This window comes from Miscanthus floridulus, chromosome 5 (assembly GCF_019320115.1).
Source record: "Miscanthus floridulus cultivar M001 chromosome 5, ASM1932011v1, whole genome shotgun sequence".
Lineage (NCBI taxonomy): Eukaryota > Viridiplantae > Streptophyta > Magnoliopsida > Poales > Poaceae > Miscanthus > Miscanthus floridulus.
The window spans coordinates 105,522,975-105,666,076 of record NC_089584.1 but is presented as its reverse complement, the minus strand read 5'-3'; the positions used below and the strand labels follow the sequence as shown (position 1 = coordinate 105,666,076).

The following is a 143,102-nucleotide window of genomic DNA, read 5'->3' as shown; positions in this document are numbered from 1 at the left end:
GACGAAAAGGAATCACAGCCGTACCAAGACATCATGTGGCCTACAAAGGGAGATCAAGACCCTCAGAATCCTTCCACCTAAAAAAGCCTTCGAACGGGTATCCTACTCCTCCGTAGACTCAGAGGCTACTGTTGGGTATTAGTATTAGGGATACCTAATAGAAGGAGGTTGATGGTTGTGAACGATAACTCACTCGGATGGCGTATTTTGGTCTCGCCCAACCCTAAGGGTGCGAGCTCTATCTCACTCGACCCCGAAGGTACGGGCTCCGTGTCGCCCGATCTGGAGGGTGCGGGCTCATCTTGCCAGACCCCTCGGGTGCAGGCTCTGTCTCGCCTGACCCCAAGCGCGCGAGCTACGTCTAGCCAGACCCCTCGGGCACAGTCTTCGCCTCGCCCGACCCTAAGGGCATTGGCTCTGTGTCGCCCAACCCTGAGGGCACGGACTCCATCACGCCCGACCCTGAGGGTGTGGGCTCCATCTCGCTCGACCCCTTGGGCATGGACCTCGCCTCGCTAGACCCCTCAAAGGGGGATTCTGCCTCGCTCGACGAGGGTCCGTACCGCCTCCAACCACTCTAGGTCTAAGAGTACGAATCTAGAGTCAAACTTGTGACATTAGAAAAAGGAGTGGGCCTGTCTTGACGTGATCCGTGGCCACGATGGGCCATACCTGAGGACTCACGTCACCAACAGTGTCGGGCGTGCCGACGCTATGCTACCTAATCCCCGCACGATTTCCGTTAGAGATACCTGTTGACCATGCAGCCCGTCAGGATGAAATGGTGCGCCACAATCGGCTGATGACACCCGCATGTAGCGCCAGTGGCGAACAGGGTCGTGACGTGAAGCCATTACCGTCATCATCCACAGGACCAGCAGGACCCGCGTGAAGGAGATGAAGGGCACCGCGACTCTGGAGGCCTTCTTCTCCCTCGCTTTTCTGCTCTTTCTCTTTCTCACATGTAACATGCGCCTTCCCCTTCATCTATAAAAGGGAAAGCAGGACGCCCCACGAAGGCGAGGGAAAAAATGGCTCAAGGGCTCAACGGCTCAATGAGTTCGACTAGATTCAACTCCATTCGATCATTTCATGAGAGACTTGGGACCTTCTCCCTCTCTCGCCCGTTTATAACCCTACTACAAACAAGTGCCGATAACATGAGCAGCCTAAAACTGGACGTAGAGACATTCTACCCAAACCAGTATAAACCCTTGTGTCCTCTGAGCACACCATCTGGGCCAGACGCGCAAATACAAATTTACTAGTCGGCGGTTTGAAACAACGACAAGGCTGCAACGATCCGCAGTGGTCCGGCATAGACTCTCTGTTCGCCCTCATCTCTTAGCATGTGTGGAAAGAGCGCAATGCAAGATGCTTTCGTGGGTCTTCAGCCTCGGCGACTGAGCTTATGCAGCTCATCAAGGATGAAGGGGACCGATGGATTCAGGCCGGAGCAAAAGGCCTTGGAAGCCTCGTTGGGCGTTAGCCATGGCAGGTCCTCTCCCGGAGTCGTGTGTTGTTATGTAGCAATGTAGCCCCTGTGTTCAGCGTGGCCTTCGGTCGCTTACTCTTGTAATCTAAACTTGCTTTCTTCTAATACAATGATATGCACACTCAGTGCATATTCGAGAAAAAAATTCTCTAAAAACGAAACAGAAAAGGCTACAATACTGTTTGTGCATCAGAGAGTAACTTTTCCATTGGTTTAGTTCCTTCCCCTAAAGTTTATTCTCTATCCTATCGAATATTTGACACATGTATAGAGTATTAAATATAGACTAAAAATAACTAACTGCACAGTTTGCGACTAATTTGCGAGATAAATCTTTTAAGCCTAATTAGTCCATGATTTGATAATGTGGTGCTACAATAACATATGTGCTAATGACGGATTAATTAGGCTTAATAAATTCGCCTCGCGGATTACTGACGAATTCTGTAATTGTTTTTTATTAATATCTGAACACCACATGCAATACCTCCATATAACACCCGATATGACACCCTAAAATTTATGCCCTAGATCTAAACAAGACCTAGATCCTAATAATTCAACCCATACAGCATGTACAAATCTTGCTCCACGAGTGCTTCGCAGCCTAGCTGTAGCTTGAGTCAAAATTTAATTTATTTACAACGAAAAAACTAGTTTTTTTTTTTTTTTTTGCTTCAACAAGAAGCAGATCTAGAGGGAACCAAATCCGTCAATAAATGCATCGAGCTGGTGACCACATTAGCCTTAAATGTAGGTAAAAAGATCTATGAAGTCGACCAGTCCTGCTCCAGCCTATGGGAAAATGACATACGGCCAGAGTACCCTCAATTTGTTTTTAACGCCGAAACAAGCTACATTAATATATAGGCGCATGAAACATGTAACATGGGTTTGGTGCTGACTTCCCCGTTTGTATTGAACTATTGATCAAACATTCAAACCCCAGTCCCCAGCAATTGGAGAACAGAGGGCTTAGCCAGAAGACATTTCATCATGAGCACAGCACATTTGTACCAACCACTACATTGGCTCTTTGCCGTACTCCATTTAGTTCAGCACCGATGCTTCTTACTTACATCTACCGCCTTACAAAAAGAATGTCCAGCCAAGTAGTTTGAAACATTAAGATTCAATCTAGAGTAGTTTCAGATATACGACATGCATGCATTCATGAAAATTGAGAACTATGAGCCAAACTTCATGATTTTGCTAGTAACGTCTAATGCATCAGCAAAGCAACCGCTGTCGTTTGAAGTCACTCACCAAACAAGGAACCAGATTACCTACCCCAGATAAGCCGGTACCAGACGTGCTCTTAGTATTAGGGCAGGAGGAAGTTCTAGAATAAGATGATGATGAGTGGTGCACTAACAAGAACCAATAACCAATTGTTGCCTAATCAAATGTCAATAAATTTATGGTAATGATGCTTCATTATGGCCTATCTAGACATGCTAAGTTTGGAGTGACCATAATAAGCCCATAACTGTACAAGCGAACACTCAAGTTTCGGGTAGGTACATTACCAGCACATACCCACGCATATGATGTAGACTGGTATTCAACCAACAATATACAGGTCAAATATTTCAAAGCTGAATACCTATGACAATGCTGTTTGATCAAAGTAAACTTAAGTAATTCCAGAATTCACATCGTGCAACTAAGATTGTCTTGTAGGTGACACAGGTTGCAGGACCTCATGCAGCTGTAGCTGTGAGGTTCTTCTTATCACCAGAGGTACGAGGGACAGATGGAACCGAGGCAACTTGACCCAGTTACAAGCAAAAATAAATATTAGCCCGCTAACATCACTGACTTTAGCCTACCCTAATTTATTTAGGACTTAAAGGCTTTGTTGTTATTATGTAACATCACTGACTTGCTAGGTAAGGGACATGAGGAAATAATGAACTATATGGTACTACCCTACAAGTGCACCAAAAGCAACACTTATTTAATGGGGGAGTGGTTGATAAATGTTAACTGCCGGTTTGTTGCCAATTCCAGTAGTATGTCAATCAAAATGTAATAGACAAGAGAACCGCTTAACACAAAGATACGTCAGCAAGTAAAGATACTCAATCCATTCTAAAATGTAGGACATTTTAGTTTTATCCTAAGTTAAACTTCTCTAACTTCAACCCAATTTGTAGAAAAATATATTGACATATACAATACCAAATAAATACAAGTGTCATGACATATTTCGATGGGCATATTTAATGAAACTAATTTAACTCCGCCTATGGTGGGGCGCCTTTGGTGTCCCAGCATAGCAGGTCCTAAGCCCTAGTAAAGGAGGAGGGTTGTGTTAGGCGTGGCGAGCCAATGTAAAAATTTAGCCACTTTAATGGAGATGAAACCCGAAAGAAAATCGTTGGGGCGTAACCCTCTTAGCGACGCGCCATATCGGAACCCGGGTATGGTGTTAAATGGGCAAGGGTCAGGTCATCACCCCCGTGACGCGCCGTGTCGTGATCTGGGCATGGTGTCAAGTGATCAAGGATCGGGTCGTCGCTTCCTTAGTGGCGCGCTACATCGGCGCCCGGGTGTAGTGAAAAATGAGCAAGGGTCTTCGCATTTGAGTTGACGGGTGCGAAGGGTAAGGAAGCTAGTCGAACCAACTAGGATTCGTTTAGGTAGTTGAAATGTAGGGTCACTTACAAGTAAGTTAAGAGAATTAGTTGATACCGCGAGTAGGAGGTGTGTAAATATATTATGCGTTCAAGAGACTAAATGGAAGGGTCAGAAAGCGAAGGAGGTGGATAATACAGGTTTCAAGCTTTGGTACATAGGGACAGTCGCGAATAGAAATGGAGTAGAAGTTTTGATTGATAAGAGCCTCAAGAATAGTGTGGTGGGAGTGAGAAGGCAAGGAGATAGGATTATCTTAGTCAAGCTTGTCATTGGTGATATGGTCTTGAACGTAATTAGTGCGTATGCCCCCCAAGTAGGCCTCGATGAGAGTGCTAAGAGACAGTTCTGGGAAGACTTAGATGGCCTGGTTAGAGCTATACCTAGTAGTGAAAAGCTTTTTATAGGAGGAGATCTTAATGGGCATGTAGGTACTACAAGCGCAGGTTTCGAGGCAGTTCATGGAGGTTTTGGGTATGGTAGTAGGAATCAGGAGGGGGAGGAAGTTCTGGACTTCGTGGTAGCTTTTGACCTGATGATAGCCAACACTTTCTTTAGAAAGAGAGAATCTCATCTAGTGACCTTCAGTAGCGGACAACACTTTAGCCAGATTGACTTTGTCCTCGCGAGAAGAAAGGATAAACAAGCATGCTTGGATTGCAAGGTGATACCAGAGGAGTGTGTTATTTCTCAACATAAGCTTTTGGTGGTAGACTTTCGTTTTCAGGTGCGTGCCCATTGGGATAAACAAGCTAAGATTAAAAGAACAAAGTGGTGGAAACTGAAAGAGGAGACGTCAGAGGTATTCAAGGAAAGGGTTATCAAAGAGAGCTCTTGGAAGGAAGAAGAGGACATAAACAACATGTGGGAGAAGATGGCAACCAACATTCGGAAGGTGGCCTCAGAGGTGTGTGGAGTAACCAAAGGAAGTGGAGGCGAGGCTAAAGATACTTGGTGGTGGAACGAGGAAGTCCAAAGGGCTATTAAGGAGAAGAAAGAATGCTATAGACGCTTGTACCATGACAGGAGTGTGGACAACATAGAGAAGTATAAAGTGGCAAAGAAGACTGTAAAGCGAGCTGTAAGTGTGGCAAAGGGTAGAGCGTACGAGGATCTTTACCAACATTTGAGTACGAAGGAAGGAGAGAAGGACATTTATAGGATGGCTAGGGTTCGTGAGAGAAAGACAAGGGACTTCAACCAAGTTAAGTGCATTAAGGATGAAAGGGAGCATCTCTTGGTGAAGGAGGATGAGATCCAACATCGATGGCAAGAGTATTTTGATAAATTGTTCAATGGTGAGAATATGGACACAACCTTTCAGTTGGATGACTCTTTTGATGACACCAATAGACGCTTTGTGCGGAGAATCCAAGAATCTAAGGTCAGAGAGGCGTTGAAAAGGATGAAAGGAGGTAAGGCGATGGGACCGGATGGTATCCCAATCGAGGTGTGGAGATGCCTCGGGGACATAGCTATAGTATGGCTAACCAAGCTGTTCAACCATATTTTTCGATCGAATAAGATGCCTGACGAGTGGAGGAGAAGTATATTAGTACCGATCTACAAGAATAAAGGGGATATTCAAAGTTGTACTAATTACCGAGGAATTAAGTTGATGAGCCATACTATGAAGCTATGGGAGAGAGTTATCGAGCATCGCTTGAGAGCAATAACACGGGTCTTTATCAACCAATTTGGTTTCATGTCCGGAAGGTCAACCATGGAGGCTATTTTCTTAATAAGACAAGTTATGGAGCGGTATAGGAAGAAGAAGAAGGACCTACACATGGTTTTTATTGACTTAGAGAAGGCTTATGATAAAATACTAAGGAATGTTATGTGGTGGGCTTTGGACAAACATAAAGTCCCAATGAAGTACGTCGGGCTCATTAAGAACATGTACAACAATGTTGTGACTAGAGTTCAAACAAGTGATGGAGATACGGATGACTTTCCGATTAGGATAGGACTACATCAAGGGTCAGCTTTGAGCCCTTATTTGTTTGCCTTAGTGTTGGATGAGGTCACAAGGGACATACAAGGGGACATCTCTTGGTGTATGCTTTTCGCGGACGATGTAGTACTAGTTGATGAAAGCCGGACAGGAGTGAATCAAAAACTGGAGTTATGGCGGGAGACTTTGGAGTCCAAAGGTTTTAGACTCAGTAAAACTAAAACTGGGTATATGAGATGTGACTTCGGCACTACTACTCGGGAGGAGGAAGATATTAGTTTGGAAAGTCAAGTAGTGCCTAGGAAGGATACCTTTCGATATTTAGGATCAATGCTACAGAGAGACGGGGATATTGATGAAGATGTTAGTCATAGAATCAAAGCAGGGTGGATGAAGTGGCAGCAAGCATCTGGTGTCCTATGTGACAAAAGGGTACCACAGAAGCTAAAAGGCAAGTTTTATAGGACGGCGATTAGACCTGCTATGTTGTATGGTGTAGAATGTTGGCCTACGAAAAGACGACATGTTCAACAGTTAAGTGTCGCGGAAATGCGTATGTTGCGTTGGATTTGCAGTCATACAAGAAGGGATCGAGTTCGGAACGATGGTATACGTGATAGATTAGGGGTAGCACCAATTGAAGAAAAGTTTGTCCAACACCGGTTGAGATAGTTTAGACATGTGCAACGGAGATCTCCAGAGGCACCGGTGCGTAGTGGAATCCTAAGCCAGGATAGTAACGTGAAGAGAGGCAGAGGAAGACCGAAGTTGACTTGGGTAGAGGCAATAAAATAAGACTTGAAAGGATGAAATATACCCAAAGGCTTAGCCTTAGATAGGAGTGCTTGGAAGACAGTTATTCACGTGCCTGAACCTTGATTGCTTCTGCTGGGTTTCAACTCTAACCTACCCCAACTTGTTTGGGACTTAAAGGCTTTGTTGTTGTTGTTGTTGTTGATATTTAATGAAACTAATTTGATGTTGATGCATTTTTCTACAAACTTGGTCAAAGTTAGAGAAGTCTGAATTAAGACAAAACTAAAACAGCTAACATTTTGAAACCGAGAGACTATTTTTCAATCATAAAGTACACCGAAGTGCACAGTAGGTGATGTTTACGTGTATGGGACTGGCTAAAAAAATGTTAACAAACAGTTAGCAACCCTGAATGTAAGCTTATAAAAAGATCAGAATTGCTTTCGGGTCAGCAAATATGCCCTATTTTGCGCCCCCCTGAAGGTAAGAGTTAAGGCATTTTTCAAGTTTACATGGGAACCAACCAGTATTTTTGGGTATCCTGTATCCAGGTGATGGATTCTACATAAAGCTCATTGATCTAATGAAATGAAGAGGAATATTTGCCATGTGGTTTTCCTCTGCCAGCAATTGAAATAATATGCATGCAGATCTCACAAACTTTGGATTCAAGATACAATAGATTTATTTTCATAAGTTTGAATATCAATAAAATTAACTTTTCTCCTATATTTACAATAAAACTTGTTGAATATCATAAGATATATTAACTTACAGGCAGTATCACCAAGCAGAGTTTTGATATTTTGGGAGTGGGTCCAATGAGACAGTTGGATCTGATATGTTCATGAACATTGCAGCACACAGCCAAAATTCTGAATTTTCTTTTTCTATTCTCCCTGCTTTGGTTAGCGTGCTGTGAATTGTGATTACTCATGGCGCTGACTCATAAAATAATATAACATCATTCGCAAAAATATTCTTCGTCAAGACTGAAATTATAACATGCTGTAACAAAATTTTGTAATTATAATTGGTTTGAGAAGACCTTTTTCTTCTGGCGGAACATTTCATAAAGGGAATAACTGAGCTTCTCATGGCTATGTAATTCGATTGGTGCCATTTATACAAAATAATTTTTATCTCTTTCTCCGAATCAATTTGATAAGTAACAGGAATTTCTATTACCATCATGGTCTAATTTAATCAATGTTGATAAGTCGTATTTTTTACTTAGCATGAATCTTCAGTTGAGAGCTTGACGGTATAATTTCGGATCAGCCGGTGGCAAGCCATCTGATAATTTAGGCACTAACTGAACCACCCATCACAGAAGGTTCCCCGTCCACTTATCACATAATATTTCTAGGTCCCAATATACCAAATGCCAGATAGCTGCCTGTACTAACTAATGTGAATTTGTTCAATGGTACAGAAAAGTTAAGCATGCATAAATCGGACAGGCAGTTGTAGGACATATTGTGGGCAGCCTGGGTGGTTCATCTTTTTTATATATTAAATTCTTGGCAACAGAACCATCCTTTTCTAGATGGAAAGTATGAGCTCCTATTACAAAAAAAAAAAGGCATATCCTAAGCTCTTTCATTCAAAATCCACAATGCAAATAGCGGCCTTTATTTGAATACCTAACTGGGGAATAACTACATCTTATATTATCTCTATCCAATATTTATGTTTGCATAGGACAATTTCATGCCCAACATTTTCCACTAAATCGATAAAATAGTATGTGCGTTAAGAAAAAACAAAGGGCCAAAGTTATTGTTAGCGCCATGATAACAAATGGATTCAGATTAGCGATTATGCACAGCTCAAAATTCAACTCCCATTAGTAGCGGACACAACAGTGATATCACAAGGATTTAGTTTATGTACAATATGGGTCAAGATCCAGATTTCTAAAGTAAACTAGATTACACAAGCATGCGTGAGTTCCTGAAAAAGACCAGAAAAAGGCAACTTAAAGTCACCAAACCTCAGAGCTCACTATGCTGCGTAGAAGTCCTTCAAACACCAGCGAAGAGATCTTTGGCAATGACAAGCAAACCCTATAAGTCCTTAGCTCCCACTTCCAGACAATCCTTCAGCAATTCCCCTTCCTCCACTTCCCACATCGACAGAGCAATGTGTGAATCAGAGGCACCACGAGTGAGTAGGTCAGTTACCTCTTCGGAGAAGGCGAGGAGAAGGCCGTTCAGGAGCTGCGCGGCGGCGTCGCGGATGTCGCCGTAGTGGCAGCGCATCCACTGCGCAGCGTCAGTGGCGGAACGTAGGCGCGAGGCCTCCGCGGCAGCGGCGATGAGACGAGAGGCGGCGGCCGCGCAGGAGAGGCCGTCCGGTGGCAGATGAGAAGGCGTAGTGGCGGAGGTAGTCCCAGCCGAGTCCCCACGCGCCACGGGACCACAGCAAGGAAGCGATTCGCCGGATGCGTGCGGCCGCCGCGGCGTCCCCACGGGCGGCACGTGTGGCGGCGACGCGGGAGAGGAGCGAATGGGAGAGGGAGACGAGGGTGGCTGCCTGGCGCAGCGGGACGCGGAGCGCCGAAGCGAGTGGGATTGGAGTGGAGAAGATTAGGAGGACGAGGACACCAGCGGATCCAGAAAATATTTTAAGGGGACAAAATAACACTCATACTTGATCTTAAGTCTTAACTCCTTTACATTATAAAACTTTACATAAAAATTCATATGGACTCTACAGTAATTTGCACTGATTCGGTTTGGGTAGGGGGGCTTGAGCCCCCGCCCCACCACTGAATCCGCCCCTGGACGAGGACGAAGAGAGGGAGATGGGGTCACGGTGGTCGCCGGCGGCGACAGGCTCCAGCTAGGGTCATCGGAGGCGGGCAGGTGGAGAACTGGAGATGGAATTTTGGGATTTGATTTGATTCTGAAGTCCACTTAGAAAGGCCTCGTCTGCTCATTCGATGGGTTTTATCGGGCCCAATATTTTTGGGCTCATTTGAAAGGCCTTGGAACGGCGTGGATCGGAGCCCAAACCCCACCACCCATCTTTCCCCTGGCAAAGTGCAGATCGCAAAAAAGAGCGTTGGTCAAATTTTCTTTAATTTAACTAGATTTATAGGCTCTTCTAAAAAAAACTAGGTTTATAGGCAATATTTACAACATTTGTACTCAAAATAGATTTATTTTAAAAATATATTCAGTGATTCGCCTAATTATATTAGTTATGTATTATAAATATTAATATTTTTTTATATATATTTGATTAAAGTTAAAATTGTTTGACTTCTCAGAAAATGAGAATAACACTCTTTGTAAGGTGGAGGGAGTAATTTATTACTTCAAATGGAATGGACAATATATAAAGAGATAAATGCACCATAGGTCCATCAACTTTTTGTGATGTGTCATTCAGGTCCATTAACTCTGAAAGTGCAGATTTGAGTACATAAACTTTTTAAGTTGTGTCATTTAGGTCCATATCCCTCCGTTTGGGGAATAGATTGTACGTGGCAATACATGTCAGCAGTCACCGTGTCCATAGGTCAAGTGAGTAGCACGTGAGGGCCCTTTGCCAATCATTTTTTGTCGATAGCCCCCTATCCTTTCCATTCCCTCGTTCTTCACCCCTTCCTCTCCCTTCCCTTCAAAGCCGTTGTCCTTGGATTTCAAACGACGCCAGACGGTGGTGTCTTTCTCAAATCCCCGATGTTCCCTCAAGATTCTAGCTCCTCCGCTGCAGATTTGGGTAAACCAGGTGATGTTCCACTGATTAGGTGCACAGAATGCCACAAGTGGCAGGTGGTTCGGCGTGTTTCGAAGCAACCCTGGAGCGATGGTGAGATTTTCTACTGTTGCCCGGCCCACAAGGTGAGATTCAAACTGTTTTGATTTGACTGGATGTTTACATTGCACTTTGCAATGAAGATTGATCCTTTCCTCTTGCTTGTAGCGCAAAGGCTTGGGCTATCCCTTTTTCAAATGGGAGAAGGAGTATATCGAACATGTTGAGTCTTTGAAGAAGGAGGGCATGGGATTTTCTCAACATCTGATGCCGCAGGAGCAAGCAAGTGCCTCTAATGCCAAGCAAGTTGTGGAATCCAAAGAGCAGGAAGTAGCTGTAGGGATGATAAAGGAAAGAGGCATTGTTGTTGATGCTGATATTGTGAAACTTTTGCAAACCTTGGTTAGAACTGGTGATAACTTAGTTAGGTTGATGCAACTGATTTGTTTCATGGCTCTATGTATTACCTTGTTGCTGTTCTTGATCCTAGTTGTAATCACCATTAAGGTCTGAATGTGTACGGATAAATGACTAAGTTATGAAGTTCTATGCAATTTGAAGGTGTATAAAATGTGAATGTGAGTTTGCAATTTTTCTCTCATCTTAAAAAATGAAAGAAATCCAAACTGATTTCAACAAGCATAGAGTGTACATAGAAAATTAACTAAAATCCAAAGATGCTTTGATATCATTTCAGTGAACTAGAGCATTGTTTTGCAACCAAAGCATACATATAGTTTTGCTAGTATAGGATACCAAAAGCCATATACAAAAGATAGGAAATCTATAGTTTATTTCCTAATGTTTGCAGCTGAAACATTCACACAGTTTTGTAATGTTTCGAGCTAAAACATTCACATAGTTATACCTAACCAAAAGGTCATCTTTCTGCTATACAAAAGACAGAAAAAATGAACATGCACTTAGAGTTTTTGCATGATTTACAATTTCACACACACCATTACTTGTCCTCTTCAACCAATAGCACCATCAGGATTGTTCATTACAACAGAAACCTTCTTGTGGGATGTTTTCTTCTTGCCAGCAGCAGTCTTCTTTGTAGCAGTTGTTTTCTTCATAGCAGTGGACCTTGATATCCTAGCCTTTGTTGCAGTAGTGGGTGGAACTAGCCTAGCTGCTGGTTGGTTAGACAATATGAATCTTGGAAATGGAAGTGGTTCTTTTTCTAGTAATCTACTCAGTGATGACTGAGAATGGAGATGATTAGTTTGAATGAGATGCTGGGTGATCTAGAGGAATTAAATGACAGTGACACTAACCTCTGCTTGCATCTAGGACATCATGGTACTTGATAACTAGGACATCATTGGCATGTCAGTTTCTCCAAACATGGAAACCTGTAACATAAAATTGACAACTTAGATAAGACATACTAGTACAATGTATTGTCACATGAGCAGTTACCTGACTAATCACTGGCATAGAAGTTTGAACTAGCATCATTGCCATGTCACTATAATCTTCAGTTGCAGCTTCCTCAAAAAACTCTTCAGTTTGAACTGGCATAGAAGTTTGTGTCCTCTGTGTAGGTATCTTGGGTTTTAGTCCATCCTTTCTCATGCTACATGTAGCCTTGTTATGTTCTTTGTATCCATAGTATCTACATGTTATTTGAATTCCATGCTTTGTCAACCTTGGTCCATGACTACCTTGTACCTCATATGGCTGCTTCTTCCTTGATTTAGGAGGCCTTCCAACTTTCTTCACCAGTAGATATTTGGAAGGCCTCCTAAATCAAGGAAGAAGCAGCCATATGAGGTACAAGGTAGTCATGGACCAAGGTTGACAAAGCATAGAATTCAAATGACATGTAGATACTGTGGAGACAAAGGACATAACAGGGCCACATGTAGCATGAGAAAGGCTAGACTAAAACCCAACATACCTGCACAGAGGATCCAAACTTCTATGCCAGTTCAAACTGAAGAGTTTTTTGAGGAAGTTGTAACTGAAGATTATAGTGACATGGCAATGATGCCAGTTCAAACTTCTATGCCAGTTCAAACTGAAGAGTTTTTTGAGGAAGCTGTAACTGAAGATTATAGTGACATGGCAATGATGCCAGTTCAAACTTCTATGCCAGTGATTAGTCAGGTAACTGCTCATGTGACAACACATTGTACTAGTATGTCTTATCTAAGTTGTCAATTTTATGTTACAGGTTTCCATGTTTGGAGAAACTAACATGCCAATGATGTCCCAGTTATCAAGTACCATGATGTCCAAGATGCAAGTAGAGGTTAGTGTCACTATCATTTAATTCCTCTAGATCACCAAGCATCTCATTCAAACTAATCATCTCCATTCTTAGTCATCACATAGTAGATTACTAGAAAAAGAACCACTTCCATTTCAAGCTTCATATTGTCTAACCAACCAGCAGCTAGGCTAGTTCCACCCACTACTGCAACAAAGGCTAGGAGATCAAGGTCCACTGCTATGAAGAAAACAACTGCTACAAAGAAGACTGCTGCTGGCAAGAAGAAAACATCCCATAAGAAGGTTTCTGCTGTAATGGACAATCCTGATGGTGCTATTGGTTGAAGAGGACAAGTAATGATGTGCGTGAAATGGTAAATCATGCAAAAACTCTAAGTGCATGTACATTTTTTCTGCCTTTTGTACAGCAGAAAGATGACCTTTTGGTTAAGTATAACTATGTGAATGTTTTAGCTCAAAACATTACAAAACTGTGTGAATGTTTCAGCTGCAAACATTAGGAAACAAACTATAGATTTCCTATCTTTTGTATATGGCTTTTGGTATGCTATACCAGCAAAACTATATGTATGCTTTGGTTGCAAAACAATGCTCCAGTTCACTAGAATGATATCAAAGCATCTTTGGATTATTAGTTAATTTTCTGTGTACACTCTATGCTTGTTGAAATTAGTTTGGATTTCTTTCATTTTTCAAGATGAGAGAAAAATTGCAAACTCACATTCACATTTTAGACAATACACCTTCAAATTGCATAGAACTTCATAACTTAGTCATTCATCCGTACACATTTAGACCTTAATGGTGATTACAACCAGGATCAAGAATAGCAACAAGGTAATACATAGAGCCATGAAACAAGTCAGTTGCATCAACCTAACTAAGTTGTTACCAGTTCTTACCAAGGTTTGCAAATGTTTCACAATATCAGCATCAATAACAATGCCTCTTTCCTTTTTCATCCCTACGGCTGCTTCCTCCTCTTTGGATTCCACAACTTGCTCAGCATTGGAGGCACTTGCTTGCTCCTGCGGCATCAGATGCTGAGAAAATCCCATGTCCTCCTTCTTCAAAGACTCAACATGTTAGATATACTTCTTCTCCCATTTAAAAAAGGGACAGCCCAAGCCTTTGCGCTACAAGCAAGAGGAAAGGATCAATCTTCACTACAAACCACAATGTAAACATCCAGTCGAATCAAAACAGTTTGAATCTCACCTTATGGGTCGGGCAACAGTAGAAAACATGTTTACACCTAAATTTGGAAGAAGAATCATAGGGACTTAAAATCTCCCAAGATCATGTCTTCAAGGAATCAATTACGTACAGATCGATTTTAGCTTATTCGAATGCAACACTAGAATCGACTTTCTTCAGATAGCGCCAGCAGATAACGATAAAGGCTACAATCGGCACCGAGACAAAGCATGTTGGACTCTACAAAAAGGGAAAGATTAGAGTCTAAGTTATCTTAAATTAGGAATGTTTTCTCTTAGGCCAAAAAATGTAATGAGTCGTGCTTAAGTAGGATTCATGCGTAGGTTCTGGGTATAAATATTGGACCCCGGCTATTGTAAAAGACACACAATCAATTAAATACAAGTTACTTTTTTGACTCTGGTCACCCCTTAGGAGTAGGAGTAGAGTAGATCTCGGTGAGTTCTTCAGCGAGTATGGCTGCATCGATCCGGTCAACCTCCACTGCTTGTCTGTAAGTACCGTCATGGCTTATACTTCTATTCATACGGCTGCATCGATCTGGTCGACCTCTACAGTGACTCTAGTATAAGCTAGTTATCGATTTTTGTCTACTTCAAGTAAGGTTGTATCGATCCAATCGACCCCCACTGCTCAAACTAGATTAAGGTCTAGTTATCGGCTCTATCTACGGGTGGCATTCCTTCGGATAGATTCATTAAGTTACCGATATTACTTATTGCTTTCCATTATTTATTTAATTACAGCAATATCACTTCGCCCGATTGGGATTGATTTAGATCAGCCTTATATTCTGTTTAACCTATCGTTTGTTAATCTAAATTTGATCTAATCTATACTTTAAATGATGAGTTATGTTTTATCAGCTGATCTATGTCAATCTTAATCGTGCATAGTGTGCAGTTAAGGCACGTCTGATCTTAAGTAGATCTATTGGCTAGCGAAAACCGTTCCATAGCTCATTATCATGGCCTATGTGATTCTGCCTCACACCCCACTATTAGCACCATGGAGTGGGGATCGTTACTTGGTAGATCTATTCCTGAGAGGGCATGACCTTAACTGTGCGCTATGCCTGAATCGGCTGTTTTAGCCGATATCGAGTGCTTTCACGAACAGTTCGCGTCATGAGATCGTTGAAGTAGGGATAGGTTGAAAGATGTGTTAGCCCCCATGATCTTATTATTATATTACGGTCTGCATGATTCTGCCTCATGCCCCACTGATATTAGTAATAAGTTAAGGTCGTCGAGTCTATTGTTGTTTCTACGGCCTACATGATTCTACCCCATGCCCCACTGGTTATAGCGATAGATGAGATCTAATATGTTCATTAGATTTATCTTTATTAAATGGTTGAATGGTGATGAGTTGTTTCTTTTATATAAAAAGGGATTCGGTTACTTACAGTCATTGGCTTAGCATAAACTAATTATTGTTGGCATCTTATTGCCATTGAACAATATTTGTATAAATAATGATCCTAAACGATAACCGATTCTTCTTATACAACCCCACGAGCTTTAACTGATTTATTCTTATGAATATGCTAAAATCGACTATTTAGTCGATCTCCTTTCATATCGGCTCTCAGAGCCGCACATTCGGGACTGTCTAGTAACACCGGCAAGTTCCACCCTAAATTACTGATAAACTTTCTCTCCTTGTCAATTGTAGGGTCAAATTGACTGGCACGTCTCCAGAGGAGTGCGTAGGATCGACCATCCTTGCACTGAAGCTAGGTGGATCTTCAGCTCCATCGAGCGGACCCTTCTGGCTTGCTCGTGTGCCCTCGGCACGGGACAAATTTTCGTGCTGACACACATTTCTGGCACGCAAGGTGGGACCCCACAATCGTCATCGCAGTTCACAACAACAACGACATTCTTATGGTACACTATGAAGATCTACCTGATGGAGATAAAGATGTCATCGGCAAAGCTATAGAAGAATTTCATAACAAATATTTGTTGTCCTACACTAAAACACGTGACAACACAATTTTTCAGAAATATCCACTACCAAGAGTTCTATTACATGGGCAGACAGATATAGTTGAAGCTGAAGACATGTGTTTCTTTACGGAAATTGTAGACAAATCTATTCGTGATGCCATATCAAGCCATAATGAAGCTTTCTTGGACATATTCCACAATGCCATGAAAGAGGCGATTCATGGGTTTCCAGTTGATCAAGTTGGGCTGGCTTATTACAACATTCCACATCCATCGACCCAATGGACTAATCAAGTCGGTACCTACCATCAAGAAGCAACACCAGCTGGTAATGATAATGTCCAGGCAGTTCATGGTTCATCTGAACAAGCTCAAGGAACTACTACAAATCAGATACAGTATAATCCTAGACCGTCAGTACTGCATGTGCAATAGCCGATGGGGCAAGGTCAGAACCAGGTGATTAATTTTGGCACATCAGGCCACATACCATTGCCGACTCAAAAAATAGCACCATCAATTCAAATGATCCATAGAGATATAGATCCTCATGTCTACAATCAGAGACTTCAAGCAGCAAACCAGCAAAGGACCTAGCTGAAAGCTCTAGTTTGGTTTTGGTAAATTGATGAAACCCTAAGTGCTAACCTAGTTTATCAAGTGATCATGAGATAGGTAGCACACTCCAAGTGGTGAAGCAAATGAAGATCATAGCATGATGATGATGATCAAGTGCTTGGACTTGGAAAGAAGAAAGAGAAAAATAAAAAGCTCAAGGCAAAGGTATAAACCATAGGAGCTATTTTGTTTTGGTGATCAAGACACTTAAGAGAGTGTGATCACATTTAGGTTTAATAGCCATACTATTAAGAGGGGCGAAACTCGTATTGAAATGCGGTTATCAAAGTGCCACTAGATGCTCTAACTCATTGCATATGCATTTAGGATCTAGTGAAATGCTAACACCCTTGAAAATGTTTGTGAAAATATGCTAACACATGTGCATAAGGTGATACACTTGGTGGTTGGCACATTTGAGTAAGGGTGAAGAAGTTAGAGGTGAAAAGAAGTTAGTCTCGCTGGTCACAAGGTGATCGGACACTAGTCCCAGAGGAACCAGCACGTCCGGTCAGTTGTAACAGCAGAGATACTGGCGTCAATCAAATGACTGAACATTGGGTGTGTCTGGTCCTATTGTCGGACAGCGCAAAAGGAAGTCACTGAGTGACCGGACACTGTCAGAGTCCAGTCAAGCATGACCGGACATGTCCGGTTGAAGAAAATTGTTTCTAGAACCTTACTAGAAATGACTGGACGCTGGAGGCTGAGCGTCCGGTCAGTTCGTGCGCTGTGTTCGATCAATAGATGTCCATTGAAATCTAATGAACAGTATTTGAAGTAGGGGACACGTGGTGTGTATCACATGACCAGACGCTGAGGGCCAGCATCTGGTCGATCGGACCAGAGCGTCCAGTCACCCTGCGTTGTGCCTAGTGAAAGGGTACAACGGCTCTATTTTATGGGGGCTTCTATTTAAGCCCTATGGCCGGTTGAAGCTCACACCTTTGGCCATTTTCATTGACATAGCAACCTTGTGAGCTTAGCCAAAGCCCTCCCACTCATCTCTATCATTGATTCATCATCTTTGTGAGATTGGGAGAGAATCCAAGTGCATTGCTTGAGTGATTGCATCCAGAGGCACTTGGTGTTCATGTTTCGCTATAGGATTCACTTGTTACTCTTGGTGGTTGCCACCACCTATATGGCTTGGAGCAGCGAGGATCGTTGAGTGGAGGGTGGTGATTGACTCTAGCTCCGATCATGGTGATTGTGAGGGGTTCTTGACCTTTCCTCGGCAGAGAGCCAAAAGGTACTCTAGTGGATTGCTCATGGCTTGTGTGATCCTCATCTTGTGTTGGTTGTGCGGCACCCTATTGAGGGTTTGCCGTGTGAAGCCAATTAGCGCGTGAACCTCTAAGTGAGTGAATCGCCACAACGAGGACTAACTTGCTGGCAAGCAAGTGAACCTTGGTAAAAAAAATCATTGTGTTCATCATTGATTCCAAGATGATTGGTCTTCATTGTTATTCATCCTTGTGATTGATTGGTTCATTCATCTACATGGCGGTATAACCTTCTTGATCACTCTCTTTACATTACCGCAAACTAGTTGTCAAGCTCTTTAGTGTAGCTAGTTGTGAGAGCTTGCTTGCTTGGTTGGTGTGGCTCTTTAGTTAGCCTTTGAGAGCACACTAACATAGAGTAGTATCATAGCTATTGTGTGAATAGATACTATCTAAACTAGAATTGTGATAGGTGGCTTGCATTTTGAGTAGGCTAGCGCAACACTTGCTTTGCCTCATAATTGTCTAACCATTTTGTTAAGTGTTGTTGTAGAATTTTTTATTAGGCTATTCACCCCCCTCTAGCCATTAGGACCTTTCACCAGTAGATAGAGATTCCATAGGGATATCATTATGGCATAGATTACAATCCCCTTCACATGATTCCAAATCTAGGGTATCAAGGCACATGGGATTTTAATCCACAGATGGGTCAGTAAGTGCAGAGAAATCCAAATTCACATGCTGATGAATTACTGCTAAAGGTGACCGAGATGATGAAGAACTAGTTTGGTCTAAAGCCAAAAGGGCTGACCTTTTTTGTACAAATGCCTATATCTAGAATGGTATGATTTGGTCGCTCTTCCTACAAATTATAGACTTCTAGAGTTTGCTAAGTTCACTGGCCAAGACAGTACAAACACAATAGAACATGTCAGTCGGTATCTTACACAATTGAGCAAGGCATCAGTTGAGGAGGCCCATCAAGTTTGTTTCTTCTTCTTGTCCCTATCAGGGCTAACCTTCACTTGGTTTTCATCACTATCGGTCAACTCCATTGCTAATTGGGCTGATCTAGAAAAGAAATTTCATTCATATTTTTATACTGGGACTAGAGAAAAGAAGATTACCGATCTGACAACCATAAGGCAGAAGACTAATGAATCAGGCACTGAATTCCTTCAGAGGTTCTGAGAGACTAGAAATTTATGCTTCTCATTAAACTTGGCTGATGATCAGCTAGCTGCTTTAGCCATTCAAGGAATGCTGCCAATGTGGAAAGAAAAGCTGCTGGGGCAGGAATTTGACAACTTAGGTCAATTGGCTCAACGAGTGGCAGCGCTCAATAGCCAATTCCAGAGTATATGCAGAGATATACGATTCTAAAAGAGTACCACAATGGCCGAAGCATATAATCTATACTCGGTCAATGACGGCTATGAAGATGAAGAGGAAGAGGTTGCTACGACTGAATTGAATTGGGGCAAAAAGATAGTAATGGTGTCAAATCCTTAGGGAAGAGGAGTCGAGGAGAGCTATGACTTTGATGTCACAAAATTAGACAAGCTCTTCGATTTCTTGCTTGAGAAGGGGCGGATCAAGTTGCCCGATAATCATGTTATGTTGCCCCCTGATCAGTTGAAGAATAAGAGGTTCTACAAGTTCCATAATGCTACTTCTCATTCCACTAATGAATACAGAATTTTCCGGCAGCATATACAGAGGACTATTCAGCAGGGAAGGCTCAAATTTGATACGCCTTGGAAAATGAAAGTTGATGATAATCTTTTCCTAGGAGATCGAAACATGGTTGATGCTAGGCTACTCAAAGGAAAGACTAAGGTCCTAACATCAACCAAATCAAGAGAAGCTAGAATAGTTGATCCTGAGAGGCAAATATCAGCCAACGAATATAGGGAAATTAGAAGACGTCGCGATAAGCAAAAGAGCCGATATGAGCAGGGGGAAACGTCAAAAGATGGGGCGACAAAGCCACGAGTTACATCATGGATTCTGTTGAATAAGTGGTAGCGGCAAAAGGAAAAGGATTATCAGTGTTGGTTAGAAAACCAAGAATACCAACGTTAACATGAGAAAGAGAGGTATGAAAGAAAGCAAGCTGGATTGCATTAGAATTGTCCTTTCTTCAGACATTACTGGAACAAAGGTTTGAAGTTGCTTAGCAGGAGTAATTATCCAGAATGTAGCGCTTAATATTGGGAGTTTAGGCAATCTCAAGCCAACCACTGGTCTATCCATGCTCAAGATGCATATCACAATAATAACATGGATCGACACTTAAAAAATGGAAGTATTCATAATCGGCTAGGAAAAAGAGTTGTCGATCAAGATTGGGTTGATTATGAAGAAGGAAACAAGAGAGAATATGTCTGGCAAGAAGGCCAATGGTGCCCAGGAGGTTTGTCAAGAAGCCAGAAGAGAAGGGTGCAACGCCTAAGGAATAGAGAGTTGGAACAGGCTCAGACATTCAGTAAACCTCAAGTATGGCGTACTAAGCAAACAGCCGATAGAAATCAACCATCGGCTAATATTCAAATGGCTTTTCTATTGCCATCAGAATTCAGAGCTCTGGTAGATCAAGAAGTTTATTTGGATTTCAATGAATTGGAGTATGAGGAAATAGTTGCCAAGTTGATGGTTATACAGCAAGCAATATTTGATAAACCAGTCAAGCATCGACACTTAAAAGCGTTATATGTGGAAGGTTTGGTTGATGGGAAGCCGATGAATAAGATGTTGGTGGACGGAGGCGCTTCTATCAATCTCATGTCTTATACCACTTTTTGTAAACTTGGCAAGGGACCAACATATTTGATGGACACTGATATGATGCTTAAGAATTTTAGAGGTAATACGTCCAAGACCCGGGAGGCAATAAATGTCGAATTCATAATCGGGAGTAAAACTCTACTCACCACATTCTTTGTCATCGATGGGAAATGATCGTACAGTTTGCTCCTTGGTCGTGATTGGATTCATGCAAACTATTGTGTACCAACGACCATGCATCAGTGTTTGATTCAATGGCATGGAGATGATGTCGAGTTGGTTCGCGCTGATGAATCTGTGAGCATCACAATAGCTGATCTAGTCTTTTGGGAACTAGGAGATTTTAAATGCTTTTCTAGCAAGTTATGGGAAGGTGGCTTCATTAAAATCAGCAATGAAAGCCAACAGCTGATGCAAGCAATCGGCTTTGAAAGTTTGTTTTAGTAAATAGTCACGGCTTCACGTTAACCATTGGATTAAGGAAAAAATAAGCACTGGTCCTAGAGATGGGTTTAGGCCGACGTATGTGAATGCTAAATGGAATCCTAAGTGCGAGTAAGAATTGATAGATTTTTTTAACAAAGTTTTGTTGCACTTGATGAGGTGCTTGCTCTGAATCGATCGATCGTTTAACCTTTGGTTTGAAGAGTTCAGGTGCAACCTATCAATGGTGATAGACGAAAAATATTTAGAGGAATGTTATCCTAGCATTTGATCAACACTTGATAGCCAATTAGTTTAGTCATCGGCTCTAATAGCCGGCACAAGAAAGGTATCGCCTCTAGTTCAAAAAATGAAAATCTTCAAAGACATAAAAAAGCCGATATGATACGTATTGCCTCCAGAACAAGAAATAAAAATAAAAACAGTCATACACAAGGGCATTGCACTGAGACACATTCATAAAAGAATAGGAGTCTTTGTTCATCGATTTACTCTAAGTGCAAACTAATCGAAGACCTTGTTCACTACATCCTGAGCGGATGTAATGTCCACAACAACCTCTATGGCAATGACAAATTCTTCAAGTAGGTCCTCATGTTCCTCAGGGTCGTTGCCCATCTAGAAGCTAGCCTCCATGGCATGAAGGTCATACCCGGTCTAGACTTGCGACGTGGTTAGTGCCACCGATGCGCCATGATGAACATCGTGGAGGGCAATCTCCTAAACATGGGTCGGGATGTCTTGGAGGTGAGCATTGATGAGGGAATCCTGAGCGTTGATGGCATCTATGGCCACATTCACCGCCAGTTGGAGAGACTCCAACTGCACCGTCAGGACCGGCGATCACAGAAAACTATCAAGATAAAGATGGTAGAAATCAGAATAGAAGCATTCTTAAAACTCGTCTTACCTACCACCGTGGTGTCAGACTCAGCCAGCCGTGCTCGAGCGGCCCTAGTCTCCTCCTCAGCAGCATTAAAGGCTGCTTGGAAAACCCCTAAATAGATCTCAAGCTGGTCGTTCTTCCGAATCACCTCGGAATAGCGGTCCTCGGCCGCCCTCCATTCTCAGAAAAAGCGTTGGGCATCGTCGTCATTGTACGAGTTGGAAGAATCTGATGATGAAGCCGACGCAGAAGATGTAGCGTCAGAGGGGTTGCTGGCCCTGGGGAGAGGACGAAGACTGTCATTCACAACAAACCTATAGGCGAGTCAGAACAGTTCATCATCATAAATAGGAAATATCAATCTCACCTCATGTGTCGGAGACGTTGGTTCGTCGACATGTTCTCCTCCAGAATCTCCTCCATCGCATGCTTGCCTCGGTTGTCCTCACCGACCATGAAGGATGATTGAATCTATAGGAAGAGAGAAAGGCTGCTATAGAGTTCTATGAGGGCAGAGGAAAGCAAAGGAATAGGAATGATTGCGAATGCAGGTGTGTTCAAGGCTGGAGCCCTCGGCTAATATTTGAAGCCACGGAATGAAGGGGTGGATGCCTCGGATCATGTGAAAGGCAACCGCAATTAATAGGAGGCGAAGCGTCACCTCGCTAATACTAAATAGAATATGGCGCCAGATGACTAAGGATAGAAGATCGAAGGGGTCTCTTAATAAAGGTCGTATTTTCAGACCTAAATAGGATTAAGACCGGGAGTCTAGAATAAGCTATTTTCAAAATTGGCTCTTTAGCCAGAAGAAAGGAAAACACAATGAGACAACAGAAAGCATAGTTGTCATTGATTCTATACAAGACATATGTTGATATACGAATTGCAAGTCTAGAATATCTTGGATCGCTTTCAACACTTCTAGCCAAATAGCATCAGCTTCTACGATCTGTTGTTTGTCTTCTTTGGTTGATCCGGGAATGCTCTTGAGGCTACTTCAGATGGCTCTACCTTCTCTAACTTTGGCCAGCAGTTCATGTTTCTTTTGTTGAATGGCATCAGGTATTTGAGCCAGGATGGACTCATGACGATCAATGGCAATAAGACTCTAGAGAGGGCTAAGGATGGATTACCCTTGATGGCCAAGAGCAAAAGAACCAATATGATTGCCTTATGAACTTGTGTATGGCCATAATGCAGTTCTTCCTTGGGAAGTTCAGATTAGATCGAGGCATGTTACATCAAAATGATTTGTCAGCCAAAGTCTACAAGAATCTTATGATAGATGACTTAGAGGACTTGAGTTGCCTTCGGCTACACGCTCTTGAAAATATCAAAACCAATAAACCAAGGATTGCAAAATATTACAATAAAAAGGTCAAGATTAAGCAATTTTCTGAAGGAGACTTGGTTTGGAAAGTAAAATTGATGATCGGGTCGAAGGACAGTAAATTCGGTAAATGGTCACCTAATTGGGAAGGACCTTATCGGATCAAACGTTGTGCGCCTGGTAATGCTTATATTTTGGAAACACTAAGAGGAAGGCAAGAATTTGGCCAAGTGATCAATGGGAAATATTTAAAGAAATATTACCCTAGCGTTTGAATCAATACTTAATAACCGATTTGTTCGGTCGCCAGCTCTAATAGTCGATATTGAAAAGGTATCGCCTCTAGTGCAAAAAATAAACCCAAAAGGGTAAAAGCCGGTACGACGTGTATCACCTATAGGAGCAAAGCAAACACGAACAAAGTGATGCATATAGTATGAAGTATGAAGCAAAAGAAAAAATCACTCAAGACAAAAAAATTGTTTGCTGATATCACCTATTACAAGCTACAGGCCAGAAAACACTTTGCTTACTATATCATTAGCCTTGGTATTGAAAGCTATAGAGTTGGCAACGTTAAAGAAGTCATCGACTAGGCACTCATGATCTCTAGGGCATTCGGTGGCTGGAAAACCATGGGGAAGAAGCCGAAGATTGTGGCTAGAGTGGGCTTGTGCAGCAGCCAACGCAATGGCAGCACCATGATGAACACCATGAAGAGTGACCTCTCTGACATAGTTTGGGATGTCATACAAGTGAGACACCAAAATGGCGCCCCTTGAAAGGATCAAGATGCCCAAGAGGGGAGGTGAATTGGGCTAATTCTAAAATTCTTTGCAACAAATAAATCCCATGGTTAGCCCAATTAACCCCTTGTGCCTAGAAAGTGTTTCTAATTGTTCTACCGCACAAAAGACTTGCAACCTAAGTTCTAAAACTACTCTAGCATGGCAATTCTAAGAATGTAAAGACTTGAATTGAATTGCTCAAAGAAAATGCTCAAAGTAAGTAGAGAAGGAGGAACGCGGTAATGTTTTGCCGAGGTATCGGAGAGTCGCCACTCCCCACTAGTCCTCATTGGAGCACCCACGCAAGGGTGTAGCTCCCCCTTGATCCATGCAAGGATCAAGTGCTCTCTATGGGTTGATTCTTCGACACTCCATCATGGTGAATCACCCACAACCGCTCATAACTTGAGTTGGGTCACCCACAAGCTCCGGCGGGTGATCACCAAGCTCCCAATCACCACCAAGCCATCTAGATGATGGCGATCACCAAGTGTAACAAGCACGAACTCTCACTTGACCATGACAAGCCTAATGAGAAGGTGGATGCACACTTTGCTACTCTTGATCTTCACTAATGAGGGCTTTCTTTGGGATTCTCAAATCTCAATCACCTCACTAGGACCTTGCTCTTCTTGGCACTCTCTAAGGTGTTTCTCAGCTATTGGAATGAGCAAAAGTACCCCCCACACATGAGCGGAGGTTGTATTTATAACACCAGCTAAAAAACGAACCGTTATGTGCCTCTACGGGGTGACCGAACGCTCCGGTCATGTTGACCGAACGCACCGGTCAGTACATCCTAAACTCCAGTAGTTAAGAGTTGACCAGACATTGGCAGCGTCCGATCAACACTGACCGGACACGTCCGGTCATGTTTTCCCCTCACTGGAACCTTACTGATGTTGACCGGATGCTGGACCTCTAGAGTCTGATCACTTGCTGAGAACCATCCGGTCTATAGCCGGAACCTGATCAGCGTCCGGGCAGCATTGACCAGACGCGTCCGATCAGGATTCTCCCTCTCTGGGACCTTATTGGAGTCGACCAGACACTGGCCCTCAACATCTGGTGACTTGACCTCATAGCGTCCAGTCACTTCCAGATGCTTTCACCTTGGTCAAATGAACTGACCGGACTCTGAGCCAGCGTTCGGTCAGTATTTGACCGTCCATTCACTTCCAACTCTCAAAAATTTGTGAATAAAGTTTGCTCCATTGGATCAAAGGGCTGTTGTGGAGCTACCTAGTGCTAGTTTTAACAAGTGTGCACCACACCTAACTCACTAGACTCACCTAGGTCAAGCTACCCATTCATATCCCCCTTAATAGTACGGCCAAAGGAAAAACAAAGTCCTAAACTACTCTAAGTGTCTCTCCAACTCCAATCGATACTTAGAACTAGTCCATCCTTAACCTTATCGTCCATCCTTTGAAAACCGAAACGATTTCCATCGTAGGGGCATGACAACCTTGATTGCCCAATCGATCTCCATTATTGTGACCTGACTTAATTGTTTCTGCAAAACACACGTTAGTCACAGTAATCACGTATTGTCATTAATCACTGAAACCCAACTAGGGGCCTAGATGCTTTCAATCTCCCCCTTTTTGGTGATTGATGACAATACTACCTCGAGTATGTGAAAGAGATGAGGTTTTTAACATGCTTGGTTCATATAAGCTTTTGACAATAAGAACAAAAGTGATAGACATGCTTATATGACCCAAACCAACATTATGTACTCAAAAGATATGAAACAAGCATGAGTACAAGAGAGAAGCTCATTTGCATTGGAGTAAAACACGGAAGCAAAGGCAAATGAGCAAAACACAAGTGATATGATATATAAAGAATTCAAAGTAGAGAGCACACATGTCATATATTACGATCACGTAGATATCACTGTCACATAAATATAGTAAACATGAATGCATAATGTATCTCACACATAAAACTCCAAATGTAAGTAGATAAGCTAATATAATAACTAAGCTCCCCGTAGATAAGTAGCTCCCCCTAAGCCTAACATACTCGAACCCTCTCCCCCTTTGGTGTCAAACACCAAAACCTAAGGGTCGGTCGGTGGGGCTGCAGCGGATGAGTCGGGCACTGAGGTATGAGGAGCGAGGTGGAACTAGGTGCCATCATCGTCTGATCCTGAACTCTGAGCTGTCTGACCCACTATAGCTGATAGTGATGCCGAAGCGGTCTAGGTCGGATCAGGAACCGGTGCTGCTATAGGCTGAGCTGGTATAACTGAAGCAGCTAGCTCGGATGATGCCACAGAGGAGGGGAGTGTCTCTGTCATCGCTGTGATAGGTGCAGCCATAGAAGGACCTAGAACATGTAGGTATGGAGGAGTAGGCTGCCCTGTCAACTCACTGAAGGAGGCTCTAAGACTCCTAGAGACTAAAGTGTCTAGCTCAAGCAGCGACGATGTCTGTGCCAGTGTGAAGCCCATCTAGAGTGGTGTGAACTATGGAGCTACCACTAGCGAAGTGAACCACTAGGACACCTGCTCTGTCGGTGAAGCATACTGTGCTGGTGGCTGACCTTGACTCTAAAGCCCACTAGGCTGTAATGCTGGAGTCATCGAAGTGGTGGCAGGCTAACCAAGCTAGGGCGAAGTCTATGGCGGTGGGGCCCAATCGCTGTCACTACATGATGCATGAATCTGAGAAGCTGCTACTTCATGAGGATCTGCTGCTGGTGCATAGCCTACTGCTGCTGCTGTAGAGCTTGTGTCTACTGCTGAATGACAAGCTGTTGGTGCTGGAACTTGTCCTGCCGAGTCTGGAACTGAGCAAATGTAGCAGCTGTCTCCTGAGCCTATCGTGCCTGGTCCTGCCTCATCCGCTCAAGTATAGCAAGAAGAGCGGGGTCAGTCTACGAAGCAGGTGGCGTTGAACTAGAGCTACCGGCCTCAGCATCATGGCATCATGGAGGCATCTAAGGAGCGAGCTAGTAGTCATCATCAGAACTATCACTAGGCTCGCTCGTGACCAACCCCTCCTACTGAGCAAGCTGCTCCATCTCTGTATTTGCAATACCCCTGATAATATCATCTTGTTGGGCTATAGACTCTAGCACCTCTAGATGACGGCGCGACTGGCTAGGTGACTGTGGTGTACTATGGCGAATTATCCGAGTCAGGTTATAAGTAGGAAACTCTATAGTGGCACCACTGTACTTAGCAATCATCTCAAGTGACTTAATTGTAATAGCTCTATGGATAAGGAAAGTGACCTAGTGAGCATATGGTAGCTGCCGGTGACCTCTAAAGCCCTAGCTATAGTGTCCTCCATCTCTGACAAAAGAAGATCCTAGATATCAAAGACTATCTACTACATCAGAGAGTGGAGAAGCTAGAGCTATATCTGAGTCAATCCCTCTCTGTATCCCATCCTCGGAAGTAAAGTCCTCCTCATGATAGCCTCAATCACTTGGGCAGTGGGAGTAAGATCACTGGGGTTCCTCCTTGACCCCTCGCCAAAGGGCTCTATGAAGCAGTGACGAACCAAGTCTGTAGGAGGTACCATACCACCATAAGGGCGTCTAGGGGTGCGGTCTATCCATAACACACCTCATGGAGCCTGACTGGCTGCTCCTGAAGCCTAAGAATCTCCTTGACCCTAGTGCTCGTCAACCGGTAGTCTCTGCCTCCAAATGCAAAGTATATAAACCTGTGATGTGGGTCAATCCAGAGAGATGCATAGAACTGATGAACCCAAGATGGAACATATAATCCGGTCTATCCAATCAAATCTGTCAACCCCAGCAAATATGCATGGTAGGGGTGAATGTGCGCACCAGCAGCTGCAACAATAGACTCTATGTTGCACACCCTCTATGATCTAAAAACTGCTCCGCTGTTCAAATAGGCATTATAGAAGTCCTCCTACAGGGGTGTATAGAATCCCTCTAATGCTCTCTCATCCCTCCTGGGTGGAAACCACACCTCAAAGTCCACGAACCTCAGCTGCTACACCTACTTGGCCATGGCGGCCCTCAGGTCAAGATGGGTCACTGGAGGCAGACCCTATGGTCGAGGTGGTGGATGAGAACCCTTGCGCTGAGTGGCTGGCCTCGGTGAAACTAGGACACGAGTATGACCAGAGTGGTGTAACTATGGTTGTGGTGCTGGCTCTATCTCCTCGGCCTGCTGGACCTGCTCACCCTCCTAAGACTACTATGCTGGCTGTGGCTCTAGAGTCTGCTAAGCTAGTTGAGGCTCCTAAGTCTGCTATGTGGGCTGAGGCTGCTGCTGTGGCTCCCCCTGAGGCTGAACCTCATCAATGGCAATACGCCGTCCGCTAATCATGAGAGTCCTAGCTGGACCACCATGAAGACTCTCAACTCGCTGAAGTGAAGCCATCGCCTCTGGTGAAAGCGGATCAGTAATCTAGATTCCACTGCAAGCACCTCCTCTCTCTCGGCATGCTCTGTGGCCTCAACAACTGTAGCGGCTCTCACTGTGTCTACATCTGGATACTTGTGCTTCCTCACTGCTAACTTCTTTATCGCCTTTCCTTTGGATCTATAGGCTAGCGAGGTGAGGGCCTCGGATCCTCCGGGACCACCTCCGACATTCTTTGTACGAGCCATCTAATGGATCAAAGAAGAATCAACTGCCCCTAACAAAGATCAACTAACACTTTCGAGGCTTGGCCTAATTCTGTACTCGCGAGCTTGGCCCTGAGTTAACTGACAACTGCCACTGACACCTCAACGAAACCGACTCGCTGCATGATGGAATCGATAGGATATACAAATAAATACAATATATCTAATAGATGCGAAATCCTAGGAAGCAAGCAATTTAGATATGAAATTGAAACAACTAGTTTGCTACCTGACGAACCGGTGATCCAAAGAGAAGAGAAGTGACACGCAGGGAACCACCGAAAGATCTAGGGTTCACGGCTCGATGAAAATTGACAACTAAGATGATGAAAGATAAGTGCTCAGTGGCAAGGGCAATTTCACAGGTAGTGCTGCTACGGTGGAGCTCAGCGGTGGCTTTGTTGCGGTGGAAGCTCGGTGGCGTGTGGTTGCTATTGTGGTGGCTCCGGTGGCGAGCATAGGAAGGGCACGGCGGCGGCGCTAGAGTGGGTCACAGGCATGGTGGCACACAGGAGCAGAGAGCACGGGCTAGCACGGTGGCTCTAGAGAGGGTCATGGTGGTGCTGGGGCACGGTGTGAGCGGCTGGAGCAGATGGCGCGGGCGTGGCTATGCGGAGGCAGAGGCAAGCTCAGCGGCTAGGGCATGGGACGGCGATTCGGGCGATGACAGTGTGACAAAGGTGCAGATTAGGTCAAGGTACAGTGCGCTGAGACTAAATAGGGTGGCCCCTCGAGTTCAAAAAGGAAACGGAGAAAGAAACCTGATGCCGCATGATTTCTACTGACCGAACGCTCTGGTGGCAGCGATCGTACACTGCCACCCAGCGTCCAGTCGATTCCAGAGAGGTCCAATTCCTCTGGAATTGCGACCGGACGCATTCGGTGGACACCGACTGGATGCAGCCAGAGTCCGGTCACCTAGCCTAGACGTCTTCATGATCGACCGGACGCTGAAGCTCCTTCTGACCGGATGCTGGGAAAATACTGTTTCAGCGTTCGGTCACTCCTGCTCGGTAGCTATTCACCTCCTATGAACTGACCGGACGCTGGACATCAGAGTCCGGTGCAGCGTTCGATCACTCCTTTTCAATCAAATCTTCAAAGTTGTTCGTGCTGCCTATTCCCAAACAAGTCCCAACTCCAATAAGATCCAAATAAACACCAATTGGGACTGATATGAGTGACCTCTCTCAAACCCTTAAGTTTTTCAAAATATTTTGCCTTAGACTATAATTCTTTTTAAGAAAATAGGCAAATAAGAGAGCAATTTGAAGACAAACGACAAATAACATTCATGCATATGCAATGCAATACTTGAAAGTAAATCTAGTATCTTGTCAAGTTTGATCCAAGGTTAAGCTTCTTCACACACTTTTTGGCGGTTATCTTAACCATGTTAGACAAGCCCTATATGCATTACAAAATATTAAACATTTTGTATATTACAATGCAATGCAAGGGACAACACAAGCTTAATTTTTAGTGAAGTTACTAAAATCAAGCACATTGAGCTCATTCCGCAATCTACAAAATGTTGCCTCATCTAGCGATTTAGTGAAGATATCTGCCAATTGATCCTTGGTCCTTACACCTTCTAGTGATATATCATTTTTAGCGACATGGTCTCAAAGAAAGTGATGGCGAATATCTATGTGCTTGGTGCGAGAGTGTTGAACCGAATTGTTTGCAAGTTTTACCACACTTTCATTGTCGCACAAAAGAGGTACTTTATCTAGAACTACACCATAGTCTAGCAAAGTTTGTTTCATGTAAAGTATTGGTGCACAACAAGCACCCATGGCAATGTATTCCGCTTCGGCGGTGGACAAAGCTACACTATTTTGTTTCTTGGAGGACCAAGACATAAGTGATCTACCAAGCAAATGGCACCCTTCGGATGTGCTTTTTCTATCAACTTTGCAACCGGCATAGTCCGAATTGGAATAGCCAACTAATTCAAATATAGCTCCTTTGGAATACCAAAGGCCAATGCTTGGTGTGTGCTTAAGATACCTAAGGATTCTTTTTACGGCAACTAAATGAGTTTTCTTAGGATTAGCTTGAAATCTAGCACACATACACACACTAAACATGATATCGGGCCTAGATGCGGTCAAATATAACAAGCTACCAATCATATAGTGGTAGAGAGTTTGATCAACCAGGTTACCTCCCTCATCTAGGTCGAGATGTCCATTGGTTGGCATTGGTGTCTTGATTGGCTTACATTCATCCATCTTAAATCTCTTAAGAAGATCATTAGTATATTTCTCTTGAGAGATGAAAATCTCTTCTCTCATTTGCTTGACTTGAAAACCAAGAAAGAATGTAAGCTCTCCAATCATTGACATCTCGAACTCTTTCAACATCAATTCACCAAACTCTTTGCATGAATCTTCATTTGATGATCCAAAGATGATATCATCAACATACACTTGACAAATAAAGATACGCCCATCAAGCTTCTGGGTGAATAGTGTGGTGTCGACCTTCCCAATGGTGAAGCCCTTCTTAATAAGGAAGTCCCGAAGGCGCTCATACTAAGCTCTTGGGGCTTGCTTAAGCCCATATAATGCCTTGGACAACCTATAAACATGATTAGGATATCTAGGGTCTTCAAACCTAAGATGTTGATCAATATAGACTAGTTCATTAATAAAGCCATTTAAAAATGCACTTTTCACATCTATTTAATAAAGTTTTATTTCATGATGTGATGCATATGCAAGGAGGATACAGATGGCTTCTAATCTTGCAACCGGTGCAAAGGTCTCTCCAAAATCCAAACCTTCAACTTGAGAGAACCCCTTTGCCACTAGTCTTGCCTTGTTCCTTACAACAATACCTTGATCATCTTGCTTGTTTTGGAACACCCACTTTATTCCAATGACTCTTGCACCTTTAGGTCGCTCTTCAAGAGTCCAAACTTCATTGCGGGTGAAGTTGTTTAACTCTTCATGCATGGCATTTATCCAATCCAGATGTTGAACAGCTTCTTCTACCTTAGTAGGCTCAAAGCAAGAGACAAAAGAGTGATGAGCAATAAATGAAGTAAGTTTTTGAGATCGAGTCATTACACTCTTTGATGGACTCCCTATGATGAGATCTTGTAGATGGTCTTGAAGTAGAGGTGTATTTCTTCTATTGACCACTTGCGGGGGAGGTTGTGGAGCATCAACATCTTGTGTTTGTACCACCATTTGTTCATGGAAGACATTAGTATCTTCATTTTCTACTCTCCCATCTTTTTCACCATCTTGTGGCACACTTGATGAAGAAGGTGGATCAATCACTTATACATGATCTTCATCATCTTTAGGCTTGATGTCTCCAACTAGAATGTTCTTTATAGCCTCCCTCAATGGTTCATCACCTACATCATCAAGATTCTCATGTGCTCCTTGGGAGCCGTTAGATTCATCAAATTTCACATCATATGTTTCTTCAACCAAGCCGATGGCATGATTAAATACTCTATATGCTTTGGACTTTGATGAGTAGCCAACAAGAAAACCAATATCATGTCTTTGAAACTTCCCTAGGTGTTGCCACTTCTTGTAGATGTAGCATTTACAACCAAACACCCTAAAGAAGGAGACGTCCGGCTTCTTTCCATTGAGCAACTCATAAGGTATCTTGCCAAGGAACTTTTGAAGGAATAGGTGGTTTGATGCATAGCATGCGGTGTTGATTGCTTCCGCCCATAGAGCTTCAGGGGTTTGTACTCATCAAGCACTGTTCTTGCAAGAGTGATCAATGTCCGGTTCTTCCTCTCAACTACACCATTTTGTTGAGGAGTATATATTATGGAGACCTCATGTTTGATTCCAACTTTATCACAATAAGCTTCTATGTTTGTGTTGTCAAACTCCTTCCCATTGTCACTTCTTATCTTTTTGAGCTTCACTTCAAATTCATTTTGTGCTCTCTTGGCAAACTTCTTGAAGCAAGATACAACTTCAGATTTGTCATGAAGGAAGAATACCCATGTATACCTTAAATAGTCATCAACAATCACAAGACAATAAAGATTCCCTCTCAAACTCTTGTATGTTGTTGGTCCAAATAAGTCCATGTGAAGGAGTTCTAGCACTCTTGCGGTTGACATGAAAGCTTTTGTAGGATGGGTATTTGCAACTTGCTTACCGGCTTGACATGCACTACAAAGCTTGTCCTTCTCAAACTTCACATCCTTTAACCCTCTCACCAAATCATTCTTCATTAGCTTCTTGAGTGAGCTCATCCCAACATGAGCAAGTCTTCTATGCCATAGCCACCCAAGTGTTGTTTTGGTGAATAGACATGTCTTCAAATTTGCATCTTCAGAGGTAAAGTCCACTAGATATAGGTTGTTGTATCTAAATCCTTTGAATATCACATGATCATCATCCTTCTTGGATACAACAACCTCCTTCTTGGTAAACAAGCATTGGAAGCCAAGATCACACAATTATCCAACGGATAGCAAGTTGAAACTCAATGAAGCAACATATAGCACATTGGAGATGGAATGATCATTTGATATTGCCACTTTGCCCAATCCTTTGACCTTGCCCTTTGAGTTATCTCCAAATGTGATTCTTTCTTGCCCATCTACTTCTTGATCTAGTGAGGTGAACATACAAGGATCACCGATCATATGTTGTGTGCAACCACTATCAATAACCTAATGACTTCCATCGGTCTTGTAGTTCACCTACACACAAGTGATCAAGCTTTAGGAACCCAAACTTGTTGAGGGCCCTTCACCTTCTCAACAAGTGACTTTGCAACCCAAATTTTCTTAGGCCTATTCTTGTTGGGAGGACCTAAGAACATCACTTTCATATTTCTACTAAAATCCTTTCTAAGCATGTAGTGAGCATTGAAAGCAAAGGGTCTAGCATGCTTGGGCAAGGGTTGTGGTGGTGGAGTTTGGCACTCATGAGCAAAGTAGTCTTCTTGTCCACACTCAAAACACTTCTTTAGCTTTGGCTTTTGTTGATGTTGAGCTTGAGTCTTCTTCTCTTTATTTGCCATGTACCCAATGCCACTTCTATCCATCTTCATCACGGTGTTCATTAGTAGCTCACTTTGAAGATGCTTGCCTCTAGTGAACTTGCTCAATCCAATCTTAAGATGCTCTTTCTCCAACTTGAGCTTCTTGTTTTCTTCCTTGAGAGCATCATTATTTTTCTCTTCCTTGAGCTTCTTGTTCTCATCTTTGAGCTTCTCATTCTCAAGGATCAAACCATCATCATAAACAATAGTTTCTAGCACAATGGACTTGGTGGTTTTGAGTTCTTCAAGATCTTTCTTGAGCTTTTCATTGTCACTCTTGAGCTTGACAAACTCATCATAATCATCGGCCTCAACCACTTACTTGCCCTTGCTACTAGAACTTTGCCCAACGCTCTCAATAATCAAGTCATCATATGATGTAGCTATATCAATCTTAACAACATCGTTAGTAGCATTATGTGGCTCATTGGATAAGAATTCTTGAGCAATAACAAGAGTATCATGATTAACCTTAAGAGTGGTATATTCTTCTCTTAGCTTGTTGTGGCTAGTGATGAGCTCATTATGTGTCCTCTCAAGTTTATCATGTTTATCTTTAAGCTCTTTCTTAGAAGATTTGAGTTCCTTGAGTTTGGATGTTATAGCATCATTTGCTTCTCTAAGCTCAACACTAGCCTTTTCGGCTATATCACATTTTGCTAAAAGAGCATCATTTTTAGCTTCTAGCTTTTCATTCTTAGCTCTACTTTTTATAATGATCTTAGTGTATTGTTTTAGTAATCTAGCAATATCATCATACGTAGGTGATTCATATTCATCATCATCACTATCACTATCATCATCACTAGCATGCTCATCATCACTACTATCATCATTGTTAGATACCTTGCGGTCACCCTTGGCCATAAGGCATAGGTGTGTAGAGGATGATGGTGGTGGTGGCGATGAAGATGATGAAGAGTTGATAACAATTGCGGCCACCTTCTCGTTGTCACTATCATCATCGGATGAGGCACTAGATGAATCAATGTCCATGAGCCAATCACCGACAATGTATGCCTTTCCACTCTTCTTCTTGTGGAAGTCCCTCTTCTTGCTATCTCTCTTCTTGTATGGCTTGTTCTTCTTCTTCTCTTCTTCTTCTTCATTGCTTGAGTCATTTTTCTTGCCCTTGTATTTGTTCTTGAACTTGTCTTTCTTGGGATTAGTGCATTGGTGTGCTAGATGACTAAGTTCTCCATAATTGAAGCAATCCATCTTGGAGATTGGCTTCCTTCTAGAGCTAGTGAAGAACTTCTTCTTGCCATCAAACTTGATGCCACTCTTGTTAAGCTTCTTTAGCATCTTGGTGGTCTTCTTCACCATGAGAGCAAGACTTTCATCATCAACTTCATCATCACTAGAGCTCTCATACTCAAGTCTTGCTTTGCCCTTCTCTTGACTAGCTTTGAATGCTAAGTCCTTATCTTTCTTCTTGGTAGAGGATGAGCCATCTTGTGGCATGATGTGCATGTACATCTCATGAGCATTGATCTTTCCCAAGATTTGTGTTGGTGTAGCGGTGGAAAGATCACCTTGATATAGCACGGTCACAATATGCCCATATTTGTCAATGGGGAGGACACTCAAGATTTTTCTTACAACATCAGATGGTTGCATTTGAGTGAGTCCAAGCCCATTGACTTCCTCTACAAGAACATTCAAATATGAATACATCTCATTAGCACATTCTTTAGGAAGCATTTCAAAAGAGTTGAGCTTTTTCATGACAAGATGATAGCGTTCCTTATGCTCACTCTTAGTTCCCTCATGGAGCGCATAAACGTCCGGCCATAGTGCATGGGCGTCTTTGTGGTTTCTCATCCGATTGAACACATCTTTGCAAAGGCCTCTAAAGATGGTGTTTCGAGCCTTTGCATTCCACTTCTCATAATTTACCTCATCGCCTTATAGGTGAGTAGCATCCTGAGGTTTTGGGAAGCCATGTGAGGCGGCTCTAAGTATACCAACATCTAGAGCTTCTAGATATGCCTCCATGCGAATTTTCTAATAAGGAAAGTCATCTCCCTCAAAGATAGGAGGAGCTCCATCCCCGTGAGACATCTTGCTCTAGGCAGTTAAGCCTAAATACATGAGCACGAGACTCTGATACCAATTGAAAGAATCAAGATGCCCAAGAGAGGGGTGAATTGGGCTAATTCTAAAATTCTTTGCAACAAATAAATCCTATGGTTAGCCCAATTAACCTCTTGTGCCTAGAAAGAGTTTCTAATTGTTCTATTGTACAAAAGACTTGCAACCTAAGTTCCAAAACTACTCTAGCATGGCAATTCTAAGAATGTAAAGACATGAATTGAATTGCTCAAAGTAAGTAGAGAAGGAGGAATGCGGCGATGTTTTGCTAAGGTATCGGAGAGTCGCCACTCCCCACTAGTCCTCGTTGGAGCACCCGCGCAAGGTTGTAGCTCCCCCTTGATCCGCACAAGGATCAAGTGCTCTCGACAGGTTGATTCTTCGACACTCCATCGCGGTGAATCACCCACAACCGCTCACAACTTGAGTTGGGTGACCCACAAGCTCTGCCGGGTGATCATCAAGCTCCCAATCACCACCAAGCCATCTAGGTGATGGCGATCACCAAGAGTAATAAGCACGAACTCTTACTTGACCATGACAAGCCTAATGAGAAGGTGGATGCACACTTTGCTACTCTTAATCTTCACTAATGAGGGCTTTCTTTAGGATTCTCAAATCTCAATCACCTCACTAGGACATTGCTCTTCTTAGCACTCTCTAAGGTGTTTCTTAGCTGTTGGAATGAGCAAAAGTACCCCCACACACGAGCGGAGGTTGTATTTATAACATCGGCTAAAAAATAAACCGTTATGTGCCTCTACGGGGTGACCGGACGCACCGGTCAGTACACCCCGAACTCCAGTGGTTAAGAGTTGACCGGACGCTGGCAGCGTTCGATCAACACTAACCAGACACGTCTGGTCACGTTTTCCCCTCACTAGAACCTTACTGATGTCGATCGAATGCTAGACCTCTAGAGTCCGGTCACTTGCCGAGCAGTGTCTGATCAGTAGCCGAAACCTTATTAGCGTCCGGTCAGCATTGACCAGACATGTCTGATCAGGATTCTCCCTCTCTGGGACCTTACTGGAGTCAACCAGACGCTGGCCCTTAGCGTCTGGTGACTTGACCTCACAGCATCCGGTCACTTCCAGACACTTTCACCTTGGTCAAATGAACTGATTGGACTCTAAGCCAGCGTCCGGTCACACCGAAGCCAGTGTCTGGTCAGTATTTGACCCTCCATTCACTTCCAACTCTCGAACATTTGTGAATGAAGTTTGCTCCATTGGATCAAAGGGCTGTTGTGGAGCTACCTAGTGCTAGTTTTAACAAGTGTGCACCACACCTAACTCACTAGACTCACCTAGGTCAAGCTACCCATTCATACCCCCCTTAATAGTATGGCCAAAGGAAAAACAAAGTCCTAAACTACTCTAAGTGTCTCTCCAACTCCAATCGACACTTAGAACTAGTCCATCCTTAACCTTGTCGTCCATCCTTTGAAAACCAAAATGATTTCCATCGTAGGGGCATGACAACCTTGATTGCCCAATCGATCTCCATTATCGTGACCTAACTTAATTGTTTCTGCAAAACACACATTAGTCATAGTAATCACGTATTGTCATTAATCACCGAAACCCAATTAGGAGCCTAGATGCTTTCACCCCTGGCATTGACGAATCTTGCCGCATGATCCGTAGCTGATCGAAGGCCTTCTAGTTGAGCAGACAAGTCTAAAAGGATTTAAAGGGAAGATGATCAGAATCCTAAAGATAAAATTGAGAGGAAACAAAGGTTATGATAGATGTCTCACCCGCGATTCTGGCCTCAGCTTTGGCCAACCTATACTCCACTGAATCAGCCTCGGGAGGCGATCAGCATCGAACCATGGCCAGAGTCGATTCTACGAGGGAGAGACATTCGGCGAGACCCTGGCTATGTCGATCAATGGAGGCAAGCAGATCATCATTATCAATCTGCCTCCTCAGATAGCAGGGAAGCTGGTGATGAGCTGTTGACGAAGAAAAACCCAGAGGCCGAACGGAGTTGGCCCTATGCCCTGAGGCAGTGGGCACATCACGAGTTGCACCCTCTTGACGATGAAGGCGCTGGCATGATGATACAGATTCGTTGAGGGCCTCCTCAGCAGATCTCTTGCTGTTCTCCATGATCTCAAACCTACAGAAAAGCAGGAATTATACTAAGGATGCAGAAGGTTTGAGACAAATTGAGTTGTTTTTCGATCCTAGCCGTGGCCCGTATATATAGCCTGGGGAGGCGAGGAGATAGATTTTGCCAGGGTGTGAAATTGAAATCAGAGACGGGAACGGATCGATGCTCTAGAAATTCAAGGGATAGACAACGAAGAGATAATAGATTTAGATTTATTGCTTCCCCAAATTACAAAATATCATGGGATGGATATAAAGAATTTACATTGACCAGAGATCAATCCACCAAAGCTTCTTTGGATTGAAGGGAGTCTGGGTCCCCACAAGGCCTAAGGTCATCATGAACCGAGTCACATCGGCCCATTCATAAAATTATGCCAGGAGAAGGGGAAAGGCCGCCCGTCTAATAGATGCCCAGCTAATTTCTCGGTGACTACGAAATTGTTGGAAAGAAGCCTATAGCTTTCTTGGTGGGCATTTGATGGAACAAACAAGGGGAAGGTATCCACACATTTTACTCCTTGCAAACACTAGAACAGTTATGCGAACATGGAGAGAAAGACTTAGGTGTTATCACAAGAATTCTTCTAGTCGTAGTAGTTGATCCTCTTGCTCGACAAGGTGCTAGAATGAGCGACATAATCACCCTATGCACAAGAATTCTTCTAACCGCTCAAGATCTTCATAGCAAAAGGATATACCATGGAGGGTCCAGTGGAGTTAGAGGCACTCGAGAGGGTAGATGGAAGAGAAACATGGTTGAATTGTTGAGTTGCTCTTGCTAGGGTCGGATAGATAATTTATAGCTGGCCTGGAAAGATGAATCCAAGTGCCCGTGAAGCAATGATGCTCTCGTAAACGTTTTGAAGCATGGGCTCATGAGTTGACATTGACAGCGACAAACAGTAGACCCCAGATCAAGATTCTCTACTCGTGATTGTGGACCTATCAGGATACAGACGTGATAATTTTGGAATAAAATGACTTTTATCCCAAAATTGGGGGCATATGTTTACACCTAAATTTGAAAGAAGAATCGCAGGGACTCGAAAGCTCCCAAGATCATGTCTTCAAGGAATCAATTGCGTGCAGATTGGTATCAGCTGATTCGAATGCAACACTGAAATCGGCTTTCTTTAGATAGCACCAGCAGATAACGATAAAGGCTACGATCGGCGTCGAGACAAAGCATGTTGGACTCTACAAAAAAAAGATTAGAGTCCAAGTTATCTTAAATTAGGAATGTTTTCTCTTAGGCCAAAAAATTATAATGAGTCGTGCTTAAATAAGATTCATGGGTAGGTTTCGGGTATAAATATTGGGCCCCAGCTATTGTAAAAGACACACAATCAATCAAATACAAGTTACTTACTTTTTTTGCTCCGGCCACCCCTTAGGAGTAGGAGTAGAGTAGATCTCAGCGAGTTCTTCAGCGAGTATAGCTGCATCAATCCGGTCGACCTCCACTACTTGTCTGTAAGTACCGTCATGGCTTATACTTCTGTTCGTACGGCTGCATCGATCCGGTTGACCTCCACTGCGACTCTAGTATAAGCTAGTTATCGATTCTTGTCTAGTTCAAGTATAGCTGTATCGATCCGATCGACCCCCACTGCTTGAACTAGATTAAGGTCAAGTTATCGGCTCTATCTAAGGATGGTGTACCTTCAGATAGATTCATTAAGTTACTGATATTGCTTGTTGCTTTCCATTATTTATTTAATTACAGCAATATCACTTCGCTCAATTATGATTGATCTAGATCAGCCTTATATTCTGTTTAACCCATCGTTTGTTAATCTAAATTTGATCTAATCTGTACTTTAAACGATGAGTTATGTTTTATCGGTTCTTCTATGTCAATCTTAATCGTGCATAGTGTGCGGTTAAGGCACGTCTGATCTTGAGTAGATCTATTGGCTAGCAAAAAACGTTCCATGGCCCGTTATCACGGCTTGTGTGATTCTGCCTCATACCCCACTGTTAGCACCGTGGAGTGGGGATCGTTACTTGGTAGATCTGTTCCTGAGAGGGTGTTGACACCGTTTTTTGCACGTGTCAGAATAATCGGAGTGGACTAATCGGCAAGGGGAAAGTTATTGAATACTTTGATAGCCAATGAAAGCCAGTTTGTAAAGATGGTTGCCGATAGCTGGTGATGGTCGATGTAAAGGTTGATTTGGACTCGGGCGTTGCCGATGAGGTTGGAGGTGTTATTGTCGATACCGATGAAGGGAGGCTTGAAGACTACTGCCGATGAAACAGGGAGTATGCCGATGAAGGAAGACTTGAAGACTACTGCCGATGAAACAGGGAGTATGCCGATGAAGGAAGACTTGAAGACTACTGCCGATGAAATAAGGAGTATGCCGATGGGAAGGAGGACAGTGAGATTTCCATCGTAATTGAGGCGGACAGGGAAATAGATAGGAGTTGATTTCCTTTTCTGTATTTGTTAGGTTATGATTCATGTAAGAGTCACGTGTTTCCTTAGATATGGGATTGGTGTCCTAGTTGTGTTTGGTTGTGTCTCTTTAGATCAGGGTATAAATATGGAGTAAGGGGCAATGTAATAGAGATAATATCAATCAATATCAAAACCAACTTTTACTCCTATTTGCATCTACTTACTTTTCGGCGACTTCGTCAATTTGCATATTTTTCCTTTTTACGAGTTCTCATTGATTCGGCGAGCTGCATCGCTTCAGTGCGACCTTCGGCGATTCTTGAGTTCCGCGTGAGCACCTCTTGGCCGTGACTTCCGAGCGTATCGCTGTTGTCAGGACCAAAGTGTTCGTATCTTCATCCTTGTCGATTAGCAGGTCAAATCGACTGGCACGCTTTGGATATCGATTCGGGTATTAGCCCTTTGTGTTTGCAGATCTACTTTTGCATCAACACATCTTTTGGCACGCCCGGTGGGACAAATCAATCAATATGTTCAATTCCGAGATCGATCCAGGGAACATTATCGCAGTATCAGAAGAAGATCTCAAGGAAGAACAGAGGCAGGCTATGGAAAAGGCTGTAGAAGAATACAAGCAGCTTTGTCTGAGATCGTTTAGTTTGAACAAGAGTGGACAAGTCATCCAGAAGCAAGATTTGCCGTTGCCTCGGCAGGTTACCTTTGACTCCAATCCTAGTAAACTTCAAGAGATGGTTAATTCTGCAGTAAATCATGCTTTGATTAATCATTCCAATGTGCTGTCCAATACTGTTCATAATGCTGTGGTTCGAACTCTCAAAGAAGGACAAGCGGCACCACATTACGTTGGGCCTGCCTATCATCAACCAGAGCCGGCATCTGTCAAAACTCCATCGGCTCCTTCGGCCGTTGTGGGTACAGAAGTTACTTCCCCTCCAGTATTGGCAGGCTCACCTAATATTCAATCTACACCGATACAATCAGATCAGGTGTTGCCAGGAGGGCGAGTTCAGCTTAATACAGATCTATCGGCATCAGCTATGTCAGGCCCTATGTCTCAGAATAGCCAGATTCCTACTAATTGGTGGGGATATGGCATGCCTCCGGAGTCCTCTGCTTTCAATCCTAGATTACCTCAAGTGTCTGATGCAGTAGGAAGAGCGCCTATACCATCGGACATTTCGCCGATGGCTCAAGTGCCTCAATATGCCGCAACCACTTCTGTGCAACCAACTCCAGGAGGTTTCCAGATGCCTATGGTTCAAACATTCAATTCAAGTCCATCGGCGAGCTTACTGCCGATGCAGTAGAAAGCCCTTGCTATGAGTCAAACTGGGGTTCAGTTCATGCCTCAAACCAGTTATAATTATCCAACAATATCAGCACATTACCAGCCATCGGTAAGTTTTGTACCGATGAGTTCTAATAATGATTGGTCAGGACAGTTACCTGTTCAACATACAGTTCAGCGAAATCAGCAGGTTGCAGGGATTCAACAAGGTCATATGCAAGCTGGTTTCCAGAATCAAGCATCGGCAGCCCAGCCGATGAATCCTTTCCAACAGGCTAATGGACCACAAGTAACGGCAAATATGCCGATTGCTGGAGATCGTGGGCTACAAAGATATGTGGAGGGATGTTAGCAAGCACCTCCTGTAGAAATTCAACCAGTTCGTCAGCAGGAGGCTGATGCTTTTTGGGCCGATAAGATAGCAGAAATCATGAAGGATCAGTTTGGGATAAAGCCCAAGGTCAATACTTATTCTTATCGGACTCCATACCCTCCTGCATACGATTTAATTCCTCTCCCAAATCGGTACAAGGTACCGGATTTCACTAAATTCTCTGGGCAAGATGATACATCAACAATGGAACATGTCAATCGTTTCATTATTCAATGTGGAGAGGCAGCTAACAGAGATGAATTAAGAGTTCGATTATTTTCATCATCTTTGTCTGGATCAGCATTTACATGGTTTATTTCATTACCACCAAATTCTATTATTACTTGGGTTGATCTAGAAAAACAATTCCATAAGTATTTCTTTGCTGGAATCCATGAAAAGAAGCTTACCGATTTAGTAAAATTGAGACAGCGTAATGATGAATCGGTAGAGAGCTTTGTACAAAGGCTACGAGATGTAAAAAATAAGTGCTACAGCCTGGTGCTGGATGATCGGCAGCTTGCCGATCTGGCTTTCCAAGGGTTATTGCCACATCTTAAGGACAGATATGCTTCTCAGGAGTTTGAAAGCCTCAGTCATCTTGTGCAAAGGATCTCTGATCAAGATACTAGGGTTTTTGAACCTAAAAAGAACTAGAGTAAAAAGGTATCATTTGTTGAAGAAGTAGGAGATTCTGACTCTGATGAAGAACCAGTTATTGGCTTAGCTGAGTGGGTTAAGAATAAAAAGCCGATATCATGTCCCTTTGGTCAAAAAGAGCCAGAAAAGTTTACCTTTGATATCACCAAGGCCGATAAAATATTTGATCTTCTGCTTCAAGAGGGCCAAATTAAGCTGTCACCTAATCATGTGATCCCATCGGCAGAAGAGTTGAAGAAGATTTTGTACTGCAAATGGCACAATGCAACTTCACACAGTACAAATGAGTGCAAGGTATTCAGGCAACAGTTACAATCGGCTATTGAATCTGGGAGAATTAAGTTTGGTACTTCCAAGACCCAGAAGCCGATGAAAATTGATCAACACCCTTTTCCAGCAAATATGTTGGATGCCAAAGGAAAGACCAAGGTATTGATGTCAGAGGCTGCTGAGAAAAACGCGTCAGTAGACCCCCAACATTGGATAACTACCGATGATGCAAAGAGTAAGGGTTTGCTAGGAGAAAGCAGTAGTTCCAAAAATCCTCCTCGACCTGGCATTGTGATTACTCATCGAAGGCAGCAGGAGGGTTGGCGTCAACGTAATGACTGATATCGGCAACAGCAAGAAATGAGACGTCAGGAAGAATGGAATCGACATAAAGATCATTGGAGATGTCCGTTTTTCATCCATTGCTGGGAAGAAGGTATTAAATTGCCAACTGTTGAAAATTGCCCTGAGTGTAATGATTATTACGGAGTTAATCGTTCAGAAAGGAGGCTTCAACGTGGTAGTCAGGGTTTGTCTATCAACGAGCCGATCAGAGGCAGAGCATCAGTGCATGATCGGCTGGGGGGTAGACTTAGTGTACATGAGAGGCTTGGTAAACGCGCTAGATATTTTCCAAGGAATCAAGAAGAGCTTGAGGAGATGGCAAATGCAAGAGTTCCCGATGAGGAAATATTCTACAGGGACCCTAATATACGTCGTGTAGAACCAACTAGGACTTGTTATCAGCCGGTTTGGAAAACCAAGTTTCCTCGATGGTGCCCAGAGGGTCTGACAAAGACGCAGAGAAGGAGGATGCAACGTGAGCGTCAGGAGGATTTATACCAAGAGGAAAATTCCTCCAATGAAAGGCCTGGTCATCAGCAGTGGTAGGTAAAACACAAAAATAAGGGTCCATCGGCAGATGTTAATATGGTATTCATGTTGCCGATGGAGTTTTTGGCACTATCTGATAATGAGGAAGAAGTTGTTCTCTCTGATCAAGTAGCTCAGCTAACACTAGATCCAATGATGGCTGTTTTTGAGAAACCTACCGATGACGAGAGACAGCATCTTAAGGCTTTATTTGTGAAGGGCAGAGTTGATGGGCAGCCTGTGTCTAAGGTACTTGTTGATGGAGGGGCTGCGATTAATATTATGCCTTACGTGATGTATCGGAAACTTGGTAAGGGAGATCAAGACTTGACCAAAACCGATATGATGTTGAAAGATTTTGAAGGCAATGTGTCACCGGCTAAAGGGGCAGTGTGCGTTGAATTGACCATCGGCAGCAAAACCTTGCCGACGACGTTCTTTGTTATCAATGGCAAGGGTGCATATAATCTGCTTCTAGGGAGGGATTGGATTCATGCTAATTGTTGTGTTCCTTCTACAATGCATCAATGCCTCGTACAGTGGATTGGGGATAAGATTGAGATCGTCCCTGGTGATTCTTCTTATATCATCGCATCGGCAGAATCAGATACTTATGAGCGAACTAAATGCATATCAGGAGAAGCTTGGGAGAAGGAGTTCCTTAGAGTTGCTGATTATGAAATTCCACCGATCCAAGCAGTCGGTTCTGAAGAGGAGTTTTAATGGATAGGTTTGCCGATGATGGAAAATTAGGTCAAGGGTTCACATCGGCAGATGATTTAGTAGAAGTAGATATCGGTGATGGTGATAGGTCAAGACCTACTTTTATTAGTGCTAAGTTAGATTCCAAGTGTAAGCAGCGAATAACAGATTTGTTAAAAGAGTATAAAGATTGTTTTGCTTGGGATTATACTGAGATGCCTGGATTAGACCGATCGATAGTTGAACATCGGTTACCTATCAAATCTGGATTTCGGCCACATCAGCAGCCAGCGCGCCGATGCAACCCTAATGTACTTCCTGACATTAAGGCCGAAATAACTAAATTAATTGAAGCAAAGTTTATTCGGCAATGTCGATACGCAGAGTGGATCTCTAATGTGGTTCCTGTTTATAAGAAAAATGGAAAACTTCGTGTTTATATTGATTTCAGGAATCTCAACAAAGCCACACCGATGGATGGCTATCCAATGCTGATTGCTGATTTGTTGGTTGATGCTGCGGCTGGACATCAAATTATCAGCTTCATGGATGGTAATGCAGGTTACAATCAAATATTCATGGCTGAGGAAGATATTCCCAAGACTGCTTTTAGATGTCCAGGACATGTGGGGTTGTTCGAGTGGATAGTCATGACGTTTGGTTTGAAAAATGCCGGTGCTACTTATCAAAGGGCTATGAACTTTATTTTTCATGAGTACATCGGCACATTAGTGGAGATCTACATTGATGATGTAGTGATTAAGTCTGGAGATATCACAGCACATTTAGCCGATCTGCGAAAGATACTGGAGTGCACAAGGAAGCATGGATTGAAGATGAATCCTAATAAATGTGCATTCGGTGTATCGGCAGGACAATTCTTGGGTTTTATGGTGCATCAACGGGGCATTGAAATCAGTAGGAAGTCTATTGATGCAATTAACAAGGTGATTGCTCCTGCCAATAAGACTGAATTGCAATCTTTGATCGGTAAGATTAATTTCATTAGAAGATTCATATCTAATCTGTCGGGTAAGATCAAGGCTTTCAGCCCACTACTTAAATTGAAAGCTGATCAGGAATTTGTATGGGGAGTTGAACAGCAATTAGCCCTTGATGAAATTAAGAAATATTTATCAAATCCTCCAGTGCTAGTTCCACCTCAACATGGGAAGCCTTTCAGGTTGTATTTGTCAGCTGATGATACAGTTATCGGTTCAGCTCTTATTCAAGAATTTGAAGGGAAAGAACGTGTTATTTATTATTTGAGCAGAAGATTAGTGGATGCTGAGACGAGGTATTCGGCTATTGAGAAATTGTGTCTGTGCTTATACTTTTCTTGTGTCAAATTAAGGCATTATTTGTTGTCTGCCGAATGCACGGTCATATGCAAAGACGATGTGGTCAAGTATATGCTGTCGATGCCGATATTAAGTGGTAGAATCGGCAAATGGATTTTAGCATTATCAGAATTTGAACTACGCTACAAATCAACTAAGGCAGTTAAAGGGCAAGTGATGGCTGATTTTGTCACTCAGCATTGTAATACGGTGGACTCTCTGGGGATTGCTCCCTGGACACTTTTCTTCGATGGGTCCACATGTGGTGAAGGAGCAGGTATCGGCATTGTGTTAATTTCACCTCAAGGAAAGAAGTATGAGTTTTCATTGCCGATTGTTGCTACAGCGACAAACAATCAAGCTGAATACCAAGCCTTGATAAAAGGGTTAGAATTGCTAAAGGAGATACGTGCCGATGTTGTTGAAATCTTTGGTGATTCTATGCTAGTTATAAATCAATTGGCTGGAATTTATGAATGCCGAAGTGAAGCTTTGATTTCGTATTATGAAAGATGTTTGCAATTGTTGAAAGGATTTAGAGATTTTCGTCTTGAACATATCTCTCGATTGCATAATGAGGAAGCTAATCGACTAGCTCAGCATGCTTCAGGGTATCAGCCTATTCAGGAAGTGCTAACATCGGCAGTTGACACCGATGACTGGAGGAAAGAGATTGTCGATTATTTAAAGGATCCATGTAGAAAGGTTGAGAGACGTATAAGGTTCCAAGCTACCAAATATGTGCTCCTCGATGATGAATTATATTATCGAACTATAGATGGAGTTTTACTCAGATGTGTTAGCAATGATGAATCGAAAAGCTTGATGGGTGAAATTCATGAAGGAGTATGTGGGGCACATCAATCGGCTTTCAAGATGAAATGGATGATCAGAAGGAATGGGTACTATTGGCCGACTATTCTTGAAGATTGTTTTAAATATTTTAAAGGATGCCAGGGGTGTCAAAAGTTTGGTAATATTCAAAGAGCGCCTGCATCGGCTATGAATCCTATAATCAAACCATGGCCGTTCCGGGGATGGGCTATTGATCTCATTGGTCAGATTTATCCGCCATCGAGTAAAGGACATAAATTTATTCTGGTTGCTACCGATTATTTCACAAAGTGGGTTGAGGCAATTCCTTTAAAAAAGGTGACATCGGTCAATATGATTGATTTTGTGAAAGAGCATATTGTTTACCGATTTGGTATTCCTCAGACTATCACTACCGATCAGGGCACTATGTTTACATCAGGAGAATTTGATGAGTTTGCTGTAGGTATGGGAATTAAAATTTTAAATTCTTCTCCATATTATGCTCAAGCTAATGGTCAAGCTGAGGCTTCTAACAAAGGGATCATCAAACTCATTAAGCGCAAAATTGAAGAAAATCCTAGGAGGTGGCATACAGTATTAAATGAAGCCTTGTGGTCATATCGGATGTCATATCATGGTGCAACCAAAGTAACGCCTTATCAGTTAGTATATGGACACGATGCAGTATTGCCTTGGGAAATTAAGGTTGGCTCTAGACGAATACATTCTCAAAATCAGCTGACAGCCGATGATTATAATACTCTTATGAAGGATGAGTTGGAAGATATGGCGGGTCATCGGTTAAGGGCTTTAGTTAGTATCGAAGAAAATAAGAAAAGAGTAGCTAGATGGTATGACAAGAAGGTGAAAGTAAAAGAGTTTGCCGATGGAGATCTGGTCTGGAAATTGATTTTACCGATTGGGACTAAAAGTTCAAAGTTTGGAAAGTGGTCTCCCAATTGGGAAGGTCCATATCGGATAAATCAGTCTGTTCCTGGTAATGCATATATTTTAGAAACCCTCGAAGGGGTTGTGTTTCCCAGAGCGTTAAATGGAAAATATTTAAAGAAATATTACCCTAGTATCTGGATAGATGCATAAAAGTACAAGTGCCGATAACAGTACTATCGGCTAGAATTATGCAAGGATGTCAATGTCTCATAAAGTGCCGATACAATAAATAAGATTACACGTTCAACAAGGATTGGATAGCTAATATCGCACGCAGGCGAATCTGGTCGGCTTCCTCCATTTCTTTGATATCGTCATCGGCAGTACCCTCCACAGGCTTGAGTTTTTTCTTCATGACTAAAGCCTTGCGAGCTTGGATATCTCTTTCTTGCTGAAGAGCTTTGACGGCATTGGGTAGCTGGCTTTCTTCTTGTTGAGCATGAGTTAAGGCTGCATCGATTTCTTTCAATTCAGCCAATAGAGCTGCCTTCCTTGCCGATAGATCCAAGATTTTCTGCTTAAGTGCAGCACCCGAAGTCTGCAAGTTGACGATGCCCTTGTGCTTCTCATCAGCGATTTGCTTCAGTTGTAGCATCTCTTCTTTAAGTTGAGCTTGAGCTGCTCTATCGGCAATACGCTGAGCAGCCCGTTGATATTGCAGTTGGCGGCTTTCTAAGTGAGCTGCTGGGAAGAGTACTTCTTCAACATCGGCAGGGACCTGGCCACGGATTGTTTTGAAAATTGCCTTTGCGGGGTCCGAGTCATCTACCAGTTGGGCGGTACCTTGCTGTAGCAAGTTCAGGAGGGTTTCCAACTTGGATTTAGTCTCTGCCGATATTGTTCCCAGTGCAAGGGAAGAACTTGTCTCCTCTCCATCGTCGTCAGAAATGTCAATGGCAAAGGAAAATAGGCTGTTCGGGGAATCTTGTTCCTGAGAGAAAGAAAAGGAGATCAGTCAGGGGTAAGTATGAGTATTGTAAAATCAGATAGGTTGATTGGTTTACCTGTTTCAAGGCAATTTCCTGTGCTTGACTGGAGGAAGCAACCTGGAGTATGTCGTGTGGATCGGCTGAGCTTGCCGATGGGATATCCTCTGTGACTTCATCGGTGGTGGGTTCTTGAGGTATGATGACCGATGACATTGGGGCAGATGTAGGGATCGGCATAGACCTTTGTTGTTTTGGCTGTGCTTCAGTATCTGTTGAAGCTTTGCGCTTTGCTTGGGCATCGGCAATGATTGGCTGGGGGGCATCGACACTTGTTGGTTGTGAAGCTTGGGCATCTGGTACGTTTGCCGATGTACCCAATTGTTGCTGCAAAACAAGTGTAAGATATGATATTTAACAGATGAAATGTAAAGTCAAGAAGCTACCTCTGAAGGTTTATCGAAAGAAGTGGTGCTTGATATCGGCGGAATTGCCGATGACGATCCAGTAGCAGCTCTTACCCCCTGATGATTAAAGTTAATACAGTTTGTGATCGGCATAAGTGAAAATAAACAAGGTTGTTACCTTAAAGGCTTTGACCAAGGTTGTAGCAGCAGCCGATGGAGTAGCCCTGGATGTAGCCAATTTGGACTTAGAAGTGATGGTCTTGGTACGAATCTTCTGGTGGGTCAAAGCGGCTAAGGTGGGAGCGTTGTAGCCGATCGGCGATGTTGGGGAAACAGGCCGGAGATTGAAGGGTTTCCCACTTTTGCTCACCGATGGTGCTGGGTTGTTAACCTGTTACAAGAGAATCAGTTACTGATATATGAAGGGAAAAGCAGAAGGGAGTTAAAGGAAACTTACTGCGTCGTCAGGGATGGCATATTCAGGGTCGATCATGTGCCGATATGTGTGAGCAGAAGTTGCGAACAGTTGTTCTTTCCACTCTCGCCACCATTGCTTATATGACTCGGTGATGAAAGATATTGGTGTCCAGGTGGATATATCAACATCTGTAGTATCGGCATCGGGGGAGAGTTGTACTACCTTGTTCCAGTCTGTTCCGCAGGTGATTGTTTCCCTAGGTTTGATCACATCGGCAAAGCAGAGTTTGATTGGCAGTTGCCCAAAAGCCAATTGGCGGGATACTGCCGATGGGTTGTAAAATTCATATGTAATGTTGGTATTTTTCCTGCTGCCGAATGTGTTTACTGGAATTGCCCTGGGAGTGATGATAGCCATCATGAGCTCTTTATCTTGATTCAGAGTGTCATCGGCAAAGTTGAAAAGAAGAGGGAATCTGTTTTCTTCGTCGATATAAGGCACCCAGGCCCTATGATCACGAGAAAGACCATTGTAGAAGCTTTGAAAGAATCTGCCGATTTGGTCTTCGTTGGCTTCTGTTCCAGGAAGGACAATTATGGCTTCACCAAAATTGAGGGGTGAGCGTGTTGCCAATTCATCATCTCCGAGCACATAATCTTCAGCAATTTCTCGTGGGAATTGTTGAGCAAAAAAGTCCCATTGCAAACGTTTGTGCATATGGGCATTCAGCCACATGTTGATAAACCACCACGGGCCTCCCAGGTTGCCGATGGGTTCGCCAAGCAAAAGTTTCTGAGACACTTGGTGAAGAAGATGATAAGTGGAGCTCAGAAGGTATCGGCCAAGAGGAAACCTTACGCCATTAGCCAAAAGTTCAGCTGCAGGGAGGAAGGCGTTGGTTGGTCCTACTGATCGACCACAGAAGATAAATTTTTCTAACCACATATTCAGGAATGTGGCATGTTCCCTCTGGCTAAGTGTCCCGGTTTTCTGGTATTCTTGAATATATCCTGTCCAACCGCCGATGTTACGGGTATTCACTCTATATTCAGGCTTTCTACCATAGATGGAGCCTTCATCGGCAGTTGAGATGTCCAAGCCAGTAAGCATGTGGACATCGGCAAGGGTAGGGATAGCTGGGCCATGTCCAAACATAAAAGTATTGGTTGTGTCTGACCAGAAATAAGCAGCTGCAATTATCATTGATTCATTTTTCTGCATATCGGCAATAGAGAGCCTGATACATTGGTCTAACCTTCGTTCTGCCCAGTATACTTGCATCGATCTATTAACCCTCAAATACCAATCTTTCCACCCTTTGGTGGTTTTGGGCCAAGATCGGAATGTGTCTTTCCACAAATTCAGAGAGAAATTTTGGGCTCTAAAGGGGATTCTGTTAACCTCTGCGTTGATCAGATCGGTTGGATCTGGGTTGCCCATTGGTCCAAGGCATTGGACGTGCGGCTGATCGGTTGGGATAATTAATTTGTTGCGTAGTTCCTAAGGTTATGGAATCCAAAAGACAAAAGAAAGGAAAAATCACCAACTAAATGAATTTGCAAAAAGATCGAAGTAAAAGGTAATGGAAGTGGAGCGAACCGCGGGGATGTCGAAATTGATGGCCATTGTCTTGAGGAAGGTGGAGGTACAAGCTGGAAACTTGAAGTTAGCGCCGGAGAAGGGTTCTTGTTGGTTGAGGTCACGCGGTTGTTCGTCGGAGTCGCCGCCGGAGAGAGAGAGTGCAAAGGATTGGAGGCTGAAGATAGAAAATGAGGGTTCCGGAGAAATCTATTTATAAGCCGCCCAGAATAAGGGTATTTTGGACTTATCTCTATGTCGCGCGCATATAGGTCAAGGCGGTTCAGAGGGATATGGTAACTGTTCGCGCGATAATCAGGGGATTGTACAGATGAGTTGATAACAAGTAATCATGACTTGGAAGGGATATCGATACATGATATTTTAATTTTGAAAATGGCAGCATTATCATGTTAAGATCTTGCCGATGGGTTATTGTTTTGGTATCTCAACCATAATCAAGGCAAGAGTGGTTGGCGATTGTGTGATATTTACTGAAGTGCGTGAATCAAGATGAGATTTGATTGGATTTGATAGCAAATCAAGTTTTGGCTTGGAGAATGAGTTACGGTAATCGGGCAAAGGCAAGCGTTATCTGGAGTAAATTTCGGAGCATTAATGGTTTTATACTCCGAAATTGGGGGGCATGTGTTGACACCGTTTTTTGCACGTGTCAGAATAATCGGAGTGGACTAATCGGCAAGGGGAAAGTTATTGAATACTTTGATAGCCAATGAAAGCCAGTTTGTAAAGATGGTTGCCGATAGCTGGTGATGGTCGATGTAAAGGTTGATTTGGACTCGGGCGTTGCCGATGAGGTTGGAGGTGTTATTGTCGATACCGATGAAGGGAGGCTTGAAGACTACTGCCGATGAAACAGGGAGTATGCCGATGAAGGAAGACTTGAAGACTACTGCCGATGAAACAGGGAGTATGCCGATGAAGGAAGACTTGAAGACTACTGCCGATGAAATAAGGAGTATGCCGATGGGAAGGAGGACAGTGAGATTTCCATCGTAATTGAGGCGGACAGGGAAATAGATAGGAGTTGATTTCCTTTTCTGTATTTGTTAGGTTATGATTCATGTAAGAGTCACGTGTTTCCTTAGATATGGGATTGGTGTCCTAGTTGTGTTTGGTTGTGTCTCTTTAGATCAGGGTATAAATATGGAGTAAGGGGCAATGTAATAGAGATAATATCAATCAATATCAAAACCAACTTTTACTCCTATTTGCATCTACTTACTTTTCGGCGACTTCGTCAATTTGCATATTTTTCCTTTTTACGAGTTCTCATTGATTCGGCAAGCTGCATCGCTTCAGTGCGACCTTCGGCGATTCTTGAGTTCCACGTGAGCACCTCTTGGCCGTGACTTCCGGGCGTATCGCTGTTGTCAGGACCAAAGTGTTCGTATCTTCATCCTTGTCGATTAGCAGGTCAAATCGACTGGCACGCTTTGGATATCGATTCGGGTATTAGCCCTTTGTGTTTGCAGATCTACTTTTGCATCAACAGAGGGCATGACCTTAACTATGCGCTATGCCTGAATCGGCTGTTTTAGCCGATATCGAGTGCTTTTATGAATAGTTCGCGTCACGAGATCATTGAAGTAGGGATAGGTTGAAAGATGTGTTAGCCCCATGATCTTATTATTGTATTACGGCCTGCATGATTCTGCCTCATGCTCCACTGATATTAGTAATAAGTTAGGGTCGTTGAGTCTATTGTTGTTTCTACGGCCTGTATGATTCTGCCTCATGCCCCACTGGTCATAGCAATAGATAAGATCTAATATATTCATTAGATTTATCTTTACTAAATGGTTGAATGGTGATGAGCTGTTTCTTTTGTATAAAAAGGGGTTCGGTTACTTACAGTCGTTGGCTTAACATAAACTAATTATTGTTGATATCTTATTGCCATCGACCAATATTTGTCTAAATAATGATCATGAACGGTAACCGATTCTTCTTATACAACCCTATGAGCTTTAACTGATTTATTCTTATGAATATACTGAAATCGACTATTTAGTCGATCTTCTTTCATATCGGCTCTCAGAGCCGCATATTCGGGACTGTCTAGCAACACCGACAAGTTCCACCCTAAATTACTGATAAATTTTCTCTCCTTGTCAATTGCAGGGTCAAATTGACTAGCACGTCTCGGGAGGAGTGCATAGGATCGATCATCCCTACGCTGAAGCTAGGCGGATCTCCAACTCCATCGAGCGGACCCTTCCGGCTTGCTCATGTGCCCTCGGCACGGAACGAATTTTCGTGCCGACAAAACCTCACCGTCGCTCCAGGGTTGCTTCGAAACACGCCAAACCACTTGCCACTTGTGGCATTCTGTGCACCTAATAAGTGGAACATCACCTGGTTTACCTAGATCTGCAGCGGAGGAGCTAGAATCTTGAGGGGGCATCGGGGATTTGAGGATGACACCGCCGTCCGGTGTCGTCTAAAATCCAGGGATGATGGTTTCGAAGGGAAGGGAGAGGAAGGAGTGAAGAGTGAGGGAATGAAAGGATAGGGGGCTATCGGCAAAAAAACGATTAGCAAAGGGCCCTCACATGCTGCTCACATGACCTATGGACACGGTGACTGCTGACATGTATTGCCACGTAGGATCTATTCCTCAAACGGAGGGATATGGACCTAAATGGCACAGCTTAAAAAGTTTATGTACTCAAATATGCAATTTCAGAGTTAATGGACCTGAATGACGCAACACAAAAAGTTGATGGACCTACGATGTATTTATCTCATATATAAACATAACTGGGGTAGCACTAGCTGCATACATTCATAGTTCCACACCTTACAAGAGGAATTGACTATATCTGAAATTGGGTTTGATGTATGCCTCAAAGCTGCATAAAATTACTACTGGTACATGTAGAAAGTGTAAACCACTGCTTTACAAATTACCCCTGTACACTTTGCAACGTAAATTCGTGATCATCTTTGTCAAAGAACTACAGAAAAATGATTAAAAAATAGATAAGCTCTGCATACGCCATGATACTGCTACATGACGAGAGGTCCAAACGGCAGTTGCGCTTTGTATTTGGAAGCATCTCATCATCACCACTATACATGAAAGCAATGGGCACCCTTGTGTGTGTATTCAAGCCATATACCGTTCGCATGCAGACGACGGTCCAGTTTTGACGCACGGGTCGGTTTCTCGTTTCCATCGTCAAACCATCGCGGAATCTATATGTAATCATCGTGCGTGCTCGATGCAGGACAAAGGGGTGATACCTACGCGTAGATGTGAAAATGGCTAGTGAAGAAGATGAAGTAGCCCTTCCGCTGGCCGCCGCGGCACATGACGTCATGGTCCTACGGATCGGATGGCGCTAGCGGCGTGTGCGACGCAGCCGGTGGTGCTCGTCGGCATCGAAGATGAGGAGATTAATTTCAGAGCCCGACGGGGACTTAGAAGAGGAGACGCGGAGCCGACTCAAGTAGAGCCGTGTCCCTGCGGAGAGAGCCCCAGTGCTACGGAGGAGCCAACCCTCCCGACTCCTGGGACGTATGATTTTATCCCGCGACACGCGTCAGCCATCGGGGCTAGGGGCGCACGGGAAAAATCAGTAGGGATGATTCTCACCAAAACACGGGGTGGATGCGCAGCTGACGCGTGGATCATGGGACATCTGATTTATCATGCATATACGGTTAAAATGATACGGTAAGGTATAGTTTTTCAAACGGGCGGCACTGGCACTACACGACACTAGCACTACACGGCACGGCACTATCAGGCACGGTGTCACTGCCGTGTTGTGCCGTGTAGTGCCACCGTGCCTAGACTCTGGCCCAGGCACGGCACTAAAGCCCTCAGATAGTGCCGTGTCGTGCCATAGGGCACGGCAGGCCAGCGGACTGGTGTCGTGCCTTGGTACTAAAACCACATACTGAGGTAGAAGGGCGGTTAGGCCTGCTGCTGGAGCCGTCATCAGTAGCGGCGTTGTCCTAGACGGCGCCACCGGTGTTGGGGGCGTCAGTATCGTCGACGGGAAGTGGGTCAGCAGCAGTATGGTCGTAGAGTTCCTTGGTAGCACGATGGCCGAAGAGCTCCTCAGCATTCCCAGCGACATCGTCCTTGTCGTCTCCAGTCATCCCGCAGAGGCGCGGCTTGTCATTGATGGCCATGGAGAGACTGATGTCCTCCTGCGTCCGACATCTCGTCGTCGCCGGCCTTTGGTCCCTCAATGCCAACGCCTACCAAAACCAAGAACAACAAGAACACTAGGGTTAATAGAAGATCATGAAGAAATCAAGAAGAAGAACAAAAACGAACAGATCTAGGGTTATGGCTCATCTCTCTTGATGGAGCACTAGAGACAATGGCGATGACGACGTCGTGGAGACCAGACACCCTGGTACCTCAACGCATCAGAGCGGAGCCCCAATGATGTCGGACTCCGGTGAGGTCGATGAGAGCGACGAGACAGAGATGAAGACGAACGGTGGTGGATCTCGACGAGAAAGCTACATCGACGGTCAGGGAGAAGGAAGAGTGGTGTAGAAGGACATGCCGTGTGCCCGTGCCAGCAACCGCCGCCTTAACCAGCCACCGGACGGCGGGAAGAAGAGAAGAGATCGGCTAGGATTTCAGTCGATGGGAGAGCTCGATGTGACCATGCGGCTAGAATGGAGATGAAATGAGCTAGGGTTTGGAAAGGTGGGGAGCCAGGAGCGGCGGCTGGCTTATAAAGCTGTCCCACCCGACCCCTAGATCCAACGATCAGCAGGCGTGGGGCTCCATCCAATGGCTCGAGGCCGTGCCGCCCCCGTGCCGGCCGTTGAAGCGGGCCGTGTCGTGCTTGGCACGGGCACGGTAGCTGCCAAGGCGGGCTGTTTTTGTACTAGACCAATTCGTACCGTGCTCGTGTCGGACCAGCGGGGTTGGCCCGTTTGGAAAACTTTACGGTAAGCCCATGTATCAGCCGGCCAGTTCACACCACGTCCCGGTAGTAATGGTCCTCACTAAATTTTTTTAGCACGGCGATAGACCTAGCGTCCACCCAATTTTCTTCGGCTCCCTGTCCACCTCTGATTGTATATAAAAATAGCTCCCGAGCCGTCAATTTACGCATTGGCATGCGATGCATTCAGAGGAAGAAGATGAGAGGAGCATCGGCTTTGCTGAGCCTTCTCCTCGTCCTCACCCTCTCTTCCTTCTACAATGCCTCTGCCTCGGCAAAGCAAGACCAGGTTATCTTCAGTGCGCTGCCAACTGTGTTTCTTCTTTCCTCTTGATTCCTCTTCCTCCAATTCTTCAATCGGTAATGCTGGCAAAGCCAGACTATAGGTTTTGTCTAGTGCATGTTCTGCACAGAAAGTGCAGAAGAGCCATGAAGAGTAGACTATATGGGTCGATTATCGGTTTCTCGTTTCCATCGTCAAACCATCGCGGAATCTCCAATCATCGAGCGTGCTCGATGCAGGACAAAGCTAGGGTGATAGCTACGCGTAGATGTGAATGTTGAGATTACAAAGCGTGACAGGCAACTTGCTGGAACTCGAGAGTCGAGGATGGAGGCGTCCTATTCCTACGTTGTTGATTTGCCTTGTGACTCCAAGTTACCTTTCGAACAGGGCATTCCATTGTCAAACGAACAACATGATCCATGCTAACGCATGGGTAGATTTACCTTAGAAACCTTTGCCTAAAAGAGGAGCGAGTTCTGAACATTTGCATGACCTGAACTACTACGACGACACGACACAGTATATATGTGCAAGATTCCCAAGTTCGCCGCAACTTGAAGCTGCAAGCAAAGATTCTCCTTATCTCGAGGAAAAGATTCATGTAGTTCCAAGTGCAGAGGGGGAAGTGAGGGACAGCTGGTAAGCTACGGAAAAAATCTAGCGAAGTTATTATAATGGATAAAAATAAAGATATGCTGATGTCCATTATCTTAAAGGCGCCCGCAGACATTCAGACTCGCGGCAGCCCATGTCCGCGTCTCTGCTCCCCTATCCATTGCCTCCAAGGCCTGGCCGCACCTCTGATTGTATGGTATATAAACAGCTCCTGAGCCACCAATTTACACATCGGCACGCAAGGCATTCAGAGGGAGAAGATGAGAGGAGCATCGGCTTTGCTGAGCCTTCTCCTCGTCCTCACCCTCTCTTCCTTTTGCAATGTCTCTGCCTCCACAAAGCAGGACCAGGTCATCTTCATTCAGTGCACCCTCTGTTTGTTCTTCCCTGCTGACTCCTCCAAATCTTCGATCGATTATGCTGGCAAAGCCAGACTGTAGGTTTTGTCTAGTGCCAGTTCTGCACAGCAAGTGGAGAAGAGCCATGAGAGTATATATATGGATGGATTATGCTTGTAAAACTTTGTCTATGGCCATTATGAACAGGTCTACATAGTGTACCTAGGCGAGCACGCCGGAGCGAAGGCGGAGGAAGCGATTGTTAAGGGAAACGGATTGGAAGAGCAGAGCAAAGGGGCGAGAAGAACAGCAAGGGCAGGAACACGGATGAATCTCAGACTTTAGTTCAAGGTTGTTTGTTTACAATCATCATGCCCACGGCAGAGATCAGCGTAGCACATAAAGAAAACTTACACCTACTCTTACTGGGCTCGCTAGACGGCCCATTCCGAACCGAACACCCTGGTACTCTTAACTCTGGGCCTCTTCATGCGTCCTCCTTCCTCAGCTAAAGCCGACGAGCCCAGAAGCTTATCCTGTGTCAGCCCATGCGAAATAATGCTGACATCCCCTCCCGCTTGCGCGCCTGGATGCCCCCAGACAGCGGCGTGAGGAAACTGCTGCCGAAGATAGTCTAAATCTTCCCAGGTAGGCAAAGAAGAAGGCAAGTGAGACCACTTAACCAGACCTTGGCGTACAGGTGTGGAGCCCTTGATGATTGTCCAGCGCTGAAGAATCTGCACCGGAATACTCCAGCTAACAGATGATGGTGGTAGCAGCTTCTCGACAATTTGGTTAGCACCCACGGCTTTCTTTAGCTATGACACATGAAAAATGGGGTGAATGGAAGAGGAAGCAGGAAGCTCCAACTTGTAAGCGACTGACCCGATGCGCTCAATGATGCGGAAAGGCCCAAAATACTTGAATGCCAACTTTTGGTTAGAACGAGCAGCCAAAGAGGACTGCACATAAGGCTGTAGCTTCAAGAACACCCAATCCTCCGGCTGAAACTGGCGCTCAAAACGGTTCACATCCGCTTGCTTCTTCATCCTCTGCTTAGCACGATGGAGATGCTGCTTGATCAGATCCGTCATGAGTTCACGATCACGGAGCCACTCTGACAAATCTTAAATGGGTGAGTCTTGGGCAGCATGCAGGCCAAACTACTGGGGAGCAAAGCCATAGAGTACTTCAAAAGGCGACTGGCCCAAAGCAGCATGCATAGAGGTGTTGTACCAGAATTCTGCCACATCCAACCAAGAGCTTCATTGCCGGGGACAAGCGTGCACATAACACCGAAGGAAGGCTTCTAAGCATCGGTTAACGCGCTCAGTTTGGTCGTCCGACTGCGAATGGTACGTCGAGCTCATACAAAGATCCACGCCTGCCAACTTGAAGAGCTCTTTCCAGAAGTGACTGGTAAAAATGCGGTCGCGGTCAGACACAATGGCATTGGGCAGGCCATGCGGTTTGTAAACTTGAGACAAAAATAGCTTAGCCACAGTTGCCGCTGTGAAGGGATGCTTCAAAGCAATGAAATAGGCGTACTTGGAGAATGTATCCACTACCACCAAGATGCAATTGAAACCCCCGGATACTGGAAGACCCTCGATAAAGTCCAGAGAAATGACCTGCCAAGTGTGATCAGGGACCGGTAACGGCTGTAGCAGCCCTGGCAAACAGGAGCGATCCGGCTTGGCTTGTTGGCATGTCAAACAAGCACTAACAAATTTCTACACAGCAGACTTGAGACCCTGCCAGGCGAACAGCTACTTAAGGCGCCTGTAGGTAACAGGAATGCCAGAATGTCCTCCAATGGCGCTGTCATACATAGCCACGATGATGCGATGCTGTAAATTAGGCTGATGGCCGATCCAAACTCGCTGATCATAACGCAACAGACCATCCTTATATGTAAAACGGGGCACCGCTGAAGGATCAATAACCAACTTAGCGATGAGTTGCTGAGCGTGGGAATCAGACTCATAAGAAGCAACTACCTCTTGTAACCATTGAGGCTGAGCCATAGAAAGCGCTGAACAATTCCCAGCTGGCATTCGGGACAGAGCATCAACAGCCTTGTTGTCACCCCCCTTCCTATATACAATCTGATACTGCAGTCCGATGAGCTTGGTGAACACCTTTTGTTGCCAAGGGGTATGCAAACAATGCTCAGATAGTTGCACGAGACTTTTTTGGTCAATGATAATGCAGAACTCAGCGTACTGCAGATAACTACGCCAATGGTCCAATGCCATCAAAATGGCAAGATATTCCTTCTCATAGGTCGAGAGACCCTGGGAACGGAGGGAAAGTGACTTACTAAGAAAAGCTAGCGAGTGACCATCCTGCGTAAGCACAGCACCAATCCCTGTCCCACTCGCATCTGTCTCCACAGAGAACGGCTTGGAGAAATCCAGCAAGGCCAGCATAGGTGCACAAGTCAAGGCCTGTTTGAGAGCATGAAAAGCAGAATCATGAACAGTGGACCAGACGAACAGAGCCCCTTTCTTAACCAACTCTGTCAGCGGACGAGTGATCACCCCAAAATGCTTAACAAAGCGCCAGTAATACCCTGCCAGCCCCAAGAAACTACGGAGTTCCTTGATAGATGAAGGCACGGGCCAGTGTAAGACTACGTGCACTTTATCAAGATCTGTGGCCACTCCGTGCTCAGAAATCACATGCCCTAGATACTTCAACTGTCGCTGAGCAAACACACACTTGGACAGCTTCACCTGCCACTGGTCATGGCGCAAGAGTTCCAACACTTGCCGGAGATGGACCAGATGTTCCTCAAGAGATTTACTATAAATCAGGATGTCGTCAAAGAAGACCAGTACGCCGCGACGCAACAAGGGCGCCAAAGTAGTGTTCATGGCCTTCTGAAAAGTAGCCGGGGCCCAATCAATCCAAATGCCATCACACGGAATTCATACTGTCCTGAATGGGTTTGAAAAGTTGTCTTCAGTTCGTCGCCCACTTGCAGCCAAATCTGATGGTAACCAGCAGTGAGATCCAAACAAGTGAACCATGATGCATGGGTGAGTTCATCCAACAACTCCTCAATTACTGGAACTGGATACTTAGCCTTGGCTGTGATCGCATTGAGGTGGCAGAAATCAACACAGAACCAGAATGTCCCGTCCTTCTTTTTGACTAGGAGAACAGATGATGAAAAGGGGCTCTTGCTAGGCTGAATAATTCTAGCATCTAACATTTTAGTGACTTGCCTCTCAATTTCGTCCTTGACCGCAGGTGGATAGCGGTAGGGACGAACTTGCACAGGAGATGTGCCCGGAATGAGTGGTATAGCATGATCAAATGGCCGAGCAGGCGGATAACCAGCTTGAGGGGCAAACACAGACTCAAACTCCTTCAACAAGTCGGATACAGCCTAAGGGACAGACTCCTGCTGAGCACGACCATCAAAAGAAAGTGCAGTAACCTGAATAACTGAACCCTCTGGCAACTCCCTGAGCTTGCCCTACAAACACACAGTAGACTGACCCTATGGAATCATAACCCACTTGTGCTGCCAATCAATTTGCATCGGACTATGAGTAGCCAGCCAATCCATACCAATGATCATATCATAAGAGGGCATTGGAAGAGCCAAGAAAGCTAAAGTGATCTGGCACGAATCAACTTCCCAAGTCAAAGCACTGAAGGACTGTGGGCACTCAACTAAGCTGCCATCAGCGATACAAACCTTTGGTGGATTGTCCAGCGATGTAGCACCTGTCAACTTACTAGCCAGAGTGGTGCTAACAAAGGAACAAGAGCTGCCGGAATCCACCAGAATTTGAATAGGAATGCCCTGGACAGTGCCCTCAAAATGAATAGACCGAACAGGTGTGGGAGCAGCGACTGTGGCCAATACCTGGACAACAAACACCTGATTACAATCCTCCCCAGGGTTGACCTCTTCACAGCACTCTGAGTCTTCACTGTTGCACATATCCTAGAATTCTTGCAGTGCATGTAACTGAAGAACTTCGGGGCACTTATGGTCGCGAGACCATTTTTCACCACAACGAATGCAGAGGCCGCGGGCGCGTCGATAGGAGCGAAGAGTATTCAGCTTGTCCTCGACGCCGCTCCTCCCCGGCAACGGTGCCACCAGCAGGGGCTCGCCCACCACGATCAGGAACCGGCGCCTGCTGCAGCATGGGCACGGCCCTGGACGGTGTTTTCCGACGACTCGGATCCACCAGTTCCTTCTACAACAAGGCAAGAACACAGGCAACATCCATGGTAGAAGGGCGTTGCATATGAACAGCAGAACGTATGTCATCCCGCAACCCATCCACGAAACGCAAAGCATAAAACAAAGGATCTGTAGTTTTGCCATAGGCGAGGAGCTGATCAACTAAGCCAGTGAACCGGTCAGCGTATTCCTGAACAACCCCGGACTGACGAATATGAAATAACTGGCGAATCAGCAACTCATATTGATCCCTACCAAAACGATCAAGGACCAACTGACAGAACTCCTCCCAACTCATCTTCTTCACCTTGAGATCTAAGGACTGCAGCCAGCGAGACGCGGCTCCAGTCATCCACATGGAGGCCACACGAATCCATTGACTGGGCTCAACCATATACATGTCAAAATAATCATCACAACGGCTAAGCCACAGCTTCGGATCCTCTCCATCAAAAACTGGAAAATCTATCTTAGGTAATTTACTACTAGAGTACTGCAGCCCCCAATGCGCGCGATGCTCATGCGGAGTGCCCCCAGCACTATGAAACTGCTGATCCCCCAACTCCAACGCCGAGCTAGAAAGCGACTTGTGAAGAACATACTGATGGGTGGGCTGGGGAAGGGTCTCGATGAGCTTACCCTTGACCGAGGGTTGAGACATGGGCTCGGACCCCCGGTGGTGATGTGCCGCGCCGTGCCCAACAAACGGGCCGATGGCCGGGTGCCCGGCAGATGATGTCGCCGCGGCCACCATGGGATGAAGCTTGAGGACCCCAGCGGATGCTGACGGATTCGAGTCGAGCACCACACGACTCACGGTCTTGCGGAGCGCGGTCATCTCCTCGCGCATCTGCTCCACCACGGCGTCGGACTTGCGGATCTCGTCCAACTCCGCGCGCAGCTCCGCCACCGACGCATCCACCTTGGGCTTCCACTCGTTGAGCACCTTGGTGGCTTCCTCCAAGCGATTGAACCGGTCAGCGATGGAATGCTCCATGGCCCCGATCCGCTTGCCCAGCGACGCCTCCACCTCTCCGATTCGGCCGCCGAGAGACGACTCGAGGGAGATCCTCACCGATTTGAGCTCATCGAGAAGAAGCTTGGTATTGGAATCCATGGCCCCGATGTGTTTCCTGAACCTGGTGAAGTGGTCGTGGATGATTTCGTGGGGTTCCAGGATGGAAATCGAGGCAGGGATCGCAACCTCCGATCTAGGCGGATGAATCGCTGGTTCGGCCGAGGAAGGATAAGCTCTGGATACCAATTTGTTAACAGCAAGGGGAAACGGATCGGAAGAGCAGAGCAAAGGGGCGAGAAGAACAGCAAGGGCAGGAACACGGATGAATCTCAGACTTCAGTTCAAGGTTGTTTGTTTACAATCATCATGCCTACGGCAGAGATCAGCGCAGCACATAAAGGAAACTCACACCTACTCTTACTGGGCTCGTTAGACGGCCCATTCCGAACCGAACACCCTGGTACTCTTAACTCTGGGCCTCTTCATGCGTCCTCCTTCCTCAGCTGAAGCCGACGAGCCTAGAAGCTTATCCTATGCCAGCCCATGCGAAGGAATGCTGACAGCAATCCTGGAGGATCATCACACGCTGCTACTCTCCGTCAAGAGCAGGTAACAAGCTATCGTGCAGCCAGCAGCAACGACATGGCAAATGGCATGCACTACTTCTGTTATCTCCGTTGCAGTCATCGTGATGCTCGCAGACGTAGTCAAAGATGAACTTGCTAGATAGGCCATATATATAACCAATCACACTCACGCATACTCTATGGGATGCTTCAACCAGTGAGGAAGAGGCACGGGCGTCGCTGCTGTACAGCTACAAGCACACCCTCAATGGCTTCGCGGCGTTCCTCTCCAAGGAAGAGGCCACGAAACTATCGGGTACGTACGTGTACAGAAAACAGTGTCAATGAGCAGATTTTGTAAGCTTGTGTTTGGCTAGAACAGTTGTTGATTTGTAAGCGCTTGTGTTTGGCTGATCCGTGACTTTTGCGCACACTGACGCTCTGCAGAGAGGAGCGAGGTGGTGTCTGCCTTCCGGAGCGAGGGGAGGTGGGCGCCGCATACCACGAGGTCTTGGCAGTTTCTGGGCTTTGAGGAAGCCAGGAAGGACTCATCAATCCTCCCGACGGCAGGGAATGGCTGCCGTCCCTCGACAAATCCAGCGAGGACATCATCGTCGGCATCCTCGACTCCGGTGAGAGCGCCCTCCATCCATCCACGCATCGCGTTCGTCGTTTCAATCATTCTTGATTTGCTTGCCTGCTTGCACCGGCAGGGATTTGGCCGGAGTCGAGGAGCTTCAGCGACCAAGGGCTCGGGCCGGTGCCGACGAGGTGGAAAGGGGCGTGATGGTTGGTCCATCCAATCCAAATGATCGTGGCAGTGTCACCACTGCTTTCTGAGTGTAACTGAGATTCGAGTCAACGCTGTACCCACCACGATCTCACTCTCGCTTTTTCTGCTATAGTATATCCATCTGACAAAAAAGTTTTGACTGGAGTCAATTGGAGCACGCAGGAAGATCATAGGGGCGCGATACTACGTCAAGGCCTACGAGGCGCACTACAAGGGCCTCAACACCACGTACGCCTTCCGGTCGCCGCGCGACCACGACGGGAACGGCACCCACACGGCGTCCACCGTGGTCGGTCGCACCGTGCCCCGCGTGTCCGCGCTGGGCGGGTTCGCGAACGGGACGGCCTCGGGCGGGGCCGAACCCCAACATCGAGAACACCTGCTTCGAGGCCGACATGCTGGCCGCCATGGACGACGCGGTCGGCGACGGCGTCGACGTCATGAGCGTCTCCATCGGATCCTCGGGGGGGCCGCTGCGGTTCGCGGACGACGGGATTGCCCTCGGGGCGCTGCACGCCGCCAAGCACGGCGTGGTGGTCTCGTGCTGCGGCGGGAACTCCAGGCCCAAGCCGGCCACCGTGTCCAACCTCGCGCCGTGGATGCTCACGGTGGCCGCCAGCAGCATCGACCGCGCCTTCCACTCCCCGATCTAGCTTGGCAATGGTGCGATGGTCATGGTAAGCACTGCGGACGAATTGACATGCATCAATCCAATTGCAATTGGAGAGACATGTGACTTAATTTGTTTTTAATTCTCTCTCTCGAGTCAGGGTCAAACTGTAACACCATACCAGCTGCCCGGCGACAAGCCCTATCATTTGGTTTATGCAGCAGACGCAGTTGTTCCTGGGACTCCCGCTAATGTTTCCAAGTAAGCAATCAACCGCACTAACCTCTCTTATAGTAACGATGACGAATGGTGCTAAGTGCTAGCATGATTCCACCACGACGCAGCCAGTGCCTGCCGAACTCCGTGTCCAGCGACAAGGTGCGAGGCAAGATCGTCGTTTGCTTTAGGGGCACTGGGCTGCGGGTGGAAAAGGGCCTGGAGGTGAAGCGCGCGGGCGGCGCGGCCATTCTGCTCGGCAACCCAGCGGCCTCCGGCTCCGAGGTCCCCGTCGACGCGCACGTCCTCCCGGGTACCGCGGTCGCCGCGGCCGATGCCAACACCATCCTCAGTTACATCAACTCCAGCTACAGCCCGACTGCCGTGCTGGACCCCTCGAGGACTGTCGTGGACGTCCGGCCATCGCCGGTGATGGCGCAGTTCTCGTCGCGTGGGCCCAACGTCCTGGAGCCCAGCATTCTCAAGGTACGTAACGTGCAGCGTCTTAGATACAGTAATAACTGGCGTAAACAAATATGACATGCCAAACTTTGCCCCAGAGAAGAAGTAAGTGCGCGCTAATTTTGCAGCCGGACATTACGGCGCCGGGGCTGAACATCCTGGCGGCGTGGAGCGAGGCGTCGTCACCGACGAAACTCGACGGCGACCACCGCGTGGTGCAGTGCAGCACAACATCATGTCGTGCCCGCACGTCTCCGCCGCTGCCGTCCTCATCAAGGCCGCGCACCCCGACTGGAGCTCCGCCGCAATCCGATCCACCATCATGACCACCGGTAAACAAACGCCTCAGGCCATCAAAGGCAGCCGCCCTGCCGCATCTCTCTGATCGAGGTTTCTGAACAGAACACTGAACCGAGCTCGTGCTGTGTATGTGTTCCATCATTCCAGCCACGACCAACAACGCGGAAGGCGGCCCACTAATGAACGGGGACGGCTCGGTTGCGGGGCCCATGGACTACGGCTCGGGCCACATCCGGCCCAAGCACGCGCTGGACCCGGGCCTCGTGTACGACGCGTCGTACCAGGACTACCTGCGCTTCGCGTGCGCCAGCGCCGGCTCCCAGCTCGACCGCTCGGTGCCGTGCCCGGCGCGCCCGCCGCCGCCCTACCAGCTGAACCACCCCTCCGTGGCCGTGCACGGCCTCAACGGCTCGGTGACTGTGCACCGGACGGTCACCAACGTCGGCCCCGGCAAGGCTCGGTACACCGTCGCCGTGGTCGAGCCCGCGGGCGTCTCCGTGAAGGTCTCGCCGAGACGGCTCAGCTTTGCGCGGACCGGCGAGAAGAAGGCGTTCAGGATAAAGGTGGAGGCGAAGGGGAGCAGCATAGTGAGAGGGCAGTTCGTGGCGGGTTCGTATGCGTGGAGCGACGGCGCCCACGTCGTGAGGAGCCCCGTTGTTGTTCTTGTCGCGTGATCATCATTTGGTAGCTAGTGGCTCGCGTGGACAGAAAATTGGAGGGTAGCTTTAGCCATGCCCATACCTTGTTCCAAGAAGTGGAAGGCATGCAATGTAACCTTCGGCTATGTTGTGGAAGAATAATCACACCAAGATTTCAATCAAGGAGAAAAAAGGGAACAAAGATCAACTAGCTTCCCAGGCTTGTGTGATATTCAGTTGTCATATGTGCCTGAATTCCTGATTGGACTGAACAGAAGCCCTATTTTACTTGGAACGTGTAGCACTGTCTCTGAAAATTATCACGAATTTCTGGCGCATCTTGTGACGTTATAAACCACTATTTAGCTTGATGATGTTATGATAATCTCCGACTGCTTCGTATCCTTATCCAAGCGCCGTACCATCTCCAGTCTTGAGAAGTGCCTGTGGCGTGCAGAGCTGGCTGGCTGTGCGTGCGTGCATGCTCAACTCAGTGCTCCAATGCGCGATCTCGGCCTGTCCCTTGTCCAAACCGCTCGGCGTTACAGGTGTATGACCCGCATCCGTGGCGCATGCCAACACGGCACTTTTTGTGCGTTGATTGAAACGCTGCCACACCACAGAGCTACTGGCACGGGACTCGTGGCTAGAGTCCAGAATCGATGGATATTCTGTCCAGTTCGTCTGTACGGACCACCGGTAGATTGTCCGTTTCGGAGAAGTAAGCTCTGAAAATTCAGCGGCTGCTAAGTGTAGGAGTACTCTAGTTGTAATTTACTCCGTAGTTCGACAGTGACGGCGCTGCACGCTTGATGCACGATCGCGCTTGCGTCACCGGGCAAATGGTTTCGCAACAGGTTTATCTGAAACTGCAGTAATAACCAGCGTCATCGTCAAAACTGACTGCGTTTTGACCCTACTGCTAGCCGCATGGGCAACCACTGGTTGTCTAGGGTCTTTTCTGAATTCTGAAACTGAGTAATCCTGAAAGCGTCATCAGGCTTGTAAAAGGTAACGATGCAACACGAAATGTACACTAGGCCTGTTCTAATTGATCCTGCATCCGACACGCATTTCTTACGTCCAATAACCATGCATGAACTTTTTCCGGTGGATAAGCTAACTTGCGGTACACACAGCCAGATGTCACAGGCGCCCGGGCACAACGGCTCCTGTCCTAATCGATACGTTCATTGCAAAAGTTGCGTGTTTGGTATGCTAGGGTTGGCATTCTAGCCGCGCGCGTGCAACCTAGCTAGCTGATCCTAAACAACGGCAGCTGCCGATCCGGTTAATTGCTCGGTGAGGTAGAGTTAGCCGCAGACGATTGGCATTTTGAACGAATGGGCTAAGTTTGTCCTGATTCAGAATTTTGTCCCTTTTCTCTCAATTTTGTCCGTGCGTGATTCTCTGAATCCAACTTATTCATCAGAGATGATGCATATGCAATGAGCTAGGTTACCAGATTAAAACCCACCTGTGACTTGATCGATCGCTGGAAAACCAAATAGACATGTGCGACAAGGCACTGTTAGTCTTTGCGCGACGCGTGCAATGCAAACCCTTATCTTTCTCCGGACGTCAGTGTCATTCGCAAGGCAAGACGTCAGTGTCATTTGCAAACGTGCGTACGCACGCAGGATGCGCACACGTGCGGGAGGAACATCTGCATATTCTCCGTCACGACCAAACCGATCGACCAGGAACAGGAAGCGACCCGATCAGCTTTCTTGACGCCAAGGACAGAACAGAGAACACGAACAGGTGTCAGGGATGACAGCATAGCATATAGGATGTCCAAAAGGCAAAAGCACATCGGAAAAGCATCACGACTTGGCACGCGAAGATCGCCAAACTTGCGCCGCCGCACAACCCAACCTGAGAGTGAGAACTGAACCGCAAGGGAAGGAAAAGGAACACGGTGGAATATGGCTTTGCCCTCGATGCCTCCCTCACGGCACCGGCCGGAACGCCGGACCGCCCGCCCGCTCGCAGGCGCGTCGCAGCCGATCGGTCGACCTCAACCGCCGAATTATTCCTTCCCGTTTCGTACGTCAAGGCCCATCATCGCCGCATCGCATACTTATCTGTCACACAAAGCGGCGCAGCGCCACACGGAACCTGGCTACCGACCCGGGTCGCTACCTATAGGTGGACGGACGGGCACCTAGCCTGCCAGCAAGCAAGCAAGCAGGCCTAGGTGGCCGCCGGGCGCCGCGCCCTATATATCTCGCCCCACGCCGAGCGGCAGACGGAGAGAGGTTTGGGCAAAAACCACTAGAGTGCCATCACATTTCCTTCAGCACTACTCTGATTGCAAGCTGAGTCGTCGCGGTTGATCGATCTGATCATTGAGAAAACATGTCGCAGAACGCGGCGGCGTGGGCGCAGCAGGCCGAGCGGGAGTGCCGGGCCACGTTCACGGACCCCATCGAGATCCCGGCCACCTCGGGGCCGCGGCGGGAGACGAACAACCGGGAGGATCAGGGAGACGACGGCGAGGCGGCGGCGCCCCCGCACGTGCTGCTGGAGCGGCGCAGGGCGGCGTCCTCGGTGTGCTCCGGGCAGGGCCGCACGCTCAAGGGCCGGGACCTGCGCCGCGTGCGCGACTCCGTCCTGCGGATGACCGGCTTCATCGAGAGCTAGCCAATAGCCTCAGCCAGCGGCCGGCACGCGTCCGTCGGTCCTGGCTGTGGCTGTCCACCTCGCTGGTTAGCTTAGCATTAATAATGCAGCGACCAGCAAGCAAGCTTCCGTCCATCCCCCGATCCAAACGGTCGAATATGTCACACTGTTTGAGTCAGTCCCCGATTGGTTGATTTCCTTTTGTGAGATTGAGGTTGGAAAGAATTGATGGCAAGGCATTTTGTATTCCTTTGTAAATTCATACGAAATGTGAGGTGGATTTCATTGAGTCGTCATATGTGTGTGTGCAGTAGTGTCCATGCGCATGCATCAGTGCATTCGCCCATGCATCTGGTTCAAACAAGCTAGAATTGGATTTACGCGTTGCTGCTGATTCAGCGGTCCTGACTCCTGACAGTGCATCTATTGGGTTCTTGACTCGCTCAAATAACAGTACATATAGACCGCAACAGATGCAGCAACTTGCTGGCAATCGCCAACCGATATGATGATTATTATATATATATAGTCGACACAGGGAAAATGACTGGATCGATTAGATAGTTCAAGACATACATGAATACCCGCACTACGTTCTTATCGACTTATCCTCTCCTAAAAACATCCCGAGCAAGTCAAGGTCAAGCAGCAAGAAGATGCTGCACGCCGAGCTGCAGGAGGAGGAAGAGTTTCAAGAAGCGGACATCCTATGGCCAGACGCAGCAGATTTCAAGGAGTCACCCCGGTTGTATTTCTCTCAAATCGGCATCGACGACGACGGCGACAGCAGCAGCAGCGAGCACCAGGCTCCGTTGAAGCTGCAAGTCCGACAGAAAGCTTCTTCCCCCATCGACATCCCCGGCCGGAAGAAGGTCGTCGACGGTGCCACTGCTGCGAGAGGCACCGATCGAGCACCGGCCGGATCGAGTAAGTTCAGCGCGAGCCACGCCGGCGGCGTCGGTGCCGGTAGCGCCGTCATCGGCAGCCATGTCTTCATACCGCCGCATGTCATCGTCGATCGCAGGGCCAAGAGGGACAAGGCGATGATGATGCTCATCGTGCCCAGCGGGAGGGCCAGGGCGAGGAAGATGCGCGAGTAGTTATACAAAATTTGTGGGAAATGCTCGATCTCCCGTTTCAATTCACTCGGAGAACGAAGCAGTGTTGAGTTCGTAGGTTTTTGCAGGTGTGTGAATTAACGTGACAGAAAGTGAAAGAAAGACGAGCTAGCTCTCCTTTTTTTTTTGTGGAAGATCCGAGCTAGATCTTCGAATAATATGCATGTATGCATGAATAGAATGGCCATGTTTATTCTGTTCTAGAGGTTGTCGTGTAGTAGGAACGGACGCTACGGCGATAGTAAAATGCAGTGGAATGCAGTGTTAGGTTCTGTTGTTCATCGTTACTTTTCAGCGAATAAATATTATTTTTTTCTCACAACAAATTATCATAAGCATCAGCATAAACTAAATTTTAGCTAAACGAACCGGGCCAATGTTTGTGAAGAAAAGAGGAGATGGCGAATATCTTTCCACCCGGTTCAACTTTAAAGACGTTTATATTAGAGCATCATTGTTTCACGCGAATGGAAAGAGATCTCTAAAAGTATAGGGTAGTAATTTGTCCTTGAAGAAGGAACCTATATATCTTCAGAAAGAATCGAAATTTTCAAGTTATAAACCTTCTGATGATAACATTTACACCTATGAGGTGACTCACACCTCAACATAACTATCCCGTACATATATATATAACATTATCCTCTTCTCCCAAGTTGATACGCAGAAATTTACCTCTGCAAGTAACCCTTGTCCAGGTGTACACTAGCACAGGTGTCTACAAGAAACTGTTGGAACTGGGGATCCTCCCAATTGGCTGGTCCCGCCGCCCTAGAAGGACGTGAGCACGCTGATTTGGGTCCCTTGCCCACAATGGCAAAAATGTGAAACAACATCTACATGCACACCATTAATAAAAAGTACGGTACTAGTATTTCTTAAGATTCCGTTCTGCGCCACGCCTCCACCTGTTCATTCTCCCAGCCCCCTGTTCGTTTTTCTTATAATTCATATTTTTTAACTTATTTTTTTAATCGAAACAGTATTTTTCTCTCACAACAAATTAGTCAATCAGCTGGAACAGTGTTTTGGCTTATTTTTTCAACGAAGCGAAGGGCTATACTAAACTAGCGAAATAGTAATCATTGACTTACCAGAAGCGTCCATTGACTTACCAGGCTGAATAGTAATCATTGTTTCGTCTGCTAGCTAGAAAACGCAACAGCCAACGGGCTTACGTTGCACGTCGACAGATAGGACACATCAGAGTAGCAGCCGCATGGCCTTCGTACAATCGAGATGTGGATACGTCCTTTGTTTTTTCTAGCTACGTGGTTTTCAGCCATTTGTATTTCTTTATTAGTTCTGGGCACTGGGCAACCGAAGAAACTGACACGGTCATGTTCTATGCTGAAATTTCTTTGTATTTCTTTGTTTTTTCTAGCACACTGTTCGCTTATGCTGAAATTTAATTTATGTTGAAATGCTGTGAGAGAAAAACACTGTTTCATGTCTGAAAAGTTCGACTGCTGCAAAGTGGCGTGAAAAACTAACACTTTCAATGGTTCACACATGACCATTAGTTTCTGCATATCCAACGATGTTTAAGAAACTAAGATCAGGAATGGTCAGACACGATCATTTTCTTGCAATCACAAAACATACACAGAGAAATACTAATTGATTTAATGGGCAGTAATACAGCTGCACGTACAGTATTGAACCTTTGAGGTATTCCTATAAATGATACCGTCAAGAAAACGACCTCTTTGTCACAGGAAGCGAGTGCAACTGAATCTGTCTTCATTGTCACCTCCATCATCATAACACTATCGTTACCAGAGTGCCGTTCACAATTCTCTTCTGGCAGCACCTTGTTGTATCCTCCAAAATCCACGGTCCATCAATTTGTTGACCGGAGTTCAAGCGCACCGCTTCCCACAAGGCAGAGCACCGAAGGTTATTGTGACGTTTCAGCACCCAATCTCCCACTAAGTTCATCGAGGGTCCACTATCAATTGTTGCAACTTGCAAAGTACACTCCTTTCTCTGATTTCCCAAGAAAAAGGCCGCGCATGTGTGCCCTCTTCAATGTCTATTAGTGTTCTAATCACGTGATACATGTATCGTTTGTTAAGTTTAACCTAGAAAATAGAGTTTTGTTCAAGTGGTCCTTTCAAAAAAAATTGCACGAAGTTTAAATTTTTTTTTGCACGAATGTTAAAGCATCTAGGTAATTAATTTGAATCAATTTTGTCATGGATATTATCTGGACCGGCCTACCCATGTCCAATCCAAGTGTCTTGCCCGGCGTTTGTGGATTATGGATTCCATCTAGTTGCTCACGTGTCGCTCGCTTTTTTGTTTCATCGGTCGCGTCTCACGTGCGGACGGCGGCCACTGGCAGAACCAAGTGGCCCATTTGTGCCCCATCCCTGGAGCACAAATGTAAACAAGTGAACTACGGATGAATTATATTAGAATGTTTATTTTAGTTAAATTACTATTTATCACCGAGTCCGTAGAATATAAGAGACGATTTTGCAATGCATTGCTGTTTTAAGCATTGGGCCCATTTGTGCCCCATCCCAGGAGCGGACGCCGGATTTCACGTCATCACGGGAACAAGGCCGATGATCCTACCGTGCTCTACTGGCCGCCAATGACCAATGACTTCCCGCTCTCCATCTCTTGCTAGATTTCTAGAATCTCACAAAAAGTAAACAAGTGTACTATGGATGAATTATATTAGAATGTTTTATTAGGGTAGCTTCAACAATTGGCTTTTAAGCTAGCCCTGAGCATTTTTCTCATGTTTTAATACAAGAGAGAGAAAAGTTAGATTTTACGAAGAGCTAAGCTCTTGCAACGCGCAAGAGTGTTGTATGGGGCTATTTATATTAAAAACTAATATGTACTAAGAGTTAGTATTATTATAGAAATTGGCTTAGAGGTAGTGGATGCCCTTATTTTTTAAAGAACTCTTCATCGGTAAAGAAAGTTATGTGGGCGTGAGGCGTGAGCCCATCCATCCCATCGCCACCTGCTCCCTCTCCCAGCAGCCTCACGTACGTGCTCCCTCTCCCAGCAGCCTCACGCCCTCACGTACGCTCCTTCTCCTTCCAATCATTGCGACAATGCGAGATGGGCCCCGTCGTTTTTTTCCGGATCCTGGAAACGCCAACGGCGACGAAGAACGCGTCGCGCTTCCATACGTGGCCTGGGCAGATCATGGCGCCGATCGCCAAGTGTCGCTTGAAAACGAGTAAACGACTCTACAACATCTTCTTTTTTTCAAAAAAAAAAGTAAACGATATATTCTGTCCGTTCGTATATACGCTAGCTGCATGCAGATGCAGGTTTCGTTTTTCAGCATTTTGCTGGTTCAAACACGCGTCTAACCGGGCCGGTGCGTACGTGGACCATTATCATCCCGTAATTGCTTAGGCGTCTATCTTTTTTTTAACGAATTTCCCAAAATTAATTGGGATCGCACAGCACATTATAGTACGTATATAATTGCGGATAGTATACTAGTCTACAGCATTCCGTATATCGCAAGGCACGGAAAAAAAATTTAAAGGTAAGCTGAGACCAGCACGCTGCGACAGATTCCGTATGCTTCCCAGCTGAAGACCAACGGCTGTGCCCCTAAAAAAATTGGAAAAAAAAAAGAAGACGACGACCAACGGCTGTGTGCGCGCCTGGGGCGCGACAGAGCCACGCATCGACACCGCGGATTGCGATAGAACTACCTAGAAGTATGCCAACGTGTTAGGAACTTGGGATTAGAGGATCTGAGATAGCTGGCCCTGTTTTGCTGCACCACTTTAGCACAGTGAATGAACAGTATTTTTTCTCAAGCAATAAATCGGTCTAAACCAAATTTCAGTGAAGCAAACAGAATCAAAACCGTCTGTTTTACCCCCTAGGTGGTTTTTCAGCTGTGGTTTGCTACAGTGCCTATGGTTTTGAATTTCCTTTTTTTATTTATTTTTGGTGAATTTTTGAAAAATCACAGTAAATCATAGAAAAATCATAAAATGAAAAATCTAATTTTATTGGACTCCACATGAGTAGATCTACACAGTAAATATATAATACGGTATGCTTTAGTACAATTTTTTTTATAGCTTTAGATTAATTGGAAAATCCAATTTTGTCTGTAATTAATTAGAATTTATCTATAACTAAGTTATACATAGTCCAATGAATACGAAATTTTTACTATAGTTCAAGCATACAATAATTAGCGTACCATAAAAATTTCACCACAATTGGACCATAAAAGCTGCAGCTATGAATTATTCCAATTAATTACAAACAAAATTAGATTTTCCAATTAATCTAAGGCTACAGTAAAAATTTTGTACTAAAGTATACCGTATTATATATTCACTATGTAGATCTACTCATGTGGAGTCCAATAAAATTAGATTTTTTTATTTTATAATTTTTCTATGATTTACTATGATTTTTCAAAAATTCACCGAAAATAAAGTAAAAAAATTCAAAACTACGGGTACTGTAGCACAGCGAACGTTACTGTAGCAACCCGCTGTTACTGTAGCAGAACGGCGCTGAAAACCGCACGGGGGGTAAAGCAGACGGTTTTAGATAGTTCAGGGGGTAAAACAGACGGTTTCATAGTTAGGGGTGAAGGAGACCAAGTATGATAGGTGTGAGGTTAAGTAGACTTTTTCATATATATATATATCCTGTGGAATTTTCATCATGGATTTATGCAGAGCTGTTGAGGACCTTCAGACCTTGGAGCCATCTTCGTCCAAAATAACTGTGATGTTAATCTAGACCGCCAAACAAACGCTACCACTATCTTGTCCACCGAGAAAAATACTCCCCACACCAAAAGTGACTGGTTTTCTCTCTCTCTTTAGAGAGAGACACACACACACACGCAGGTCCGTTGGTCTGACGCGTCACCTCTTCTTTTGTGACACCGTTTCGATCATCAAAGCGTTCATTGACCCCGGGCCCGTGAGTCTGATCTGAATGTATCTGATTCAAACCTGGCAGAATTTACTGCGATTTTTCCCGTCAATTTTTTTAGGAGTAGTCTCTGTCTCCCACAGCGCTCACAACGCGGCTGCCGTACGTGGGAAGCTTCGCGCGGCCGGGAATGAACCCGCTGCGTGGCTGCGCCTATATATACGCGCCCCTCCCCGCTCCGGTTCGGCGCGCGAGAAACCTTTTTGCATTGCCCACCACAAACCAAGCGAATTCAGCTTTTATCCCAGAGCCCGAAGCATCCATTCCAACAACTTCCAGAGCGACCCGGAACCGCGCAGCGAGAGCTCATCAGACGACGCAATGGCGAGCGCCGCCGAGGAGCTGTACGAGTCGGAGGTGCTGTGGCCGGAGGCGCCCCACGGCGACGGCGACGCGACGCCCAGCTGCAGCTCGTCGTCGCGGTCCAGGGCGCCGGCTCCGCGAGGCGTCCCTGAGAGTGAGAGGCCGATCCATCCGAGCTCGCGGCCGGTGGACATTCCCAGGCCCGCGGCGAGCTCGGCGGCCCGACGCCGAGACCACGAGGACGAGGACGGTGGCTGGAGCGGCAGCGGCACGGTGGTGCCGCCTCACGTCCTGATCTCGCTGCGGAGGCGGTCGGAGGGGGCGGCGGCGTTCGCGCTGTGGTCGGGGCCCGGCCGCGCGCGCGAGCTCAGCCACCTGCGCAACTCCGTGCTGCGGATGACCGGCTTCATCGAAGGATGACAAGGCTGACACGCCCTCCTTTGTTTTTGCGCATTCAAGCAAGACTGGTCGTCACCATTCACCGCTTCTTTGTACTAGTAGTTTGTAAGGCGGCGGCATTGCCTATTTTGTTCGTTTGTTTTCCTGGTGGTCCATGATCACATTTGTAAAGAGAGAGAGACAGAGCTCTGAATTCGCCACTTGTTTGTTTCCTTTTCCTCCATCCATTTGGGGGAAATTAAACTTTCCATCTCCTACTGTCACGGGATTAAAGTACTTTTTGGTGGAAAACATGTGTTCTTCGATCAAACAAATCCAGTCTGAATGTCTGATGGGTTAAGCTCGAGGAAAACGTGCAAATTAGCATCCTGGTTCTAAATGTAATTTCAACTCCTCTCCATGAGGCGTGTGTAGAAGTTTCCATTGCTTACTGTCACGGGTGACGGGTTTCAAACCAGACTTGTTCAGCTGCGCTCTAATTCACCTTATTTCGTCTACACATTTCTCACCAAAGACTTGTTTGGCTGCACTTCCATCTACACCATTTCGCATTTCATTGGAAGCCTCCTATCCTAACCAACATGGAATGATGTAGATTGGAGTGCAACCAAACAAGCCCTTAATGATTGCACAATTGTGGATCCTGCAAAACGTGCAATCTAAGCAGGCTGACAATTGTGGATCCTGCATTCCTGCTACAGTGAGGGCTTCTAGCATGCATTTCTAAGTTGTTTCCCTGAAATCATAAGTGAACGTGTCTACGAGTAATTCAAATGATCAAACAGTAGTACTCTGAACAGTCAAATAATTAAATTGAGCCCTACTCTGGCATTATCGTCAGGGTGGAATGCACATCATTAGATCGGCCGATCAGATACTAGCGAGGAAAGTAACATCTGTCCAAAGGGAACACCTTAACTAAATGCTCCATCTTTTCGATCATTTATTCATAAACCTCAAAAGTAAAACAAAATCCATTATTTCATTGGTGCCGAACTGCAGAAGCCGCTACTAGTACAAAAACAAATATTTCATACACCTAAGAGTGCATACAGGAGTTGGCAATCTGTGCTACGGTTACTCCTGTGGTTTCGGTGGCTGATAAAATTTCAGCGGCGCCGGAGCAGGATGAAACAGAAAAGAAGGAAAAAGCCGATGTGAAACTCAAGCAGTGAAATATAAGACTACGACTTGTGGAGGTCACAGTGTTCTCAACGCCTTGATCCAATCAACCTCAAGCCTAACATCACCAGGCCCAGTCTTGGCACCAGGAACACCGCCTTCTGCGTTTACAGAGAGACATCCCCACGATTCGAGCGGGGTTCATTTCCAACTTTGCCTCAATCACATTTCCTGCGATCAAGGGGGATCTGTATGGAAAGGGAACGTGTCCTTCATCATAAAAAAATCGCATTTTTTGAATTTTGAATGATAGCAAATGATAATTTACCTTCAAGACTTGCCATCTGTCCTGGGGTATGTACACAAAAGCCTGTCATGAGTTGTCTTCTTGTTGTCCAGGTGAATTCACCCAATTCTCCGTGTATATCTGTACTTAAAATTTCAGATTCTGCAGAACGATACTGACATCAAGTATTCAAAAGTAACTCTTGTGTGGGAAAACATACGGTAGATATGTAGCATCTTCCATCCCCTTTGATCTTCATTGCTATTGTATCATATGCATCAAAGTCAGTGAAACCATCAAACTGAAACAGCAGAAAAGAATTTTTTAATCAGCACTCCACAGATTAATTCTGCTGACATTCAGCTAGCATCTGCTTAAGCACCTATATTTCTTTAGAAGGTAGTCTTAAGTAAGCATCATTTACTCGGCCTGTTCGCTGGTTGGTTTCTGAGCTGGTTTGGGCTAGCTGGTGCTGGTTTGTTGTGAGAGGAAAACACTGTTGGCTGGCTGGTTTGGGCTGGCTGAAACCAACAAGCGATCCTAAGACACTTGATATGACTTCACTGACCTCCAGAGAACAAAACAGTTTGATCTAAAGCCCTATGATGTTCAACCCTCTCAAGCCTAGATACGGTACACTTAGTATTTGCAGTGGCATTTCAAAGAACTTCTATTTTGTTATATTTGGTTAGTACTCCCTCCATTCCAAATTGTATATCGTTCTGGCTTTTTGCTATGTATCTAGACATAATTTATATCTAGGTGCGTAGCAAAAGTCATGTACCTTGAAAAGCCAAAACGACTTACAATTTGGAATGGACGGTGTATTTGACAACCACTTTTCAAGAGTTGCCGCAGAAATATTTTACCATCATTGGTGACAACATTTGTGCATCTAATAAGGATAGCACAACATTGCTGAAATGGGATAAGCATTTACGGAAGTAACCAGGTTAGTACCCCAGTGTCGCCCTAAAACAGAAAAATGTACCTTCTTTGATCGCATCCCGCAGAATCCATAGCGCCTGATCCTCCATGTTGACTCTTCGGACATATCCAAAGAAAGATTACCAGAAAACACACCTTCAAGAATACAAATGTAAAAAAAAAAAGTTACCTTACAAACCAGTCTAAGAAAATCATAAGTAAAAAAAACTGCATGTTTCAATTCAATTACTAAAGAAAATACAGCAGCTGGTATCCACTGATAATTTGGACTCGCCTCAGAAATTTTCCGAGAAAACCACTAAAACATTTCAAGGTTAATGAGGTTTATTATGCTAAACGAAAGAAGCCATAAATACATCATTTGTTTTCTCTTGTACCAGAAAGTACTCAATTCAAAATAGACTTCAAATGATTGGCACAAGCTGGAAAAGTTAAGAACGTAGAACGATTATTACCAGTTAATGGAGTATCTCCAACTGAAGCGCCATCAGTTATTTCCAAGGATGCAGAAGACAAACCTGGATAACAACTTTGTCCAATTATATTCTCTCATAGATGTAAACAAGAAGCTAGGTATTTGCAGCAAAGCTGAAGAATGTCCTTCAAAAATATAAGAATGTACTACACATGTAAGGTATTAACTATATACAACAACAACAAACAAAGCCTTTAAGTCCCAAACAAGTTGGGGTATTAACTGTTGTAGGGAAATATATACTCTATCGAATTCACAAGTCCACTCATATTATTCTAAGGCACAATTGTACGAGTGCACAACAAACTAAAGTGTTAATGCTTTTCCTGTTCCTGCAGAAAAGGTTCACCCGTGTAATATATACCGTCGTTTCGTCAGCTATCTGATCCATTTGTTTTGAAACTAGCAGCAGATAATAAAGTAGTGCACCAGTTTACGCAGTATCAAGTATCCTGTGGTCATAAACACAAGGGGTGGTCAACTCCCATTTGGAACACTATCTGGAAAGCAAAGCTATAATAGTGTTATATATAAACCCTACATATAATTCATGTTGATGGCAAAAAAAAGGAGAAAATGCAGGTCGCAAAGTGAGAATCAATGAATCAATGGAGCATGTTCTTCTATATCTCCATGTATTATACTAGTTTGTAATATGTTTCCTTTAAAAGGATTTTGCATTAGGAAGACTGAGGGGTAGGATGATTCTAGAAGTAATATACTGGGGACTACCAGGACAAGGTTGAACTGCAATACATTTTTCCACTGTGAACCATCAGAAACTCAAAAGAGCATCTTATTAACATATTCTGAGAACAAAACCAAAGGAGCATTTTCAACACAAGGCAATCATCCCTAAGTATCTCCCAGCCAATCAGTCACAAAGCACAAGGACAAATTATACTATAGTATCAGATGTTCAGATCAGTATTTAGAGAAACTGCAGCAATTAGTAATTTTTATAAAAGTATATAATTCGAAAGTGAGGCAGTACCTCCATACTCTGAATCTGAGTACAAATGACACCTTTTCAGCTCATCTTTTGAGTTGAAATTGAAGATACATCTTTCACTTGGCGGAATTAGATCATCTGAACTCCATACAAGAGCTGACAATTAAGCATATAGAACAAATAATTAATAATGAAGGGCGGGCCTGGTGCAAGCGGTAGAGTCTTACCGCCTGTGACCGGAAGGTCCCGGGTTCGAGTTGCGGTCTCCTCGCATTGCACAGGCGAGGGTAAGGCTTGCTACTAACACCCTTCCCCAGACCCCGCACAGAGCGGGAGCTCTCTGCCCTTTTTTTAACAAATAATTAATAAAGACCAAGATAGTTAAGGAGGTTATGTATTTTCCAGAAGAGTTTATTCTGCACACTTAAAAGCAAAGTTTCCATAAGTTCCTTGTTTACATATTAGCAAAACATGCTATTACTACAGGGACACCATGAATTCCACACGCTACACATCTATTTCAGATCTGCAATGCATGAGTAGCAGCTAGCCAGCTACTAAGACGTCTCAAGGTTACTACTGGTGCATATGGAATGAAACTGGCATTATATTCTATTCATAATGATACTTCAACATGATTAATATCTAGCTGACAATCTGACATGCTTGCAAATTTCATATCATGTATAATACTCAACATACTACAAACTGTGACTAGGAAAATTCTTATTCTGCACCCTGGCAGCGCTGTACTCTTTGCCTTCCATTCCTACACAAGAAAGTCAAATCCTCAATGCTCGGGAGACAGGGAGAAATTCAAGACCTTGACTACACCTTATATGGTTATCATTGAACGGCTCAACAGCACCAAGATTATGCACGGCGCATCTATGGGCACCATTACAAGTGTTTCATCAAGGAAATGAGCCAAACTTTGATAGCAAGCACAGCAAAAAGGTTCTGACTTGTGGGAAGAAGCTACCTCTCTTTGTGGCGTTAAAGGAAGCCTGCCACAGAGCTCGCAGCCTCGACATGGAGCTAATGGAGGCCAACTCTGTATACATGACACGCGGTAAATGAGACATGAGTGGCAACAAATTGGGCATGTTGAAGAGAGAATAATTTCTCGTGACGCCGGAATCTAATTCTTAGAACAACACGGTCAAAGCAAACCAAGGCTTCCTTACCAGCAAAAAAGAATAAATCAATCGACGCGCGGATGGAACCCCACTTTCAGAAACCGTAGAGGAGAGACAGGGCTTTGGTAGATTCCAGGAAGAATTTGAGTAGGCGACTAACCAGCAAATATACTAGTATCGCCTCCGTTGCTTAAGGCCTATCTCTCCCCCCCCCAACGAGATCCCCTCTTTGCCCGCTGGCCCCTCCGCCTCGCCCGCTGGCCCCTCCGCCTCTGCCTCCAAGGTCGCCGCCGCCGGACAAGCTCTCGACCAGCTAGCTACCGACGAGCTCCTTCGACTGCGTCGATGACGAACTTCGGAGTCCGTAATCGAGAGAGAGGAGGAGGCGTCGGATTGAGTGAGGCCTTGTTCCGTTGGACCGGAAACGCCCGGAGTCGGGGCTGGCCCAACCCCCATGGATGAACCCGGCCTGCAAGTTATGAGCCTGTATGGCATATGGAACCAGGCCCGTGCTGGATAGGCTCTGTGGTGCCGTGCAAGATGTTTTGTTTGGTTGGCTATGATTGGTACCAAAACTTGCTATGCCCAACATTTGGTAAGAAAATGTTACCAAAACTTAGGCAAAAATGTTTATCATGAATTTGGCATGCCATTTGTAAGGTATTGACAAAATTTGGTTATCTGCATAAAATCTTACAATATAAAATAAAAATAGATAAACAAGTAACCTTATAATATTTACTTGTGTACACTCTAATAGTCTCTACTTTACTTATAATATCTTAATCTACTATAAAATACATTAATATCACTTAATATATAGTAATCACATGTTAATAATATCATTAAGAAAAAATGTGTTGCACTGTGCAAGCCACAACCACAAATGAAATTTGTATCTAACGAGCTAGGCTGTGGGGTGCTTTTTGCATCTGAAGAGCCAGGTCCAAACTTCCTTGTAGGTAACCAAACGCGATGAGGTTGCATATCCACTCTCCAAAGTTTGATTCTGGTATATGCAGACAAGCAATCATGCTATAAAGGATATCGTAGCACAAAGGAAGACTTGTTCGTTTAAGCCCTGCGTGGATTTTAGGGTTTCCATAAGTCAGGTGATTGAAAACCAGTGACTTATAAGTCATGTCTGTTTGGTTGTAGATGACTTATAAGCTCATGCCTATTAAGTGAAAGGTGTGGGCCCCACGTGGAAAAGGGTGGCTTATAAGTTTTAAGCAGGGGTGAACCAGCTTATTTCTTATAAGCAGGGGTGACTTATAAGTTGGTGGTGTTTGACAAAATCAGTCACTTATTTCACTTTTTAACTTATAAGTAGATGACTTATTTGGAACCAAACAGGCCTTATCCTTGCCCAACCTAGTTTTTCCTTGTCACCCCGGCCCAACCCCTACGTCCGACCTCATGGAACCATCGCTGGGCGATGAGGCACAAGACACCGCTCCGAAAACGTGAGACCAATCAGGCGGCGCCTTCGAGCATTGTTTCCCTTCCTGAAGATGTTGTCATGACACTCCATAACAGTGTTCGGCTTATTTTTCCAGCTAGAACAGTGTTTTTTTCTCACAACATTCCAGCATAAACAGTATTTTCTAGCATGAACAGTAAATAATCCAGCTCAGTCGAACACTCACATCCTTTCCACTAATCTGCGGGTGAAAACCTTGTCTCAAATTTTGGAGACGGGCAACATAGCGATTCTCGTCGTTTTCACCCTTGGGGTGGCGCCTCCGAGGTTCATCTACATACAACGTCAAACGGTGTGTTTATGCATCCCCAACCTCTCGGACGAGCTTCAAATTTGTGCAAGATATATTGCATTATGTCTTTACTCGAGAAGGCAATCATTTACGGGAGCCATGATGTTGGAATTCTGCACCAAGTTTGGTTGGTGAAGTCGGATTAGGACAAGGGATTGAGTCTTATTCATTTATTTTTGTGTCTTAAGTTTGTATTATTGTATGGTGGAGTGTGGCCTAAATACCATGATTCTATTCTAAATACCTATACTCATTTATTTGTGAACGTTTGAGGTGGGAATGTTATATTCCCTTATCTAAGAAAAATCACGAGCAGTTCTAGTGTCACACAGACTTTTACTAGAACTAGTGGACAGGCACGTGCGGCACGCACGTGTCCATGAAAAATTTCATCTATAACGGAGGAACTAGTGAAAATTTCAAGAAATAATAATGCACACTCGAGAGATTCATATAATAGATAACAAGAATTCAGATAGTAATAAAAATGTGTTTTTGCTGTAGGAGTTGGCTGCTCAATTTCAGGAAACAAGATGTATCGTTTATCCTGCTACCTGTCTTTCCATGTCCTTCCTCTGCAGAAGAAAGTGGCCTCTACTTGCATCGGCCTAATAAACCATGAAAAATAGCACATTTATCGTGGTTGCAAACCAACTCTAGTTACAAATGTAACGCAAGCAAATATGCAGTTTGGCATGTACTATCTCCAACTGGTAGATTCAGCACATAATAAACTAACATCATTATGCTATAAACTCCACCAGGAAGATAGACAGATGGTGACCGTTGCTTAGCATGAGAAATTACACTTAGGGTCTATTTGTTTAGGCTTTTGATTTACAGAGCTGGCTTATGTGAGCTGTTTTTGTGCATTGGCTTTTGAATAAAATAAAACGGGGATCTATTTTATTTGTTCTTTTTTCTTGAACATGCAGGAGAGCTTCATATTTTTTCTTCTTAATATAATGACACATAGCTCTCCTGCGTGTTCGAGAAAAAACAAGAATAAATAAAATAGATACCCCTCAGAACAGATCCCATAGAAGCCAGCAAAAGTGTCATCAGACTTGCTTTTCATGACCTCTAATACAAATGTAGTGTTTGCTTCATGAAATCCAATTTCAAAATCGTTGTTTGTTCCACTTTCTAGCTTTTGACCAGAAGACAAAAACATAAGCTGAAACCAACAGTAATCTGAGTAAATATTCTCGCCTGGCAGTATCATGATGGACTGCCCATGACGGCATGATAAGTTCAGTGCACTGGAAATCCATAAAAGGAACTGTTCCTGATACATGAGATCAAAGATTTGGATTAACGCATTGCTATCCTTTCTTAGAAGAACATGTTTGGCTAAGAGATACTGAATTAAATAAAATATAAAGCCAAAAGGCTCACCTCCAGATATATATTCTGCTTTTGCTCGAAAGGATATGCCTCAAGAAACTCAGCTTCATTCTTCCATGGTGGCACGCATGTGCTTATAGTTATGTTTAGAGAATTTATATACAAATGAATAAGAAATTAATTAATTAATATTATCTGAGATGGTAGCTTGTAATAGATATATTCCAGTAGTATGATAAGGAAATTAAGAACTTTTTTTAATACATACGCACATGAGTTCTGTATATATTGATTGCAATAGAAAATGACATATGAACCAACCATGATCATTAAGCATTTATTTCAGCCATATATATCTTCTATAAAAAAAAAACTCGAAAAAAAAAGTGGAGTTGATATTATCATTTTTAGCCCTTCTTCACTCTTCCTCATTACCTGCATATGCATATATTACAAAGATCAATGGTTCTAATATTCGAAGGAGCATAACTACATTTGAATTCATTAACAAGGAAAGGAAGAAATCAAATATGTGGCTATGTGCATTAAAGACTCAAACCTGCATGGTATTAAAGTCCCTAGTGCTCGAGCACCACAAGAAACTGACTGAAGAAATGTGATACTGCAAGATTCAGTCTACTACTGAACATTAAAAGAATGTAAATTCCAAGACAAATCTCATTTATAGCAACAAAAAGTTCAGAGCACACCTCAACTTCCCTTCCATTGCTCTTGCTTTTCCTCTATCTTCTTGCTAGTGGACAATGAAGTTGCCCTAGTACTATAACGAGAGTGAAAGGATGAAACATATATGATCACACCATGCAGTTCATATGTCACATAGAAAAAGTTTGAATTAATGCTACTGAAACTATAAGAAACACATATAAATTAGCATTGCCTTTAGATGACTACATGTAGTTTAACAACGTCGCTGAGAGCCGAGGGGCATATCCAATATTTGTGGTAAAGTCATCATCCTTGAAATTAGACTAAAATGAGTGCAAGCAGAAGCCTTAAATTTATCGGTAGAAGGAAACTTGGAGGAGAAAGAAAAATGAACCTGAATTTCAAATGCCCAACTTTTACATGGCTCAGAAGCTGTTAGAGATGTACTGTGGTGTGCTGCAGTCAAATGACACATACATTAATTTCTTACGGTAAATAGGATCAGTAACTCAAAGAAAATTTGTTTTGATGCTTGACCTATTTTTAGCAATACCATAGTACGTGGAGAATCACATTGAATAAGAGCATTAACTGGAATGCCTGTCACCTCCGCTTTAGAAACTGTCGGATTTTTGCAATCAAAGAGTTTGTTCTTCTGGCAGTAATATCCAACTTGGGAGCCTGATCCTATACCAACAATACAAAGCAAATAGGAAAACGAAGGATGCCATAGTATGCTTTTGGCCTCTATGTTTTTTGTGAAACAATAGATTTGGAAAGAGTGGGAAATCACGGTTCGTTGAACCAATCGAATCAGCATCACAACGTAGACTGCAATGACCAAAAACAAATCGTGGGAAAATAATTGGGGGCGGATCATCGCTGGAAGCACAGGCGGCCTAGGACTCACCTGCGCATTAGGATCCGGCGAGTAGAGGGATGCTCCCAAAGGGCTGGCCGCAGCGGGAGCCAGAAGTGCCCCAAGGGCCGACGGCGCAGGGATGAGAGGTGGCCACCACCCAATCGTTCATCCGTCGGACGCGGCCACGAACAACAAAGATCAATTCAAATCAGAGTTGCAGCATAGATCGATTCGGCAATCAAGAGCAAGAGTGAAAGAGGGGATTAAGATCGAACACATTCCCATTCCCGTGAATGGCTAGGCGCTCCCCGCCAACGAGCCGAACCGGATGAAAACCGCGTGAGCGCGCAGGCGCAGCCGCGTGAGTGCGGCGTCGCCCATCCTTCGCTTTTGCCTGGTCAAGAAACCGGCGCCTAACGCAAATTTGGTGCTGCGCCAGCCTAACCTAACGCAAATTTGGTGCTGCGCGAGCCTAACGCAAGGAGGCGGCAATGTCGGACTCAGACTCACCTCCGTCGCGTCGCCGTAGAGCCAGCGCCCCAGCCCCGCCCGCCAGTCCAGGCACCCTGAAGCATGATGAGAGCGAGAGTGGCAAAGGGTTCCATGGACCGTCAAACGGCACGCACGTTGTGCAAGTACAGCAGTTACTGTGTGAATGGAAGCGAGAGGCGACCACTTGGTTACCGGTCGTGGAAGGGCAGAGGGAGGCGCCGGCCTCGATGGCGAGGAGCGCGGCGCGGAAGAGGAGCAGACCGGCGAGGAGCCCCGTGACGGCAGCCGAGCGGCACCCGCGCCGCGCCGCTTGCTGCTGCTGGGGCTGTGGCTGCGCCGCCTTGGGCTTCGTCGCGTCGTCGGCGCCCGCGGTCGCCGTCGCCGTCGCCGTGATGTACACCCTCATTGCCGGCGTTGAGACGGCTCGCTCTACGCGAGGCTGCCTTCGGCGGACTGGCTGTCGTCGCCGCCGCTCATCAACTTACTGAACAGAGCTATGGACTGAACCCGAGCTCCCGCTCAAGGCTCAAGTAACGACGCGCTGGCACAGCGCAGGCCAGGATGGAGGCTCGCAGTCTCAGCAAGCTAAACTGCCGCCGCAGCCGCTCCCACCGAACGCCGCCATGGTGCAGACCCCGCGCGTCCGCACCCGCTTCGGTTGAGGAACAGTGGCGCCGCAAAGGGAGTAGAGCGAGCGGAGGGAGGCGAGCGTGCAACTGAGTCGGGGAGCGGACGCGGGGAAGAAGGGGTGCGGATGCGGCGGGAGCGGGGCCGGGCGCTTTGGCGGTTTCTTTGCGCGCGATAATCTCGGACGGGTATGCGGGTGGGTAACAACTAACCAGACTCTTCGGTGAAGAAAGTTAGGAGCGGAGGGGAGATCGACAACGGAAAAAAAAAGTGTTTTGTCACATCGTCGTTGTCGTTCTTGGGTCCGCTTGTCAGATCTATATCCAGCGAGCGTTAGATGTAAAATCAAAACACACATGACCCGTTCGTTTCGTCGTAAACGATCGTGGATTATTTACTGCTAGCTGATTTAGTGTGAGAGAAAAATATTGTTCTAATTTATAATCCACGATCGTATATGAGCAAATGAATAGGCTGCTAACGGAGGAGATCTTAACGGTATAGAGTTTTTAGGTAACAGGTATTTTCCAATTTTTTTTTGCTCTTTATAGCCGATAGAATATGAATATGTCGATTGTGTGTAGAGCCTGAAGGCCAGGAGAGACTGCAGGCAGCACCTACTTCCCTCCCCTAGACCCCCAGCTCTGCCCCGCGGTAAATCCGTGATCCTGAAGACCTGAACCAAATTACTGTACTTGTCCTCCAACTCGATGCTCTGCTGTTCTCCCGTTTACTGCCATTCAACCACACCACATCCTTGTAAGAAACTGTCTGATGCGTTCAAGTGGGCGAGCCACAGCTGCCGCAGCTCCGGGAACGCGACCTCCAGCCATGGCTTCCGTGGCCCACTGAAGTGCAGGACGGCGGAGAACCGCACAAGGTCGGGGTGCGGCACGCTCCAACCGAGGCCCGGCAGGTTCCACAGCGGCTCGATCGCCTGAACGCGCCCGTCGAACGCGATCAGGGCCGGCGGCAGCGAGGCCATCTGCCACAGCCTGAAGCCCGACTCCCGGTTCTGCACATGACGCAACGAGGTGTCAGAGCCGCTGGCAGCGAGGCCATCATCTGCCACGAACTGCTTGCTCCTGGCACGATAAATGGTCAGAGTTCAGGACAAGGAGCTTGCCTTTTGTAGCCAGAACTGGTATGTCTCGGTAACGTTTGTTCGTCGCCACGCGTCGAGGTCGACGATGTTGACGCCCCACGACCACGCGCATTGCGAGCTATGTAGGCCGGACACGTCGGGGTCCGAGAAATTCAGGTGGTCGCCAAAGGTCTTGTCGACGCAGACGCCGCTGCCTTCGTGAGCGCCGACGGCGCCGATGATGTTCCCGTCAAGGTCCTGCTCCCACAGCCCGGCCAAGTCCTTGCGTACCACGACGTCGTCGTCCAGAAGCATCACCCTACCAAGCTCAGGGAAGAACTGCTCGAGCAAACAAGCCAGAGGCCAATGTTAGCACAGAGGGACATGCACATCTTCATTCATCAAAGGGTGACCATGCATGCATCCGTCCATTTTACCTCCGGGAGATGGATCTTGAGATAGTTGAGGAGCGAGAACGTGCTCGGTCTGGATGCTTCGAGCTGTCTGTGCTCCCTCTCCGCCGATCCATCACACTGGTGATACTCCAGCGAGCTCCTCTGGACCTCCTCGACCGTCCTCATGACGGAGGCGACGACGCCGGCGTCGCGCCAGTCAAACTGGTGGAGGCCCCTGACCTCGACGACCGCGGGCGACACCGGGTGCAGCGCGAACCACGAGTGCATGGGCACGTAGCTCTTCTTGTCCGTGACCACGTGGAACACCAGCCTGGCAGGGTCGGCGGCGCTCCGCGCGGCGGAGGCCACCGCGACGGCGGCCGCGAGCACGTTGTCGGTCACGAGCGCGACGTGGAGGCACGACGCGTCGGTCAGGCGCGGGGCGTGCTCCGGCGGCGGCACCGGGGAGCGCGCCGCGGAGTTCACCGCGAACTCCTCGGCGAGCCGAAGGGCGAGGCAGTGCATGCTCTTGGGGATGCCCAGCGACGCCAGGTGCCGGTTGAACACAGCCCGGATCCTTGATGACTTTACCTTCCGATCCATCTTCAGCAGCTGGGGAAAAGTATTTGTTTCCAAGAGTTAAACCAATAATAAAGTTTTTAAATAGACACATAATCTTTGTAATGCAAGAATTCTAGGAAACTACACGAGAAAAGGGTTTCCTTGGTAATTCTTACTATCTCCGTTCTAACTTACGGGTCGTTTTGGCTTTTCTAGTTTTACTATGTATCTAACAAAACCAAAATGATTTATAATTTGGCAGAGAGTGGTATAAAGAAAGCAGTCGTGTCCTGCTAATTTGTTAAAGAAGGTAATCAGGCACTGATCCTACGACTACGACAAACCCCAGCGTGCAAGAAGACCATACGGTCACAGGCTGGCATGTCTGAACAATTGCCGGTTTGTATGTTTGACAATTCGATAATCATGATCAAGGTAAACAATGTACACCGCCAACACCGGTACACCATACGTTTCAGTCAAGTCTAGACTAGAGAATGCGCAAAAAGGCAGAGACCATGCATAATGCGGCCTTTCGCCATGGAAAGCTGAAAGCACTTACTTGAGCTAAAGGTTGTAGTAACATGCAAGCATGATGCCAGGTTATCAAAGCTGAGTGAAGATTAGTAAAGGCCATAACGGAGAATATACCGCGTACCATGGCCATCATCTTGATCGCCACGGCTTCCATGTCAATCCGGTCGTAGGACGCCAGCATGGTGGCCATCTCCGCCATGAGCGCGTCCAGGGAGTCCGGCGCCGCTCCCACCACCACAGGGTCCAGCAGGGTGGCTTCACTGTGACGCCTCCATTCCTTCATAAATTCCTGGCCATTCCACAGGTACAGACGTACAGTGGTACACGTGAGTATCCCATCCGTGTACCACGCAGTACACGGGAAGTACAGATATACCATCAAAGGAATTTCTTTGGATGAAGAAAAAAAATAGATAAGCCAAGTAGTATTAAGTACTAGTACTAGCAGCTTATGGACATGGAAACAAACGTTATTCGGCACGATCTAGACTGGCAGAAAGAAAAATCACAAGGGGATGCATGGTTGCATGGATGGCTCACGGACCACAAAAACACGACCGCTTGCAGGATCCACGTTCCACGTAGCTCCAAACGCAAGGCCCCATCATCCGAGCTGGATCGCACAGCGCGTCCTAGAGAGAAGGGGAATCCTAGCGAGTAGCGAGCAAGTCACAGGGCTCAGGGCTGCCTGCCTTGGGTTTCCGTAGCGGTTGGCAACACACACAATGACACGACGCCCGATCCAAGCCACCAACTCGTAGGGTCCGCGCAGCGATGCGGCAGTGCAGGTGCAGGTCACACGAATCTATCTACTTGTAGTAGTCCTGATCCAATCCGCAAAGAATAGCGCCCGGACCTCGTCAAATTAGGCAGTTTTTTGTGCATAACTTGACTAAGAAGTACTAGGACTAGTTCTTGACTATTTCTATACATGCCTAATTAGCTTTCCAAACGGAAAGAACAGTGCGCGTTTAGCTTCTTGTGAGGCCTGCTTTTGCATTGTATTGTACAGTCTACTATATACGGCTGAATCCAGTTAGACTTTGGGTTGCAAATGGATTGGTTACCGTGAGCGCGCAGGCGCAGGCGCAGCCGCGTGCGTGCGGCGTCGCCCATCCTCTGCTTTTGCCCCCCCCCCCCCCCCCCCCCCCCCCCCCCCCCCCCCCTCCCGCCGCGGCGCAGCGCAGGACGTAAAAAATTGGTCAAGAAACCGGCGCCTAACGCAAATTTGGTGCTGCGCCAGCCTAACACAAGGAGGCGGCCATGTCGGACTCAGACTCACCTCCGTCGCGTCGCCGCCGTCGCCGTAGAGCCAGCGCCCCAGCCCCGCCCGCCAGTCCAGGCACCCTGAAGCATGATGAGAGCGAGAGTGACAAAGAGTTCCATGGACCGTCAAACGGCACGCACGTTGTGCAAGTACAGCAGCTACTGTGTGAATGGAAGCGAGAGGCGACCACTTGGTTACCGGTCGTAGAAGGGCAGAGGGAGGCGCCGGCCTCGATGGCGAGGAGCGCGGCGTGGAAGAGGAGCAGACCGGCGAGGAGCCCCGTGACGGCAGCCGAGCGGCACCCGCGCCGCGCCGCTTGCTGCTGCTGGGGCTGTGGCTGCGCCGCCTTGGGCTTCGTCGCGTCGTCGGCGCCCGCGGTCGCCGTCGCCGTCGCCGTGATGTACACCCTCATTGCCGGCGTTGAGACGGCTCGCTCTACGCGAGGCTGCCTTCGGCGGACTGACTGTCGTCGCCGCCGCTCATCAACTTACTGAGCAGAGCTATGGACTGAACCCGAGCTCCCGCTCAAGGTTCAAGTAACGACGCGCTGGCACAGCGCAGGCCAGGATGGAGGCTCGCAGTCGCAGCAAGCTAAACTGCCGCGGCGCGCGGGTGCGGAGGTGGGAGCGCGGGGCAGGGGAGAAGGAAAACAGGGCGGCGGTGCGGGTTCGCGCGCGGGGTGGGGAGTCATAAGGAAGGAAAGGACCAGCCGCGAGTTATAGTGAGTGCAAGTTGGGAGTGGGCACTGGGTGATCGAGGTGGCGAAACAAGAGAGAGTGGCGAGGCGAAGGGGAAGGCCGCCGGCCCGCTGTTGCTGTTTGCGAATCTGGAATTCTGCTGAGCAGGGGCCCGGGGCGAATGGGCGATGGGTTTTGCCGGATTTGACCCCACGGAAAGCGACCTCGACTGCGCGAGAGCTGGGAGCTGAGCAGATCACCGACAGAAACCCGAGGGTGATATGCCCGGCGCGGCGGGCGGCGGGCGGCGGCCCTACCCCAAGTTGACGACGACGCTGCCTCGTGGGACAGACGCATGGCCATCGCCGTCCCGTCCGTTCCCATGGCTTATCCGGTGGTGCAGTGCCGCGTCTCGCTCTCCCGCGAGATGAGATCGATAGGTATAGCTCTCGCATTAGCTTACCTGTCTGGCTGAACGTACGAAATCGCCATGTGACATTGCGACGACGGTGTCTGGACTGCTCCGGTTCGCTTGTTTGAACGCTACGCATTGCCAGCGTGGAGGTGGTGGCCACTGGCCAATCGGAGTTAATGATGCCGGCACACAGAGAGTGACTGAATGAGCAGAGTTATTAGTCATTAGTTATTACTACATGCAGATTGCATAGGCAGAGACCGGACAGGCACTTGGGCTGGTACCAGCAGATATGGCATGGATTTACGACTTCTCGCCATTCACACCATGACCGGGCATTGAAACAACGAACCATATGGATGCTGCTGCCGATACTGGCTCCTGACTGTCTCCCTGGTTCACCGCTTGACAAAGGGTAAACACTAGTATTACAAATCGGTGAAAAACTGAAAATGGTGCGATACATGACGCACGTACTAGAGCAGGACGAACGACTGACCCTGCCGCAACAACTTGTTTCTGCCCCGGGCCCGGCCAGTAGAAGTATTCCGTAGACTGTAGTGGTAGTAAACGCATTTCAGTGCTGCCGTAGTACGTGCGAGATCTATCGGTACCGGCTGCGGGCTGCCGGTCCTTGTCCTTGGACCTATCTGACTGTCGCGTGCCCGTTGGTGGCCACGGTTGGTCCCTGCGGTGCTTTTGAAGTTTATTAGATGCATCATCAGCCCCCGTTCGGCAGTCTGCTTCGCTTATCAGTTAGTCAACAGTATTTTCCTCTCACACCAAACTAGCCAGCAGTACTTCAGCCATGACCTTATAAGTCAATCCAGCCGAAACGAACAAGCTGCGTATCTCCTCGCCTCAATTTTACTGCTACTCTTGGTTCTCACTCCAACCTGAATTCAGTTGGGACGTGCGATAGCCATTGGTTTCTGAATTTGAATTGAATTATAAAAGGATTTTGGGGCTCTTGCGTTTGTACCCTTGTTTTGTATCGAAATTGTGATTTTGCCCCTATTTTTTTTTTTGACTTTGTGAATTTACCCCTACTGTGCCATTCACGAAGCACCAGTTTGCCCCTGCTCCGTCATCCACCCCTAACGTTGTTAAACTTTGTACAAAAAGACATGAATGCCCATGCGATTTTGCCCCTTGTTTTTTTATGCCTAATTGCGATTTTGCCCGTCTGGCCGAGGCTCGGTTGCGCGCGGCGCAGGGTCGACCGTCCGGCCATGACGTGGCCACCGGAGATGTGGTGCTGGGGCCTAGCCGCTGGGGCGCAGGGTCAAGCTGTGGCCGCTGGGGGTACGGGGACGGGGCGCGCGGGGAGCGGGGCCGGCCCGCCTGTGCGCCGTGCCGAGAACGCGAACGCTGCCGAGGGAGGCGCGTGGATAGCGCACGGGCAGCTCTCGATCTCGTGCGGCTTCTCCAGATCCCGCCGGCTCTCCGAGAAGAAGCGTTCCAGGCCGAACGCCTCCGCCTCCGGGAACCCCTGGAACGACGACTCGTACACGGACGGGAACACGATGGCGACCTTGGGCACCGTGTACCACTCCGTCAGCTGGAACGGCTCCCCCGCGATGTGCGGCACCAGCGTGGCGGGGGGACGGTGACGGATCACCTCCCGCGCCACCGCCTGCGTGTACTGCATCCCCTGGATCGTCTTCGCCGTCATCGGCTCGCCGGAGTCAGGGGACCAGGCGGCCGACACCTCGGCACGCACGCGGGCCAGCACCTCCGGGTGGGAGTCGAGCGCCGACACCGCCCAGCAGAGGGACGAGGTGGACGCGTCCTGCGCTGCGAACAGGAAATCGAACAAGAACCCGCCGATCTCCTCGTCGTCGGTGTGCGCGGGAGGAGGGTGCCCCGCCGCCGCCGCCTCGTCGATCTCGCGCAGCGTGTCCTGCATCCAGAAGTCCACCAGGCACTCGGGCTCGCCGCCGGCGCGCATCCGCGCCTTGCTCTGTCGCGCACACTCGTCCAACGTGCGCACCAGCCGCGCCACGCCTTGCCTCGCGCGCCGGAACGCGAAGCCGGGGAGGTCCACGGGCAGCGCCATCAGCCCAACGTTGAAGAGGTTGTAGTCCCCCTCGAACCACCACTGGGCCTCCCCGGTCAGGTACGGCCCCGCGAACACTGTCTGCGAGGTCTCCAGGTTCATGTCCCGGCAGGGCACGCGGATGGGGAACGCCCTGCTCCCCTCGCCCTCGCTCCGGTCGAGCCACCGGCGGAGGTGTGCCAGGATGACGCGTTGCTGGAGCGCGGCGTAGGTGGAGAGCGCGCGCGGGGTGAAGTTGGGCGCGATCCGCCGCCGCAGGTCCTTGTGGTCCTCGCCGAACATGTGGATGAGGTTGTGGTCGCCGAAGAGCTTCTTCCCGAAGGGGTGGCCGATGAGGTGGAACGCGTCGGGGCGGACGTTGGCGAACACGCGGTGGGACAGCTCCGTGTCGCGGATGAACACCACGAACCGCCCCACCAGGAAGTCGGCGGCGAGGCCCACGCCGGACCGCTTCGCGTGCGCCGCCTGCGCGTCCCAGAACGCCGTCGTGCCAGATCCGCGCCGAGAAGGGCTCGCCTGCCTGCGTCGGGAGGGGCTTCGCCAGATCCACGCTGGGGAGGCCTCACCTGTCTGCGTCGGGGAAGAGAAACGAAGAGAACGAGCGGATAAAAATGAAGAGCAAGGGGCATTTCAGTCATTTTGCATCTGATTTTAAGTGTTTTATTTTTTTTAATTGTTTAATCAACCTCTAAATAACGGACATCCAAACCAGGGGTAAACAGCTTCTTCGTTTCAAAATAACAGGGGTAAAATTATAAAGTTGAAAAAATAAGGGTAAAATCACAATTGAGCTTCCGAACAAAGGCAAAAACACCGTTTTTTCCAAGGATTTTCATTAAGACGATAACAGAGTTACAAGGATGGGAAGCTCGCAAGTGCAGTTGGCCTTACGTTCCGAGCTGTAACGTTCACTTCAGCCTGGATACCTTTTGGGACCCATACCGTGCAATACCCAGGTCGCGGCAATCTGTAGTGGCGTGGCGCATGCTTTTACCGATCCCCACCGAGGCACCTGACTGATCTCACTAAGATAACGGTGACGTCGTGACGACCTGGGGACGTCATCGGCGCTGAGGGGCAATCGCGTATGGACAAACAAACAGACGGGAGGGCAATGGTGTCTGTCTAATAAACTGGGTTCATTGCTTGAACGGTGTCAGTAAAAACTTTTCTGAGCAGAGTTTGTACTCCAATCCTGCCTAACAGTGATCTCGAGTGAGTAGCTCCATCTAACCGACGTTTACGCTCACTAGTCACACTACTGTACTGTCCATGGGTTGGTTCTGTTTCCTGTTAGGATGGTAAAGCAGGAAGTCAAGGAGGCAGGGTACGTATGTGCTCGCAATAGACTGCATTCAATTGGTCTACCTAACAGCGAGATTCATTGGCATGGCGACCAAACGGGCAAGCAAAGCAATTCTGGCCCATTCAGCGTCCTTTTTTTTTTACCGGAGATTCCGGTAATGTCTGCTTGGGGATCCCCTACATTCATTCTGTGGTTTAAGAAAGGAGTTTAAAATTTTATATAAGGAGAAGTAGAGAACTAATCGGATCAGCTGGCATGTTGTTGAATTGTTCCTTTCAGCACTAAGGAGAAGTAGAGAACAATTCATTCTGTGGTTAAAGAAAGGAGTTTGAAATTTGGTGCCTGCTCTGCTCTGCTTAGTGGTGTGTTGTCTCAGAGCACTCGCATTATCTACCTGCTCCACAACCTGGTTCAGTTTTTCCATCCATGGCACATAAAATGGGAGATGGCGGTGCATGAAACACAGATGAAAGACACAGGAAGAAATCCTTTTGACGTGTTATTAGTGCAATTCGATCTGTGGGAACCATGGTGAGAATGCCCTCCCATTTCACAGTGGCATGTTTTGTGGATATGGATACTTTGGTCTTTCTTGCGGAGCATGCCTCACGAAATAAAAGGAAGAAACCTATTTTTGGCCATTGAATTTTTGCCGAGTTCGATGGTTATAGACTTCTTCTCAGGCCTTGTTTAGATTGTAAAATTTTGCAATCTGGACACTGTAGCATGTTTCGTTTGTATTTGACAAACTTTGTCCGATCATGGACTAACTAGGCTCAAAAGATTCGTCTCGTGATTTACAATCAAACTGTACAATTAGTTACTTTTTTACCTACATTTAATACTCCATGCATGCATCTAAAAATTAATGTGATAGAGAGAGTGAAAAAACTTAGAACTTTGACGCAATCTAAACGAGGCCTCAAAATAGAAGTGATGCAATTTGGTCTCCTGCCTTCTCAGGTCTGAATTCTGTGAAGACAGGGTAGCTGCAGGTCTCTTGTTTGTTACTACTGCCAGTCAACAGCGAAACTTTTTGTAAAAGCTGATGGGAACGCAAGCAGGCGATGATCTGCAACAAGGAATGGCGTTATTGTGCATCCATTTTGGCATTCGACAGCAAAGTTCTACGGAATGTCAAACGTGAAGTGGCACATGCCTGCCTGCGGCAGCTTTCACGCATTGGTTGCAGGCGATACGGTAGTTGCCCAGCAGCTTTCACATGGCGAGATGGATATATGGATCAGTCTGTTCGTTTCTTCGTAAACGATCGTAAATTTTTAGTCGGAAATAGTATTTTTCTCTTACACCAAACTAGCCAGTAGTAAATAATCCACGATCGTTTACGGCCTCCCGAACAGACTGTTTGTTGATGTGAGGTAACTTGTTTAGTTTCTTCACCTACCATGTTTCATCAAATATTTGAACACATCTATGAAGTATTAAATATAGACTAAAAAATAACTAATTACACAGTTTGCGACTAATTTACGAGTCGGATATTTTAAGCCTAATAGGTGATGATTTAACAATGTGGTGTTACAGTAACATATATGCTAATGGTAGATTAATTATGCTATACAACACACGTGTGTTTTAGCATAAAAAAAACACATGAATTTTTTTTTATCTCTCTTCCTCTCTCTTTCTCAACGGTGACCACCGGCGACGGCGACCGGCGAGCTCGTCCCGGCACCCGCGCCCGCGTCGGCCATGGCGGTGGCGGCGGCGGATCAATGATTTGTCCTTTTATAGAAAAAAAATTGTGATCTGTGATCTGTGATCTGTGATCTGTGGAGGCTGGACGTAGAAGAAGGGTGGAGACTGTTGGATCCTAATCCTATGGTGCAAAAAAATCATTTATTAAAACTACATAAAACACATGGTTGTGTAGTAGACAGACTCATTAATTAGGCTTAACAAATTTGTCTCGCGGACTACAGACGAATTCTGTAATTTGTTTTTTTATTAATATCCAAACATCCCATACCACACTATAAAACCCTAAAACTTTACGCCTGTATTGAAACGTGGCCTAAGTTAAATCGCCGCGTACCCACTAATCTGCAGATGTTGATCTGCACGATCATCTGCAATGACGAAGACGTTTACTTGGTCAATTCCTCGGGAAGCTGCATGTCCCAAAGGTGGGTTTTCAGGGGTTAGTGGATGGCCAACGAGAACCTTTTTTTTCCGTCTCTGGATGTGCTAGACAAGAAGACAAAGGCGCAGAGCTCTCCGTGGAACAGGAGAAAAAGCGTGCCATTGTATGGTGCAGCGGCAGCAGAAGCCGGCCAAATCTTGGTCCGTGACATGTTCTTTCAGGGTTTCACCCAAGAAATTTGAGGCAGAGAGCATGGCTGATTGATACTGCATGTATTTTTTTTAAATACGCAAGAGCATTGCGTATCGATTACTCCATGCATTGAAGTGGTTTCATGTTTTTAACACCAACACAACAATCACGTCATTTTTTTTCATGAACGATGGTTCATGACGTTGATTTTTTTTTGTTTTTTTTAGGAAAATTCACGGCGTTGATCATTGACTTCAGTGGTAACTTTTGGAGATGCTCGCGAAAAGAGCAGAAGGAAATGGAATGAGAGAATAGTTCAGACGCACGGTGAACTGGTGAAGTGGAGTAAGGCCCAAGCCCAACGGGATTTGGGCTTAGGCTAATAGACTTTATGGATAAATTCGAGAAAGCAATGACCACTATATCCGAAAAAGTCCATGTTACCTTCCTTAACTTTTGTGGAAGTCTGTTTTTTCTCTCTAAACTCTAAAACCGGGTAAATCATCTCCTTGAACTTTTAAAACCGTTCGTTTTACATTCCTAAACAATTATAAACGATTTCAAATACAATTTTGTCTTTTTCTTTTTTTATTTATTTCGGCTAAATCTTTGGAAAATCATAGTAAATCACAGAAAAATCATAAAATAGAAACTCCAATTTTGTTGGACTGCACATGAGTAGATCTACACAACGTACATATAATATGGTATGCTTTAGTACAAGTTTTTTGCTGTAACTTTAGATCTATGTTTTTCTATAATTAATTCATAGCTACAATTTCTATGATCCAATTGTGGTGAAATTTTTATGGTGGACTAATTATTGTATGCTTGAACTATCGTAAAAATTTCATACTCATTGAGTGTCAGGTTCATAAACCCAGGGTCCCTTATGGATCGGCTTCACAGCAAAGGCTCGACCCAGCAGACGACGTTGCGAACGACGCGCAACTCCTGGGCCGGCCCAAAAACCTAACAATAGGATAGAAGGGCGTACCAGCTTCCGACCGGAAGGCCTGGCCAAGGAGGAACGACGCCCGCTTTTGACTCTGGCTCGGCTCACCGACCGAAAGGCCTCGCTTTCGACTCCGGCCCGCCTCTCCGACCAGAAGGCCTAGCCAAGGAGGAACAGCGCACCGCCTCTAACTTCGACCCACGTCTCTGACCGGGGATGCACCGAACCCCTGCTTATAGCTCTTCTCCAACTGGCACAGTCAAAGCCAACTGGAACGAACCGACTAGGGACGCTCGCTCGGTGAGGACCAGGAAACGGACGGATCAAGTAAGGCAGGGCACTCAAGTCGACCGTGATACCGAGGACCGTACCCTATACATCTGCAGGACAGTAACCGATAGGACATGTCACGAGGGTGCCCTGCATCCTTTCAGGCATGATAGAACCCAAGTAGTGTTGTGGGCGCCGACATTTGCCCTACAGTGTTGTGGGCGCCATCAACTCCCATACCAGACAAACGCGGTAAGGCTCCCCCCACATACCTCTGGACATCAACAGTGTTGTGGGCGCCGTCATCTACCATACATGGTGAATACGGTAAAACCTCCCACGTGCGTCTAACAACAACAGTGTATAGGCGCCTACCATCATCTTGTACTCGACGGCGTGGGCAACAAGACTTAGTAGCATGTGTACTCTCTCTCTTATAAGGTCGTCCTCTTCATCTATAAAAGGGGATGCGCTCTCTCCCAACAGATAGACCCTAGAGTTCAGTCACACACAATAGCAGAACCACTAGGTTCAAACCTCGAGCATACGCTCAAACACTTAGCACATGGTGGAGCTCCCGCCACTCTCGGCCCTTCAGACCAGAGTTCGACCAGACCTCTTGTACCCCCCATCTTTCTCTCTTTCGTTTGTAACCCCACAGCAAACTTCGAGCATCTGGGCTTAGGAATAAAGTCATCGACCAACTCAAACTGGACGTAGGACACGTTGCCTGAACCAGTATAAATCCTGTGTCATTGAGTGCTAGACCACATCCAATCATAATGTACAACAAAACTATAAATATTTACGTATTGGTCACTTTCTGCACCGACAGTTGACGTCGTCCGTGGGGAAGACGTTGTACGTTCACACTTTTGGTCATCGGATGGCCCATTTTTCCACCACCTTCGTCATGGCGGGCTCAAGCGATACGACTCACTTTGGCTCGTTGGAGTTTCCCACACTCCCACCTGTTGGGACGTGGGTTCCACCTGTCTTTGAGCCATCCTAGGCCTTCCTCTTCAAAAGCCTAGACTTCATCGCCGACTGGCTTGGCGTACTACACCTCTGTGAGGAGGCACTTGTTCTGGCACCTATCGGAGGGGCGCCCTCCATCGGCTCCGGGACACACGACGACTTCAACGATGAGGCGCATGCGCTTCATTCCGAGCAAATGCTCTGCTCAAACCCTGCTGTGAGTAATGTACATGCTGTTATTTACTCGCTATTTACTATCTTCCGCCGATTATCCGGAGGGACCACATTGTCCGCAACGCAACCATCATATGACCGGTTCTCCTATGGCCTCACGTCCCCACAGACGCATACGTTCAGGGGCTCCAAAGGACACTGGCGCCTCCCCCTCTCACATCCGAATTCATGGAAATGGTGAGCTATGCTCCCACCACTTTCCACGAACTCCTTGATGATGAGGTTGAGAGCGATGGCTCTAGCATCGGCGACATGGCACCTATCCACCATCCGTCCCGAGAGTGCACTATGGTGGACGCTCTAGGACAGCCGCCGGTGGTAGTGGAGTCTTTGTAGACTCACACCCCTCCGGACCCCGCCGGTGGTAGTGGAGCATGTCGAGGAGCTACGACAATGGCGGCAGAGCCAGCCACCACCTGCACCGACGCGCTCGGTGCAGCACGTTGCGCCCCATGCACGTAACTCAGTGAGCGGCGCCCGGGGTCGTGCCCGCTAGGTCCAGCGCGACATCATGGATGAGGGAAATGACCCCCATAGTTCGCTCGGGCTAGCCAGAACATCATCGCTACGGCAAATGCTTCTGCGCGGTGTTCCCGAGCCCATCGACCTCCAGGAGCGGATGGTCCACCAGAACCTTCAGGCGCTAGTGGAAGCCACCGCTGTTCAACAAGCGGAAAGCTCCGCATCGTGACTCCAACTCGTGGCCTCTCTCCCCATCAGGGGAGTGGTGATGTAGACTAGGCCCAATCTTCCGAAAGGTATGATAGCGTCGATTGGTGGAGATTCGATGTTTATGATCTAGGCTTCAAACCAAGACTGATTCGGACCCCTGCAACCGTTACACCACTGCTCCGTTGGTTATCAACCACGCGAACGTGATTGACCTCGCCGAGAAGGCTTTCCTACAAGCGAATCGAGAACACAAGCAAGAACGAGATGAACACAATCTGAAATTGCAAATAAATATGAGGCTTATGATAACGAGGAGTTCAAGTCTTTATTCGAAAGGACTAATCGCCACGGGCGTACAAGATCAAGAACTGGGGCCCTGGTTCACAGCAAGCAGCCTTGGCGGCATAGTTGCAGCAAAACGATGTCTGTTTCACGAGGAAATCAAGAACTAAACAAAACCCAAACCCTAAGGAGAGCGACGGCTAGTATTTATTGAGTCTTGGGCGTCACCCTCTGGACGCGCCCCCTAATGGGCCCAAACACGATACACGGTCCAACGGACCAAAAGACGATGTTGTAGCACCCTGATAGACTCTGGACACTAACTTGTTTCGATGATTCCTATTGATTCCGAAGAGATTTTGATGTGAGACCAATTGGGTTGGCTTCTTTATCCAATTACCTTTCTATCCATATGTGGATCATCGAAAACGGAGTTTGGATGTGTCCTAGGTGACTAGTTTAAGGCAGACTAGTCCTGGAGGCCGAGATGGACTCGAACTTGATTTGGGCCTCCACCTTGGTGACTCGAACCGGATGAGCTTCGGGCCTCCCTCTCGGTTAGGACACCCTCACTGATCTCCTTGGTCTCCATATGGTTCTCTAAGCATGGTCATATGTATGGAGGTCATATCCTCATCATCCTCCCTTTCTTGACGAAAAGCCATCCTCGGCGTCAATTTTGTTTGAAGTCGATCCTGCACAACATGAGGACAATCAAGGTTTCCAAAATAATGAAAATGGACAATGTTGTGAGAAAGAATATGACCACATGTCCAGGTTTGTATGATGTCTTGTCCTATAGACATGTAGTCTGCTCGATTAAAATACACACGATCTTTGCCAATACTATCCTGCAAAAGATTAGTACTAACAAAAAATATATGCTCCTTTTCTTTGGATTCCACTTGTGTTCGAAAAGTAAAACTAGTAGAATATGGCATAACAACAATGTTGATTTTAGTATCCTCTAGTTGATCATTACTTTGCACAACAAAAGGAGAATTCAGATTTGTATAAATGTAAACTCGTTGTGTCAAATATTGCCCTTGGTTGTTATATTTACCAGAAACATGATATGTATGTCTAGAGAACCATGGTAAATTAGCATATACATAAAGTTTCTCCTCTAAAAAACTAAGATTATACGGAACATCAAATTCAGTGTAACCAAAGTATTTAAAGATGACAACAATTTTAGCTCATCAACTTCACTAGCATTATGAATAACAAGTCTATTTTTAGCATAAGTTCTCATTTTCATCACACATATAGCGTGATCATTCTTCAATGATTGCATGGGTATAACATAAATATCATCATGCAAATCATCTTCGTCACAAGAAACATCAAGCAAATTATCTTGTGACAAAGGTAAATCAAACGAATGCTCCACTAAAATTTGCTCTATCATAGCATGATTGGTGGAAAAATTCAGCACATCAAGAGAACTCTCACCTTCTGTGAGTTTAGCATTATGGGCATTACCTTTGCTCTCATGTTCAGCAGGGGTAATAGTTGATGGTTCTGAATTTTCACATGAGGCTGTGAGCTTCTCATTTTCTATCACGTCATACTCGCTCTTTTCTACATTGTCCTGCAAAAGGTTAGGCATAGCAGGAGGAATAACAACAGACTCTTCCTCTAAATGGTGCACCTCATTATATGAAGTCAAAACAGGAGGTGGATTAACAAAGGTTTCTCGCATAAGAAGTTTCATATCATTCCAAGTTTAAGGCTTATCAGAAGGATCTAAAGACTTCCACCAAGATAAAGCAGAATATCGTAAAACACTAACTGCATTTTTTACCTTCCTCCTTGGACATATAAAGCGAGTAGCAAATATGTTATCAATGGCAATTTCCTACTCCATGTACTCATCAGCACCTATACCATCATAAGTCGGTGGATATGAATAACCTGTCATTGTTAGAAGACAGCAAAAGACAACACAAAAGTATTATCCCTACCAACTACTTAGGTTGTGGACAAGGAAAAACAAGGCACTCAACTCTCAAGCGTCTTACCACGGTCTTACAAGTGTTCTTACTAAAGCAACAGGCGGTGCAATCGGTCGGTGACTATGATACCGTTGTAGCTTGAGTGTAACAGTTGCAAGACAAACCTGTACTTGGTTAGAAGAAAGTGGAGCTTGGACAGACACAATATAGTAGCAAGAAATAGCAAAATTCGTAACTAAATAGCAAAGCTGAATAAGTATCCCAAGTACTTGTCTTAGTTGCTGGCCTACTCATGTTCCAAGTACCAGATGTATCAAGTGATGTGAACAGCAAGAATATGATTAGGAACAAGGTAGAAATTAGCACACACAAATACAGCTCAAATGACGCTCTCTATGTGCTCCTGTAGATATTGTTCCACTTTTGCCCCTCTTGTTTCTCTATTTTTGGGTTGTCGTTGTTTTTTTAGGATTCTTGGACAATTTCTTTTAATTTTTTGATATTTTTTCTTCACTTAAGAGCACAAATGAAGTAACCACAAAAAATATGAGCTTAAACAAGTGAAAGACATAGCCTGTGGAATTTTTAGAAGACGTGCTCAAAATCGACAAAAACCTTGTGACCACGAAAAGAGGATCTTGTGACCACTTTTTGACCAAAATAAAAATCTCTGACCCCAACAAAGTAGGGGACGGATGGATCCAAAAAAAATTTCTGATCGATTTTGATATATGGAACGTCGAAATCCGAGTTCGTATGTGAAAACTAGACCAGTTTTACGAACGCACTTCGAATTAGAGGACAAAACAGGAACAATGCGCGCAAAATTGGTCACGGCAACAATGATTTGATGGAAACAGTGAAGACAAGTGTAGGAAATTAGATGGTGTGGATTAGGGTTTGATGGATACAAAGGAAACTCAACAAGACTTGGAGATGTTCACGGATTATGATGAAAAACAAAGGGAAAAACACAAATTGGACTAAAAAATGATCTAAAACCAGCAACCAGAACTTGACCTAGGGCACAAACTCAATAACGCGAAACAGAGATGAAATTGCATGGCACAAAGAGGCTATAGGACAAGGAATATATAATGATGTATATTTTTTTGCTTTTTGTGGACTATAGGTAATGCAAAAAGAGTAACAATCTAAAGAGGAAAACAAAGTTATACCTAACGGGCAACAAGGTCTCTGATACCACTTGATATAGATTAGGCCCGATCTTCCGAAAGGTATGATAGCGTCGATTAGTGAAGACTCGATGTTCATAATCTAGGCTTCGAACCAAGACTGATTCAGACTCCCGCAACCATTACACCACTACTCCGTTGGTTATCAACCACGCGAACGCAATTGACCTCGCCGAGAAGGCTTTCCTATAAGCGAATCAAGAACACAAGCAAGAACGGGATGAACACAATCTAAAATTGCAAATAAATATGAGGCTTATAATAACGAGAAGGAATTCAAGTCTTTATTCAAAAGGACTAATCACCACAGGCGAACAAGATCAAGAACTAGGACCCTGGTTCACAGCAACCAGCCTTGGCGGCATAATTACAGCAAAACGATATCTGTTTCATGAGAAAATCAAGAACTAAATAAAACCCAAACCCTAAGGAGAGCGATTGCTAGTATTTATAGAGTCTTGGGCGTCACCCCCCTGGACGTGCCCCCTAATGGGCCCAAACACGATACACGGTCCAACGGATCAAAAGACGATGTTGCAGCACCCTAATAGATTCTGGATGCTGACTTGTTTCTATGATTCCCATTGATTACAAAGGTATTTTGATATGAAACTACTTGAATTGGCTTTCTTATCAAATTAGCTTTCCAACCATATGTGGATCGTCAAAAACGGAGTCCGGATGCGTCCTGGGTGACCAGTTTAAGGCAGACTGGTCCTAGAACCCGAGACAGACTCGAACTTGAGTTGCTTTGGGCCTCCACCTCGGGGACTCGAACCGAATTAGCCTCGGATCTCCTTCTTGACTTGGACACCCTTGCTGGCCTCCTACCCCTCTATGTCATGCACCAAACATGGACATATGCATGGGTGTCATGTCCTCATCATCCTCCCCTTCTTGACGAAAAGCCGTCCTCGGCGTCGATTGTGCTTGAAACTGATCTTGCACAACACAAAGGAGAACGGGGTTGCGAAGACAAAGGAAACTAAAATAATTGTGAGAAGGAATGTGATCATGTTTCCAAGTTTCTAGCGTGTCATCTCGCATAAAAATTTCAGCAAGCATGTAGACTCCTTGATCCGAATGCACACGATGTATGTCAACACTATCCTGTAAAAGATTAGAACTAACCAAAAACAATGCAGGAATAGATGGTTTAGCAGACATAGGTAATAACCAACAATGCTCCCCTTCATGGAAGTAAACTTGTTTCTTTGAGGAACATGAGAAAATATTTGTATTATTATGGCTGCCCTCTAAACGATCATAATCTTGTACAACAAAAGGAGAATTCATATTACTACGAATGTATACTCGATGTATCATATATTATCCTTTGTTGTTATATTTGCCAATAACATGATATATATGTTTAGAAAACCAAGGCAAATCAGCATATTTAAATAGGCTCTCTTCCAAGCAATCAAGGTTACACAAAACATCAAATTCAATGTAACCCAAAGTATATAAAGAAGACAACAGTTTGAACTCACCAGTTTTAATAGCAATATGATTAACATGTTTATTTTTAGTGCAAGTGGTTGGTTCCAAAACATGTAAAACTGAAGCATCATCAACCAATTCATCTTTATCACAAGGAACATCAAGCAAATTATCATGGGACAAAGATAAATCAAGAGAGAGTTCTACTAACAATTGCTCTATGATAGCATGGTGTGTGAAAGAATTTAGTACATTAAAACAATTCTCATCTTCCATGAGTGTAGCACCATGGGCATTACCTATATTTTTAGCAGTAGTAATAGGTGCATTGTGTAATGATGGTTCTGAATTTGCATATGAGGTTGTGAGCTCCTCATTTTCTTTCACGTCATCCTCGTTCTTTTGTACATTGTCCTGCAAAAGGTTAGGCATAGTGGGAGGAATAACAAGAGATTGATCTAATTGATGCATCTCATCATTTGAATTAATTACAAGAGATGGATTAATAAAATTTTCTCTCATAAGATGTTTCATATCATTCCAAGTTTGAGATTTATCAGAAGGATCTTGGCTGAACCTTCCGCGCCACAGCCTTTGCATATTTCAGTTTCAGAGTCCGTCGTGTTGAGTTTGTGTCCTGGTCGAGGTCTTGTTGCTGGTTAGGCCGTGTTAGAGTCTAGTTCATGTGTTTTCCCCATCATTTCCATCAAATTTTGGCTGTTATGACCAATTTTGCACACATTGTTCCCGTTTTGTCCTCTAATTCAGAGCCAATTCTTAAAACTGGTCTAGTTTTTGCATACGAACTCTGTTTTTGACGTTCCATATTTGCATATTTTGGAGATTTTTAAATTGGTCAAAAAGTGGTCACAAGATCCTCTTTTCGTGGTCACAAGGTTTTTATCGATTTTGATCCAATTTTCTAAAAATTCCACATGCCACGTCTTTCACTTGTTTGAGCTCATATTTTCTGTGGTTACTTCTTTTGTGCTCCTAAGTAAAGGAAAAATATAAATAAAATAAAATAAAAAATTCAAAATTTCCCAAAAAAACAACGACAACCCAAAAAATAGAAAAAAAAGAGGGGCAAAAGAGGAACAATATTTAGAGGGGCACATAGAGAAGACCAAAGTGAGCTATGTTAGCGTGTGTTGTCTGGTTCCTTGTTTGTGTTGCTGTCTCCATCCACCATACTTGTTTTTCTCACACCTATCACCTTGCTATCCATTATACTTTTGTCACACACCTAGTACTTGCAACACTTTAGACCAGTAACTAGAACAAGTACTTTGGACTATAATTCGGCATTACTTTCTGTTACTGACTTATGTGCTAGATATACATATTACTCTTTGTGTGCCTTCCAAGCTCCACAAACTCTTTAGATCAGTACAGACAAAGGGCCTTACAATCTCGGTACCACTGCCTCACAGGCATCACGAACCAGCCGTCGGTTGTATCGTCCACTATTTGTGTTGGTAAGAACTTTGTAAGAGCTTGGTAAGACGCTTCCACTTGCTGTAAAAAGTGACACCACTGCAACCACGTAGTCATTTGGTAGGAATAACTTTCACCTGTTTGTTCCTGTTTTTGTGTTTTTAATGACAGGAGGTGAACAGACTAGAGATAATAATCCTAAGGGTTTCAACGAGTGTGTCAGCCAAGAGCAACTACAAGCTATTATAGAGGATGCCCAAAAAGGATGAATAAGGCCGTCAGGAAGGCCGTCACTGACGCACTCATTGAACTCAACATTGGCAATAGCATGGAGAGATTGGACAAGCAAATTTCCATGCTAACCGACAAGGTTACTGAGTTGGAAACCTTTGTAGCAGGCAACAACGACGTCTTCGGCAGCAACATTGATGGTCAAGACATGGTGTATGATGCCAACGGGAACATAGGTCGGGCAGCTTTCCGACAAGAGAGATTACGACAACATCTTCGCTGCAACACGACAGGTATGGGTGGTGTCCACCACCACCGTCAAGATAATAATCACCGTGTGCCCGATGATCCTTATGCTAAAATTAAGTTCACAATACCATCTTTTTTAGGTCATTATGATGCTGAGGGATATCTTGATTAAGAGATGATGGTAGAACAAAAGTTTAGTACCCACCTTGTACCTGAGCAGCATAGAGTTAGACAAGCTACTAGTGAGTTTAAGGATTTTGCCATTATTTGGTGGAATGGGCTAGCTGCACAGGATGCTTTACCTGGTACGTGGGAAGAACTTAAGGTAGCTATGTATGATCATTTTATTCCTCCTTTTTATCATAGTGACTTGCGTAAGAAATTGATACATTTAGAATAAGGAGATAAATCTGTACAGGATTACTATAGTGAGCTCCAAAAGGGATTGATGTGCTGTAGTGTTGTGGAGGAAAACGAAGATGCCATTTGTTGTTTTTATTTGGGTTTGAGGCATGAGATTCAGGACATTGTTGATTATAAAGAATTTAACACTGTCAACCAGATGTTTTAGTTTTCTATGCTTGCAGAAAAGGAATTGCAGGGGCGTGAAAAGCAGGGCAAGAGTAAGGTCCACACCAGCACATACATGCCACGCTCGGCACCATCTTCGGGGCTGACCAAGCCAACCACTTTTCAGATGCCTCCACCAGCGAGTAAGCGACCAACAGCCTCTGGAGTTTCCGCTACACCTAAGGCACCTCCCGCACGACATTCAGATTCTGGTAAAAATTCTTTGCAAGTGCCTACCAAGAGGTCCTCATCCGTTGCATCGATGGGACGCACTTCGGGTATTTAGTGCCACCGCTGCCATGGCATTGGCCATGTGCAGAAGGACTACCCAAGTTAGCGGGCATATATTGCTATAGAGGATGGTTACATCAGCACCTCTGACATTGAAAATGAAGAAGACCAAGATGCAGATGAGGAGGACAGTGAAGTCCTTGGTGACGAGGCCACGGCATCCTATAGGAGCATCATTGTACAGTGGGTGCTTAGCTCACAAGTCTAGCAACCTGAGAAGCTATAACGCCATAACTTGTTCTAGATTTTCTTCGTCATCAGCGACCGTCGAGCACGTGTCATTATTGATGGAGGTAGCTGCAACAATTTGGTGAGTTCTGATTTGGTCAAGAAGCTTGGCTTGACCACATGTCCACACCCACATCTATACCATATTCAGTGGCTAAATGATTCTGGTAAAGCAAAGGTAACACAAACTTGCAGAGTTTTATTTTCCATTGGTTCTTATGCTGATTCTGTTGATTGTGATGTGGTACCTAAGCAAGCTTGTTCACTCTTATTGGGTTGTCCTTGGGAACATGATAATGATGCTACACACCATGGTAGAAGTAATAAATACACTTTTGTGTATAAAGGAAAGAAAATTACTTTGGTACCTTTGACCCCTGCTCAAATTGTACAAGCTGATAGAGAATGCGCTGCTAGTTTCAATGATGTTCAATCTAAAAATCAGCAAGTTGCTAATTCTATTTTCCCACCTAAAAAGGATAAGTCTACATCTATTTCTAAGGCTAAGGGGATTAAATTAAAGGGCGGTGTTATGCTTGCAATAAAATGTGACTTTGCTGAAATTTTTGATGATGATATTTGCTATGCTTTGGTATGCAAACGAGCTATGTTTTCGCTTGATGATATTGTTAGCTTGGTACCTCCTGCTATCACTAACCTTTTGCAGGAGTATGAGGATATTTTCCAGCTGAGATACCCCCGAGACTGCTACCTATGAGAGGGATAGAGCATCAAATCGATTTGATTCCGGGAGCAACCTTGCCCAACCGAGCTACCTATCGAATCAATCCTGAGGAGACTAAGGAAATTCAGCGGCAAGTCCAAGATCTTTTGGACTACGGGTATGTACATGAAAGCCTTAGTCCTTGTGCCGTTCCTGTACTTTTGGTTCCTAAAATATGGAACTTGGCATATGTGTGCTGATTGTAGAGCCATCAATAATATTACCATTCGGTATCGTCATCCTATTCCTAGGCTAGACGACATGTTAGATGAGTTGTGTGGTTCTATAATTTTCACTAAGATTGACTTGCAAAGTGGCTACCACCAAATTAGAATGAAACTTGGAGATGAATGGAAAACTATGTTTAAAACCAAATTCGGGTTGTATGAGTGGTTAGTAATGCCTTTTGGTTTGACAAATGCACCTAGCACTTTCATGCGCTTAATGAATGAGATTTTAAGAGCTTTTATCGGACATTTTGTGGTAATTTACTTTGATGATATATTGATTTACAACAAGTCTTTTGATGAACATATAGATCACTTACGTGCTGTTTTTAATGCTTTATGTGATGCACGTTTATTTGGTAACCTTGAGAAGTGCATCTTTTGCACGGATCGAGTTTTTTTTCTTGGCTAAGTTGTAACTCCACAGGGAATTGAGGTGGACGAGATGAAAATTGAAGCCATAAAGAGCTGGCTGGTTCCCCAAACCGTCACATAGGTGAGGAGTTTTCTTGGTCTTGTAGGATTCTACCGCCGCTTTATCAAAGATTTCAGCACCATTGCTGCCCCATTGCATGAGTTGACGAAAAAAAGAGTGGTGTTTCATTAGGGAGATGCACAAGAGGAGTCCTTTGACACTTTGAAGGACAAGCTTACACAGGCACCATTGCTACAACTTCTAAATTTTGGTAAGACTTTTGAGCTAGAATATGATGCTAGTGGAGTTGGCATTGGTGGTATTTTGATGTAAGATGGTAAACTAGTTGCTTACTTCAGCAAAAAATTGCATGGTCCTGTTCTTAATTATTCCACGTATGATAAAGAATTGTATGCACTTGTTCGTTCTTTGGAGACGTGGTGTCATTATTTATGGCCTAAAGAATTTATTATTCATTCTGATCATGAATCGCTTAAGTATCTTCGCTCTCAAAATAATCTGAATCGTAGGCATGCTAAATGGGTTGAATTTATTGAATCTTTTCCTTATATTATCAAACACAAGAAAGAGAAGGATAATGTGATTGTTGATGCTTTGTCTAGAAGATATACATTGCTGTCCCAACTTGATTGCTGGATTTTTGGTCTTCAATCTATTAAAGAGCAATATGCGCTTGATCCTGATTTTAAGGATGTGTTGCTTAATTGTAGAGAGGGACGCACATGGAATAAGTTTATGATCAGTGATGGGTTTTTGTTTAGAGCTAACCGCCTATGCATTTCAGTTGGTTGCTTTCGTCTTTTATTATTGCAGGAGGCACATGGAGGTAGATTAATGGGACATTTTGGTGCCAAGAAGACGGAGGAGGTGCTGTCCACACACTTCTTTTGCCAAGGATGAGGCGAGATGTATAGCGGTATGTGGCTCGGTATGCCACATGTCAAAAAGCTAAGTCGCGGTTGAACCGACATGGTTTGTATATGCCTCTTCCGGTTCCTTCTACTCCTTGGGCAGATATATCTATGGATTTTGTGTTAGGATTGCCAAGGACTAAGAGGGAGAGAGATAGTATTTTTGTGGTGGTTGATCGTTTTTCTAAGATGGCATATTTTATTCCTTGTCATAAGAGCAACGATGCTGTTCATATTGCTGGCCTTTTCTTTCAAGAAATCGTTCGCTTGCATGGTATGCCTTCTACTATTGTTTCAGATCACGATGCAAAATTCTTAAGTCATTTTTGGCGTATGTTGTGGAATAAATTGGGGACCAAGCTATTGTTTTCTACAATATGTCATCCCCAAACTGATGGGCAAACTAAGGTTGTGAATCGAACATTATCCACCATGTTGAGAGCCATTTTAAAGCACAATTTGAAGATGTGGGAAGAGTGTTTGCCACATGTGGAGTTTGCATATAACAGGGCGGAACATTCAACCACCAAAATAAGTCATTTTAGGTAGTGTATGGTTTTAACCCCCGTGCTCCTATTGATCTTTTGCCTTTACCTACCACTGAGAGAATACATAGTGATGCTAGAGAGCGTGCTGATTTTATTCATAAGTTGCATGAAACAACTAAAGCAAATATTGAAAGCATGAATGAAAAGTATAGAATTGCTGGTAGTAAAGGTAGAAAAGAGATTAAACTTGAACCAGGTGATTTGGTTTGGTTATATTTAAGAAAAGATAGATTTCCTGAGCTATGTAAGTCTTAATGCCAAGAGTAGCTGGTCCTTATAAGATCATTGAGAAAATAAATGATAATGCCTACAAACTTGAATTGCCACCCGAGTTTGGGGTTAGTCCTACCTTTAACGTTGCAGATTTGAAACCTTATTTGAGAGAAGAAGATGAGCTTTAGTCGAGGACGACTCTAATTTAAGAGGGGGAGAATGATGAGGACATCACTTCTTCAGAGGTACCCGCTGATCCTCTAACCGTCATGCAAGGTCCAATGACCCGAACTTGAAAGCGACAACTCAATTAAGAGATGAGCTTGTTCTTAAGCGATACCTTTCATACTTTTGAGAATAGACTACCACATAATGATGTTATCTTGCTTAGGAACATTGGAGAGGGTCATGACGGACTTAGAGGAAGTGGTGGAGGTGATGATGACCAGCAAGGACGTCCAACACAAGCCGGAGGCCCAGTCCAACAAGAATTCGAGTCTGCCTCAGCCTCCAGGACCAGTCTACCTAAACTGGTCACCCAGGACGTATCTGGACTTTGTTTTCGATGATCCACATATGGATGGAAATCTAATTTGATAAGGAAGCCAATTCAAGTGGTTTCACGTCAAAAGCTGTTCAGAATCAACGGGAATCGTCAAAACAAGTCAGCGTCCAGAATCTGCCAGGGTGCTGCGACACCGTCTTTTGGTCCGTTGGACCATGTATCGAGTTTGGGCCCATTAGGGGCGTGTCTAGGGTTCTTGCACGACCCTAGAGTCTTCATAAACAGCCACCGCCCCTCCATTAGGGTTTGGGTTTTGCTTAGATTATTCTGTTAAGAACAGTTTCACCGTTCATCGATTTGTGAGACCCCAACTTCGTGAGTTTAATCATTCATCTGCAATTTGGTTGCGTTCTTTCTTGTTTTTGCATGTGTTCTTCATTGCGCAGGCAGGGATTAGCCTTCTTAATGAGGTCAACCTGGTCCGTGACTCGGTTGATAACTAGAGGAGCTATGGTGCTAAGATTGCAGGGTTCGATCTTTTGATCTGAAGCCAGATCGGTGTGTCATTCTCCGCCACAACGATAGTTACCATCACCTGACGGAAGATCGGGATCCCCGTCTCCATTAAGTGATGAGGACATGACACCATCGGATACGACCATTGTTTATAAGGTGAGCTCGTTTCTACATTTGCATAGTGATTTTTGGTATAATTCACTTGGTTCTACATGTACATGTCGTTATTTGAATGTAGGTACAAATATATCTCAACGTGCAAGTTCATCAAAGTTAAATTTTTGTTTCATCGGCAGCTCGACAGTGCTTCATTGGGAAGGCCATAACTCAGCCATCTAGAGTGCGATTGAGGTCAATGAGCACTTGATGGAAAGCTTGTTTGATAAGATTTCAAATAGATCTGGTCTCATCTCAATATCACATCAGCAAAGCCTCCAAACCATCAAGATATTATGTTGTTGTTTCTGCTGGGAGCTACACTATCGTTATGGGCTTGTTATTCATCCTTGGGACCCTGGCCCAAGTGGGAGCATACCCCAAGGACTTGGAGAACCCACCAAGAAAGCCCTTGGACGTCCTCCTCCTTGGCCACCACCTTAGGAGGCTAGCAAGAACGTCCAAGCCAAACCGGAGGCCCAGTCCAACTTGAGTTCGAGTCCATCTCGGGCTCCAGGATCAGCGTGTAGTAAAACGGATGTTCAGGTCGCATACGGACTCTGTTTTTTATGATCCACATATGGATGAAAAGATAATTTTATAAGAAAACCAATGGAAGTGGTCCCACATCAAAATCACATGAGAATCAACAGGAATAGTTGAAACAAGTTGACATCTAGAATCTATCACGGTGCTGCGTCGTTGTCTTTTGGGCCGTTGGGCCTCGTAACGTGTTGGGATACCTTTAGGACGTGAAGAGGGATCCTTGGATATCCCTTAGGCTATATAATCAGTAGCCACCACCTACATTAGGTTTTGGGATTTGTTTTAGATCAATCTATCATTGAACAGTCATCATTATCGGTTTGCAAGACCCCAACTTCGAGTGCTTAATCATTCATTTATAATTGTCACTTCAATTGAGTTGCGTTTTATCTTGTTCTTGCTTGTGTTCTTCAACTCGCAGCAGGGATTAGCCTTCTTGGCGAGGTCAACCGGATTGTGACACGGTTGATAACTAGAGGAGACGTGGTGCTAAGGTTGCAGGGTTCGGGTCTTTGTGATCTGAAACCAGATCGGTGTGTCGCTCTCCGAACAAATCGTTGTTTATCTTGAACCTGATGAAAGATCAGGACCCTCATCCCCATTAAGTGGTAATCAGAGCTTCAGGTATACCATCAAGTTCGCATCTTATCCTTAGTTCGAGTGTTTTTGCTTTTATCCCATAGTCCAATGTCATATTTGTTTCCTATCCTATAACCATCCGCGCCATAGCCTTTGCATGATTCAGTTTCAGAGTCCGCTTTGTTGAGTTTGTGTCCTAGGTCAAAGTCTTGTTACTGGTTTAGATTGTGATCTTTTCTAGTTTGCGTTGATACCTCCAACCGCCGCTATTCTGTATCATCATCGGTTTGCATCTTGTGTCCACTAAATCCCTAATTCGAGCAGTTTCCTTAAAACAGTTATAACTTTTGCATCCGAATCGAAACAGGAAAAATTTTATATCTACGGAGAACGCCAGAAAATTTTAGATCTATTTTATCTCAGGATTTCTGAGTTCGCAAAAATTAGATTTGCGAAATTCGATTAGGAAAATTGAGTTTCTAGGCTCACAAGTTTTGGTATGCTTTTTAGCATAGTCCTAATTTTCTATAGGCCACATCTTTTATTCAATTAAGCTCAAAATTTTTGTGGTTTATTCTTGCGTGCTCCTTGCTGAGAAAAAAATATCAAAAGAGCAAAAGCAAGAAAAAAAGATTGGACAAAAAATAAAAGAAAAAAATAGTAAAAGAGAATAGAAGATATCAAAAAGGAGCACATAAGGAACACTCAATAGCTCTATTGTTTGTGATACCTTTTGCCTTGTTCACATCCATTGCTACCTTTGATACTTGTTTCCTTTTATCCTTGTTTCCTCTTTTGTTTATCACAACTAGTGATAGGAACACGTATAGGCCAGCAACTAGGACAAGTGCTCTAGACATTTATTCAATATTGCTATTTGTCACTGACTTATGTGCCACATATACATATTTGTTCTTTTACGTGTCTCCTAAGCTCCACATATACTTCAGATTGGTACAGAAAAAGACCCTTGCAATCTTGGTGTCACACCCTTACAGGTATCACTTACCAGCCACCGGTTGTACCATCCACTGCTTTGCATTGGTAGAACCTTGTAAGAGCTTGATAAGGTGTTTTCTTTTGCTGTGATCTTGAGAGGCAGCACCACTCCACCTATGTAGTAGGATTATTAGGGATAACCTTCACTGTTTGTTGCTATGTTTTGTGTCTACGATGGTAGGTGATGATGAAGATAAGACGCCTAAAGACTTCAAGGAGTGCGTAAGCCAAGAGCAACTACAATCTGTTATAGAACATGCTCATAAGGATATGAGCGAGGCAATTGCCAAGGCTATAACCAACGCGCTCAATGACCTCAAGCTCGGTAGCACTCTTGAGAGATTGGACAAAAGAGTGTCCATGTTAACCGATAGGATAGTTGCATTAGAAAACCGTCCAGCACCCGATGAAGATGTGAACGATGATGACGAGATGTAAGATACCGATGGTAATGTTGATCGAGCAGCAACAAGGAGAAACAGATTACATCTTCGTCTTCACACAAACACCACAGGTATGGGTGGTGCTCGAAACTTCAACCGCCATCAAGGTAATCGTAATCGTGCTCTCGATGATCCTTATGCAAAGGTTAAATTTACCATACCTTCTTTTTCGGGACAATATGATGCTGAGGGATACCTTAATTGGGAGATGACAGTAGAGCAAAAGTTTAGTGTCCACCTTGTACCTAAGCAATATAGAGTTCAACAAGCTACTAGTGAGTTTAAGGACTTTGCCATTATTTGGTGGTATGGGCTAGTTGCAGAGGATGTTTTACCTGGTACATGGGAAGAACTTAAGATAGCTATGCATGATCGTTTTATTCCTCCTTCTTATAAACATGAATGGCATAACAAATTGCAGTGCTTAGAGCAGGGCAATATGTCTGTCCAAGAATATTATACAGAGTTTCAAAAGTGTGCAATACGTTGTGGGATAGTAGAGGACATGGAAGATACCATTGTTCATTTTTTGGTGGTTTGAGGCATGAAATACAAGATATTATTTTCCATATAGAATTTTATACTCTCAAACGTTTGTTCCAGCTTGCTATGCTTGCAGAAAAAGAATTGTAGGAATGTCAGCAAAAGAACCATACCAACATTGGCGACAACCTCAACCAAATTTTAGCAAGGGTGGAGCAACCATTTGTGAAGGTTGAGACTGCGATAAAAAGGCGAGTGGTTACTTTCGCCGCTACAACAACATCTTCACCACCACCACCTCCCACACATACTTTGGAGTCTGGTAAAACTTTAAACCATGCTAAAAATGCACAAACTAATAGAGATAGAGCTGCTAATGAAAGGAAAGAATTGGATGTTAAATCTGAATTGCCTTTGTCAAAAAATAATTATTCTAATAATGCTAGTGATAAAGAAGAGCTGTGCGAAAATGCTTTTATTATACGTATGCCACAACTAGTGAATGAGTATGATGATTTGGCTTTGGAACCAATTACTTATGCTGAACATAAAAAATTGCTTCCCATTGCTACCGAAAAAGATGAAAAGAAATTATTGTATTCTTCAAATACTTTGGGTTATATTGAGTTTGATACTTTATATGCTCTTAGTAGTTTAGAAGAGAAACTTAAATGTGTTGAATTGTCATGGTTGTCTACTTGTACATATCATTTTATTGGAAAATATAATTGTAAAAGAGAGTATATGGTGCATCATGTCTATATTTGTTCAAATCTGAAATCTCCTTATATTGTGTAAAAGTATGATCAACCAAAGGATTGCAATTGCTATAATCTTGTCATGTCGAGTTCCTCTAGTTTTGTTATAAAGAAACATGTTAAATTTCAAGAAGGGGAGCAATGTTGGCTACTACCAACAACGTTTTCTTTAGCTAATACCAAACCGAGGACGGTTTGTTGTAAAGAAGGGGAGGATGATGAGGATATGACACCATCGGATACGACCATTGTTTATAAGGTGAGCTCATTCCTATATTTGCATAGTGATTTTTGATACAATTCACTTGGTTCCACATGTACATGTCGTTATTTGAATGTAGGTACAAATATGTCTCAACGTGCAAGTTCATCAAAGTTGAATTTTTGGTTCATCGGCAGCTCGACAGTGCTTCATTGGGAAGGTCATAACTCAGCCATCTAGAGTGCGATCGAGGTCAATGAGCACTTGATGGAAAACTTGTTTGATAAGATTTCAAATAGATCTGGTCTCATCTCAATATCACATCAGCAAGGCCTCCAAACCATCAAGATATTCTGTCGCTATTTCTGTTGAGAGCTACACTGTTGTTATGGGCTTGTTATTCATCCTTGGGACCCTGGCCTAAGTGGGAGCACACCCCAAGGACTTGGAGAATCCACCAAGAAAGCCCTTGGACGTCCTCCTCCTTGGCCACCACCTTAGGAGGCTAGCAAGGACGTCCAAGCCAAGCCAGAGGCCCAGTCCAACTTGAGTTCGAGTCCATCTCGGGCTCCAGGATCAGCGTGTAGTAAAACAGACATCCAGGTCACATACGAACTCCGTTTTTGATGATCCACATATGGATGGAAAGATAATTTCATAAGAAAACTAATGGAAGTGGTCCCACATCAAAATCACATTAGAATCAACAGGAATAGTTGAAACAAGTTGACATCTAGAATCTGTCACGGCGCTACATCGTCGTCTTTTGGGCCATTGGGCCTTGTAACATGTTGGGACAACTTTAGGACGTGAAGAGGGATCCTTGGACATCCCTTAGGCTATACAATCAGTAGCCACCACCTACATTAGGTTTTGGATTTTGTTTTAGATCAATCTGTCATTGAACAATCGCCGTATCGGTTTGCAAGACCCCAACTTCGAGTGCTTAATTATTCATCTGCAATTGTCACTTCAATTGAGTTACGTTTTATCTTGTTCTTGCTTGTGTTCTTCGACTCACAGCAGGGATTAGCCTTCTTGGCGAGGTCAACCGAATTGTGACACGGTTGATAACCAGAGGAGACGTGGTGCTAAGGTTATAGGGTTCGGGTCTTTGTGATCTGAAACCGGATTGGTGTGTCGCTCTTCGAACAAATCGTTATTTATCTTGAACCTGATGGAAGATCAGGAATCCAAAGAAAGGGAGCATATATTTTTTGTTAGTACTAATCTTTTGTAGGATAGTATTGGCAAAGATCGTGTGTATTTCAATCGAGCAGACTACATGTCTATAGGACAAGACATCATACAAACCTAGATATGTGGTCATATTCTTTCTCACAACATTGTCCATTTTCATTATTTTGGAAACCTCGATTGTCCTCATGTTGTGCAGGATCGACTTCAAACAAAATTGACGCTGAGGACGGCTTTTCGTCAAGAAAGAAAGGATGATGAGGACATGACCTCCATACATATGACCATGCTTGGAGAACCATATGGAGACCAAGGAGATCAACAAGGGTGTCCTAACCGAGAAGGAAGCCTGAAGCTCATCCGGTTCGAGTCACCAAGGTGGAGGCCCAAATCAAGTTCGAGTCCATCTCGGCCTCTAGGACCAGTCTGCCTTAAACAGGTCACCCAGGACGTATCCGGACTCCGTTTTCGATGATCCATATATGGATGGAAAGCTAATTGGATAAAGAAGCCAACCCCATTGGTGTCACATCAAAATCCTTTCGGAATCAACAGAAATCATCGAAACAAGTCAGCATCTAGAATCTGTCTGGGTGCTGCGACACCGTCTTTTGGTCCGTTGGACCGTGTATCGTGTTTGGGCCCATTGGGGGGCGCGTCTAGGGGGGTGACGCCCAAGACTCTAAAAATACTAGCCATCGCTCTTTTAGGGTTTGGGTTTTATTTAGTTCTTGATTTCCTCGTGAAAAAGACATTATTTTGCTGCAACTGTGCCGCCAAAGCTGCTTGCTCTGATACCACTTGATGTAGACTAGGCCCGATTTTCTAAAAGGTATGATAGCGTCGATTGGTGAAGACTCGATGTTCACGATCTAGGCTTCGAACCAAGACTGATTCGGACCCCCGCAACCATTACACCACTGCTCCGTTAGTTATCAACCACACGAACGCGATTGACCTCGCCGAGAAGGCTTTCCTGCAAGCGAATCGAGAACACAAGCAAGAACGGGATGAACACAATCTAAAATTGCAAATAAATATGAGGCTTATGATAACGAGAAGGAGTTCAAGTCTTTATTCGAAAGGACTAATCGTCATTGGCGAACAAGATTAAGAACTGGGGCCCTAGTTCACAGCAAGCAGCCTTGGCGGCACAGTTGCAGCAAAACGATGTCTGTTTCACAAGGAAATCAAGAACTAAACAAAACCTAAACCCTAAGGAGAGCAACGGCTAGTATTTATAGAGTCTTGGGCGTCACACCCTGGATGCGTCCCCTAATGGGCCCAAACACGATACATGGTCCAACAGACCAAAAGACGGTGTTGCAGCACCCTGACAGATTCTGGATGCTGATTTGTTTCAACGATTCCCGTTGATTCCGAAGGGATTTTGACGTGAGACTAATTGGGTTGGCTTCCTTATCCAATTAGCTATCCATCCATATGTGGATCATTGAAAACGGAGTCTGTATGCGTCCTGGGTGACCAGTTTAAGGCAGACTGGTCCTGGAGGCCGAGATGGACTCGAACTTGATTTGGGCCTCCACCTTGGTGACTCGAACCAGATGAGCTTCGGGCCTCCTTCTCGGTTAGGACACCCTCGCTGATCTCCTTGGTCTCCATATGGTTCTCTAAGCATGGTCATATGTATGGAGGTCATGTCCTCATCAAGTGGGGATGCACCAAATGGATCGCTCCATCCGCTCACCGCTATAGCCACCAAGCGTGGCACAGGAGGCCGCAGCTACGTCGCGGTTCGATCTGGTGCCTGCTCCACACCGACCGTCGGTACGCAAATGGCTCGGTCCACACCAAGACGCTCGCAGCGTCATCAGCAACCGACATCAGGCCCGACATGATGACGACGTCCATCGGGCTGCGGTGAGGGCAGGCGACACGGGCTCCGGCCCGACCATCGAGGGGAGAGGTGAAACGAGCCCCAGGCATGGTCGCCAACCATACAACTGGAGTCTCAGTCCGGATTGCCGGGACCACAGGCCTTTGGCCGGCGTATCCAAAGAGCGTCGTTCCCACAACACTTCTGACCGCCCACCAACATTGCCAAGTACACTAGGGAGACGAACCCCAATATTTGGCTCGAAGATTTTCGGCTTGTCTGCCGAGGCGGAGGGGTGGATGATGACCATTCCATCATTCAATATCTCTCCATCTGCGTGGGGAAACATGTTCGGGCGTGGCTTGAATTTCTCCCACACGACAGCATCCGCGAACAACGGGCGATTTCTCGATCCCGGCATGTTCCTCACCGGATCTCTCGCCTCTGTCGGCGTCTCCGGCGTTGGAAGGTGAGGGATTTGGTTGAGGGCAGGTGCGGTTGTCTATTACTACTAATTATATGTTATAGTTTTAGTAGTTTAGGGTTACCTTCGGCGGTATCCATGCGACGCCATCCGAAGTCTTCGGTCCTCCATGGCGGTGCTGATGATGGTGGCGATGGCTCCCTGATCGCTGCAGCCTAGAGGTTAATATGGTGTGAGCTCATCGGATCTGGAGTTCTGGTGGGTGCTCTAGATCTCGTCGGGTTATCCTTTTGTCCCTCCCTCGTTTCTGTCAGCGCCGGCACTGATGATAGACTCCGGTGGAAATCTTGGGAGGTATGTCTATCAACTTTGTGGAACTGGGTTGGTTTTTAGCTCCCACCTCTTCTGGTGGTTTGCTTCTGGGTGTATCGTCTTCCGGCGAGCCAGGGTTGTTGATGAGGCGCCAGATTCCTTGTTCTCTGGCGATGTGGTGGCCGCTGGCCATCTGGCTCAGCCTGAACGCTCAACAATTATAAAACATGTCGGTGTTTCCGATGTGCTGCACTTGGTGGCACTAAAAATCTCTGATGTTCCTTCGTCGAGAAGGTGGTGGTCGGCTTCAAGGCTCCTGCTTCGGCGACGAGGACGAGCGGGAGAATCTTGCAACGACTTGGATGTATTTTTCTTTTATTTCGAGGGTGTCTTTGTAAGACTTGGGGGACGTAAACTATCCGAAATATGTGAAATATAAACCCGGTTTCTAAAAAACAAAAATTTCATTAGTTTCCTAAAAGAAAAACGAAAATTTCATTAGTCCTGGCTCCTTGCCAAGGTGTTCATTGTGCTGTAACGAAGTCTATTTCACTGAATCAACCTCGGTAACAGTTTCCACTTGATTATGTCTGCAGTACTGGTTTAGGGGTTACATCAGAAAATTAAGAGACAGGTGGAACCGTGGAACTGGAAGACTAAGGCCCGGTTCGGTTGAACCGGCGGTTCCGGGCCCGGAAATCTTCCGCCCGAGTAGAAATTTGTGAAAGACTTGTGCGGCTGGAAATTATTCCAATACAACCGAAGAGGGCTTAAAACAAGCCTGCATACTCTCATTCTGAAGACAAATTGAAAGATCGCAACTTAGCAACAGATCCTACTCCCATCAACTTTAGACCACATTTTGCACACCTAATACAAGACAAGATAGAGGCAAAGAGGTACTAATAACTTCAACCCCATCATCAAACACGTACGTGCAGATCCTAACCAACCCCTCCATGCTCGCGAGTCGCGACGCACTAGCTGCACTGCAGTTTGCATGCCTACGGAACATACATAACATACGGTGGCCGCCGCCTAGCTAGTTCTGCTTGACGTGTCCCTCGTTTGCTTTCTTGAAGAGCTGCGCCTGTGCCGCCGCGGCGCCGTCATCGCCGGAGCTGAGCGCGGCGCCGAACGCGTCCTTCACCTCCTGCGTCGTGAAGGGGAACCTGTTGTTCACCATGGAGTTGAGCAGCGACGCCGTGCCCTCGCGGAAGAGCGCGCCCACGCCGTCCTGGCGCGTGTTCGCCAGCGCCTCCGGCACGGTCAGGTCGTGCCCGAACGGCACCGCCGCGCTCGGGCCGAACAGCCGCACCAGCGGGCACCAGAAGCCGAACAGGCCCCACACCACGCCCGGGTGCATTATCCAGTAGCTGCAAATTAAGCCACAAAATACGAGCGACACATACGTTAGGTTTGTGTGAGCCGGCAGTACTCTGAGCGAGGGTTTTGGGGGTTACGTACGTGCACGGGCCCGTGAAGGGCGGCGTGTTGGGGTCGTAGGGCGTCGGGGTAGTCGGTGTTGGCGTCAGCGGGGAGAACGGCGGCGATGTGCTGATAGGCGGTAACGGCGCATCTGGTGTCGGCGTGTACCCGCCGCCGCCGCTGCCAGGTGTGGTCGGGGAGGTGTCAGAGGACGGCGAAGGGGGGCCATAGTAGCTGCCGCCACCGCCACCGCCAGGCGTCGTGGGGGAAGTGTCACTTGACGGCGAGGGAGGTCCGTAGTAGCCGCCGCCAGGCGTCGTGGGGGAAGTGTCACTGGACGGCGAGGGAGGGCCGTAGTAACCGCCACCGCCGCCAGGAGTGGTCGGTGAAGTGTCACTGGACGGCGTGGGAGGGCCGTAGTAGCCGCCACCGCTGCCTGGGGTGGTCGGCGAAGTGTCACTGGACGGCGATGGAGGTCCGTAGTAGCCGGGCGCCGACGGCGTGGTCGGAGAGGTGTCAGAAGACGGCGAAGGGGGGCCATAGTACCCGCCGCCACCGGGCGTGGTCGGGGAGGTGTCAGAGGACGGCGAAGGGGGGCCGTAGTACCCACCACCACCTCCAGGCGTCGATGGGGAGGTGTCACTGGACGGTGAAGGAGGAGCACTGTACCCTCCACCACCACCGCCGGGCGTCGTCGGGGAGGTGTCGGAGGACGGCGAGGGGGGACCGTAGTACCCACCACCACCTCCAGGCGTCGATGGGGAGGTGTCACTGGACGGCGAAGGGGGAGCACTGTACCCGCCACCAACACCACCGGGCGTCGTCGGGGAGGTGCCAGAGGACGGCGAAGGAGGACCGTAGTACCCACCACCACCAGCACCGGGCGTAGTCGGGGAGGTGTCACTGGACGGTGACGGGGGAGCATTGTACCCGCCGCCACCGCCTGGAGTTGTCGGTGCGGTCGGGGAAGTGCCGATGTCCGGCGAAGGCGGGTAATAGCCACCGCCGCTGCCACCGCCAGGTGTGGTTGGCGTGGTCGGCGAGGTGCCGATGGACGGCGAGCAGGGCGGAGTCCCGTGTGAGCCTGCAAGGAAAGAACAGAACACACAATACAGGACAGGTTTTACTTCGTGTCAGTTGAGAACCCCATAAGATAAGACCGAAGAAACTGGAAGCCGTGGGTCTCGAACCGGGAGAATGGTGCGGGTCGGCGGGGTTCTTCCGGCCGCCGAAAGGCTCGCCCTCGCCGAGAACGCGCGCTGCCGCCGCGTACGCCAGCAGCAGGCAGCAGCACACGAGCACAAGAGCTGGCCTAGCCATCTCCACACCACACTCCTTGCAAGGAGGCAATGGGCTAGCTTTCGTAGCTGCTGGAGCTTTCCAGGTAGTGAGTCCTGAGTCCTGACTCGCTACTGGTGTCTACTATATAACAGCTCGCGCCTTCTCGTTCGCATATAAAATCTGCATTATGCACAGGGCAAAGCATGGTGCACCTGTTGCAGCAAATAAATGCATTGAAAGACTGACACTCCGAGAGGGGAAAAGAGTCCGGCCGAGGTAGCTGGTGAACACCGCGCAGTTCACTGAAATGGAAATGGGCCGTAACGCCACGCCTTCATGGGCCTTCACCGTCGTAACATCCTTTCACTACCGTGACCCAGTTCAGAGTTGTTCGCACCGATGACGCGCCACGAGCGTACGCCATGCACTGCTGCGGACTCTCTACCACTACCACCAGCTACTCCGGTATGCACCATGGTCGACGGCCATGTGCAGGTGGTGCCGTCGTGTCGTCGTCGCCGCGCCGAGCGCGTGCACGCGGCGCGACGAGGGTTCTCGATCAGCACTTCAGCAGGCCCAGGGCACGGTGATGGGGCGTACGTACATGCATGCATACGTGCCTCGCTCTCGCCCTGCAACGCGACGCGCGCAGGTGTGGCGTTAATGGCCGGTGCCCGGTCAGTTTGCAGTCTCCTCCTTGAATGCAGGCTAGCTACTGCGATAGTTCAGGAATTTACTCTCACTCAGCTACCATCGCTGTGGCTCTCCATGCGTGGGTGCAGTGTAGATCGGCGTGGCATCAGGGCGGCAACAGATGCAGAGCTAGCCATCTGTGACGCGTGCGCGTCGGCGTGCAAGAGCGACACGGATATGGCACTTGGGTCTTGTTTAGATGGAATCGGTATTCGGCACTGTAGCACTTTTATTTGTATTTGACAATTATTGTCCAATCATAGCCTAACTAGGTTCAAAAGATTCATCTCGTAATTTACAATCAAACTGTGTAATTAATTTTTTTATCTATATTTAATACTTCATACATATGTCCAAAGATTTAATGTGATAGAGAGAGTGAAAAAACTTATAATCTAAACAAGGCCTTGTCATTGATGTATCAACATGTACGAGCTCGACTGGAATCAGAGGGAGAAATCAATGGCGCGCGCCAGAGGCTGTTTCTCGAACTGTTCGTGGTCATGGACTTCAACCACCCACCTAGCCAAAGGAAACTATAGTCTCGATTACTTCATGAAGTCCTTCAAGTAGTGCAGAGTACAGCCGTAGGTACTTGGAGCCAGCTGTGTGAGCATCTGGCACAGTGGCTGTGCCAATTGATCGGATCGAAATGCCTCTTCTGGTGACTGGGTGGTCGTCTGCCTTTGGATGCAACCAGAATGGAACGCCTTTGGATGCAACCAGAATCGGATCGAAATGCCTCTTCTGCATGTTTAGGACGTGGTCGAGAGGTTGTTTGGAAATTTTAAATTTTAAGATCTAACTATATACGTAGTCACGTAGAGCTCTAAATATTTTCAAAATGAAAAACTGCAAACTACAAAGTGTAGATCACACCTGTGTAAAGATTGCTCTAAGTGTGGGAGTTGATCAAGATATGGTTCAGTTTAACTGACCTTAGCTCCATAAACACAACTGGGTCGCTTCATAATTATTGGCGAAGATGTAGGAGAAAAGTTGACAAAAATCAAAGACGGCGCTTCGACGGAATCATAATATATTTTTGGTGGAATATCTGAAAAGAGAGGAATAGGCGAACTTTCCAACAAAAAAAAAAGTTTGAGCCCAAGACAAGTCGCAAGTTTGTGCAAAGATGATATAAGTCAGTTTTCTTTGACGACGGCTCCAATTCATAATACGGCGAACTAGCAATAGACCTCTTCTCCAGTTTGGGCCAGGGTTCTTGTTTTCGGAGTGTCTCTAGTCTCAGTCTTTTTACCTGTTTTCTTTCGTGCAGTTGTTTTTTCTGCCGTTTTGCTGGTTTCCATTTTGATTAGCAGGGGACGCTGGGTGTAAATAGGGAGTTATATTTGTTCTTTTTTTTTCTTTTTATATCGTCTAATAAAATCCGCGGCAAAGCTTTTGCCGCCCTTTCGAAAAAAGTGTAGATCATATTGAGAATTAAAACTTTTGTGTAGACCATATCAACATCAGAGATAAGCCAACAGATAAAGACTCTAAACGGTTTCAAAAGAAGAAAGAAGCAATGCAGTTGCGCCAAACTGAAACGAGGGCTCTCTTGTTCTTAAAGCGGTAGGCCCAGCCGTCAAGGCTGACTGCCAAAAGGAAGATCAGAAGTTGAATGTTTTGAGGAGGCCCGTAGGATGTTTTGAGGAGTATCTCTTCGCTGATTGAAGATGGGCCCATTTCTGAAGTTCCACCCAGAAAAAAAAAATCAAGTGAGTCACGAGGCCGACTGCCAAAAAGGAAGATCAAAAGTTGAAACAAAAAGTTAAAATGAGCTGACGTTTCTCAAAAAAAAAAGTTAATTAAATTCCTTTATACGTCTGGGCTTGATTTTTTGACTTAGCCTAAGTATATAGTAGCATAAGTGTGGTGACTTCGCTTAAAACTTAGGTTTCAGAAAAAATGAAACAATTTGAGCCACGATCATCTCACTGTTTGCAGCTTCGGTCTCTGAGCCATCCAAGCGTAATCTAACTCAAATCGAAACGGACAGGGCAACGCAACATCCATGCATTTCCGCCCGAGTTCCACGGCAAGTTGTCTACTACAGCATGCATCCCGATCCAAGGAGCGGCAGACCTAGCACGCAAAGGTGCATCCGTGGCAGCCTCGCTCCCTTCAACCTGGCCGGCCCCTATGATTGTTACGGCAAGCACGCCTCCGTCCGACGCAAAGCGGCCATGCATGGCCGGTGGGCTAGACGAACAAAGCTGCTTCGTTGCTGCTAATTTCACCCCTGGCTGCCTGTTAGCTCGTTTCACACCCTGCCAGGCACTGCTTTCTGTATGCACTGTGGCCTTATTTATATGCACAGCCTTGATCGACTGATCCAGTCCCTTGCCACATTCTACCTTTTGTCGAACACACATGCAGCGTGCTCACAAGGTTCCACAAATCGATGTCTCCAAGAAAATGGGGCCTTGCAGTAGTAATGCGATGAGCCTTGTTCTATCCATTGGTTTCGCGGCGTTCGTAGCGGCCTCGGCGTCGGCGGACACCTCGCATTCCCATGGCAACGTGTTCTACGTCGGCGACAAGGACTGCTGGATCAGCAAGCCGGCCAAGAGCTACGATCGCTGGGCCGCCCGCCACCGCTTCACGGTCACCGACACCCTTGGTACAAAGTCGGACGATGCTTCAGTTTTGTCATGAGCGGCAAGTATTTGCATTGATCGCAGGCATTTGAAGTGTGCTTTGTGCTTCTTTAGTGTTCAAGTACAAGAAAGGCGTGGACTCTTTGCTGGTCATGGACAAGCGCCACTATGACGCGTGCGACGGGAAGGACCCCATAGACGAGCTGCGCGACGGCGACTCGACCTACGTGTTGGGTAGAACTGGGTCGTTCTACTTCATCAGCGGTGATGCCGGCCGATAGGAAAGGCCAGAAGCTCATGGTGGTCGTGACGGCTAAGATGGCGGAGCCGCCTGGAGGATCGCGAGCTCCCTCCTTGTCACCGTCCATCTCACCATTCGCTTCTATTGCAACGTCCTCGGACTATTTCACAGCACAATCCCCTTTGATATCATCCCCAACTTTTGAAGGGCCATCCTCGTCACCCAAGTCATCACCGTCATTTCCTTCTTTTCCACTTTCACATGCACCATCTCCAATTTTAGGGCCCGAATATGCGGCTTCTTCTTCTCATGTGCCATCAATGGCATAACAAACACTAGTAGAGAACAGACTTTTGATCCTCGGCTAAAATGGGCTCTAGTCCTGGAATTTTTTGCGCCCAGGACTAGAGATACCTTTAGTCCCGGTTGGTGGCTCCAACCGGGACTAAAGATCCCTGCCCAACGGCTACTGCGCCAGACAGAGGTGGCAGGTACCTTTAGTCCCGGTTGGAGCCACCAACCGGGACTAAAGGTATACTTTTACTCCCGGTTGGTGGCTCCAACCGGAAATAAAGGTCTACTCCCGGGCCGTGGCTGCGCCCGGGGTTGGAAAGTTACCTTTAGTCCCGGTTGTAGCCACCAACCGGGACTAAAGGTCCCCCTTTATATCCCGGCCGTCTCCTTCCTCCCCGAGTCCGAGCTCAGCACATTTTGAAGCTCATTGCACTAGTGTTCTTGCTTCCTCCCTCCCTCCATTGTTCCTCCATCCATTCTTCGATTCCTCCGTCGATTTCTTCGACTTCTCCGTCGATTCTTCAGTTGTAAAGGTTATCAATCTCATACTCTCATTTTTCACCATTGTCTTATCTCATTTTGTTCACTATATATATATGGTTCTTTATTGTGGTTTTTTTTCATTTGTAAGCAATTTGAGCTCAAAATCACTTCAAACTTGCATATTTACATGAAAGAAGGTTAAAGTAGTTAGTTGAACTTGCGGACCGTGTTCATCTCGGCGACCATGTTCTCTGCCGAGCGGTAACGGACGTCAAGGAGGAGCTTTGATTCTACAAGGGAAAGCGACAATGGTCGTAGAAGACCGTGTTCCCTTCCTCGTAGAATCGGAGCTCTTCCGTGGCAAGTACGGTGCCGTCCGGTGGAGAGATTAAGGATTAATGCATCAGGTAAACATACCTCCAGATGTCGATTTGGATCACCTTGGTGAATTTATTGATGAGACTGGTCTCGACCTTTACCAGATGTTTGGTGATGGAAACATTGAGAGTGCGGCGGAGGTTGATATTTGGAAGAAAAAATTTGTACTAGGTCAGAGTCTATACAACCCTCAAGCCTTATATGATCTGGGGACGTAAATGTACCTGCTAAACAAGTGGTACATGCAGGCGTTTACCGGTGGAGACTTCTGCGTTGGTGTCAGAATTAGAGACGAACATTGGTTCCGTGGCAATGATGTTATGTGTCGGTGTTTCGTACAAGCACCGGCAAGTAAATTTATAGTAATGCGCGTTAGGCTCGGATGGTGCGCTAAAGGACACAGGATTTATACTGGTTCGGGCGGAACGTCCCTACGTCCAGTTTGTTGCTGCTTGTGTTATTAGCACCGTGAACGGTCTGTAGTAAGGGATACAAACTGCCGAGAGAGGGACTGGTCCCAAGTCTCTGATGGAAGGATTGAAAGGTGGTCAGGAGCTTCGTAGCTGCTTGAATGTGTGTATGAGTACGTTCTATTGTTCGGTCCTCTTTTTTTCGTCCTCCTTGATGGAGGAAGCGCATCCCCTTTTATAGATGAAGGGGCCGGCTTTACAAGGGTGAGGACTCCAGGATGCGTATTCTACTTAGTCTTGTGGCTCACGTCTACCTGATCAGGTCCTCCATTCTGATGAGTGCGAAGGAAGATAAGTGCTTACAATATTGTCGATGTCTCTGTAGGATGTCAGGTTAGTCACAGAGCGCTGCCCCGCGCAGGGTATGGGCTGTAGTACAATGGTTTTGACTTATGAGCCTCTCCTAGCCTTGCTCCGTGCGCCTTCTGGTTCCCACGATTCCTTGTTGGGAGAATTCGGGGTCGGGGTCCGGTGTAGCGCCATGGCCAAGGCCTTCTGACTGGGAGGACCTGAGGGGTCGGGAAGAGGGCGCCGCTCCCTCGGGTCCACAGCGTGGTGACGGAATATCCGTCGTTCGTGGAGATAGCAAATCCTTTCTTGGAGCGTAGCGGTTGTCGTATATCTTCGTTGGGTTCCGTGTCCCAGAGCTGAAGGCGGCGCCTACAACTCTACAGGGTGAGGTGCACGCACCTGTAATACCTTTTGGGCTCTGTGGCGCCCGGAAGGGTCTAAAGCATCAGTCCTGTCGTTCCTTGGCAGTCTTTTTCCTGCCAGGGCGCAGGGTATGGTCGTTGGAGTCATGGTTGACCCGAACGTCTTGTCTCGTCCTGTACCCATCTTTATGAGGGATAGATATCGATCAGGGCGAGGCTCGTTCTGGGCCGTCGGGTGAGACGGAGACCAATCCCTATCTTTTAGGCAGGACTAAACCTATCCCTCCGGGATCGGGTGAGGCGGAATCCATCCCTTAGCCTTCGGGCGAGACCGAGCCCGCCCTATAGGCGTCGGGCGAGACGGAGATTAGCCTTGAGCCTTTGGGCGAGGTAGGGTTATCCCACAAAGGCGTCGGGTGAGGCTGACCCTGCCCCTCCGGGATCGGGCGAGACGGAATTCATCCCTCAGCCCTCGGGCGAGACCAAGCCCGCCCTCAAGGCGTCGAGCGAGACCGAGCCCGCCCTCAAGGCGTCGGGCGAGACGGAGTTTATCCCTCGGCCCTCGGGCGAGACCGAGCCCGTCCCAAAGGTGTCGGGCGAGGCGGAACCAAACTCCTGTCACTCGAACAAGGGATGTCATGGCGCCCTTATGCGTCCAGAAGTTTTTCACGTTCGGTGGTTATCGGTTCCACCTTCTGGGATACCCTACTATTGGTCCCCGACAGTAGCCCCCGAGACTCTAGGTGATTCGAGTAGAACCGCCTGGAGGGTGTTTTTGATTTTGTCGAAGCTAATTTGCCGGCGGGTGCGCGCGAGCGCACCCGATGGGTGTAGCCCCCGAGCCCCCGGGTGACTCGAGTAGAGTCGCCCGAGGGGTTGTATCGGCCCCTTCACGGGTAAGGCTGAAGGACTTAGTTTTTTTATCAACTGGACGTTTTTCCGAGTGGGTCGTGGCGTTCCATTCGCTGGGAACTGATTCGGGGCTGTCCTAACTGGTGCTTCTGCCCTTGATGGCGGATCGTTCGTGGATTCCTTCTTAGTTGGGCCGGCCGGCGAGTTTCTGGGCCCTAGGTGGGCCAAAGAGAAAAGAACAGGCCTTTGTGGCTTGCGTTTCCCCGATGGGTAGAGAGTCCGGATTCGCTTGGGGAAGGCGAACCGTCCGCCGAGATTTTTGGGGTGAGAGGATAGGGACTGCGGGCGCGTGTCCCGCGACGTGACGCGGTGGCGCGCGTGGCAGGCCCAGAGATCGAGGCGGACGGTTGCCCTTCTCGCGTCCATCGCCCCCTATAAAACCACGGAGTTCGCCCCCAGGGTTCTGTATTTCGCTCCCCTTCCTTTGCGTTCTGAAACATCCACCGCCAATCTTTCCAGTCGCTCGCGCCCGCATCGCCACCGTCGACCGGCCTGCGTTCGTGTTCCAGCCGCTGTCAAGCTCGCGCCTGCCCTTCCCTCCTACTGCTTTAATGGAGTTATGGGGCAGATCAAGCATCACCTCCCGGCGTCTAGAGGGCCTCGTCCGCCGTGGCCTTCTCCGTCCTTGTCCGCCGTCCAGGAGTGGTTGCTTCCTAGCGACGAGGGTGAGCCGGTGCCGCCTGAAGGGTATGTCGTCTCTTTTGCCATCTTCCATGAGCGGGGATTCGGGGTACCCGCGCATAGATTCCTTCGGGGGCTATTAGATTACTATGAGGTAGAGCTGCAGCATCTAACTCCCAATGGGATTCAGCATATGGCAGCGTTTGTTGCCCTGTGCGAGGGTTTCCTGGGGATCGACCCCCATTTTGATCTGTGGCGGTATTTCTTTAGCATTAGTCTATCGAAGAGAAAGATTGGGGGGAAAGAAGTAAACGCGTCGATGGGGTGTGTCAGCATTCATCTGCGCCATACCCGGTTGAAGGGTTACCCATACATGCGTCTGGCGACATCCAACAAGGGATGGCATTCGCAGTGGTTTTATGTTAGGGATGACGTGAGTGCCACCCTACCGAAGTACACCGGACGTCTTATTGTGGATGCCCCTGAGTCATGGGGCTGGGGCGTCCAGTCTAAAGACAAGAAACACATCTCCGACCTTCTCTCCGCCCTCCATGCCCAGAAGGGTCGGGGTGTAAAGGGGACGGGGATTATCGGCGCCTACCACGCGAGGAGGGTGGCGCCACTGATGGCGCGTGTGCTTCCCCTGCATCGGATGATGCCCGGGATATCATTCGAGGGGACGGTGCTCGTTGACGAGGCGCTCCCTTATTCGGAAGTGGCGCAACGTGTCAAGGAGGCGACGGAGCCGACGAAGGATTCCGCCGGCATGGTCCTCGACATCGTGTATCCGGTGCCCGGGCATCCTCCAATGCGGCCGGAGCCTGGGTTCTTCGAATTCGTAAGCCCTCTTCTCCCGCACTCTTTTCTTTCTCCTGAATCTCCCTTTTTTAATACTTGCTTTTGTGATGTTGGGGCTAGCCGAGGGGGCTTGTCTTCAAGGATAGTCTGGCTCCGCTGCCGAAGGACAGGGTTGTGGCGGCGGCGAATCGACTCGCGGCCGAGCGGGACAAGAAAGCAAAGGAGGAGATGAAGAAGGCGAAATGACTGAAGCAGGAGGCATGGGATTGGGGAGAGGACGTGAGCAGTGAGGATGACGACGATGATGATGATGACGACGACGACAACGAGGTAGCTATCGACGTGGATTGGGGCGTCCTGGAGGATGAGGAAACGCTGACAAGTGGGCACCCACCCGTGCAGGGGCCCTTCGCTTTTCACGCAGAGGGAAGTGAATCGATGAGGTCAGTGGAGGCCGGCGAGTCCGCCGCTTCGCACGGCATGCCGGCCGAGGATCGGTGGATAGGGGACGCCGGGCTTGCTGCCGCCGACCCTAAGGCGATCGTGGAGGAGGGTGGCACCAGAGCCGCGCCCGGCTCTGATGCCGCGCCCTGCGAGGTGATGGAGGGGAGCAGCTCCGGTGCTGCGCCCCGTGAGACAATGGAGGGGGACGGCTTCGGTGCCGCGCCCGATGAGATGATGGAGAGGAGCGAGTCTGGCACCACGCCCGACGAGATGAACCCCCCTGCCCCGGAGCAGGGGGCAGGCACGAAACGGTCCCGTCTGGACGAGTCAGGGCAGGGATCTGGGGATCCATCCCCAAAACGCTTCTGCCGGCCGAGGACGTCAACGTAAGCTCTTGATTCCTCTATTTTCATCCTTTTTCCATTTTTATTTTGACTTAACGATTATTACCTTTGTGTAGGTTCTTGCGGACGGGTCACCCCCTGGGGCTGGCGCCCAAGAAGAGTCTCGCCCTTCAAGCGGGACAGACAACATCGCCTGGAGTCACCCCTGTTTTGGGCAGGAGTGGTGCCGACGTTGGGGCCGCGTTGGCCGAACCAACGGCGTCCATGGTGGCTCCCACGCCCGTGGAGGTTACTGAGCAAGCGGTTTCTTCCGTGGCGGGCGTGGAACAGCCGGCCGAGGACCGCATACCACCGATGAAGGTGATCGTGACTGCGCCAAGCCAGGATCAGCTGGGCGCGGTCGTGGTGGCACCCGAGGGCGTGGTGCAATCCACGCCGCCAGGCGCCCATGTGGATCTGCCCGTGGCGCCCGAAGCGGTCCAGACGGAGGAGGGTCTAGCCGGAGGGTCCTCGAGTGCGGCGGTGGTGCCGCACAGGGTCAGGAGGGAGCCGCCACCGGCCCTTTTGTTGGGAGGAAGCTGCTCCCCTGCGCGGGGGGAGCCGCCGCTCCAGTGGATGGCTGCTCAGGACCCGACGTCGGCTCTTTTCTCGCTCGATGATCATTCCGAGAGCATGGAGCGGGAGGGTCTTGACATCGGGATCTCGACCATGCTGAATGCCCTGGACCAGGCCAGAGGAGCCCTCCGTGAGATCGTTATCCCTACCACTCAGGTATTTTCTGGACTTTTTTCTTTCTTCGTGTGTTTCTGTGTTCTCGCATTTCTGATATCAGTCTTCTTCCTCCTCAGATTCTTGTTGCTTGTAGCCGGAATAAATCCCAATTCCTCCGTGAACAGAAGGCGGAGTGGGATCGCCTTTCCGAGGAGGCCCGGCTGCGAGCAGACATGGCCGCCTAGCTTGCTACTGTCCAGGAGCGGGAGGCCTAGGCGCAACAGGATGCGGAGGAGGTGCACGGGATGTTCGAGGACCTATCGGCGAGGTCTAAGCTGGATAGAGAGGAGATTGCTAGACTCCAAAAAGAGAGAGACGAGCTGCTGCAGAGGAATGCCGCGGCCAATGAGAAGGCCGGCGAAGTCCTGAAGGAGCTGGAGATGGAGCGGGACCACTGGCGGAAGGCCGAGAGTAGGGCCATAGCCCTCCAGCAGAAGGTGGACGAGGACGTCGAGGTGGTCCGCTCTCTCCGGGCGGAGCTTGGTGACGCGGTGGAAGGAAGGTTGAGTGCTGAGAACGTCACCACCAAGCTGGAGAAAGAGGCTGCCTATACGCGAAGGGCCCTTCAGGTTGAGAGCGATGAGCACGATCTTCTAGAAGCTGCGGTCGGGGTGGTCCTTAACGCCCTGAATGTGACGGAGCCGGTGGAGACCAGCCCGCTCATGGCTCGTGTTGGAGGTATCACGGCTCGGGTGGGCCAACTTGAGGAGAGTGCCTTTCACGCTGGGATTACCCAGGCCTTCACCGTCGCCCACGCCCATTATGAGAAGGAAATAAACCTGAAGGTGATGAGCGAAGGCTTTCCGTCCACCTACGAGGATGAAGAGCTAGAGGAAATGGAGAAGATGGTCGCTCCCCTTGCGAAGAACCTGGCAGACAGTCTGAAAGAAATGGTTCTCCCTCCGCGGGAGTAATTAATCGAACAATTTTGAGAACAACTTATATGTAATATGTGGACAAGTGTTGGTACTTTTCGAGTCTGGACGCCTTTCGTGCTTTTGCGTCTTAATTTCATTTTGTTTGATTTTTTGCGATTTGATTTTTTACGATCTTACCAATATGTTCCCCTGAATTATGCCGCTGATTATAATGCGAGGAGATTGAGGAGGTAGCCGTACCTTAACAGCCCCCGAGTAAGGTCCGACCCCCGCACTTGCTGGGGTTGGGTGTTACTGGAGACCGGAATCGTGGTTTTGGTGACGATGGATGTCATCGCAATAATCCTCGCCCTGTCTTCCAACAGAAATCCCAAGTGGGGACTCTATGGGCTCGGCAAGGTGGGGCCTTCAAACCTGTGTCCCTGCATTGTTTGGCCCAAGCCCCCGAGCCTTGTTAGGTTCTGATAGGGGTCGGCCATTATTTGCGTGTTACCCCGTCCTCGGTTTTCGCAATCGGAGGGGCTGAGTGAACGACACTTGCCTCGACGGCTTGAGTACCGCGCTCAACGAGCTCGCTAACGGGTACGTTCGTGCGGAATCTGGGTCCATCATTTGCTGATGGGGTCGGTAGAGCCCTCTGGTGGCACTCCACAACTTCTTAACCCGCCTCCTGGCAGATGCCTGAGTCGTTCGATAAGCTCAAGGGGCCCGATGACCTCTCCTCGATGGAGATTCTGTGGGTTTGGCTTGAGGTTAGAATCAAACGAGAGAAGGTCGAGACGTCCTGGTTTGCTTCTGAGCGGGGTCGGGCAGGGCCGCTGGGGCTCATCTCGGTTATCTCTCCCTGGCTCTGTTCGGCGTGAGGCGGCCTCGAGCCCTTCGCGGGCCGACCTTCGAACCTCAGCCTGTGGTTGCCTATATCGAATGAGGCGACAGCCGTTTCGTGGTGCAACACGAATCGTTGGGATGCAATGTTCTGTATATGTAATGTTTTGAATGCAAGATTTAATTGAAAATAAAGGCGGGGTCGGTAACGTTACCTTGGTGGTATGAGTGGTGGAAAAGCTCCTACCAGATGGGTTCGGGCCCTGACGTTTGTGACGAGGTTGGAAAAACCTGCGTAAGAATTGCTATTCTTTGTTTTCGTGTCTCGGTGACGATCCGAGCTGTTCGATTAACTTGGCCAGCCTGACAGCTTCTCCTTTGGGGGAGATTCTGTAGGCGGACCCCTCCGATCCCTTCTTTGAGAAGGCAGACATCGAAACTAGAGACGCGAGGGGTGTTGAGTAGGATTTTTCTGGTGAACAGAAACACCGTAGCTATCGGGGCGTAGGGTTTGCTAGTTCGTCCAGTTTTACTCAAAGCTTTGTGCCTGTATGTCGCGTCCTTAGTTTCAAGCGTACGGAGGGGTTGGGTGAAGAGGATGTCTAGACTGGTAGTCATCCTCGGCAGCCCCCGAGTGATGTTCGCGTCCCTGCTATTTGACGGGGTCGGAATCTTGCGAACGAATTTTAACGCATAAAGTGAGAAAGCTGAGAGGCTTATCTTTCTTTGGTCGTTCGTTCGTCGTGTCTTCTGGGCTGAACGGCCGACCCAAGAGATCTGAAAGGTCCCGTCGTCGGGTCATCCGTGGTCCTGCATGGGGAGGCGAAAAGTTGTCTGCCTATGTGGGTGCCTTAATCGCCGTGTCCGGAGCGGGTCAGTGGTGGGCCATACCCAGGCAGTGTTCAGTTTGACCAAAGAGGGACGCCTCGTAGACCGGGGTTCGTCCCGTCACTTCTGGCGCGTCCCCTCAGATATCAATCAGCATTGATTGCTTATTAAAAAAGGGGAAGGGAGAGGGTTTTTTGTTCGGCCTTTCGCCTTTCCTTAGTTACAGCGCCTCCTCTTTAAATAGGGAGGGGGAGAGGAGTTCTCATCCCACCTCCCCTTCTGCCTCTGGGCCGCTATCTCTCCTTCTTCTTCCTTTTCGCCGAACGCGTCCGTGCGTCGTGGCAGTTCCTGAGTGAGGAAGAGTAATGCCAGAGAGAGAGAGAGAACTTACAACCTTGCTCGTGAGTCTGGTGCGTGATGTCGAGCCGGAGGTTATCCAACGTAGATGAGATGGTGCGCGTGGCCCTTACTGAGGAGTCGCTGCTGCTGAAGGAAAAAAGGCGTCGGTGGGCGTCGTACGTCGTTGACTGCGCCGTCGTTCGCTGCGCTCCTCCCTTGGTGGGAGGCGTTTCTTGCCCATACGCCGTTGTCAGGGTTATGGCTGGGGATGATGGCGTAGTCCCCAGACGCCATGGCGGTGGCGTTGCTGTCGGGGTTGCGGCTGACGACAATGGCGTAGTCCCCGGACGCTCCGGTGGAGGCGTCGTAGATGGTGGTGCCTTCGAGGATCCAGCAAAGATGTTGCCGATGGAGAGCGTGGCACGGCGACCGCAGTAGACGAGCTGGCCCGTGTACATGCCCCGGACGTCACCGATGGAGAGCGTGGCGCGGCGACCGTAGTAGCACTTGAGCTGAGCCGAGACTATAATGAAATAATGTTGTGGGAAAGCCCCCGAGTAAACAGTCCTCTGAGTATATTGTTCCTTTTTTGTAATGACATCGCTTTATAAGTGGTGAATTTGTGCAAAAAATGAACAAAATTACATCCTTTGCTTATGGCAAGTCATTTTTTATCTTTCTCTCTTCTGTAGGAACAGTTTTAGCGCTTTCCAACTCTTCTCATGGTCTAAGTCATAGGAAGCTAGGAACGTGGACGAACTAATTCTGATTGAACTGGTGAGCAAAGAGGTTGCAGCCGCTGGGGCGTGGGTGTCTCGCAGTCCTACCGGTTGTATTCAGAATTGGTTCCCAAGATCTTAGCCCTCGAGACTCGTTTACGAGGCGAATGGAAAACTTAGAGAATGTTTGTAAGTATAACACAGGGATTTTTTGCAAGCGTAATACTTGTATTACACATGACATATGTTACGATCACATGCCAGCCCCCGAGTGAGGTCTGACCCCTCGTGATTTGCAGGGGTCGAAAGTCACTAAGGATCAGGGTTCTGTTAAGACAAAAACTGATAAGGAAAAGTGTAAGCTTATTTTAAGGATAGAAACGACGTAGCTGCTCAATGTTCCAGGCGTTGGTGGAGACCTCGCCTTTGATGGTTTTCAACCGGTAGGCGCCTGGGCGAAGTATTTCCACGACGATGTAGGGGTGCTTCATTGTCTCCATCAACATACCCTATGCACATGCCTTCTCAATCCCTAATGCACCTCCTTCACCCACCTTCATTGTCTCCTTCGATGGTGCTTTCGCACTCACCTTCTCCACGACCATCTTTAGCACCATCCCCCCCAAAAGCATCAAACATCCATATATTTCTGGTCCAACTACAGATTCACCTATCTTACTATCACCAGATCAACAATTACCACCATTTTCAGTGCCAACTATAGCACCAAGACCATCACATGGTCATCATGTGTCAGTATCATCAATCCATACTAGCATGTCAGTACCAGTATCCACTCTACTAGCTAGCTATGGTTCTAACTTTTATATGTATTTAGTAGATAACAAGTTAGATTTATAATTTGCTTATTGTCTATTCAGACACATAATAAATTATTCTAATTTTGTCTTGTGATCTCTTGGTTCTTTCTTCACGAGTGGTTATGATAAAATGTATCATCCATATATTTGAAGGTACACATTGATTGCATCATATGTGTATATGCATGTATCTTGATTATGGACATAATTAAAGTTTCTTCATTTGAATAAGAACGAGTTGATTTTGCTAGGGCGTACTGAAGGACATAACTATCGTTGTAGCCTTAGAACAAACTCATTGTACTATAGAAGAAATAGTTCAAGTTAAAATCACTAGAATATCATGCACACAATAAAAGGGATATGAAATATATAGCTAAAAAGGTCAAAAATACAGAAGATGTGAAAGATAAAATAATCCATGAACGTATCATGGATAAGCGAAAAATATGGTGGAACAAATAAAAAATACATCACCAAATGTATCATGGGTATTATAAAGTACATCATTGAACAGCTAATGAATATTGAGATAACATTCAAAAATACATTATGGAATATCCCATGGCTACTACACAGAGAATTCAAAATACACGAAGGAAAATCACTACTACACAAATGATTTTTAGCAATAGAGGCATTTTTGGGCAAAGGTGTCTCAATCAAAATCCACCTCTAAAAACGATTTGTGAGCTAGCTCGTCTATAAATCAATTTGTAGAGATGACTATATTTTTAGAGGCAGCTGACTGCTGGCAAGTCGAGATGAGTTGGTTTGGCTTGGCAGCCGCCTCTAAAAGTAGAAGTGTTTCTAGAGGCGGCTAATAATTTGGTCATTTCTAAAAAATAGGTGGAGCACAATAAAATCCATAATTTCAAATAAAGCCGTATTGAAAGTACAATCAAGCCTTAATTGTGGGTTTTGATGATAATGACCACACAATTAGAGAACTAATGAGATTTATCGAGATGACAAACAGGAAATTTATATTTGAGGATGCTACACGAAACGAAGGAACCCCCAATTACAAATATAGATGGCTTCAAACTCAAAGAAGGTTTAAATTCTTTTATATATTGAATTTGAGTATAGAAAAAGCCGTACTATAAAGGGGACACAATGCTTAAGCTAATATGTGCTACTAAGTGCTCAAACAACTACATGCATCCTCAGATTCATAGCCAAGACAGTCTACACTTCACTGTTATCCTTGCTGTCTTATGTGGTGCGACACTGCCACACTTGAAGAGAGGAACTACCGCACTTGAGTCACGGCACAAGGAAGTTAGCGCCCCGAATGGCTCGAGACGCATTAAAAGCTATCGCCCAACCTTAAGGTCGCGGGCTCTGTCTCGCTCGACCTCGAGGCCGTAGGCTTCATCTTGCTCGACCTCGAGGCCACGAGCTCTGTCTCGCCCGACCTCTTGGGTGCGGACTCCATCTCGCCCGACCCCAAAGTCGCGGGCTTCGTCTCGCCCGACCACCTTGAGGTCGTGGGCTCCGTCTCGCCTGACCCCTTGGGTGCGGTGACCGTTGGGGGCTGGGGGTATATATACCTTTCTCCTTCCTCCTCAACGACCATCTGCCTCTTCTTCCTCACTTCAGCACGCTCAAAACAGAGTAGGAGCTCTCTCTCTCTCCCTCCATTGTTGACATCAAGCCCTAAGCAAATCTATTGATTTTCCCATCAATCCTTGCGGGGAAAGGGTCCAAAACTCGATTAGAGAGCAGCTCCATTGATTCCCCCAACTCTAAAGAGCACTTGTTCACGTTTTAGCTGTCGATTGTGTTTGTTACTCTTAGAGCTTGGCTCATAGCCGGCTAGAGCGTCGCCCGTGGAGCTTGCCAACTTGTGTGGCAGCCCCGAGAGATTTGTAACCATCTCTTGAAGTTAGTAAACTCACCCCTCATCTCAATAGTTAAGTCTCTTGATTTGAGAACGAGGAAAGGTTGGAAACCCCTAAGCCTTAGTGGCTAACCTCAACAACGTGAAGGTAGGCAAGCTTTGGTGGCGAGTCGAACCACGGGATAAATCATTGTGTCACTTGTGTTTGATTTACATTACTTGCATGCTATATTGTGATTGAGGTGATTTCTAGGGGTTTTAGTCGATCTACTTATGTGTGGTGTTTCTACCACTTCTAACTCTTGATCAGTGATTGTCATACATGTAGTAAGCTAGGAAATTTTTGCGATTTAAGTTTTTGTTCATGGATTTTGAACTATGATTCGAAGTTGTCTGCAGGTACGGCAGTGCTGCTGTTCTGGCCCAGCAGTGCCGCAGTCTGGCACTGCCGCCCTCCAGAGCGGCAGTGCCGCTGGGTGAATTTGATAAAAGTTTGAGTGTTTGTTTTGACAGGCCTATTCACCCTCCTCTAGGCCAACCAGAGATCCTACACGTATGAAGACAAAAACAAGTTGCAATACTTGAAGAGAACTAAAACTTTGTAGTTGACGACTTTTCCATTTGAATTCATTTAATGCTAAAAAATATTTAAAGTTTTTATATTTGGAAATTCATTTTTTTTAAATTCCAAATGATCTTGAATGGAGAAAAAAAACTAAACTAGAAGGGTCTGTAACTGAAGTTGACTACCTTTTCATTTGAATATTTTTGGTTTCCAAAAAATTATTTTAAAATTTTAGAGTTTATATATTCATTTTTTTATTTTTCAAAGTTCCTTAGATCCAGAAATGACTTAAACCAAAGTTACAGTAAGCAAATAGATATGGAACTTTGTAGTTGACAACTTTTTCATTTGAAATAATTTAAGACCCAAAAATTATATTTTAAGATTAATAATTTTATTTTTAAATTTTTCAAATGACCACGGATAGAGGACTGAACTGAACCAAAGCTGGAGTACTCAAAGTGATCTATTTTTTTTCAGTTCAAAGTTTTTTATTTGAATTTATTTATAGTCTCAAATATACATTACAATACTCATTAAAATGAATTCAAAAAATATATATATGCTATTTAGTCACAATTGATTCTAAGGTGTCATGGCAGGGGAAGTAACAAGAGAGGCATGAGGCTGTAAGTTCAAAATTTTCTGCTATTTTTAGCCTGATTTATAAACTCTACACACAAATAGAGGCTCCGTCTCTATAAATAGTGTTTAGCCATCTAAATAGTGCATCGACTTTTCCATTTGAATTTATTTAATGCTAAAAATATTTAAAGTTTTTAGATTTGGAAATTCATTTTTTTTAAATTCCAAATGATCTTGAACGGAGAAAAAACATAAACTAGAAGGTTCTGTAACTTTGTAGTTGACTACCTTTCCATTTGAATATTTTTTGTTTCAAAAAAATTATTTTAAAATTTTAGAGTTTATATATTCATTTTTTTATTTTTCAAAGTACCTCGGATGCAGAAATGACTTAAACCAAAGTTGCAGTAAGCAAAGAGATATGGAACTTTGTAGTTGGCAAATTTTTTTATTTAAAATAATTTATTTTAAGATTAATAATTTTAGTGTTTTTTAAAAAAATTCAAATGACCACGGATGGAGAACTGAACTAAACCAAAACTGGAGTACTCAAAGAGATCTATTTTTTTCAATTCAAAGTTTTTTATTTGAATTTATTTATAGTCTCAAATATACATTACAATACTCATTAAAATGAATTCAAAAGAAATATATCAGCTATTTAGTCACAATTGACTCTGAGGTGTCATGGCAAGGGAAGTAACAAGAGAGGCATGATGATGTAAGTTCAAAATTTTCTACTATTTTTTAGCCCGATTTATAAATTCTACACACAAATAGAGGCTCCGTCTCTTAAATAGTGTTTAGCCGTCTAAATCTGATAGCAGTGCATCTCATAGGTAGACGAAAAAACACCACAAATAGAGGCTCTGTCTCTACAAATAGTTTTTACCCACCTCTAAACACCTGGTAGTGGTGCATGTGCATCTCATAGGTATAGATGTAAAAAACACCGTGGAATATCTAATGGATATACTAGGGAACAATCCATAGGACAATATTTCTTCACGATAAAAAAATGCTATGTAGAGCGTTGGGAGTGCCGGCCTAATTAAGATACGGAGATCATATTCAAATGCCAAATTAAGCGTCTCGTCTGAATCTGTCGAAGCATCATTCGATATTTGCGGATTAGCGTAATGCTATGAGGAGTTAGAGTCTTCCGCGGGAAAGCTATGATACCCCAGGGTGGGTACGAGCGGGTCGAGTCCATATCACCGCGGAACAACCGCAGCATCCGGATCAGATCTATCTACTCGGCTAAAAGATCGGTTTCCCGTCATTGTGTTATCACATCTGAGAAGTGATCACTACCATCGACACGTTCAAGCGTTCGAAATTCGAGTCAAAAACAGCCGGAAAAGTGTACAGTGTCATTCAGGCAAGCAAAACTAGGAGACGACGTCACACAATTTCGATGTTGCGCTCAGTGGCCCAGGATGCAATGTGCGTCCAGCGGCACAGGTAGAGCGCACAGTGCACCACAAAACTGGCCGCCTTCGCTTGCTTGCCGAGCAGTGATGTCTCGGTCGCCGCCTATCCATGGCCCACGACCAATCTAGCCTTATTGAGATGCCCATGCATCCGCAATATATGTATATTGGAGTTGGCTAACGTCAGAATTTAGTTTAAATTTTGGATTCAAAGGAGAAGCCAGAGAACCCAAAGAGAAGCCGAAGAAGACCAATAGAAACAAGAGAAGTCGCTTCCAACCAAATTTGCTCCAATCAATCTAAGCTGTTGGAGTAGAGATCGGACGATCGAGAGAATTCGGGATAACGTGGATCACTAGTAAACAGAACACTAGTACAAATGATGTGCTGTTTTCACAGTTCTGAGAGTTTTCTTTCAATTTCGCAAGAAATCCATGCAAATGCGACTCCTTGGAATCAAACTCGCCCCTTACCAATGCACCCTAAAGTCACTCGTGCCTAAATAACAAAAATATTTCCTTAGTATTCAATCCACAGATTTTGAAATAGAGATATAAAGCCCTAAATGGATTCCAATGAAAAATGTTTCAACTACAAAGTTCTATATCTCGTCGAGGTCTACAACTTTTCTTTTGGTAGTTTTCCCATCGGAGGTCATTTTGAAAATAAAAAAATATGAATTATAAAATATTAATCTTAAAACATAATTTCTATGTCATAAATGATTTTTAATGAAAAAGTTGTCAACTACAAAGTTTTAGATCTTTTCGAATCCTACTACTTTTGTTCAGATCATTTCTCCATCTGAGAACATTTAAAAACTAAAAAAATTATTTTCAAATTAATTATAGTGGCGCTAGGTTAAGTAAACCGCCACTATAAATACAGTTTTACTGACTGTTTTCTTAAGTCTACCGTGAGAAATCATGTATTTCTAGTGGCGGTAGCCTTAATAAAACAACCAGTAAAAATAATTTTACACTAGCGATTCATGGCCTGGACCCATAATTTTTTTTCTAGTGGCGCCTATACATTATGAATCGCCGATAAAAAAAAGTGGCAACCATCAGCGAAAATCAATTGTGTACCAGTGGATGCTGGTTCTGGCGAAAGAGTTGTTTTGAATTGTAGGGGTTAATTTTACACCAACCCACCCCAACACATATGGATTTATGTGGGTACAAGAACATCTAGACAAGTCTTCATAGGAGACGCATGCAAGTGGCGTGGGTGCTCACCACAAAAAGATTTAGGTGACTAAGTGAAACGACTGATCTGCATCGTGTGTTTGGCATCTATGGGGGATATACAAACCAATGGTAGAGTTGATGGATACAATTAAGATTAGAGTTTAGTTTTTATTAGTCTTATTAATCCCTGTTTGATTTGAGAAGGGAAATAAGAGGGGAGTTTAAAAGAGAATATACATATCCACTCTTAGGTGTGTAGGTTTTTGAGTGAAAAATTATATGATAAATCATGATATAAGGTGAGAATGTATTCATCTTCTACTAAAAGCACAATTGCCACTTATTTCCCATCTATTGCCACTTATTTCCCATCTCTTCTTACGAAGTGATTGGTGAGAGCCAGGCCTCTAAACTTCCATTTCCATTCCCACCTAAACTCTCACTCACACAAAACGAACAGAGGACATCAAGCAACGTATGACAAAGGTCAGGATGGATAGGTACAGTTTTCCTTTAAAATTCTTTTGGTTCTTTGGCTATAGTTTTAATGTTTTCTTCATAATCCTTCTACTGTTATTGGATCAATTTTTTCATGACAATGGTTTGTCATTGATATCTTTTACTTGTTGGTTATTTTTTGTCATTTCCTACCCTTTTTCACCTGGTATTGTAACCGCTTTGTTTAACGGTTCTTACAACTTTTAATATATATTTTGGCGAAGCTCTTGCTGGTCTTTCGGGGGGGGGGGGGGGGGGGGGGGGGGAGAAGGGGCGATCCAGTGATGGAGAGGAGGATGGTGCGGCAAGAGGAGACACTGAAACAAGTAAATAGGTGACGTGGTGACGTGGGATAATCGGATAAGCAGCCAAGGCGACAAGCGGTGATGTGAGGTCAAGGAAGAAGTGATCCCTTGCAAGAATATACCATAAATCCTAAACCCTAAAC

At 46.1% G+C, this 143,102-nt stretch overlaps 8 protein-coding genes and 3 pseudogenes across 19 annotated transcripts; 5 read left to right on the top strand and 6 right to left on the bottom strand.

Annotated features, from left to right (window-relative positions):
- Positions 1–8,687: 8,687 nt before the first annotated feature.
- On the bottom strand, positions 8,688–11,695 carry LOC136455077 (uncharacterized; annotated as a pseudogene).
- A 51,290-nt stretch (positions 11,696–62,985) lies between these two features.
- Positions 62,986–66,196, top strand: LOC136455076 (subtilisin-like protease SBT5.6; annotated as a pseudogene).
- A 2,036-nt stretch (positions 66,197–68,232) lies between these two features.
- Positions 68,233–68,986, top strand: LOC136452892 (protein S40-1-like). Its single transcript, XM_066453476.1, has one exon. The coding sequence runs from the start codon at positions 68,379–68,381 to the stop codon at positions 68,661–68,663; it is 285 nt and encodes a 94-aa protein (XP_066309573.1). The 5' UTR covers positions 68,233–68,378; the 3' UTR covers positions 68,664–68,986.
- A 296-nt stretch (positions 68,987–69,282) lies between these two features.
- Positions 69,283–69,881, top strand: LOC136452891 (uncharacterized). The gene has a single exon (XM_066453475.1). The coding sequence runs from the start codon at positions 69,299–69,301 to the stop codon at positions 69,740–69,742; it is 444 nt and encodes a 147-aa protein (XP_066309572.1). The 5' UTR covers positions 69,283–69,298; the 3' UTR covers positions 69,743–69,881.
- A 5,029-nt stretch (positions 69,882–74,910) lies between these two features.
- On the top strand, positions 74,911–75,573 carry LOC136452890 (protein S40-3-like). Its single transcript, XM_066453474.1, has one exon. It carries the CDS (start codon positions 75,032–75,034, stop codon positions 75,431–75,433), a length of 402 nt encoding a protein of 133 aa, XP_066309571.1. The 5' UTR covers positions 74,911–75,031; the 3' UTR covers positions 75,434–75,573.
- A 758-nt stretch (positions 75,574–76,331) lies between these two features.
- LOC136450405 (probable complex I intermediate-associated protein 30) lies at positions 76,332–80,834 on the bottom strand (annotated as a pseudogene).
- A 2,062-nt stretch (positions 80,835–82,896) lies between these two features.
- LOC136450403 (uncharacterized) lies at positions 82,897–86,259 on the bottom strand. Of its 12 annotated transcripts, none has more exons than XR_010758340.1 (6): positions 85,672–86,259; positions 84,679–85,553; positions 84,167–84,581; positions 84,016–84,078; positions 83,508–83,891; positions 82,897–83,397 (listed from the first exon to the last, which is right to left on the bottom strand). XR_010758340.1 is itself a non-coding variant. In XM_066450826.1 (6 exons), exons 1-3 carry the CDS (start codon positions 85,883–85,885, stop codon positions 85,043–85,045), a joined length of 306 nt encoding a protein of 101 aa, XP_066306923.1. In that variant the 5' UTR covers positions 85,886–86,259; the 3' UTR covers positions 82,897–83,397; positions 83,508–84,581; positions 84,679–84,956; positions 85,036–85,042. The 12 variants fall into 12 exon arrangements, 8 of the variants coding, with proteins under 8 accessions (XP_066306923.1, XP_066306924.1, XP_066306918.1 ...); XM_066450826.1 differs by having other exon boundaries at positions 83,508–84,581; positions 84,679–84,956; positions 85,036–85,078; positions 85,498–85,553; XM_066450827.1 differs by having other exon boundaries at positions 83,508–84,581; positions 84,679–84,812; positions 85,036–85,078; positions 85,498–85,553.
- A 402-nt stretch (positions 86,260–86,661) lies between these two features.
- Positions 86,662–90,676, bottom strand: LOC136450402 (probable galacturonosyltransferase 15). Its single transcript, XM_066450819.1, has 6 exons — positions 90,149–90,676; positions 89,966–90,030; positions 88,805–88,972; positions 87,628–88,197; positions 87,233–87,529; positions 86,662–87,121 (listed from the first exon to the last, which is right to left on the bottom strand). The coding sequence occupies exons 1-6, from the start codon at positions 90,360–90,362 to the stop codon at positions 86,837–86,839; spliced, it is 1,599 nt and encodes a 532-aa protein (XP_066306916.1). The 5' UTR covers positions 90,363–90,676; the 3' UTR covers positions 86,662–86,836.
- A 1,651-nt stretch (positions 90,677–92,327) lies between these two features.
- On the bottom strand, positions 92,328–94,087 carry LOC136455075 (cytochrome P450 710A11-like). Its single transcript, XM_066455247.1, has 2 exons — positions 94,028–94,087; positions 92,328–93,671 (listed from the first exon to the last, which is right to left on the bottom strand). Exons 1-2 carry the CDS (start codon positions 94,085–94,087, stop codon positions 92,328–92,330), a joined length of 1,404 nt encoding a protein of 467 aa, XP_066311344.1.
- A 26,512-nt stretch (positions 94,088–120,599) lies between these two features.
- Positions 120,600–122,546, bottom strand: LOC136452889 (protodermal factor 1-like). Its single transcript, XM_066453473.1, has 3 exons — positions 122,332–122,546; positions 121,181–122,225; positions 120,600–121,089 (listed from the first exon to the last, which is right to left on the bottom strand). The coding sequence occupies exons 1-3, from the start codon at positions 122,459–122,461 to the stop codon at positions 120,756–120,758; spliced, it is 1,509 nt and encodes a 502-aa protein (XP_066309570.1). The 5' UTR covers positions 122,462–122,546; the 3' UTR covers positions 120,600–120,755.
- Positions 122,547–125,560: 3,014 nt separating this feature from the next.
- LOC136455074 (early nodulin-like protein 4) lies at positions 125,561–125,999 on the top strand. Its single transcript, XM_066455245.1, has 2 exons — positions 125,561–125,741; positions 125,833–125,999. The coding sequence occupies exons 1-2, from the start codon at positions 125,561–125,563 to the stop codon at positions 125,997–125,999; spliced, it is 348 nt and encodes a 115-aa protein (XP_066311342.1).
- Positions 126,000–143,102: the final 17,103 nt, after the last annotated feature.

Excerpts from the sequence above, each read along its gene's own strand:
- LOC136452889 (XM_066453473.1), bottom strand. The coding sequence starts at position 122,461 with ATGGCTAGGCCAGCTCTTGTGCTCGTGTGCTGCTGCCTGCTGCTGGCG. Across the intron at positions 122,226-122,331 it reads CGACCCGCACCATTCTCCCG|GCTCACACGGGACTCCGCCC; the intron begins GTTCGAGACCCA and ends CTTTCCTTGCAG. Across the intron at positions 121,090-121,180 it reads CCCTTCACGGGCCCGTGCAC|CTACTGGATAATGCACCCGG; the intron begins GTACGTAACCCC and ends CTTAATTTGCAG.
- LOC136452892 (XM_066453476.1), top strand. The coding sequence starts at position 68,379 with ATGTCGCAGAACGCGGCGGCGTGGGCGCAGCAGGCCGAGCGGGAGTGC.
- LOC136455075 (XM_066455247.1), bottom strand. The coding sequence starts at position 94,087 with ATGCGCCACGCCACTACAGATTGCCGCGACCTGGGTATTGCACGGTAT. Across the intron at positions 93,672-94,027 it reads CACGGTATGGGTCCCAAAAG|ACAGGTGAGGCCTCCCCAGC; the intron begins GTATCCAGGCTG and ends TCCCCGACGCAG.
- LOC136452890 (XM_066453474.1), top strand. The coding sequence starts at position 75,032 with ATGGCGAGCGCCGCCGAGGAGCTGTACGAGTCGGAGGTGCTGTGGCCG.
- LOC136455074 (XM_066455245.1), top strand. The coding sequence starts at position 125,561 with ATGAGCCTTGTTCTATCCATTGGTTTCGCGGCGTTCGTAGCGGCCTCG. Across the intron at positions 125,742-125,832 it reads CACGGTCACCGACACCCTTG|TGTTCAAGTACAAGAAAGGC; the intron begins GTACAAAGTCGG and ends GTGCTTCTTTAG.
- LOC136452891 (XM_066453475.1), top strand. The coding sequence starts at position 69,299 with ATGCTGCACGCCGAGCTGCAGGAGGAGGAAGAGTTTCAAGAAGCGGAC.
- LOC136450402 (XM_066450819.1), bottom strand. The coding sequence starts at position 90,362 with ATGAGGGTGTACATCACGGCGACGGCGACGGCGACCGCGGGCGCCGAC. Across the intron at positions 88,198-88,804 it reads CGATCAAGATGATGGCCATG|CTGCTGAAGATGGATCGGAA; the intron begins GTACGCGGTATA and ends ACTTTTCCCCAG. Across the intron at positions 87,122-87,232 it reads ACCAGTTCTGGCTACAAAAG|AACCGGGAGTCGGGCTTCAG; the intron begins GCAAGCTCCTTG and ends CGTCATGTGCAG.
- LOC136450403 (XM_066450820.1), bottom strand. The coding sequence starts at position 85,885 with ATGAGGGTGTACATCACGGCGACGGCGACGGCGACCGCGGGCGCCGAC. Across the intron at positions 85,554-85,671 it reads CCTCTGCCCTTCCACGACCG|GGTGCCTGGACTGGCGGGCG; the intron begins GTAACCAAGTGG and ends ATCATGCTTCAG.